Genomic DNA, 144,179 nt, shown 5'->3' with positions numbered 1-144,179 from the left:
GCGAAATAATGTTTAAATATTGCCAAAAAATTATTGAAAAGTCACTGAAGTGACTGAAGCACCATGAAATATCGGCGAAATAATGTTTAAATATTGCCAAAAAATTATTGAAAGGTCACTGAAGTGACCGAAGCACCATGAAATATCGGCGAAATAATGTTTAAATATTGCTTAAAAATTATTGAAAAGTCACTGAAGTGACTGAAGCACCATGAAATATCGGCGAAATAATGTTTAAATATTGCCAAAAATTATTGAAAAGTCACTGAAGTGACTGAAGCACCATGAAATATCGGCGAAATAATGTTTAAATATTGCCAAAAAATTATCGAAAAGTCATTGAAGTGACTGAAGCACCATGAAATATCGGCGAAATAATGTTTAAATATTGCCAAAAAATTATTGAAAAGTCACTGAAGTGACTGAAGCACCATGAAATATCGGCGAAATAATGTTTAAATATTGCCAAAAAATTATTGAAAAGTCACTGAAGTGACTGAAGCACCATGAAATATCGGCGAAATAATGTTTAAATATTGCTTAAAAATTATTGAAAAGTCATTGAAGTGACTGAAGCACCATGAAATATCGGCGGAATAATGTTTAAATATTGCCAAAAAATTACTGAAAAGTCACTGAAGTGACTGAAGCACCATGAAATATCGGCGAAATAATGTTTAAATATTGCTTAAAAATTATTGAAAAGTCACTGAAGTGACTGAAGCACCATGAAATATCGGCGAAATAATGTTTAAATATTGCCTAAAAATTATTGAAAAGTCACTGACGTGACTGAAGCACCATGAAATATCGGCGAAATAATGTTTAAATATTGCCAAAAATTATTGAAAAGTCACTGAAGTGACTGAAACACCATGAAATATCGGCGAAATAATGTTTAAATATTGCCAAAAAAAATAATCGAAAAGTCATTGAAGTGACTGAAGCACCATGAAATATCGGCGAAATAATGTTTAAATGGTTACCGTATTTTTGTGGTAGTTAGGCGTGAAAGAAGGTGCGGGTGTGAACGTGTCCCAAGCTACAAAAGGAAAATTAATTTAAAATTGAACAAGGTTATATTTTCTTTTCAAGATAAGTAATAACACATAGAACAGGTACTTGGTAGCCGAAACACAATTTGAAATGTACAATTACAGAGATTACAGGATTTGGGCTCCGAGAGCCAAACACACTATTCTCGAGCTAGAAGCCCAACCTTACGATATACAAAATTCAACAAAGGGGCAGAAGGCCCCAATCATGCCCTGGAGCACTAGCTCCTCTTTGCACAGAAAAGCCTCCTCGAGCATACAAAAGGCAAATTCCAAAAGAGCAATCGGCTCTCAAAGTTTAGGCCAATTACGGGCCACACCAAAACCACCTTCAAGTTGTCCTCACTGGACATAGACACAGGGGTAAAATACCCAACCTACAGAGGTCTATTAAATGAAAAGAAGGTTGATTACATGACCTCTAAAATAACAATTTGAGAGGAGGCGAACTTGCACTCCTGATGCACTTTGTTTAATACCTACTTGGCACTAGGCCGTTAATACAAGGGCTAATCCCATACTAAAGAGGTGACTTAACAAGAAACAATTTACATTACGTCAAGGAAGAACAGGTTGTGAAAACTAAGTTCACCTCAAAACAATATGAGTGGGAGCTCGAGAGGGTTAGCACTCTCTATTACAATATGCAGCTTTAAAAGAGAATAGATGAAAAGATTGGTTACATTTTAGGAAAAGGTTACTTAGTGGAAACGCTTCGAACCCGCCCCGAGAGTTAAACTGCCGACCTAGCAAGAAAAGAAGTTATTAAGAGGCCATTACCTGGTGTTGAACAGCTGGAGAAGAAAGAGGCGCTTCCCGCCCCCTGCTATGTACTTTACACACTGAAAGATGGAACAGAAGTGGCAAGGAGACCCAAAAATCAGCAGTTTATATCCTCTCGCGGAAGGTTCGAGGCGTTAGGGGAATGAAAACACCCTCCCACAAACTCTTTCTTGGGTAGGATACAGCAACATATTCAAGTTAGGGGAAAATACATCAGATTGGGCAGAAAATTAATTAAAGAAATTCGGGATTGGCTAAATACAAAACAAGGGGAAAGAGAGGGGTATACAGCCAACTTAAACGATAACCGAAAGAAATTTAACCAGAAACAAACTTTTGAAATAAAATTTTCTCCAAAAAAATAGTTCTTTCACTCCGCACTAGGGTGTACTATTGTTGATCTGCAGTAGTGTCCTCTAGAAGAGAAAGTTCACACTTCTTACTACAAGCAAAACAAAAATACGTCGAAAATGACAGTTCACAAACTCTAAAATTTCCAGGTAGTGACATCTTCTGAGAAACTTGAAAATTAATACCGCCAATAAAGTTCAGACTTCCTCCAGCAGAGGAGTTTCAACTGGCGCACATTTTAAATTAGCGGCGTGGAGGTGTACCGCCTGGTACAGAAATATTGCCAAAATATTATTGAAAAGTCACTGAAGTGACTGAAGCACCATGAAATATCGGCGAAATAATGTTTAAATATTGCCAAAAAATTATTGAAAAGTCACTGAAGTGACTGAAGCACCATGAAATATCGGCGAAATAATGTTTAAATATTGCCAAATAATTATTGAAAAGTCACTGAAGTGACTGAAGCACCATGAAATATCGGCGAAATAATGTTTAAATATTGCCAAAAAAATTATTGAAAAGTCACTGAAGTGACTGAAGCACCATGAAATATCGGCGAAATAATGTTTAAATATTGCCAAAAATTATTGAAAAGTCACTGAAGTGACTGAAGCACCATGAAATATCGGCGAAATAATGTGGAAATATCAAGAATATTAACTGAGTACCACTAAAATAACAACTAGACATCATTAAAATAACATTAGAGTTTCATTGTATATCCTAAAAAAAATTCATATATTTATGATCTTTGCTTTCTTTGTTTTCTCAAGTCTTCATTGTGTAATAACGAAAACAACATAAGTAAGTTCCATAAATATGGTTCAAGAATCACCATACAGCTATATATCGACTCAAAATAAAACCGAAAATAAAATATTCTTTATACTAGGTAAGCTAATTTGGTCATAAAACCATCTGAAAAATAAATAAATAGGAGTAGCCTATCATAACATACGTGTGCGAACAAGCTAATCAAACATCTAGGAATGCAATACTTCCATTCGTAAATAAACATCTTTCTGCGATATTAAAACAGAAAATGGTATCGGAAATTTACCTGTCCTCAAGCAGTAGTCATTTTAGTCATGAAGACGTTTCCTCCCTCCAAACCTGCGTTCGACAGAACTTCAACTTAGGCTTAGCTTATTATGTGAGATTCAACTGAAAAAATAAATATATGTTGACTTCCAATCGCGAATGCCTTGTTTTAGGATATATTTTTGATGACCGTATACCATAAGTAGCCTGAAAGTTCATTAACCTCTTACAATCGTATGCATGTGCCACATAACCCGACTTCGTATACTGCTACGTAATTCACACGACGAAAACATCAACTATAACGTAACATTAGCATTATGTCGCTTAAATATTACCAACTGCTCCAATCTATTCGTATTTCACAAAATACGCATTCTGCCAATAACAATTCCTCATTACTTATACACTTCCCTATCTCCATTCTTTTAGCTTATAATCTCTAAAGATTATCGATCATAACAACGATTCCACCTAACAAAATCATTCGTTGCTCTAACTGTAGTGCAGTATACGTATAATCCATTCACATATTCTCATCATCTATCATGGGTTTACGGCATTCCGTAACACAAGCAATCACATATTCTCAGCAAAACAATGCGAGTGTTAATATTTCAGGTTCTACTTACTTACTTTTGGTGTCAAGTTATCGTCAAGTGAAATTCTATTAATCTAGAAGACGGTCTAATACCATTCTCCATTGGACTGGAGTTGAATTACCCAGTGAAAGGCATAAGTCTTCAGAATTACATCGATAACGTCGGTTTTCAAAGCTTCACATAAAATAAACAAGCACTCCTACTCGTTGATTATAGATTTGAAACGTCAAAGGCTACCTAACTCCGTATCTTAAATAAGCTATAAGGGTTCCTTTTTAATGACCCTACTCATAGAATTTTATCTTGAAGAATTAAACATTAACCATATTGCAATCATATATTAAATTAAATATTTACTATCGTTCATTCAAATATACGTAATTTTAACTACGAAAAATTTAAATATAAGGAACTCGACTTATCTTGCTTTCGTTATTCGACTGGGATGGTCTTCATTCTGGATCTCCCTTGGCTCCCGACTCGACTTGCGGTTCACGTCATCGTTGGTTACTGGTGACTGGCCTCGGGTGTGGGTGATGACGGCTGGCAAGGGCTCCCACCGGATTGTGATCCCATTCTTCTGGTTTAGCTAGCCATCGTATCTCCGTCGATTACGTGCGGTAAAAACATAATGAAAGATAGCATTAGGGAATAAATAATTTTGAATATATATATTAGCTATCTAGTAAGTTATTCGTGAAGATGCAATATTTAGCCCAAATACTTTAGGTATTTCTTGTTTGTCGCTAGCTTAAAGAATAAGCTGCCGATCTCTAAATCTTCTTTAAAATTTCGGCTATGAGTTCGTGTTGGCAAATCTTATGGGCGATTCACGTCTTTCACGCCCGATGCTTTTACTTCGTACTTTATGGCTTATTTACCGCCGTAATTATACTATTAGCAGATTTCTTCTGTAAATTCAATCTCTTCTTTTCTTGAATATCAATTCTTGCTCACAATCTCGTTCCGATGATCAATACGATTTTTTTAAAGTGTGTCGTCTTTTTTTTTACTCGGGACAACAATCTGATTCTTTTATCACGGCCATTTGGATTGCTAAGGTCCGATCGTCGCAATATCAACTCACGGCCTACTTGATTAGTTATATCTGCATTTTCTCTTTCATTATGTAACCTCCGTCATTTTTATCGCGATGAATGGCAAGTATTAGGGATGCAACTCCCGATCATGACGCAAATCGGGGAATGAAATGGTACATTATTTTTCATAACCGCTTCTTCCTTAACGTAATGTAAATTGTTTCCTTCTAAAGTCACCTCTTTAGTATGGGATTAGCCCTTGCATTAGCGGCCTAGAGCCAGATTAGGTTTTAAACAAAAAGTATTAGGAGCGCAGATCGCCTCCTCTCAAATTGTTATTTTGGAGGTCATGTAATTAACCTTTTTCTCACTTAATAGACCTCAGTAGGTTGGGTATTTTACCCCCGTGTCTATGTCCTTAGACAACTTGAAGGTGGAGTTTGGTGTGGCCTTTGATAGGCTTAAAATTGAGAGCGAGTGGTTCTTTCTTGAAAATTGAGTAAGTATGCCTCGGGGAGGCTTTTCTGTGAAATTTAGAGCAAGTGCTCCTGGGCATGAATGGGGTTTTCTGCCCCTCTGTTAAATCTTGTTTTGGGGTAAAGTTGGGCTAGTTGCCCAAGAATTGTGAGTTCGGGGCTCGAAGCCCAAATCCTGTAAATACTGTAATTGTACTTTTGTTGCCTTGCTACTCTGTACCTGCCATTCTTGTTATTTCTGAATTTTGAAAAGGAAATATAACCATGTTAAATTTTAAATTAACTTTAATTTCGTAGCCTGAGACCTGTTCACCCCCGCACCTTCTTTCACCTCTGCTAATCCACCAAACTACGGTAACATCACTAATAATAAGTGACTAGCGGCTTCGGCTGAGTCGACTAATTCAGCTTCCCAAGGCTCAGCCCCCGGTAAACAGGTCGAAAATTCAGTCTTCAATTTCATCTTTTGAATGCCCCAAAGAATGTCTTAGGATTGCGGCGGACTCCCCCGCACCCGTACCTTTTCTCAATATTGAGTTAAATAATGAACCTGTAACAGCTCTTTTAGATTCAGGCAGTGTTTGTTCAATTATTTCGGCTCAATGGTATTCGAAATTGAAATCTATTTGTAAACTTCCTGACTATTGTTCATCGTCTGTTCAATATGTTTCGGCTAATTCTTCTCCACTAGAAATTTTAGGTTCCTTATATGCCAAAATTAGTATTTTTAAATTTACATGGAAAATTAAATTGTTTGTGGCCAAGCACTTCTCTTGCCCCATTATATTGGGAGCTGACTTCATTTCTCACTCCGGTCTAGTGCTCGAACTTCAGAGTAAGTCGTGCACATTCAAATTTGCTTCCAATTGTAAAATCCCCTTGTTAAAGTGTAATTCTGTATCATGTTCCTCTATTTCGCCTACCCAGGATGAGATGTTGTTAGACCTTAGACAACTACCTAAGGAGCAGGCTGATAGTATTCGTAAGTTGTGTCAGTCGTTTCCAGAGGTGTTCTCTGATACTCTTGGTGTTACTGACCTTATTGAATACAAAATTGAGGTCGCGGATTCGATTCCTGTCCGTTTTCCACCCTATAGGCTATCTCCACCTAAAATGAAGGCTCTGAAGAAAATCATTGATCAAATGTTGAAGGATGGTATTATTCGGCCCTCTAAGTCAGCGTATCCATCACCTATTTTTCTAGTCCCTGTCAATGATTATAGGGCTCTCAATCGGAAGTGGTGTTACAATCTGTGCGCCTTCCTGACCTTCATTCTTGTTTTTCATGGTTTCGTAAGGCCAAGTTTTTCACCATCTTGGATTTGAATCAGGCCTATAATCAAATTCCCCTAACGGAAGAGTCTAAACACCTTACAGCGTTTGCCACGGATTGGAATTTGTATGAATACAACCGCGTGTCTTTCGGGCTCCCCACGGGAGCAGCTGTATTCACTAGACTGCTGGATAGGGTCTTCTCCGACATCAAATTCGAGTACTTGTATCACTATCTTGATGATGTCGTATTTTCGGAGACTTTTGAAGAACATCTAGACGATCTGCGAGAAGTTCTCAATGATGGGTTGGCGGCAGATTTACCGCACCTCAGCCCTTGCTCGGGCGCGCCGTTTAGAAGGAGACAGAACTAGAGTGGAGTGGTCCCTTACCCCACGCAGGTATCGCCAGCCAGATGTTGAAACTCGGCCGCCGACGGCTGAGAGGACATTGAAACTGTACCGGGCGGTACACCTCCACGCCGCGAATTCAAATATTGCGGCAGTTGAAACCTCTCTACAGGAGAAAGCCTGAACTTAAAGAAACTGTATTAACACAACGGTTTCTCGGAAGATGTCACTACTGTAAATTTGGTAATCTTGAAGTGTTCTGAACTGTGTCTATTTGGATTTGTGTTTGTTTGCTCCGTATCAAGAAGTTTGAACATTCTCTAACAGATGTCGCTACCCAAAACTATGGTAACACACTCTGGTGCAATGGAATGAACTTTCTTGAAGAAATATTTTATTCCTAAGTTTTATTTTTACCAAATTTTGTCCTGTGGTTTGTGGGTTGGCAATGTAAATCCTTTCTTTCCGCCCGTTTTGAATGTAACTGTACCGGGCTGTACACCTCCACGCCGCTAATTTAAAAGGTGCGCCAGTTGAAACTCCTCTGCTGGAGGAAGTCTGAACTTTATTGACGGTATTAGTTTTCTACCTTCTCAGAAGATGTCACTACCTGTAAATTTTGGAGTTTTAGAACTGTGTCTTTTCTGATGTGTTTTTGTTTTGCTTGAAGTAAGAAGTGTGAACTTTCTCTTCTAGAGGACACTACTGAAGATCAACAATAGTGCACCCTAGTGCGGAGTGAAAGAACTATTTTTTGGAGAAAATTCTTATTTCAAAAGTTTGTTTCTTGTTAAATTTCTTTCTGTTATTGTTTAAGTTGGCTGTATACCCCTCTCTTTCCCCTTGTTTTGCATTTAACCAATTCCGACCTTCTGTTATTAATTTCTGACCAATCATAGGTATCTTCCCCCAACTTGAATATGTTGCTGTATCCTACCCAATAAAGTGATTGTGGGCGGGTGTTCTCATTCCCCTAACGCCTAGAACCTTCCGCGAGAGTATATAAACTGCTGATTTTAGGGTCTCTGCGCCACTTTTGTTCCATCTTTCGGTGTGTAAAGTACATAGCAGGGGGCGGGAAGCGCCTCTGTCTTCTCCTGCCGTTCAACAACCAGGTAATGGCCTTTTAATAACTTCTTTTCTTGCTAGGTCGGCAGTTTGACTCTCGGGGCGGGTTCGAAGCGTTTCCTCCATGTAACCTTTTCCTAAAATGTAACTACTCTTTTCATCTATTCTCTTTTAAAGCTACATATTGGGATAGAGAGTGCTAACCCTCTCGAGCTCCCGCTCATATTGTTGTGAGGTGAACTTAGTTTTCACAACCTATTCTTCCTTGACGTAATGTAAATTGTTTCTTTTGAGTCACCTCTTTAGTATGGGATTAGCCCTTGTATTAACGGCCTAGTGCCAAGTAGGTCTTAAACAAAGTGTATTAGGAGTGCAAGTTCGCCTCCTCTCAAATTGTTAGTTTAGAGGTCATGTAATCAACCTTTTTTCTTCTTTTTTTATTTAAAAGACCTCAGTAGGTTGGGTATTTTACCCCTGTGTATATGTCCTTAGAGGACAGCTTGAAGGTGGAGTTTGGTGTGGCCTGTGATTGGCTTAAACTTCGAGAGCAGATTGTTCTTTTGGAATTTGACTTTTGTATGCCTCGAGGAGGCTTTTCTGTGTAAAGAGGAGTTAGTGCTCCTGAACATGAATGGGGTTTTCTGCCCCTCTGGTAAAACTTATTTTGAAGTAAGGTTGGGCTGATTGCCCAAACATTGTAAAGTCAGGGCGCGGAGCCCAAATCCGGTAAATATTGTAACTACCCTTTGACTTGCTACTTTGTACCTGCCATGCTTGTTATTTCTTTATTTTTGAAAAGAAAATATAACCTTGTTAAATTTGAAATCAATTTTACTTTCGTAGTTTGAGACCCGTTCACGCCCGCACCTTCTTTCACCTCTACCTACCACTAAAATACGGTAACAGTAACCAATCATGAATTTACGTAATTAATTTTCCACCAATAAGTTGTTTCTTCCTCATCTTTTATATTAGTTTTTGCTGCTGGCCAATAAAAGTTTGTGGGCGGGTTGATATCATTCTTGAAAGGTCTCGAATGTTCCACGAGGGTATATAAACTGCTTATTTTCTTGTCTCGGTGCCACTTCAGTAACATCTTTCGCAGCGTGTGAATATGTAGCAGGGGGCGGGAAGCGCCTCTTTCTTCAAGCAGCAGTTCATCTACAAGGTAATGGCCTGTTAACATCTTCATTTCTTGCTAGCTAAGCAGTTTAACTCTCGGGGAGGATTCGAAACCTTTAGTGTGTAACCTACCTTTTTAAAATGTAAATTCGTTTCTGTCTATCTATAAATTACAAGTCTGTAAAGCGGGGATAGAGTGCTTCACCCTCTCGAACTCCCCTTCATTTCTGAAAAACGAGGTGACTACGTTTTCATAACCGTTCTTCTCTTCTTTAATATAGTATGTTTTCTCGGCCTGGCGCCACATAGGTTTTTTGACACAAACGTTGTGTTGGAGTGGAAGTTATCGCCTCCATTCTATTTTGCACTATGGGCCAGTAACTTAACTTGATGTTTGTTTTCCTCATGTAAAGGCTCTGTAGGTTGGGTAACTAATACCCCTGTTTCCTGGTGTGCCTTGAGGGCAGTTAGAAGTAAAGTTTGTTGTGGCCTTTGATAGGCTTGTAAAATCGAGAGCGGGTTTGCTCTTTTTCTTAACATTGTAATTAGGAGCTAGTGCTCCTCGTACTTAGGGGTTTTCTGCCCTTTAGCAATTTTCGGGGTGAGCTGAGAGCTCAGAATTAATCTTGGGGCTCGAAGCCCAAATCTCGTAAAAATTGATATTTCTTAACTTGTTTTCCTGCTACTTGGTTCCTGTTGCTCTGTTGTTATCTGTTGATTTTGAAAAGAAAATATAACCTTTGTTAAATATTCAAATTAATTTTGTAGTTGAGACCTATTCCAGCCCGCACCTTCTTTCACCTCTGTTGGTCCACGGGTAACCCCTTAACAGAAACAATAATCAACTCGGCGACAGGGATGGTTTGATGGAGATTGAGAGTACTATTTTTGCAGGTAGTGATTAGGCTAGCGGCATAGAGGAGGAGTGTGTGTTTGTAGGACGGGATTTGGAGACGGGGGCTAGGTAATGCCACCAGGCCATGGACAACAGGTAATTCATAATCAAGGGGAAGGTTGTACAAAATAATTTCCCTAATGGTCGGGGCAGAAGGTCTCCATATTACGATTACATTACATCCTAAATTTCAAGCTTTCATGCCGTTACACCCACCCCACCCTTCGCCATCATCGCAAAAAATATAACCTCCCTTTACTGCCAAGAATTAGTTGTCAATATACCAGCATGAACCATTTATACAGGTTTACCTGAGAAAGGTGAACACTAAATATCCTCTCGTGGCAGGCTTGCTGACCAATAGGCGAACTAAGACGAGTCATGTACGTACTGTATAAGCGGCGGCCCCGCCGATCGCCAACAGCGGGAGTGTCGCGGTCCGCGAGGCCCCGTCTTCTACGATGCAGACGTTCGGCAAGGGTATCTACCTCCCTCGCTCAGTGGAGCGAGTATAACACGAGGGGACCCGTCGCGGCTTCGGCCCGGCGGGCAGGTATTAAATGAACGCAACGCCCATGCTCGAAACACTTCTTAGCTCTGTGACGAGAAACCCAAGAAAATCATTGCTTCTCCTCCACTCGCCGTGGAGAGAACAATCGAAAAATGAAAAAGGCAACCCTGAACGGTGGTTCACTCGGATCGTGGGTCGATGAAGAACGCAGGAAATTGCGCGTCGTCATGTGAACTGCAGGATACATGAACATCGACATTTCGAACACACATTGCGATCCATGGATGCAAACCGATTCCTGAGCAGGTTATTAGCAAAACTAATTCTTCCCGCCTGCTTAAAATTTAAGCCAATCACGAAGTTCGGTATTTAATTTTGTAACCAATCAAAACTTTGTTGTGTCCAGGGCTTCGGCCAGAGAATTCTGTAACTACCTCTCCGCTATAAAAGCTGGGACCAATCGGGCCATGTGGTCTTTCGATCGCTCCCGTCAAAAGGTTTAGTATATGTTCGTAGAGGAGGCAGGGGGATTGCCTTCTCCATCTCCAGAAGGCCCAACTGTTCAAGGTAATGGCAGACATCTTTCAATCATACATTTATCTCGGTGAGCTAACCTGAGGGGAAGGTTCAAAATCCTTTCTTAAAGTACAATTCAATCATTCAATGTAAATTTTGAACCAAGTCTGAGTACTTTAATCTAACGCAGGGAATAAAGAGTGGGAACCCTATTATAATACCCTTCATTTTTGTACCGGTTGGTACACATATACGCCGCATATTTGAATTTTCCGCCTTAAATTACTTTGTACCGGAGAAACTCCGAACTTTAACAACTGAATTAATTCGACAGTTCCTCAGAAGATGCCACAGTGTGTATTTCAATTTTTTTTGTTTGTTTGACCAAGAAGTGTGGACCTTCTCTGACAGATGTCTCTACAAAGAAAAAAACTGTGATCATGCACCCTGGTGCGAAGGGAAGGTACTTGTTGAAGAAATTTTGTATTCGAAAGTTTGGCTTTACTAAATTTTGTTCTTTCATTTTTTGGGTTGGCAATATTAATCTTTCTTTCCGCCAGTTTTGAACTCAGCCAATCCCGAATTTCTTTAATTAATTTTGACCAATAGTGTCTTTCTTCTTCGATGTTGATGTATAACTTATAGCTACCCAATAAAGTTGAGTGGGTGTGTGTTAATTATACATGAAAAGTCTCGAAGCTTCCACGAGGGTTTGAAAACTGCTGATTTTCCCGGCTCTTCTCCACTTCAACAACATCTAGCTTAGTGTATAGAAGCATAGGAGGGGGCGGGTAGCTCCTCTTCCTTCGGGCAGCAGCTCTTCAACAAGGTAATGGCCGACTAATATCTTTCTCTCCTCTTTGCTAGCTCAGCAGTTTAACCGGCGGGGCAGGTCCGAATCCTTTAATATGTAACCTTTAAACATGTAAATATTTTTCCCAGTTTGTAAAACTTCATATATATTTAATTCGGGGATAGAGAGTGCTTTACCCTCTCGAGCTCCCCTTCATTTTGAATTTAAGGTGACTATGTTTTCGTAACCGTTTTTCTCTTTTTTATTTTGTATACGAGTCAACTCCATAGATTGAGGTTATCCCCTGTGCAGTAGGCCCGGTTCCTCTTAGGTTTTAAAAGGTGTATTTAGGAGTGCAAGTACTCGCCTCCATTCAATCTTGTATTTTGGGCCATTAATTTAACCCGTTTTGTTTTTCTTCCTGAGAAGGCCCAGTAGATTGGGTACGAGGTACCCCTGTGCCATTGTAAGTTGTGCCTTGATGGCAGTTAAGTGCGGTAAGCTGTTCTTGCCTTTAATAGTCTTGGACGATTGAGAGCGGGTCAGCTCTTTCGGTATTTTGAAACGTGCCTCTAGGAGACTTGACATTACGAGGTGGGAGCAAATGCTCCATGTGATTAGGGGTTTTCTGCCCTTTGGTAATTTGAGGTTGCGAGCTGAGGGCTCAGGAATTGTAACTTGCGGCACGAAGCCCAGAACTCTTTAATACCCGAAACTCTTGTTTTCGTTTGTAAAATCATGATTGTACCCGAATTTTCATTGTTATTTCCCCTAGTGAAAAGTTGCTGAATATTGTTGTCCGTTGTAAATATAACCTTTATTTAAATATTTAATTCATCTTTCGGACTTGTAGTTAGACCCATTCCAGCCAGCACCTTCTCTCACCTCTGCTGATCCACCAAAACACGGTAACAACTTTTGTATTGGGGTGACCATCATTTCGTAAACTTTAAAATATATCTCATCCTTTTGTAATTTACAATTTTCTCTTCATCTGGCTACCGCCGTAGTTTAGGCTTAGCCTTTGTAATATCGGGCCACAAACCCATATTTGTTTTTTAAAGATTTTCAAATGAATTTCAAAACGATTCGTGCAAAAAAATATGTACTTTAAAGTTTGTTTTCATCTCTATACAGCTGTAAAGGAGGATGAACAATTTATCTCGTTTGGAAAATTCGTGTACTATCTCGGAATAACTTTTTCATTTGAAGGTGTTAAATTTCTACCGGGATGGTCGCTTGTAGGCTGTAAACGGTTGGAAAGAAATATATGCCGTCGCTGAGATTTTTGTAGAGCTTTATATGCTCTACAATTCGTACGCTTACACCTTGGGTCTAACGCTGACGGGGTATCTGTGGAACAGCACAGGTGAAAGAAGGTGCTGGGGTGAATGGGTCTAGCTACAAATGCCGTGAAAAAATTAAAACTTAAACTCAAGGTTATATTTTTCTTTTTTAAAATTCAACTTTAGTAAATTGTATAGCAATGGAACGTTACGTACAATGGCAAGGTTTTAACCAAAACAAGAAAATAAAAAAATTAGAGACAATTTAACAATTTGGGCTTCAAGCCCCAAGTTTTTACAATCCTCAAGCTCCTAGCTGAACTTTACCAAGGCACAAATTTGTTCAGAGGGCAGAAATCTCCTAAATCCTGGAGTACTTGCTCCCAACTCACAATATCAAGCCTTCAAAAGGCACTCAGTAATCTTATTTTGAAAAGAGCCAACAGGCTCTCAGTTAATCAAGCCTATTCAAGGCCACATCAGATTTTACAATTACTTGCCATCAAGGAACAACTTACACAAATGAAACGGGGCTATCTCGTACCCAACCTACTGGGCCTTAGCAGAAAAAGAACAGGTAAAGTAAATGGCCCGCAAAACTAAGTTGAATGGAGGCGTGTACTTGCACTATTAAATACTCATTTAAAACCTCAAAGGCACTAGGCTGATGAAACAAGGGCTATTCCCACACTATGGAGGTGACCCGTATAAGAACAATTTTAAAACATTAAGGAAGAGAATCGGTTACCAAAACGTAGTCACCTCAAACCAAAATGAAGGGGAGCTTCAGAGGGAAAAACACTCTCTATCTGCGATTTACAGTTAAAGATATTTACATAACCCAGCAGAAACCTACAGTACAGAAAAATAGGTTACGCGGTAAAAAGTTTCGGACCTTTCCCGTCTGTTAAATTGCTGAGCTAGCAAGAAATAAAGATGTTAAATGGCCATTGCATTGCTGAAGCCCTGCTGCCTGATGAAAGAGGCGCTTCCCGCAACCTGCTACACGTCCATACACTAGGTTAGATGTGATCGAGTGGCCGAGAGACGAGAAAATCAGCAGTTTATAAACCCTCGGGGAACGTTCGAGACCTTTCATGAATAATCAAAACCCACCCGCGGTGTTTTATTGGTTAACATCAAAAGTTACACACAAAATCGAAGAACCACATGATTGGTTGGAAATTAATTACACAAATTAGGGATTGGCTAAATTCAAAACTGGCGGAAGGAAAACCTAAATATTGCCAACCCACAAAGGAAAGAACGAAATTTAGTAAAGAACAAACTTATGAAAACAAAATTTCTTCAAATAAAGTTCCAAATGTCCACACTTCTTGATCAATGAAAAACAAAAACAAGTCGAAATTCACAGAATGACATCTTCAGAGTAAAACTTTAGAGGAGTACTTCAAGGCGGAAGATTTAAATGTGCGTCGTAGAGGTGTACCACCCAGTACAATTATCAATACGCTTTTCTGTAGTTATATGCAAGGCAGTAGCAAAATGTACTATAGGGGCAGAATTATTGCGTGTTGGAAGTATTGTAGGAGTTTAATGCATTAGGTGGTAATTTGGAATTGTTAGTGATCCGCCCCGACTAAAAACGGTCATATTCTCTAAACGATTCGTGCAAAAATATGTACTTTACAGCTGTAAAGGAGATGAACAATTCATCTCGTTTGGAAAGTTCGTGAACTATCTCGGAATAACTTTTTCATTTGAAAGTGTTAAATTTTTACCGGGATGATCGCTTGTAGGGGGGTAAACGAATGGAAAAAAATATATGCCTTCGCGGAGATTTTTGTAGAGCTCTATATGCTCTACAATTCGTACGCTTACACCTTGGGCCTAACGCTGACGGTTCACGCAGCGTAAGCGAAGAGAGCTTTCGGTCGCGCCTTTCTCCCTAATCTCTTCTTAATTACTTTCTCTTTGGTCTTAAATCCATCATCACGTACTGCACCCGTGTTGGTTACATCACCCTGGAGTGGTAATCTTAATTTACGATACCACTTCACATCGTCATATAGGTCTCACCCGCACGCGGTCTGCCCAGTTTGGTCGAAGCGGCGGCCGGGCGCTGGCGCTGTGGAGGAAATTTTGCGAACTGTCGCACCCCCTTCGTACCCTGAGATACACGCCGCCCGGTACACTGAGAGCCAACGGAGATGTGATGATGGATGGTGAAGGGACCCGATCCCTAGGGAAGGCACGCCAGCCGGGTGAGGGCCCGTGCTCGGCGGCCTATATAACTTTAGTTGGCAGCCACCCGGCCGGCCAACGGAGGGAAGCAAGTCTGTGTCCCGCATACCGCACTCGTCGGCGGCGTGTTACGAAGTTCGGTTTCGGCTCTCGAGCCAGCCAGCTCCCTGGTTGATCCTGCCAGTAGGCATATGCTTTTCTCAAAGATTAAGCCACGCATGTTTCAGTGAAGCCAAATTAAAGTGAAACAGCGAATGGCTCATTAAATCAGTTATGGCTCCTTAGATCGTACCACTTTACTTGGATAACTGTGGTAATTCTAGAGCTAATACATGCAAACAGAGTCCCGACCAGAAGTGGAAGGGACGCTTATATTAGATCAAAATCAATCGGTCGGCTCGTCCGGTCCGTTTGCCTTGGTGACTCTGAATAACTTTGGGCTGATCGCACGGTCGTCCTACCGGCGAGGCATCTTTCAAGTGTCTGCCTCATCAACTGTCGATGGTCTACCATGGTTGTAACGGGGAACGCGGAATTAGTGTTCGATTCGGAGAGGTAGCCTGTGCTACGGCTACCACATACAAGGAAGGCAGCAGGCGCGCAAATTACCCACTCCCGGCACGGGGAGGTACTGACGAAACATAACCATACGGGACTCAACCGAGGCCCCGTAACCGGGAAGAGTACACTTTAAATCCTTTAACGAGCATCCATTGGAGGGCAAGTCTGGTGCCAGCAGCCGCGGTAATTCCAGCTCCAATAGCGTATATTCAAGTTGTTGCGGTTAAAAAGCCACATTAAGATAGGCAGGGCTACACATCTGCTGCGTACCTTAAGAGAGTCCCATCTACTCCCGCAGTTTACACGCCATCGGGTATACCCTATCACCAGCCACCCGCCGGTGAAACTTCCCTCATTTCCCACTCAGGAGGACGAGGTGCCCTGTCGTGAGTATAGATCAGACGTGAGGCTGACTCACATTTCGCCACACGTCTAGCAGAACTAACGAGTCCGCCTGTCCTAGCGGCCGGCCTCCCACAGCCAAGGCGGGAGTAGAGGATAGTCTTGGGAGAATTAGGCAAGCGGGTTCCTTACGGAAAATGGGGTTTGGCTATTCCACTCCGAGAGAGGTGTGGAGAGAAGAGTGGAACATTGCCCAGGGAAAACCTGCGCGAAGGTACCCATCTGACCGCTCCCACGGTCACCCGCCGCCCGTAAGGTGTAAAAGGCCTTACGGACTCGCACGCCATTCCTTAAAGCATCATTTATTTATCAGAAGTGGGAAATAGTGATCTCGTTGAAGAACATCAACATGTCGCTTGATTCGGTTTATAGACTAAACCATTGCCAAAGCAAAAGCTGAGACAATATCACGATCTTAAAGATCCCCTTCATCTTTTTAGATGCAAGAAATGACGGCTGGGCCGACTTGCAGGGAACGGGGCCCGGGTATCATGGGGGAGAATAAAACCGGTCATAATCCATGAACCCGTGATACATCTCTATGGAGGATCTTAAAGCCATTAGAGAGATGGTCCTCAGAGTGCCGATCTGGACAATCCCTAGGCGTTTCAGAGCCTTTAGGGTTGTCTTCGGCATGGCCCCTCGTGTGCCAACCACAATTGGCAGCACGTCCCCAGTAGCTACTCCGAACAATGTTCGGAGTTGAGGCAGTAGACCGCGATATTTGCGCACTTTCCCATCCCTAGCACGACGGAGGTAGTCTCCATCCTCGTGGCGGACTGTTACATCGACCACGAAGACCCCTTCCCGGTTCTTCACGACCAAGTCGGGTTGAAGACACACACCATTGTCTAGGTAGAGACGCGGTTCCTTTGATACTTCTACTGCCTCTTCCCTCACTACCTGGGTTTCGATGAGATCGAGTGGTGCTAGTGCACTCCCCGAGAATGTGGGCCAAGGTCTCCTTCTTGAGCCTACATTGGCGGCATCGCAGATCCTCCTGTGGACGAGCTCGGTTCAGGCTGGCTTTATCACCTGCGGTGTTCGTCCGTAGCTGCAGGGCAGTGATAAATCTAGTTGGCTTTAATAAGGTAGGATCCCTGAGGAAGGAATTGCCTATCTTATCGCCGGTGAGGGACGGCACAGCCCCACAGTCCAGGCTACTCCCGCCGTATACCCGCGCCTGGCCACATTAAGATAGGCAGGGCTACACATTGAGCGATTACAGCTTCCGCGTACCTTAAGAGAGTCCCATCTACTCCCGCCGTTTACACGCCATCGGGTACCTTAAGAGAGTCCAGGCTACTCCCGCCGTTTACCCGCGCCTGGCCACATTAAGATAGGGGGACCCTAATGAAATCCTACCGCGATGCTCGTCATCGAGTGTCGACGTAGGCCGGCACGTTTACAAAGAACAAATTAGAGTGCTTAAAGCAGCCCAGATGCGCCTGTGTACTGTGTGCATGGAATAATAGAATAGGAACCACGGTTCTATTTTGTTGGCCTTCGGACCCCGAGGTAATGATTAATAGGGACAGGCGCGGCATTCGTGTTGCGACGTTAGAGGTGAAATACTAGGATCGTCGCAAGACGGACCGAAGCGAAAGCATTTGCCAAGTATGTTTTCATTAATCAAGAACGAAAGTTTGAGGTTCAAAGGCGATCAGATACCGCCCTAGTTTAAACAATAAACAATAGCGGTCCGCCGAAGTTCATCCGATGACTCGGCGGACAGCTCCCGGGAATCCAAAGCTTTTGGGTTCCGTGGCAAGTACGGTTGCAAAGCTGAAACATAAAGGAATTAACGGAATGGCACCACCAGGAGTGGAGCCGGCGGCTTAATTTGACTCAACACGAGAAACCTCACCAGGCCCGGACACCGGGAGGATTGACAGATAGAGAGCTATTTCCTGATTCATTGGGTGGTGGTGCATGGCCGTTCGTAGCTGGTGGAGCGATTTGTCTGGTTTATTCCGATAACGAACAAGACTCTAGCCTGCTAAATAGTCGCATCCGGTATCTTCGTGCTACCGGCGACAACACATTTTCTTAGAGGGACAGGCAGCTTCTAGCCGCATGAGACGTAGCAATAACAACTCTGTGATGCCCTTAGATGTCCTGGGCCACACGCGCGCTACACTGAAGGAATCGGCGTGTCCTCCTAGTCCGAAAGGACCGGGCAACCCGTTGAACCTCCTTCGGGCTAGGGATTGGGGCTTGCAATTGTTCCCCATGAACGAGGAATTCACAGTAAGCGCGAGTCATAAGCTCGCGTTGATTACGTCCCTGCCTTTTGTACACACCGCCCGTCGCCACTGCCGATTGAACGATTTAGTTATGGCTTCGGACCGGTGCGCGGGATCTGCTTCGCGCAGTTTCCGATGTGTCTCGAAAGATGACTGAACTTGATTATTTAGAGGAAGTAAAAGGTCGTAACAAGGTGTCCGTAGGTGAACCTGCGGAAGGATCATTACCGAAATTATTTTATCAAAAACCATCGAGGAGGAGGAGTCGGACGACCCCGCGCGGTCTTCTCCTCCGGCGAGGCTCCCTGGTTGAGCGAGACCCCTGCCGAGCCCGCTGTTACGAGCTCAGGCAAGTTCTGCCGGTACTCTGCAAGCGGCGGCCCCTCCCGTCGCCGACAGTGGAAGTGTCGCTGTCCGAGAGGCCGCGTATTCTACGATGCAGACGTTCGGCATTGGGTAACATCCTCCCTCGCTCAGTGGAGCGGGGATAACACGAGGGGACCCGTCGCGGCTTCGGCCGCGCGGGCAGGTTTTAAATGAACGCAACGCCCATGCTCGAAACACTTCTTAGCTCTGTGACGAGAAACCCATGAAAATGGTTGCTTCTCCACTCACCGTGGAGAGAACAATCGAAAAATGAAAAAGACAACCTTGAACGGTGGATCACTCGGATCGTGGGTCGATGAAGAACGCAGCAAATTGCGCGTCGACATGTGAACTACAGGATACATGAACATCGACATTTCGAACGTACATTGCGGTCCATGGATGCAAACCGATTCCCGACCAGGTTATTAGCAAATCTTAATCTTCCCGCCTGCTTAGAATTTTAGCCAATCACAATGTTCGGTATTTAATTTTGTAACCAATCAAAGCTTTGTTGTGTGCAGGGCTTCGGCCCAGTGAATTTTGTAACCTTCCTTTCCGCTATAAAAGCTGGGTCCATTTGGGAAATGTTGTCTTTCGATCGCTCCCGTCAAAAGCTTTAGCATATGTTCGTAGAGGAGGCAGGGGAATTGCCTTGTCCATCTCCAGGAGGCCCAACAGTTGAAGGTAATGGCAGACATCTTTCAATCATACATTTATCTCGGTGAGCTAACCTGAGGGGAAGGTTCAAAATCCTTTCTTAAAGTACAATTCAATCATTCAATGTAAATTTTGAACCAAGTCTGAAGACCTTAATCTAACGCAGGGAATAAAGATTGGAAACCCTATTATAATCCCTTTCATTTTGGTATTGGGGTGACCATGATTTCGTAAACTTTAAAATATATCTCATCCTTTTGTAATGTAAATTTTCTCTCCATCTAGCCACCTCCGTAGTTTAGGCACAGCCTTTGTAATATCGGGCCACAAAACCACATTTGGTTTTTAAATATTTTCAAGTGATTTTAAAAGAGTGCAACTGTTCGCCTGAAATTTTGATTTATGGACAATAACTGTAACCTACTCTTTTTACGAAGGCCATGTAAAATAGGCACGTATTGCCTCCGTTAAAGTTAACTACGCTGTTGAATTCCTTACTTAAATGAAACTTAGACTGTTGTCGGATAAAACAATGTCTACTCTTTGTTTCTTGTAAAAGACCGGGCAAGTTGGCCGTGCGGTTAAGGGCGGGCAGCTGTGAGCAGCCCTGAAGTAGATTTTTCGTTGTTTCTCTATTTTCACACCAGGCAAATACTGCGACTGTACCTTAATTAAGGCCACGGCTGCTTCCTTCCCATTCCTAGGCCTTTCTTGTCCCTTCGTCGCCATAACACCTATCTGTGTCGGTGCGACGTATAGCAACTAGCAAAATAAAAGTCTCTTGTATACGATAGGTTGTGCATTGGAGAGGCTTAATTGTCGTGAATTTTGGAGAGTAGTCACCTTATTAGTTGTGACGAGCAATGACACTGTTTTGAAGCTTTGTAAATTTTGAAGCCAAGTCTCCTACCTTGTAACTGATTGGAGCAGTAATGTTGTTGATGATAGTGTAATGTTCTGCTACCTAACTCATCTCTTCGTTGTACCGGATTTCAAATAATTATTGATTCTATAGCTGTAGAAATCCCCTTTTGTCTTTCCAAATACTATGTGTGTTCCTGGGTTATCTGTGAAGCGCAGAGGTGAAAGAAGTTGCGGGCTGGAATGTGTCTATCCACGATAGTCAAGGATTAATCTAAAACTTGAAAATAAAGGTTATATTTCTTTTCAGATTTTAAATTTCAACAAATAACAAGCTTTCAGGTGCAGAGGTAGTTGGTACAAAATACAGATAAAACAAGAATTGGTAATTTACAATTTTGAGCTTCAAGTTCCTAATTTACAAGGTTCCGACAACGCTAATGTTGTGTTTTGTTTGATAGACAAGGAGAGAGATCCCTAAAAACACAATATTCAACAGCACTTTGCAGCCCAATGGTGCAGAGGCTTATCCTAAACTGCTGACGTGACTAGGACAAGTTAATTGACGATTTACAAGAATAAAAGCAGTTACAAAATCTTCGTCACCTCAGGATTAACTGAACGGGAATTCGAGAGGATAACGCACTCTCTATCCCCGGTTTACAGTGTAAGTCCTTAGGACTTGTATGAAATTTTACATGAGAATGAAAAAAGTTTAGAATCTAGGCAATTGACTGTTACATATTTAAAGATAGGAACTTTCCCCTCGAGTTCAGCTTGCAGAGATAACTCCAGAGATAGAAAACTGGTGGCCATTAACTGGGCCGCTGTTCTGCCTGCCGAAGAGTGAGGACCCTCGTCCCCTCTCTTAACACACACACACACACACTCGGTAATTCAGCGATGAATAAGACAAGTTAACACGAAAAAGCGACAGCTTTTATACCCGAGAGGAAGTTTCGAGAAGGCCCTGGACTAAATCCGGACACACCCTCTCATTTTTATTAGCGTATAAAATAGGTACAAGAAACGTATAATAGGCTGAAAAATATATACATGAAATATCTGATTGGTCAGTGTACCGGGCGGTACACCTCCACGTCGCTAATTCAAACTTTGCGCCAGTTGAAACTCTCCTACTGGAGGAAGTCTGAACTTTATCTAAGGTGTTTGTACCGGGCGGTACACCCCCACGCCGCTAATTCAAAAGGTGCGCCAGTTGAAACTCCTCTGCTGGAGGAAGTCTGAACTTTATTGACGGTATTAATTTTCAAGTTCCTCAGAAGATGTCACTACTTGGAAATTTTGGAATTTTTGAACTGTGTCATATTTGACGTGTTTTTGTTTCGCTTGAAGTAAGAAGTGTGAACTTTCTCTTCTAGAGGACACTACTGAAGATCAACAATAGTGCACCCTAGTGCGGAGTTAAAGAACTATTTTGTTGGAGAAATTTTTATTTCAAATGTTTGTTCTTTGCTAAATTTCTCTCAGTCATTGGTTAAGTTGGCTATATTAACCCCTTCTTTTCCCCTTGTTTTAAATCTAGCCAATCCCGAATTTCTTAAATTAATTTTCCACCAATTATGTGTTTCCTTTTAGTATTGTGTAGGGGGTTTATTGATGAACCAATAAAATCCTCGTGGGAGGGTGTTCTCATTCCCCTAACGCCTAGAACCTTCCGCGAGAGTATATAAACTGCTGATTTTAGGGTCTCCGAGCCACTTCTGTTCCATCTTTCTGTGTGCAAAGTACCTAGCAGGGAGCGGGAAGCGCCTCTTTCTTCACCAGCGGTTCGACACCAGGTAATGGCCTCTTAATAACTTCTTTTCTTGCTAGGTCGGCAGTTTAACTCTCGGGGCGGGTTCGAAGCTTTCCACCATGTAACCTTTTCCTAAAATGTAACCAATCTTTTCATCTATTCTCTTTTAAAGCTACATATTGGGATAGAGAGTGCTAACCCTCTCGAGCTCCCACTCATATTGTTTTGAGGTGAACTTATTTTTCCCAACCTATTTTTCGTTAACGTAAAACAAATTCTTCTCTTCTTAAGTCACCTCTTTAGTATGGGATTAGCCCTTGTATTAACGGCCTAGTGCCAAGTAGGTCTTAAACTAAGTATATTAGGAGTGCAAGTTCGCCTCCTCTCAAAATGTTAGAGGTCATGTAATCAACCTTTTTTCTTTTTTGTTTAATAGACCTCAGTAGGTTGGGTATTTTACCCCTGTGTCTATGTCCAGTGAGGACAACTTGAAGGTGGAGTTTGGTGTGGCCTTTTGAGAGGCTTAAAGTTGAGAGCGAGTGGCTCTTTTTGAAAATTGAGTGTTGTATGCCTCGTGGAGGCTTTTCAGTGTAATTTGGAGCAAGGGCTCCTAGGCATGAATGGGGTTTTCTGCCCCTCTGTTGAAACTTGTGTTCAGGGTAAAACTGAGCTGATTGCCCAAGCATTGTGAAGTCAGGGCGCGAAGCCCAAATCCTGTAAATATTGTAACTACCCTTTTGACTTGCTACTTTGTACCTGCCATGCTTGTTATTTCTTTGTTTTTGAAAAGAAAATATAACCTTGTTAAATTTTAAATTAATTTTACTTTAGTAGCTTGAGACCTGTTCACCACACCGCACCTTCTTTCACGCATAACTACCACTAAAACACGGTAACAAGTGGTAGCAGAGCGTGGTTGAATGGGTCTCAATTTAGCCCCTTTTGACGGCTAAACATTGTTTGTTCCGAACCCTAACCATTTTCTCAGTTGCTGGAATTTTTTTTTTGAGTTTTTCAAAATTGTTCTGTCATCATGCCCGGACCTCGCGATGTTCTCCATCTTAACTATTTGCGCAAAGAGGAGTTAATCTACGAATTAACTATTAGAAATGTGCAATCTGGAGGCACGGTTGCAGTAGACACAAATAAGCTTAGAGAGTCCCTTGATTTGCCCATTTCTATCCCCACCTTGGGAGAGAAAGAAATTGACGACTCTCTTTCCACGATCGTCGAGAATATTACTGGGCTAGCTTCTGTAGTTAGTTTTTTTGACGAAAATGATCCTTCTCCTAATCAAATTAAGCGTGTGCAAGCCAGGCTATATCACTTTTCAAATAGAGTTAACGATCTGTTGTCTCTAAAGCTGAATGACGTTCAGAAGAAGGAAGCTAGTACGCTGCTTGAAAATATTTCCGAATTGTCTAGTAAGGTCACTCAATTGTTAACTGGGGAAGTACCTCCCAAAACTGATCAACCCGCCACGGTGAATGCAGGTATCGAGGAAGAGCCTCCTAAGGGAGAAGTCAATAGGATAACCGTTGCTGCTCAAACTATCTCTGCCCCATTGGACAACGAATCTGAACGCCGTGCATCGTTGAGTAACATCCGTTCGGAATTAACTTCCTCGCCATTGAAACCTTTACCTACTATGTCACCCGGGTTCAGCAGCTTGCCTCATCCATTGGCAATGCTGCTCAGAGGTATATCGAAGTTTTCCGTTAATACCACCAGTGATGTAATTTCATTTTTAAGATTTCTAGTTGAATTTCAGGATCATGCCCTTGTGTTTTCTCTTTCTCCATGTCAAATTTTGCAAATTATCTATCCGTATGCTATTGGTATTCTCTCAGATAAAATCGTAAGAGCCATAGCCGAGCAATCATCTATTGAGGATTTCCATGCCCACTTGCTAGCTAACTTCATCTCGGCTAGGGCCAGGTCCTCCCTTATTCAGAAGTACTATTATCGGGTACAGCGCTTGGATGAAAACTTGGCAGACTTCATCCAAGATATTAAGTTTTATACTAGGGTGTTTGCTCTTCACTTCCCTGAGGATCAGATTGTACAAGCTATTGTGGAAGGGATCTCACCACCCTACAGGTCATATTTGTGTTTCGCGGCGTGCCCGCAAACTTTTTCGGAACTTGAAGCACTGGCTGTCTCAGCAGAAGGAGTTAGATACGCCGATTTTTTGCGTGTAGCGAAAGAGCCCCCGCCTTCCTTTAGTAATACTCGGCCTCCACCTCGCCGATCAGTCACCCCTCGTAAATGTTATGCTTGTGGGTCGCCTGACCACCTGCGCAATAACTGTCCACTGATCAAGTCTAGTAGGGCAAATAATGGAGCTGGTTCATCACAAGGCTGTTTTAAATGTGGGGCTTTCTCACATATCGCCAAGAATTGCCCAAATTCGAATAGCACCCGCTCCTGCTCAACTTCTGGTGCAAATTCCACCTATACCAATAATAAAAAGTGACTAGTGGCTTCGGCTGAGTCGACTAATCCATCTTCCCGAGACTCAGCCCCTGGTAAACAGGTTGTAAATTCAGGGAACGAGCACTTTTCAAATTCATCTTTTGAATGCCCTAAAGAGTGTCTTAGGATTGCGGCGGATTCCCCCGCACCTGTTCCTTTTCTTAAGATTGAGTTAAATAACGAGCCTATAACAGCTCTCTTAGATTCAGGCAGTGTTTGTTCGATTATTTCGGCTGAATGGTATTCTAAATTGAAATCTGTTTGTAAACTACCTGACTATGTCTCATCTCCGGTTCAATATGTTTCGGCTAATTCATCCCCATTAGAAATTCTAGCTTCCTTACTGGTCAAAATTCGTATTTTTTAATTTACATGGAAAATCAAACTGTTTGTGGCCAAGCACCTGTCTTGCCCCATTATATTGGGAGCTGACTTTATTTCTCACACTGGTCTTGTGCTCGATCTTCAGAGTAGGTCTTGCACTTTCAAATTTGCCTCTAATTGTAAAATCCCACTATTAAAGTGTAATTCTGCATCATGTTCTTCTATTTCGCCTACCCTGGATGAGATGTTGTTAGACCTTAGACATCTACCTGAGGAGCAGGCTGATTGTATTCGCAAATTGTGTCAGTCGTTTACAGAGGTGTTCTCTGATACTCTTGGTGTTACTGACCTTATTGAATACAAAATTGAGGTCACGGATTCGATTCCTGTCCGTTTTCCACCGTATAGGCTATCTCCACCTAAAATGAAGGCTCTAAAAGAAATCATCGATCAGATGTTGAAGGACGGTATTATTAGGCCCTCTAAGTCAGCGTATTCTTCGCCCATTTTTCTAGTCCCGAAACCCCAAGGAGGCTTCAGGCCTGTAATTGATTATATGGCTCTTAATCGGAAGGTGGTGTTGCAATCTGTGCCCCTTCCTGACCTTCATTCTTGTTTTTCATGGTTTCGTAAGGCCAAGTTCTTTACTATCTTGGACTTGAATCAGGCCTATAATCAAATTCCCCTTGCCGAAGAGTCTAAACATCTTACAGCGATTGCCACGGACTGGAACTTATACGAATACAACCGCGTGCCTTTCGGGCTCCCCACGGGAGCAGCTGTACTTACTAGGCTACTAGATAGGGTCTTCTCCGACATCAAATTTGAGTACTTATATCACTACTTGGATGATGTCGTATTTTCCGAGACTTTTGAAGAACATCTAGATCATCTGCGCGAAGTTCTCAATCGTCTTCGTAAGGCTGGGTTAACTGTCAAGTTGTCCAAGGTTGCCTTTGCTAAGCCCTCTATGTCATTCCTTGGGCATATTGTGTCACCTGATGGTGTTGCAGTCGATCATTCGAGAACACAGGCCATCCGTGATTTTAAACCTCCCAAGGACATTAAAGGTATCGCCAGGTTCATTGGTATGGTGAATTTCTTCAGGAAGTTTATTCCTAACTTCGCTAATAGAGCGGCGCCCTTAAACCTTCTTCGTAGGAAAGGCATCAAATTCGAGTGGGGACCTTCTCAACAAGCCGCTTTTGAAGATCTTAAACTAGCTCTCTGTAATGCCCCTGTACTTGCTATGCCTGATTTCTCGAAGAAATTCATCGTCCAAACTGACGCGTCGTCGTAGCAGTAGCTGCAGTCCTTCTTCAAGAGACTGAACTAGGGAGGCGACCCATCGCCTATGCATCTAGGACCTTGTCGGCTCAAGAAGCCAAGTATTCCATCTATGAGCTCGAAGGTTTGGCAGTTTTATTCGCCTTAGAAAAGTTCCGTCTCTATCTGGAACATGTCAAATTCGACCTGGAGACAGATAATCAAGCCTTAAGCTGGGTCTTAGGTAGGCCGCGTCGTACTGGTCGTATAGCCCGTTGGGCCATCCGTATTTCTGCCTTCCAATTTGATGTCAGGCATATCAGAGGTACCGAAAATGTTGTTGCTGATGGACTCAGTCGTATGTTTTCTAACGACGTTGAGACCCATGAACCGGTCGACAGTTCATCATCTCCCGAGTCCATACTATCTGGTGTTAATGCCATCTTAACAGATGCTCCCATGCTTTTTAAGGATATCGAGAAATACCAACGTGAAGATCCGACGCTGGCTCCGATAATGGAAACCCTTTCTTCTGGGGAACATGTCGTCCCTTATGTTTTGAGGAATGGTGTTTTATGTTGCCCTTCGAGGCATGACAAGATGATGAAGGTTGTCGTTCCAGCTGTTCTTGTGCCTATGATCTTCAAATACTATCATGAGACCCCATTAGGTGGGCATCTTGGAATCTTTAAAACCCGTGAAAAGATTCGTGAAATGTTCATCTGGAAAGGTATGGACGGTGAAATCCGTGAACTAGTAAAAGCTTGTAAATCTTGTTTGCTCAGTAAACCTACCATGTCCACAAAGGTGGGCCTTTTGTCTTCGCATCAAGCGTCGCGCCCCATGGAACGCCTGTACATTGATTATCTAGGACCCTTCCCCCAGTCAAAGGGTAATGCTAACAAATTCATCTTTGTATGCGTAGACGGTTTTACAAGATTTTCCTGGTTATTTCCGACTAAGCTGGCTACCGCTCAGTCTACCATTACTTGCTTAAATTCTATTTTTGCTTCTTTTGGTCCGTGCCAATATATTGTGTCTGATAATGCTAAGGCGTTTACATCAAATCTTTTTCGTAAATTCTGTTTTGACTTGTCCATCTCTCACGTAACTACTTCTGCTTATTACCCTCAACCATCTCTGGCTGAACGGGTTAATCGTAATCTCAGGTCCGCGCTTATTGCCTACCATCATGAAGATCATTCCAGGTGGGACACGTCCCTGCATTGGTTAGCTTTTGCTTTGAATTCGGCGGTTCATGAATCACATAAATTTACTCCAGCCTCGTTGATGTTCAAGTTTGTTCCCAACACGCCGCTCTCTAACCTCTGGTCTCTGAGTGACATTCTACCCGAGACAATAGATCCGGACAATATTAAAGATCTTTGGAAGAAGGCTAAAGCCAATCTTAAAGTGCCTCATGAAAAGGTTAGGGAAAGGTATGATCGTGGACGGAGACCCACCCCTTTGAAGGTAGGTGACCAAGTTATGGTCAAGAACTTTGTTCCCGCGGGCAAGCTTGCCCCCAGATTCCATGGGCCTTGTATCATTCTAGATTTTCTTACGTAGGTCACGTTGTTATTAAGCAATCCAGCCACCGAGAGGATATTTAGGTTTCACCTGTAATTTCTGTGTTAACTTGCTTCATATTATTATGAAAGGAATATGAAGGTTATATTTTTTTTTTGAGTTTCACTTTTAAGGCTCTCTGCCCCTTCTATAATATTTTGTTTTATATGTAAGCAATTGTGTAAAACCTTCCCCGATCCGTTAAACTGCCATTTTGTCCTTACCACGGCCCCATTACCACGCTCCCGTCTCCTGCTATACACACTGTGGCTTGATTATATTAAATGCCATGGATATCTACACGCCGCTGGCCCCTAAACCTCTCCACCAAGCCTGTGCCCTCAAAAAGATGATGGTCCAACACAATTCTGCCGCCTAGCTTTAATGTTTCAGTGCCCCCGCAGCCGCGCGACGCCGTGCAGCGACTGGGGCAGAGGACGGGCCCCCTCTTCTCCAGCGAGGACGTCATGTGCACGGCGAGCCGGAGCTCTCCTCCCGGCCAAGGCTGATACGCGGCGCACGACCTGCTACTTGCCCACAGCCTGTATACTGTATGTTCACCGCGGGCGCGGCGTGTTTCAACACCTCTGCTCCCCTCATAGTGCGGGCGAGCGGTATCTCAGGGTACTTGAGGGGTCCGAGCGGCCTCCTTTGGACGCAAGCAGTGGCGGCTGGTCTGGCCGTTAATATCATCAACGTGTGAAGTACATATCCAGCTATAAGGACATTTCAGTTCAACTTTAATACCCTTTCTTGGGAATTCAACAGCAATATTTGGTGGCAATTGCAAAATTTTCTTCACTTCTAAGTATTAAAAGTTTATCTTCAGAAATTCAACTTCTACAAACATAAAGACTTTACTTCACCTGCAACAACAAAATTTTGAAACTGAATCAAACCAAATTCAGAAAATCTTATAAATGCTTCTGCAATCAATCCTCATATTCACATCATAACTTGGACCTTATTTCAAACTGACTTCATGTGTCACCCCTGGAGGAACTTTTGGGGGGGGGGGAAGGTCTGTACCGGGCGGTACACCCCCACGCCGCTAATTCAAAAGGTGCGCCAGTTGAAACTCCTCTGCTAAAGGAAGTCTGAACTTTATTGACGGTATTAATTTTCAAGTTCCTCAGAAGATGTCACTACTTGGAAATTTTGGAATTTTTGAACTGTGTCATTTTTGATGTGTTTTTGTTTCGCTTGAAGTAAGAAGTGTGAACTTTCTCTTCTAGAGGACACTACTGAAGATCAACAATAGTGCACCCTAGTGCGGAGTTAAAGAACTATTTTGTTGGAGAAATTTTTATTTCAAATGTTTGTTCTTTGCTAAATTTCTCTCAGTCATTGGTTAAGTTGGCTATATTAACCCGTTTTTTAAATCTAGCCAATCCCGAATTTCTTAAAGTAATTTTCCACCAATTATGTGTTTCCTTTTAGTATTGTGTAGGGGGTTTATTGATGAACCAATAAAATCCTCGTGGGAGGGTGTTCTCATTCCCCTAACGCCTAGAACCTTCCGCGAGAGTATATAAACTGCTGATTTTAGGGTCTCCGAGCCACTTCTGTTCCATCTTTCTGTGTGCAAAGTACCTAGCAAGGAGCGGGAAGCGCCTCTTTCTTCACCAGCAGTTCGACACCAGGTAATGGCCTCTTAATAACTTCTTTTCTTGCTAGGTCGGCAGTTTAACTCTCGGGGCGGGTTCGAAGCTTTCCACCATGTAACCTTTTCCTAAAATGTAACCACTCTTTTCATCTATTCTCTTTTAAAGCTACATATTGGGATAGAGAGTGCTAACCCTCTCGAGCTCCCACACATATTGTTTTGAGGTGAACTTATTTTTCTCAACCTATTCTTCGTTAACGTAAAACAAATTGTTCTCTTCTTAAGTCACCTCTTTAGTATGGGATTAGCCCTTGTATTAACGGCCTAGTGCCAAGTAGGTCTTAAACTAAGTATATTAGGAGTGCAAGTTCGCCTCCTCTCAAAATGTTAGAGGTCATGTAATCAACCTTTTTTCTTTTTTGTTTAATAGACCTCAGTAGGTTGGGTATTTTACCCCTGTGTCTATGTCCAGTGAGGACAACTTGAAGGTGGAGTTTGGTGTGGCCTTTTGAGAGGCTTAAAGTTGAGAGCGAGTGGCTCTTTTTGAAAATTGAGTGTTGTATGCCTCGTGGAGGCTTTTCAGTGTAATTTGGAGCAAGGGCTCCTAGGCATGAATGGGGTTTTCTGCCCCTCTGTTGAAACTTGTGTTCAGGGTAAAACTGAGCTGATTGCCCAAGCATTGTGAAGTCAGGGCGCGAAGCCCAAATCCTGTAAATATTGTAACTACCCTTTTGACTAGCTACTTTGTACCTGCCATGCTTGTTATTTCTTTGTTTTTGAAAAGAAAATATAACCTTGTTAAATTTTAACTTAATTTTACTTTCGTAGCTTGAGACCCGTTCACACCCGCACCTTCTTTCACCTCTACCTACCACTAAAACACGGTAACAGTGTTAATTTTCAAGTTTCCCAGAAGATGTCACTACTTGAAAATTTTGAAGTTTCTGAACTGGGTCGTTTTCGATGTATTTTTGTTTTACCTGTAGTAAGAAGTGTGAACTTTCTCTTCTAGAGGACACTACTGAAGAACTACAATGGTGCACCCTGGTGCGAAGTGAAAGAACTGTTTTTTTGGAGAAAATTTTAATTCATAAGTTTGTTCTTTGTTAAATTTCTTGCAGTTATGGTTTAAGTTGGCAATATTAACTCTTTCTTTCCCCTTGTTTTGAACTTAGCCAATCCCGAATCTCTTTAGTTAATTTATGACCAATCAGGTGTATCTTCCCCAAAGGGGATATGTTGCTTAACCCTAGCCAATAAAATGATTGTGGGCGGGTGTTCTCATTCCTGAAACGCTTCGAACTTTCCGCGAGAGTATATAAACTGCTGATTTTCGGGTCTCCGCGCCACTCCAGTAACATCTTTTGGTGTGTAAAGTACACAGCAGGGGGCGGAAAGCGCCTCTTTCTTCGGGCAGCAGTTCAACAACAAGGTAATGGCCGTTTACTAACTTCTTTTCTTGCTAGCTCAGCAGTTTAACTCTCGGGGCAGGTCCGATGCTTTTCGACCATGTAACCTTTCCCTAAAATCTAAAGACTCTTAGTATCTACTCTCTCTTAAGCTGCATATTGGGATAGAGAGTGCTTAACCCTCTCGAGCTCCCACTCATATTGCATTGAGGTGAACTTATTTTTTTCTCAACCGTTTCTTCCTTAACGTAATGTAAATTGTTTCTGTTACCGTGTTTTTGTGGTAGTTAGAGGTGAAAGAAGGTGCGGGATGGTGAACAGGTCTCAAGCTACGAAAGTAAAATTAATTTAAAATTTAACAAGGTTATATTTTCTTTTCAAACTCAGAAATAACAAGAATGGTAGGTACAGAGTAGCAAGGCAACAAAGAGCAACAATAGGATTTACAGGTTTTGGGCTTCGGGCCCCGAACTTCCAATTCTCGAGCAGTTAGCCCGAATTTACATGTACATAAGGTTTAGCAAAGGGGCAGAAAACCCCAATCATGCCCAGGAGCACATGCTCTGAATTACACAGTAATGCCTCCTAGAGGCACGCAGAAACAAATTGCAAAAGAGCGATCCGCTCTCAAAGTTTTAAGAATATCACAAGGCCACACCTAACTCTACTTTCAAGCTGTCCTCTAAGGACGTAAGCACAGGGGTAAAATACCCAACCTACTGAGGTCTATTAAGCGATAAAAGGATAATTACATGACCTATAAATACCAAGTTGAGAGGAGGCGAACTGCACTCCTAATACATTTGCTTTTAAAAGCTAATCTGGCTCTAGGCCACAAATGCAAGGGCTAATCCCATACTAAAGAGGTGACTTTAGAAAGAAACAAATTTACATAATGTTAAGGAAGAATAGGTTGAGAAAATAAGTTCACCTCAAAACAATATGAGTGGGAGCTCGAGAGGGTTAAGCACTCTCTATCCCAATATGTAGTTTAAAAGATAGTATAGATACAAGTTTCTTTACATTTTAAGGAAGGTTACATAATGGAAAAACTTCGGACCCGCCCCGAGAGTTAAACTGCTGAGCAAGCAAGAAAAGAAGTAATTAATCGGCCATTACCTGGTTGTTGACTGCCGCCGAAGAAAGAGGCGCTTCCCGCCCCCTGCTATGTACTATACACACCAAAAGATGGAACAGAAGTGGCGCAGAGACCCTAAAATCAGCAGTTTATATACTCTCGCGTTAAGTTCGAGGCGTTTTAGGAAGGAAAACACCTGCCCACAATCTTTTATTGGTGGTTAAAGAAAACCCCTACACAAGATGAAGAAGAAACACATCATTGGTGGAAAATTAATTAAAGAAATTCGGTATTGGCTAAATTCAAAACAAGGGGAAAGAAAGGGTTAATATTGCCAACTTAAACAATGACTGAAAGAAATTTAGCAAAGAACAAACTTTTGAAATTAAATTTTCTCCAAAAAAAAAACAGTTCTTTCACTCCGCACTAGGGTGCACTATTGTTGATCTTCAGTAGTGTCCTCTAGAAGAGAAAGTTCACACTTCTTACTACAAGCAAAACAAAAATACGTCGAAAATGACACAGTTCAAAAACTCCAAAATTTCCAGGTAGTGACATCTTCTAGAAAGTAGAAAATTAATACCGTAGATAAAGTTCAGACTTCCTCCAGCAGAGGAGTTTCAACTGGCGCAAATTTTAAATAAGCGGCATGGAGGTGTACCGCCCGGTAAAGTTTCATTCTAAAGTCACTTCTTTAGTATGGGATTAGCCCTTGCATTAGCGGCCTAGAGCCAGATTAGGTTTTAAACAAAATGTATTAGGAGTGCAGATCACCTCCTCTCCAATTGGTATTTTAGAGGCCATGTAATTAACCTTTTCTCACTTAATAGGCCTCAGTAGGTTGGGTATTTTACCCCTGTGTTTATGTCCTTAGAGGACAACTTGAAGGTGGAGTTTGGTGTGGCCTTTTGTGGGCTTGAACGTTGAGAGCGGTTTGCTCTTTTTGAAAATTTGGTTCTGCGTGCCTCGAGGAGGCTTTACTGTGTAATTTGGAGCAAGTGCTCCTGGGCATGAATGGGGTTTCCTGCCCCTCTGTTGAAACTTGTTTTGGGGTAAAACTGGGCTAATTGCTAAAGAATTGTGAGTTCGGGGCTCGAAGCCCAAATCCTGTAAATACTGTAATTGTACTTTTGTTGCCTTGCTACTCTGTACCTGCCATGCTTGGTATTTCTTGATTTTGCAAAGAAAATATAACCTTGTTAATTTTTAAATTAACTTTAATTTCGTAGCCTGAGACCTGTTCACCCCCGCACCTTCTTTCACCTCTGCTGTTCCACAGATACCTCGGAACAGTCAGAAACCAACGCTGGCGGGATGTGTAACAAGTGTTACAAACCTTGAAGTATCAAGAAAAATGAAATTCAGTTCAGTTGAGAAAACCTAAAAACACAAATCTTCCTTAAATCTCTAGTTATTCCACTTGGCACCAGAGTGCATGACATATGTTCTTTAATAGAGGCATCATATCGGCAAAAAAGGCGAAATTCCTGTTATATACCAACACAAAAGAAAGAAATCCAGTGAATTTGAGAAACTTTAAAATAGCATATTACTCTATCATTTAGTAGTGACATCTTTCGATCAACATCCCAACCTCTTGTACTAGATGTTTCAATTTTTATATGATATATATCGTTCTTCAAGGCGCTTCATTTAAATGTCCGGGGTTGAGGTGCACCTTCCGGTACAGACCCCTCCGCCCCCCCCCCCCAATGGTCCTTCCCTGACGTCACACAGACAAAATTTTTTTTTAATGTCGGAATTTCACATATGGCAATAGTTTAGCTGTTGGTTCTGTTCCGAGGTATCTGTGGAACAGCAGAGGTGAAAGAAGGTGCGGGCTGGAATGGGTCTGACTAAGAGTCCGAAAGATGAATTAAAATTTCAATAAAGGTTATATTTTCAAAAATGCCAAAACTTAACAAGATTTAACAAAGATATTTAGTCTTCAAGAAATAACAGCAAGTCAACCAATAAGCAACAATCCGGTCCAAGACCAAAAAACAATTTTCCACTAGGTGGAATAATAATGAAAGGCAGGTACAAGAATAATTTTTACCAAATCAGGGATTTTTACAAGTTTTTGGGCTTTGAGCCCCACTTTCACAATCCTTGAGCAATTAGCCCAACTTTACCAAGGTGCAATTTTGAAGTAAGGAGCAGAAAATCCCATCATACCAAGGAGCACTTGCTCCTAATTACCATGCTAAGCCTCCTATAGGCCCCCATCAAAATACAAGAAAGAGCAGACCCGCTCTCGATTTTACAAGCCTATCAAAGGCCACAACAAACTTTACTTCTAACTGCCCTTAAGGCACACTTACAAGAAACAAGGGGTATTTGTACCCAACCTACAGGGCCTTCGCATGAAGAAAAAGAAAACATCAGGTTAAGTTACTGGCCCAAAATACAGAAAGGACTGGCGGCGTGAACTTGCACTCCTAAATACACATTTTAAAACCTAAGTGGCTCGAGAGGGTAAAGCACTCTCTATCCCCGAAATTGAAGTTCAAGAAATCAGAAGTTTATCAGGGAAAGGGTTTACATGTTTAATAGTTTACATATTAAAGGATTCGAACCCTCCCCGAGAGTTAAACTGCTGAGCTAGCAAGAAATAAAGATGTTAAAAGGCCATTACCTTGTTGGAGATCTGTTGCCCGAATAAAGAGGCGCTTCCCTCCCCCTGTTACATATCCACACACTAAGCTAGATGTTACTGAAGTGGCCCGGAGACAAGAATATCAGCAGTTTTTATACCCTCGTGGAAAATTTGACACCTTTCAGGAATGAGTACACACACCCACTCAATTTTTATTGGTTGACTAAGAATTACACATGGAAATTTGAAGAAGAAAGCAATGATTGGAGGAAAATTAATTACAGAAATTACTGATTGGCTAAATGCAAAACAGGCGGAAAGAAAGGATTAATGTTGCCAATCCACAAACCACAGAACAAAATTTAGTAAAGACAAAACTTATGAATACAACATTCCTCCAAGAAGGTTCATTCCCTTACACCAGAGTGCGTTATCATAGTTTTTGGTAGAGACATCTGTTAGAGAATGGCCACACTTCTTGATCAATGACAAACAAAAACACATCAAAATTTACACAGAGCCATCTTTGGAGAAACAGTCAGTAGATACAGTTTTTTAAAGTTCAGACTTTCTCCTGTAGAGGAGTTTCAATTGGTGCAATATTTGAACTAGCGCCGTGGAGGTGTACCGCCCGGTACATAGAGAATAGGTCCCTAGCCCTACTGTATAAATGAAACAATCTAGCCAGTAGTCTTTTAAGTTGGTTAGTTGATGGATCACTCACTTCAAAAAAGTAACTACAGACTCTAGCTCGGTGGTATTGTCCGTGATAGTGGATAGAGCCTCATCAGTTTCTTTTTCCCAAAAAACTGGGATGCAAATAGGAAGTTCAAATGACTCTGAGTTTGGCGATATCTGCCACAACCATGCCCCCAGATTGGACCTTTCTAACGAGGAGTTCATAAACCAAATCCTCCTTGCGCAATTACCCGGGAGCGAGGAGTTCCCGAGGACCATACAGTTTGAAGGAAAAATTTACTAATTTAAAAATTTCCAGCAACCGAGAAAATTATTTGGGTTCGGAGCGGATTCTACGTTTAGTCGTCAAAAGGGGTTTATCTAGACCCATTCAACCACGTTCTGCTACCACTTGTTACGGAGTGCCCGTGGAACAGAGAGAGGTGAAAGAAGGCGTGGGCTGGAATGGGTCTATATACGAGAGCCAAAGATTAATATTTAAAACTCTAAAATAAAGGTTATATTTCTTTTCAGATATCAAATTTTAACAAAACACTTCACTTGGTGATTGTACCGGGCGGTACACCTCCACGCCGCCAATTTAAAATTTGCGCCAGTTGAAACTCCTCTGTTGGAGGAAGTCTGAACTTTATCTACGCTATTAATTCTCTACTTTCTCTGAAGATGTCACCACGTGGAAAACTTTGAGTTTTTGAACTGTGTCATTTTTGATGTGTTTTTGTTTCGCTTGAAGTAAGAAGTGTGAACTTTCTCTTCTAGAGGACACTACTGAAGATCAACAATAGTGCAACCTAGTGCGGAGTCAAAGAACTATTTTGTTGGAGAAATTTTTATTTCAAATGTTTGTTCTTTGCTAAATTTCTTTCAGTCTTTGGTTAAGTTGGCAATATTTACCCCTTCTTTCCCCTTGTTTTAAATCTAGCCTATCCCGAATTTCTTGAATTAATTTTCCACCAATTATGTGTTTCTTCTTAGTATTGTGTAGGGGGTTTATTGATCTACCAATAAAATCCTCGTGGGAGGGTGTTTTCATTCCCCTAACGCATAGAACCTTCTGCGAGAGTATTTAAACTGCTGATTTTAGGGTTTCCGAGCCACTTCTGTTCCATCTTTCAGTGTATTAAGTACATAGCAGGAGGCGGGAAGCGCCTCTTTCTTCGGCAGCGGTCAACAACAAGGTAATGGCCAATTAATAACTTCTTTCTTTGCTTGCTCAGCAGTTTAACTCTCGGGGCGGGTGCGAAGCGTTCCACCATGTAACCTTTTCCTAAAATGTAACTACTCTTTTCATATATTCTTTTTTAAAGCTACATACTGGGATAGAGAGTGCTAACCCTCTCGAGCTCCCACTCATATTGTTTTGAGGTGACCTTATTTTTCTCAACCTATTCTTCGTTAACGTAAAACAAATTGTTCTCTTCTTAAGTCACCTCTTTGGTATGGGATTAGCCCTTGTATTAACGGCCTAGCGCAAAGTAGGTCTTAATCAAAGTGTATTAGGAGTGCAAGATCGCCTCCTCTCAAATTGTTATTTTAGAGGTCATGTAATCAACCTTCTTTTCATTTAATAGACCTCAGTAGGTTGGGTATTTTACCCCTGTGTATATATCCTTAGTGGACAGCTTGAAGGTAGAGTTTGGTGTGGCCTTTGAGAAGGCTTAAATTCTGAGAGCGAGTGGCTCTTTTGAAAATTGAGTGTTGTATGCCTCGTGGAGGCTTTTCTGTGTAATTTGGAGCAAGGGCTCCTAGGTATGAATGGGGTTTTCTGCCCCTCTGTTAAAACTCGTGTTTGGGGTAAAACTGAGCTGATTGCCCAAGCAGTGTAAAGTCAGGGCGCGAAGCCCAAATCCTGTAAATATTGTAACTACCCTTTTGATTTGCTACTTTGTACCTGCCATGCTTGTTATTTCTTTGTTTTTGAAAAGAAAATATAACCTTGTTAAATTTTAAATTAATTTTACTTTAGTAGCTTGAGACCTGTTCACCACACCGCACCTTCTTTCACGCATAACTACCACTAAAACACGGTAACAAGTGGTAGCAGAGCGTGGTTGAATGGGTCTCAATTTAGCCCCTTTTGACGGCTAAACATTGTTTGTTCCGAACCCTAACCATTTTCTCAGTTGCTGGAATTTTTTTGACCTTTTCAAAATTGTTCTGTCATCATGCCCGGCCCTCGCGATGTTCTCCATCTTAACTATTTGCGCAAGGAGGAGTTCATCTACGAATTGACTATTAGAAATGTGCAATCTGGAGGCACGGTTGCAGTAGACACAAATAAGCTTAGAGAGTCCCTTGATTCGCCCATTTCCATCCCCACTTTGGGAGAGAAAGAAGTTGACGACTCTCTTTCCACGATCGTCGAGAATATTACTGGGCTAGCTTCTGTAGTTAGTTTTTTTGATGAAAATGATCCTTCTCCTAATCAAATTAAGCGTGTGCAAGCTAGGCTATACCATTTTTCGAATAGGGTTAACGATCTGTTGTCTCTAAAATTGAATGACGTTCAGAGGAAGGAAGCTAGTACGCTCCTGGAAAATATTTCTGAATTATCTAACGAGGTCACTCAATTGTTAACTGGGGAAGTTCCTCCCAAATCTGATCAACCCACCATAGTGAATGTAGGTAGCGAGGAAGAACCGGCTAAGGGAGAAGTAAATAGGAAAACCATCGCTGCTCAAACTATCTCTGCCCCATTGGACAACGAGTCTGAACGCCGTGCATCGTTGAGTAACATCCGTTCTGAATTAACTTCCTTGCCATTGAAGCCTTTACCTACTATGTCACCCGGGTTTAGCAGCTTGCCTCATCCATTGGCAATGTTGCTCAGAGGTATCTCTAAGTTTACCGTTAATACCACCAGTGATGGAATTTCATTTTTAAGATTTCTAGTTGAATTTCAGGATCATGCCCTTGTGTTTTCTCTTTCTCCATGTCAAATTTTGCAAATTATCTATCCGTATGCTATTGGTATTCTCTCAGATAAAATCGTAAGAGCCATTGCCGAGCAATCATCTATTGAGGATTTCCATGCCCATTTGCTAGCTAACTTCATCCCGGCTAGGGCCAGGTCCTCCCTTATTCAGAAGTACTATTACCGTGTACAACGCTTGGATGAAAACTTGGCTGATTTCATACAGGACATTAAGTTTTATACTAGGGTGTTTGCTCTGCACTTCCCTGAGGACCAGATTGTACAAGCCATTGTGGAAGGCATTTCACCATCCTATAGGTCATATTTGTGTTTCGCGGCGTGCCCGCAAACTTTCTCTGAACTTGAAGCATTGGCCGTCTCAGCGGAAGGAGTTAGATACGCCGATTCTTTCGTGTCGCGAAAGAACCCCCGCCTTCCTTTAGTAATACTCGGCCTCCACCTCGCCGACCAGTCAATCCCCGTAAATGTTATGCTTGCGGGTCGCCTGACCATCTGCGCAACAAGTGTCCACTGATCAAATCAAGTGGGACAAGGAATGGAGCCGGGTCATCACAAGGCTGTTTTAAATGTGGGGCTTTCTCACATATCGACAAGAATCGCCCAAATTCAAATAGCACCCCCTGCTGCTCAACTTCTGGTGCAAATTCCACCTATGCCAATAATAAAAAGTGACTAGTGGCTTCGGCTGAGTCGACTAATCCATCTTCCCGAGACTCAGCCCCTAGTAAACAGGTTGTAAATTCAGGGAACGAGCAATTTTCAAATTCATCTTTTGAAGGTCCCAAAGAGTGTCTTAGGATTGCGGCGGATACCCCCGCACCGGTCCCCTTTCTCAAAATTGAGTTAAATAACGAGCCTATAACAGCTCTCTTAGATTCAGGTAGTGTTTGTTCTATTATTTCGGCTGATTGGTATTCAAAATTGAAATCTGTTTGTAAGCTTCCTAACTATTGTTTGTCGGCGATCCAATACGTTTCGGCTATTTCCTCTCCATTAGAAATTCTCGGTTCCTTATATGTCAAAATTCGTATTTTTAAATTCACATGGAAAGTTAAATTGTTTGTGGCCAAGCACTTGTCTTGCCCCATTATATTGGGAGCGGACTTTATTTCTCACACTGGTCTTGTACTCGATCTTCAGAGTAGGTCTTGCACTTTCAAATTTGCCTCTAATTGTAATATCCCTCTATTAAAGTGTGATTCTGCACCATGTTCTTCTATTTCGCCTACCCAGGATGAGATGTTGTTAGACCTTAGACATCTACCTGAGGAGCAGGCTGATAGTATTCGCAAATTGTGTCAGTCGTTTCCCGAGGTGTTCTCTGATAGTCTTGGTGTTACTGACCTTATTGAATACAAAATTGAGGTCACGGATTCGATTCCTGTCCGTTTTCCACCTTATAGGCTATCTCAACCTAAAATGAAGGCTCTAAAAGAAATCATCGATCAGATGTTGAAGGACGGTATTATTATGCCCTCTAAGTCAGCGTATTCTTCGCCTATTTTTTTAGTCCCGAAACCCCAAGGAGGCTTCAGGCCTGTAATTGATTATAGGGCTCTCAATCGGAAGGTGGTGTTGCAATCTGTGCCCCTTCCTGACCTTCATTCTTGTTTTTCATGGTTTCGTAAGGCCAAGTTCTTTACTATCTTGGACTTGAATCAGGCCTATAATCAAATTCCCCTTGCCGAAGAGTCTAAACACCTTACAGCGTTTGCCACGGACTGGAATTTATATGAATACAACCGCGTGCCTTTCGGGCTCCCCACGGGAGCAGCTGTACTCACTAGGCTGCTAGATAGGGTCTTCTCCGACATCAAATTTGAATACTTGTACCACTACTTGGATGATGTCGTATTTTCGGAAACCTTCGAAGAACATCTAGATCATCTGCGAGAAGTTCTCAATCGCCTTCGTAAGGCTGGGTTAACTGTCAAGTTGTCCAAGGTTGCCTTTGCTAAGCCCTCTATGTCATTCCTAGGGCATATGGTGTCACCTGATGGTGTTGCAGTCGATCATTCGAGAACACAGGCCATCCGTGATTTTAAACCTCCCAAGGACATTAAAGGTATCGCCAGGTTCATTGGTATGGTGAATTTCTTCAGGAAGTTTATTCCTAACTTCGCTAATAGAGCGGCGCCCTTAAACCTTCTTCGTAGGAAAGGCATCAAATTCGAGTGGGGACCTTCTCAACAAGCCGCTTTTGAAGATCTTAAATTGGCTCTCTGTAATGCCCCTGTACTTGCTATGCCTGATTTCTCGAAGAAATTCACCGTCCAAACCGACGCGTCGTCGTCAGCAGTAGCGGCAGTCCTTCTTCAAGAGACTGAACTAGGGAGGCGACCCATCGCCTATGCGTCTAGGACATTGTCGGCTCAAGAAGCCAAGTATTCCATCTATGAGCTCGAAGGTTTGGCAGTCTTATTCGCCTTAGAGAAGTTCCGTCTCTATCTGGAAAATGTCAAATTCGACCTAGAGACAGATAATCAAGCCTTAAGCTGGGTCTTAGGTAGGCCGCGTCGTACTGGTCGTATAGCCCGTTGGGCCATCCGTACTTCTGCCTTTCAATTCGATGTCCGACATATCAGAGGTACCGAAAATGTTGTTGCTGATGGATTCAGCCGTATGTTTTCTAACGACGTAGAGACCCACGAACCGGTCGACAGTTCATCACCTTCCGAGTCCATACTATCTGAGGTTAATGCCATCCTAACAGATGCTCCCATGCTCTTTAGGGATATCGAGAAATACCAACGTGAAGATCCGACGCTGGCTCCGATAATGGAAACCCTTTCTTCTGGGGAACATGTTGTCCCTTATGTTCTGAGGAATGGTGTTCTATGTTGCCCTTCGAGGCATGATAAGATGATGAAAGTTGTTGTTTCAGCGGTTCTTGTACCTATGATCTTCAAGTATTATCATGAGACCCCATTAGGAGGGCATCTTGGTATCTTTAAAACTCGTGAAAAGATTCGTGAAATGTTCATCTGGAAAGGTATGGACGGTGAAATCCGTGAACTAGTAAAGGCTTGTAAATCCTGTTTGCTTAGTAAACCGACCATGTCCACCAAGGTAGGCCTCTTGTCTTCTCAGCAAGCGTCGCGCCCCATGGAACGCCTGTATATTGATTATGTAGGACCCTTCCCCCAGTCAAAGGGTAATGCCAACAAGTTCATCCTTGTGTGTGTAGATGGTTTTACCAGATTTTCTTGGTTATTTCCGACTAAGCTAGCTACCGCTCAGTCTACCATTACTTGCTTAAATTCTATTTTTGCTTCTTTTGGTCCGTGCCAATATATAGTATCTGATAATGCTAAGGCTTTTACATCTAATTTATTTCGTAAATTCTGTTATGACTTATCCATCTCTCATGTAACTACTTCTGCTTATTACCCTCAACCATCCCTGGCTGAACGGGTTAACCGTAATCTCAGGTCCGCACTTATTGCCTATCATCATGAAGATCATTCCAGGTGGGACACGTCCCTGCATTGGTTAGCTTTTGCTTTGAATTCGGCGGTTCATGAATCACATAAATTTACTCCAGCTTCTTTGATGTTTAAGTTTGTTCCCAACACGCCGCTCTCTAACCTCTGGTCTCTGAGTGACATTCTACCCGAGACAATAGATCCGGATAATATTAAAGATCTTTGGAAGAAGGCTAAAGCCAATCTTAAGTTATCTCATGAAAAGGTTAGGGAAAGGTATGATCGTGGACGGAGACCCACCACTTTGAAGGTAGGTGACCAGGTGATGGTCAAGAACTTTGTTCCCGCGGGCAAGCTTGCCCCCAGATTTCATGGGCCATGCATTATTCTGGATTTCCTTACGCCGGTTACCTTATTGTTAAGTAATCCAGCCACCGAGAGGATATTTAGAGTTCACCTGTCCCAGGTGAAACCGGTGTAAATTTTGTGTCAACTTGCTTCATATAATTTGATCGGAATATGAAGGTTATATATTTTTTTTTTTGAGTTTCCACTCTTAAGGCATTCTGCTCCTTCTATTTTGTTTTATACGTAAGCATTTGTGTGAAACCTCCCCCGATTTGTTAAACTGCCATCCTGTCCTTGCCACGGCCATTACCACGCTCCCGTCTCCTGCTCCCCTACACACAGTGGCTGGCTTAAATGAAATGCCATGGATATCTGCACGCCGCTGGCCCCTCAATCTCTCTACAAGCCTGTGCCCTCAAAAAGAAACATGATGGTCCAACACAATTCTGCCGCCTAGCTTTAACGTTTCAGTGCCCCCGCAGCCGCGCGGCGCCGTGCAGCAACTGGGGCAGAGGACGGGCACCCTCTTCTCCAGCGAGGACGTCAGGTGCACGGCGAGCCGGAGCTCTCCTCCCGGCCAAGGCTGATGCGCGGCGCACGACCTGCTTCTGGCCCGCAGCCTGTATATGTTCACCGCGGGCGCGGCGTGTTTCAACACCTCTGCTCCCCTCATAGTGCGGGCGAGCGGTATCTCAGGGTACTTGAGGGGTCCGAGCGGCCTCCTTTTGGACGCAAGCTGCAACGGCCGGCCTGGCCATTCAACTTAATCAACATCAACTACATGGACAGTTACGATAAGCAATGACTACACTTGGGAATTCAACAGCAATATTTGGTGGCAATTGCAAAATTTTTCTTCTCCTCTAAGTATTAAAAGTTGATCTTCAGAAATTCAACTTCTACAAATATAAAGACTTTACTTCACCTGCAACAACAAATTTTGAAACTGTATCAAACCCAATTAAGAAAATCTTATAAATGCTTCTGCAATCAATCTTCATATCCACAGCATAACTTGGACCTTGTTTCAGACAGATTTCATGCGTCACCCCTGGAGGAACCTTTGGGGGGGGGGGGGGGAGGTCTGTACCGGGCGGTACACCTCCACGCCGCCAATTTAAAATTTGCGCCAGTTGAAACTCCTCTGTTGGAGGAAGTCTGAACTTTATCTACGCTATTAATTCTCTACTTTCTCTGAAGATGTCACCACGTGGAAAACTTTGAGTTTTTGAACTGTCATTTTTGATGTGTTTTTGTTTCGCTTGAAGTAAGAAGTGTGAACTTTCTCTTCTAGAGGACACTACTGAAGATCAACAATAGTGCAACCTAGTGCGGAGTCAAAGAACTATTTTGTTGGAGAAATTTTTATTTCAAATGTTTGTTCTTTGCTAAATTTCTTTCAGTCTTTGGTTAAGTTGGCAATATTTACCCCCTTCTTTCCCCTTGTTTTAAATCTAGCCTATCCCGAATTTCTTGAATTAATTTTCCACCAATTATGTGTTTCTTCTTAGTATTGTGTAGGGGGTTTATTGATCTACCAATAAAATCCTCGTGGGAGGGTGTTTTCATTCCCCTAACGCCTAGAACCTTCTGCGAGAGTATTTAAACTGCTGATTTTAGGGTCTCCGAGCCACTTCTGTTCCATCTTTCAGTGTATTAAGTACATAGCAGGAGGCGGGAAGCGCCTCTTTCTTCGGCAGCGGTCAACAACAAGGTAATGGCCAATTAATAACTTCTTTCTTTGCTTGCTCAGCAGTTTAACTCTCGGGGCGGGTGCGAAGCGTTCCACCATGTAACCTTTTCCTAAAATGTAACTACTCTTTTCATATATTCTTTTTTAAAGCTACATACTGGGATAGAGAGTGCTAACCCTCTCGAGCTCCCACTCGTATTGTTTTGAGGTGACCTTATTTTTCTCAACCTATTCTTCGTTAACGTAAAACAAATTGTTCTCTTCTTAAGTCACCTCTTTAGTATGGGATTAGCCCTTGTATTAACGGCCTAGCGCCAAGTAGGTCTTAATCAAAGTGTATTAGGAGTGCAAGATCGCCTCCTCTCAAATTGTTATTTTAGAGGTCATGTAATCAACCTTCTTTTCATTTAACAGACCTCAGTAGGTTGGGTATTTTACCCCTGTGTATATAACCTTAGTGGACAGCTTGAAGGTAGAGTTTGGTGTGGCCTTTGAGAAGGCTTAAATTCTGAGAGCGAGTGGCTCTTTTGAAAATTGAGTGTTGTATGCCTCGTGGAGGCTTTTCAGTGTAATTTGGAGCAAGGGCTCCTAGGTATGAATGGGGTTTTCTGCCCCTCTGTTAAAACTCGTGTTTGGGGTAAAACTGAGCTGATTGCCCAAGCAGTGTAAAGTCAGGGCGCGAAGCCCAAATCCTGTAAATATTGTAACTACCCTTTTGATTTGCTACTTTGTACCTGCCATGCTTGTTATTTCTTTGTTTTTGAAAAGAAAATATAACCTTGTTAAATTTTAAATTAATTTTACTTTAGTAGCTTGAGACCTGTTCACCACCCCGCACCTTCTTTCACGCATAACTACCACTAAAACACAGTAACAGTGATATAACAAGATTTCCGGGCACAATAGCAGCTTGATACAAGAATAGAAAACGCAAGGTTTGGTAATTTACAAATGATGAGCTTCGAGCTCCAAATTTACAAGTTTACACTTCGCTAATGTTGGTTTAGTTAGATAAGGAGAGAGATCTCCCAAGACACAATTTTCAAGAACACTTTGCTCCAACAGTTACAAATACGGCCTTACCAAAGACACCATCCATTCTTACACAAATATCAGAAAAGTGCTTACATGCTTTTCAACTTCTACCAAGGAGGCTGCACTCCCAATTTCTTACAACCTACTCAAGGCAACCTAACCAACACTTGCCCAGTGCTGATAGGTTAAATATCCATTCACTAACCTAAGTTCTGATTGGTTAGAAACCTTTATTACAGGCATGTGGTAGGCAGATTATATTAGAGGAAGAACCAGGTGAAGTGTTGACATCTTCAGCACATAAAGAAACAATCACAAGTAAAAATGTTCATCAACTATAACAAATTACATTTCTTAGTAAATTAACTAGGGCTTAACCCACCACAGATCACTAGAAAATAGATGCCAGAGCCATCTAATCTTCGGAGAAGAAAGTTTCACAAAGTCTAAAGAGTTCTTGATCACTGTCAGAGATGGCCATACTGGAGAAGGTGTACAGCTGAGGAATGCGTACCCGTAATACAGTAAATATTATTTGATTTATCTCAAAACATAGTTTCTAATTTTAAGGCTGATTTATACTCCGGAAAAAAGTCACAAGTGAACCTCGGTCTACCTCATTCACCGCTAACACAGCTGGTGCTGAATCTTCTACATGTTTTCATCTGCAATTTCAACCCTACTTAAGGAATAAGATTAAAAACTTTCCTATCACTTCCTGAATAAAATAGACCAGATAAAATAGTTGTGTGTAATCCTGAGCCTCTACCAGCTTATGAAAGAAATTCACTGTTTACACATGATACAGGCTTTTGGGCTTATGCAGTGTCAAGAAAATAAGGTGAAATTCTTTACGTTTCGCAAAGAACCTTCCTCTGCGTCATCAGAAGAAAATCTTGACCGTCCATGAGAAAGGCGTCTTAAAAAATGTTTTGTTAACAGAGGAATTTTGCTACAACCTACTGAAAGTGTGAATGTAGTGGTAAGGTAGTAAAACATGCAAATCCTGTAAATTACCACAAAAAGACTACAGTACTTCAATTTCTTCTGTGATGGACAACTTGCATAAGTATTTCAATTGTATCCTCTCAAGTCTGCTTACCTGGATGTCCACTGTGTAACAGTTGTGGTACATAAGTAGGTACCTCTCGCTTCCAGTCTACTTGCCAGGATGTTGTTCTACAAGTGCACTATCCAAGCTCTTGAATACATGCAAGAGTACAGAATCCTTTGATATTTCAGAGCTGCTTTAACCATATTACTTAAATGATTCTAAATTGCTTCAAAATCATTACTGACACCAGTTACTGCACTAGACTCCCAATATGTCAGTAAGCAATGTGCAGACCACACTCCTCGTGAACAAAGCTGGTACCAGTAGGTAGTGTCATTACAAGGAAGACGGGTGCTGGGGACAAAACAAACTCACATTTCAGGTTCATTACCTTCCTATATTTCATGTACATATGCACAAATGTTCACTTTCAGGTCACAACACAACTGAGTATTCTTGTTACCAGTGCCATCCCACTCAATGATCCCTCACCACTGTAGCACAAAATAATGGAAGAGAGAAGTGAGGGCCCACCAACCGTGGACAAGCAGGAAGTTGTTTTAATGCAGATAGAGGGAGCCACACTAGGTTACCGCTGTTGTTTGGACTTTTGTATGTCCCAAGTAACTTATGTGTTTCATGACAACTGCTCTATGAAGTGAACCACCTCAAGGTGACCCCAGCGTTTGGCTACGTCCAGTGGAGTGCGACCATCACTATCCTTAACATTGAGAACAGCGTGGTCCACGCTGGTGAGGTGCTTCACTATCTCAAGGTGACCCGCCCCTACAGCCAGGTGAAGAGGAGTGTTGCCACCACTAGCCTTAATATTCACACTAGCGTGGTCCAGACCGGTGAGATGCTTCACTACCTCAAGGTGACCGTTGTCTGATGCCAGGTGGAGTGGAGTCCAACCATCACTAGTCTGAACACTGAGACTAGCATGATCTAGAGTGGTGAGGCGCATCACAACCTCAAGGTGACCATATTCTGCAGCCAGGTGGAGAGGAGTCCAACCATCACAATCCTTAATACTGAGACTAATGTGGTCCAGAGTAGTGAGGTACTTCACTACCTCAAGGTGACCTGCTCTTATAGCCAGCTTGAGAGGAGTCCAACCATCGTTATCCTTAACGTTAATACTAACACTGTCTGGAGTGGCGAGGTGCATCACTATTTCTAGGTGACCACGCTGTGCTGCCAGGTGGAGTGGTGTGTAACAGCCACTAGCCTTAAAATTGAGACTAGTGTGGTCTAGAGTGGTGAGGTGCTTCACTACCTGGAGGTGACCTTCCCATACAGCCAGGTGGAGTGGTGTGTAACCGCCACTAGCCTGAATGTTGAGACTAGTGTGGTCTAGAGTGGTAAGGTACTTCACTACCTCAAGGTGACCTTCCCTTACAGCCAAGTGAAGTAGTGTGTAACCACCACTAGCCTTAATGTGGAGACTAGTGTGGTCTAGAGTGGTGAGGTGCTTTACTACCTCAAGATGACCTTTCCTTGTAGCCAGGTGGAGTGGTGTGTAACTGCCACGAGTTTTAACATTGAGACGAATGTGGCCTAGAGTGGTGAAGTGCTTCACCACCTGAAGGTGGCCTTCCCTTGCAGCCAGATGGAGTGGTGTATAACCATCATCAGCCTTAGCATTGAGACTAGCATGGTCTAGAGCAGCAAGGTGCTTCACTACCCAAAGGTGACCACACTGTGCAGCCAAGTGAAGTGGGGTGTAGCCGCCACCAGTCTTAACATTGGGAATAGCATGGTCTAGAGTGGTAAGGTGCTTCACTACCCCAAGGTGACCACACTGTGCAGCAAGGTGAAGTGGAGTGTAATCATCAGTAGCTTTTACATTGAGATTAGTACGGTCTAGAGAGGTGAGGTGCTCCACTATCTCGAGGTGACCATACTGTGCAGCGAGGTGGAGTGGAATGTAACCACCACTAGTCTTCGCATTGGGAGTAGCATGGTCTAGAGTGGTGAGGTGCTTCACTACACCAAGGTGACCACACTGTGCAGCCAGGTGAAGTGGGGTGTAACCACCATCAGACTTAACATTGAGACTATTGTGGTCTTGAGCGGTGAGGTACCTGACCATATGGAAGTGCCCCCACCGAGAGGCTTGAACAAGAGCACTACCCAACAACTCCCTACTCCAACCTCCCTCCTCCACCAGGTACCTCACCACCTCAAGGTGCCCCCACTGAGCACCTGCTACAAGAGCACCGCCTAGCAACTCCCCACTCCAACCTCCCTCCTCTAACAGGTAACTCACCAATTCCACGTGGCCCTCTTTTGCTGCCAAGAGCAATGCAGGCAGTCCTCGAGTGTGGATGCCGACGTTCACGTCGATTTCGCACCTTCCAAACGAAAGACAGTCCCCTTGGCCCAGATTTTTCTCCTCCTCTACCAGAGCCTTCACTACATCCAGCTGTCCCTTCTCTGCAGCATGGTTCAATGCAGTGCGCTTCCAATCGACACATGGATTTCTTGCAAGGAGGAAATTCACCACACTAATATATCCCTCTACAGCTGCCCAATTTAGTGTTTGCTGAAGGATCATGTGACCCGGATCATATTGGGAAAGCAGTTCCCACCACTGTGGTCCTTCCTCCTTATCCTGCCATTTCCTCTCTCTCTGGCAAGGAAGGTTCTCTCTCTTATCACACATCAGCTCTCGTTGCTGAGCAACCTTCTCTCCGAACTTACATGTTCTTTTCACCTCATTCTCTCTGCCCTTACATGATCTCTCCACCTCCTCCTCTCTGTGCTTACAGGCTCTTTCCACTTCCTCCACTCTGTCTTTACAAGTTCTCTCCACTTCGTTTTCTCTGTCTTTACATGCCCTCTCCACCTCCTCCAGTCTGTCCTTACATGCTCTCTCCACCTCCTTTTCTTTGTCCTTACATGCTCTCTCCACCTCCTCCACTCTGTCCTTACAAGTTCTTTCTACTTCCTTTTCTCTGTCTTTACATGCCCTCTCCCTGTCCTTACATGACCTTTCTACCTCCTCCACTCTATCCTCACATGCTCTCCCCACTTCTTTTTTTCTGTCCTTAGATGTTCTTTCCATCTCCTCTACTCTGTCCTCACATGCTCTCTCCACTTCCTTTACTCTGTCTGTACAGGCTCTCTCTCTGTCATGACATGCTTTCTCCACTTCCTTTACTTTCTTCTCAAGTGCCTTTTCCCGCTGCTCTATCACTGTCTCTCTCTCTTTCAGTACTTCTTCCCACATCCGGTAGTTCTCCCACTCCTTAAGACTTCTCTCCAATTCTTCTGCCATTCTCCTCTAATATCTCACCTGCAACAAACAAGAATACCACAAAATAAGAAATAGCTGTTCTGAGAGCTGGTTTACACAGGGCCACTTTAAAAGGTTAGTGCGCACCACAGACACTGGCCACTTTTATAATTACATCAAAGGAAATGGGTGCAGTTACATGGTGCCACATACACAGCAGCCATCTTATAATTGAATGGCTCACCCAAACAAAATTGTAACCAACAAATTTAGTGAATATGAGATAAATGGTGTAATTATTAGTGTAATATTAGGCTTCAAAATCATTAAATTGGAACTACTGTTTGAATTTGAAAGTGGCGCCAAGAAGAACAAGTAGTAAATGCATTAAAAATGCTGTGTCGGTTACATGTGTCTCTTACATTAGCTGATGAAAAACAGTTAAAAGGATAAGGTAGATATCACTGATCTGGTAAAGATATAAAATTCGTAAACATCTTTGGGACAGTGAATGTTCATGTACTCCAAAAGAAAGCAGTCTGTACCTGGAAGTTCTGCAATTCAGATGTAATAACAGTTTATTCTAACAATCTAACTATATTATATAAAATAGACGTGTCCAAATATTTCACCTTGCAGCCACAACTATCCACCACAGACCACTGGTGTTTATATGCGGTAGTAGCCTCGAATCTCCCATCGTGCACTATAGTTGTTGCGAGTCGGTAGCTGTAGTGGTGTGGTAGATGTGGTGGTTCAAAGAGGCTGACTATATATAAAAATAGATGCATGTCCGTATACTTCACCTTGGAGCCATAAATACCCACCGCAGACCAATGGTGTTTGTGTGTGGTTTCTTAATGCACTTCTGTATTTTATAGAGAAAACTGCATGGATGTATAAAAAATCAAGCAAAGCGGGTTGTCTTCAGCTAGTTATTTAAAAAAAGGATCTGCTAATGATATTAATTAATTAATAAACTGATCAATTGTATACTAAAGAATAAAATTCGAGTTGCAGATAGTAAACACTCTTGTAGGAAAGAATTTGTCATTGCTTTCTTCAAAGTGGGAAACTTATAAGAAGATAGCATTAGATAAATTCTACAAGTTAAACAACGACAATCAAACAAGAATTCTTGCACAGTAGTGTGCAGAGTTAGTCGACACTGAATGTCCGTGAACTCGTGCAGATATTTCACGACAGTGCAGCATGAGGTTTACATGCCTGCAGTAAAAGGTAAATGCGTGTTTGTCAAAAGAAACTCTGTGCAATACTGCCCAGTGATTACAAATTCTACTGGAGAATATTAAGTTCCAAAGCCTCAAAGAGATGAGCGTGGGAAACACTGTTATAGATCGAATAAGATATGTTACTAAATAGTTAATAGGAAACCAGATGCCTTTTTCGAAACAGGAGTCATTACTCAAGATGTGAAAGTAAAAAGTTTTCCATAAATTCTGATTTGGCACAGAAAAATGTACAAACTTTCCTGTGGACAGTACCCAGAAGTTGAGTGTAAAGAAAGTACCTATAAGGATATTTTAAACTCTGATTTTAAACTGCAATTTGGTCTTCCAAGATCTCATGCTTGTGCTTGGTGACTGTCTTTTTTAATACAATCTGCTTTACGTCGCACTGACACAGATAGGTCTTAATGGGATAGGAAAGCGCTAGGAGTAGGAAGGAAGTGACCGTGGCCTTAATTAAGGTATTTGCCTGGCAGGTTATTAGGAAACCACGGAAAACCATCTTCAGGGATACCAACAGTGGAGTTTGAAACCTACTCTCTGGAGAATGCAAGCTGTTAGCTATGTGACCCAAACAGCACAGCGACTTGCTTGGTGATCGTATTTTTATTTGGCTCATTTCGGTGGAATCAAATTATGAAATGCATGAAATAGATGAGCAAAGTCAACTTCACCATCACAGATCTGAGGCAGCAATAAAATCTTCAGCAGCTCATACTGCTATTAGTAAGGAAAATAAGGAGAGTATAGGAAACGTACAAGTGACTACTAGTGCTAAAGGCGGCAAAAGAGTAAGGTAGTGTGCAGCCCATGCTGGTTTAACTAACAACTGTGGTGTTGACTGATGGAAATATTTATTTATTTGTATAATAGTATATTGTAACACGTTATTTAAATAGAGGCAATATGAAACTGCCTCGTCATACTAAACGATACTGTTATGTCATGAACTTAGATAATTTAGGACATTATAGTGATACTAGTGTTAAGTTTTTGCATTCCAATGAAAGGAACACACAAAAGACAAAAATGGATACTGGCAGTGAACCAAATGAAATAATCATGAAATATTACCAGAAATATTTCATTCATACATAATTGACCCCTTCAGAATGGCAGTGGTGTTGGTCATTGTTAAAGCGGACACTAAGTTATCGAAACAGACTTTCAACGTATTAGGTCGTGTTACGTACATGTAATACGTGGTAAGAGATGTTAGGTACAGAACAAAAATGGCCAGCCGGACACCAGTGGGATCCGAACCCACAACCTCCCGATTTCGCGTCGGATCCCACTGGTGTCCGGCTGGCCATTTTTGTACAGTACTTAACATCTATTCAACACGTACTACATGTACGTAACACGACCTAATACGTTGAAAGTCTGTTTCGATTACAATGTGGTCTTGAAAATTCAATATTCACGGACACTAAGTTCCTTGTCACCATTTATTACAATGCTAAATTCATTAATTCAATCAATAATTGTGTACTGATTCCAGATTTCACCACTACTGCCGCTTTCCCACATTTCTGGGGTCGCAGGAGCAACTGCGATTCACACGCGGATTTGCCTGCTTTACGACGGGATGCCCTTCCTGACGCCAACCCAATGTGGAGGGATATAATCATTATTGCGTGTTTCCTTGGGGGTTGATTCCAGATTTCACTCCTTCTGTAAAATAAATACGAACTCATTCCTGCGAAAAGTATTAAGGGGAGTTATGGCTGAATTTAAAATCTTCTTCAGTTTTGATTCTATTTTTACCAAATTGGACACACATAAGTATATATTTTATCAAATTACAGATATGTAGGTGTATTGATTCAAACCATTTTTAAGTTTTCTCTTATACAGTACTAGCAATTGGCGTAGGGACGTGGCGACCCTATCGCCCAGTGGGAAACCACTGCAATCAGCCACCCGAATATTGGCGGGAAATCATACCTCATTGGGTTAGGAGAAAATGCCAACCCAGAACCCTGAACATCTGGGGTTGTCCCTCTGCGGTTAACAACCGTAGTTGTAAATCGGAGCTTGCTCCGCCCCAAGGTTAACTACCTTCGAAAGTCAACCATGGAAAGGTCTTTAAAGAAAAAAATTCCACCGTCCTGTCCAAGAAAGCAGGAGAAGGCTACATCGGATTCGGTGGGTAGCCACCTTGAAGGCATCAACGAGTCGGAGCGTTGGCAATCACCCGTTCCTATGCCAGCACATAAGAACAGGATCAAACAAGATCAGATCAACTACATTGCAACTTATAATATTAATTCTCTACTTAAAGCAGGAAAAGTAAAGAACTCGACGGACGAATTAGATAAACAGAAAATTTTAGTAGCAGGACTCCAGGAGATGAGAAGTACTACAGAAGAACCATTCGAATCTCAAGGCTACAGAATTTACAACAGGAAACCTGGACTAAGGGTTATGAAACAATGTCTCCAATTTGGAACTGGGTTTATAGTCAATGTGAAAATAACACATTCGTTAATCGATTTTCAAGCCATCTCACCTAGAATTGCGGCTTTGAGTTTAAAAGCATCCAACAAAATTTATACCATCATAAATGCCCATGCCCCTACTAATGAAAATAATTTTCTAACAAAGACTAGGAAAGAAGTGGAAAAGTTTTGGGATCTCCTTGACCAAACTGTAAACCAAATAAATATTAACGTTAAGATCCTATTAGGGGACTTAAATGCCCAACTCGGAAGAGAAAAGAAATACCGAGATATCATTGGGAAATGGGCTCCACATAAACATACAAATAAAAATGGTCAAAGACTTGAACTCTGCAGAGAACACAAACTAATCTCAAAGTCCAACTACTTCAAACAGAGGCACAACAAACTTAAAACTTGGAATCGTCCTGATTGGAGAAAAGGAGAATGGCAGCTGATCATGTATTTATGGACAAAACCTTCCACAGAGGAATCTACAATGTTAAAGTATTAAGAGGAGTAGATATAGGTTCAGATCATTACATAGTCAAAATCAAAATTAAATTCACACCACTAAAAAAGAAAAACCAAAACGCAATAAACGAAAGAGGAACTTTGATCCACACCAATTTGTTTTTTTTTTTTTTTGCTATGGGCTTTACGTCGCACCGACACAGATAGGTCTTATGGCGACGATGGATAGGAAAGGCCTAGGAATTGGAAGGAAGCGGCCGTGGCCTTAATTAAGGTACAGCCCCAGCATTTGCCTGGTGTGAAAATGGGAAACCACGGAAAACCATCTTCAGGGCTGCCGATAGTGGGATTCGAACCTACTATCTCCCGGATGCAAGCTTACAGCCACGCGCCTCTACGCGCACGGCCAACTCGCCCGGTCCACACCAATTAATTAGGAATGATAAATATAGAGAAGTCACACAAAACATAAAACTAGACAGATTCCATTTCTCAGGCAACAAGCTGAAAATTTAGCCCCATTGAACACACGTAAAAGACATGCCTGGTGGACCTCAGAATGTGACAAAATTCATGAAGAAAGACATCAGGCATGGTTAAAATTTCAAACACACTCAACAGAAGAAAGTGCAACCAACCTCAAAAATATCAGGCAAACCAAGAGACAATCACAGAAAGAACTAATCAACTCAATAGAAGAAAACTACCACAAAACCAATTCCAGAGACTTTTAAAAACTGTTTGGAAGACAACTACAAAAATTTGCCCCTCTCACATTAATGCTGAAAAGTGAGGATGGAAAAACGACACATAATGACAAGGAAAATGCCGAAATCATGGCAAAAGCATTCATTAAACTTCTGAATTGTGAAGAACCCCAGGAACTTGCAGCAATTAATACAGACACGCCCATCAAACCCCCAAAATCCAACAATCCAAGAGGTGCAAACAGCACTCAAAGAGTTGAAAAATTATAAGGCATGCGGAGAAGACCAAGTTTTCGCAGAAATGTGGAAATATGCCAGTGATACAGTTCGAACATCCTTACACATGGCCCTAACAAAAATCTGGATAACAGAAAAGGTCCCCGAACATTGGACCACAGCCATAATCCACCCACTCCATAAAAAAGGAGATAAAAGCAATCCAGATAATTACAGAGGTATCTCTCTCTTAGACAACACATACAAGATTTTTTCCAGAATCCTATACAGGAGGATCAGAGAGCAACTTAGAGGATGAATTAGGTGAATACCAAGGAGGCTTCAGACCTTGGAGAAGCTGTGCAGAACAAATTTTCACTTTAAAATTAGCCATAGCATATTACAAGAAGCAAAACAAACCTCTTGCAATAACCTTCCATCCAAAATTAATCAAATTGATTGAACTCACCTTAACCAACACTAAATCAAATGTCAAGTTTAGAGGGGAATTCTCTGAGCCATTCATTACAAAAAAAGGCTTACGACAAGGAGATTGCTTGTCACCACTGCTGTTCAACTGTGCCTTGGAATATATAATGAGGGAATGGTACAAGAGTAACCCAAAGAACATCCGAATTGGAAGACCCAAACACAACATAAGTTTAAATTGCCTAGGTTTTGCCGATGACCTTGCTCTCTTGTCCAACAATATTCAGGAAACCAGACAACAAGTTATATCACTACAGGAAATAGCACAGAAAATTGGAATATCTTTTGAAAAGACAGTAATCATGTTTACTGACCCACCACTCAAAAACAAAATTATCATTGGAAACCAAGAAATCAAAATTGTAGATAAATTTAAATATCTGGCAGAAATCATAACATAAAAAGGGCCTGCCAACAGCAACAAAATTAAAACATTACAAAACAGTCACTCAACCAGAAATAACATACACAAGCGAAACCATCTTCAAAACAACTAACACTGCACTAATAGACAAAATACTCAAGACAGAGAGAAGAATCATTAGAACGCGCATCAACAAATCATACCAAAAAGATGGACACTGGAGAGTAGCTTCTAATGAAACAGTCTACAAGGAAATAGAACCAGTAATGAGCACAATCAGGAAGAAATGCATTTCATTTTTGGGACATCTAATCAGGACACCAGAGAACAGGATCATCAGGGGAATATTAGGAAAATTATGGAATAGTAAGTGCAATATTAAGTGGATTACAGAAATAAATGAAGATATGGAACTACAAATTACAGCGGAAGATCTAAGAAACAAAACCGACAAAATCAAGAAACTCACAGACAAACAAACCAGACTGCAAATCAGAATCAACAAACAGACAATAAGGGTGATATCCGATTAAGAAAGAAGGATAAGATCGGAGAGAATGAATAAGTACTGTGCTAACAGGAAACTGAAAAATTCTTTGTATAAAGTTGGCTAGAGTGGTCCAATGAAGGCCATAAAATTTAAATAGTAACAGTACTAGCATGATACCTGTTACCGAGTTTCGGTGGTAGGTAGAGGTGAAAGAAGGTGCGGGCGTGAACGGGTCTCAAACTACGGAATCAAAGTTAATGTTAAATTTAACAAGGTTATATTTTCTTTTCAAAAATAAAGAAATAACAAGCATGGCAGGTACAAAGTAGCAAGTCAAAGGGTAGTTACAATATTTACAGGATTTGGGCTTCGAGCCCCGAAAACACAATGCTTGGGCAATCAGCCCAGTTTTACCTCCAAACACAAGTTTCAACAGAGGGGCAGAAAACCCCATTCATGCCTAGGAGCCCTAGCTCCAAATTACACTGAAAAGCCTCCACGAGGCGTACAACACTCGACTTTCAAAAGAGCCACTCGCTCTCAGATTTAAGCCTCTCCCAGGCCACACCAAACTCCACCTTCAAGCTGTCCTCAACGGACATAAACACAGGGGTAAAATACCCAATCTACTGAGGTCTAGTAAATGAAAAGAAGGTTAATTAAATGACCTCTAAGATAACAATTTGAGAGGAGGCGAACTTGCACTCCTAATACACTTTGTTTTAAAACCTACTTTGGCTCTTAGGCCGCTGATGCAAGGGCTAATCCCATACTACAGAGGTGACTTAAGAAAAGAACAATTTGTTTTACGTTAACGAAGAATAGGTTGAGAAAAATAAGTTCACCTCAAAACAATATGATTGGGAGCTCGAGAGGGTTAGCACTCTCTATCCCAATATGCAGCTTAAAAGAGAATAGAAGAAAAGATCGTTACATTTTAGGAAAAGGTTACATGGTGGAACGCTTCGCACCCGCCCCGAGAGTTAAACTGCTGAGCTAGCAAAGAAAGAATTTATTAATCGGCCATTACCTTATTGCTGACCGCTGCCGAGGAAAAAGGCGCTTCCCGCCTCCTGCTATGTACTTTATACACTGAAAGATGGAACAGAAGTGGCCCGGAGACCCAAAAATCAGCAGTTTATATCCTCTCGCGGAAGGTTCTAGGTGTTAGGGGGAAGAAAACACCCTCCCACAAACTTTTTATTGGCTAGGGTACAGAAACATATTCAAGTTGGGGGAAGATACCTATGATTGGTCAGAAATTAATAACAGAAATTCGGGATTGGTCAAATGCAAAACAAGGGGAAAGAGAGGGGTATACAGCCAACTTAAACAATAACAGAAAGAAATTTAACAAAGAACAAACTTTTGAAATAAAATTTTCTCCAAAGAACCGTTACTTTTCTTCCCACTAGGGTGCACTATTGTAGTTTTTTCAGTGGTGTCCTCTAGAAGAGAAAGTTCACACTTCTTACTTCAAGCAAAACAAAAACACATCAAAAAATGACATAGTTCTAAAACTCCGAAATTTACAGGTAGTGACATCATCTGTGAAAGTAGAAAATTAATCCCGTCAATAAAGTTCAGACTTCCTCCAGCAGAGGAGTTTTAACTGGCGCACATTTTAAATTAGCGGTGTGGAGGTGTACCGCCCGGTACAATACCTATGCTTTTCTACGGATTTAAACTGAAAGTTATCTTTCAAAGTTTCAAATTTTGGAGAAGTCTACTGCCGACTAGCCTTTTAAATACACCCTCAGTTCGTACATCAAATGGTTTGGAGGAATGAATAAGTATTTGCGGATCTCACACTCACTTGAACCCCATACAATGTGTATACCTTCGGTCTGTCATCAATGACATGGGAAGCTGTGAAAAAGACATCACAAGACGTATTGGTTTAGGTCGTGCTTCAATGGTTAAACTCGCTAAGATCTGGCAGAATCGGGCAATATTAAAAGCTACAAAGATGCGTTTGATGGAATCACTAGAGTTCTGTCTTATTGCTAGTGGCTTTATGTCACACTGACACAGAAAGGTCTTATGGCGACGATGGGATAGGGAAGGCCTAGGAGTTGGAAGGAAGAAGCCGTGGCTTTAATTAAGGCGTGACAATGGGAAAATACAGCAAACCATCTTCAGGGCTGCTGACAGTGCGATTCGAACCAACCATCTCCCGGATGCAAGCTCACAGCTAAGAGACTCTAACCGCACGGGCAACTCGCCCGGTACAGGAGGGATTGCAACAACTATTGAGGCATCTCATTGGTTAGTATACCAGGCAAAGTATTCACTGGCATCTTGGAAGAGAGGGTGCGATCACTGGTTGAGAGGAAGTTGGATGAAAACCAGTGTGGTTTCAGACCACAGAGGTGCTGTCAGGACCAGATTTTCAGTATGCGACAAGTAGTTGAAAAATGCTACGAGAGAAATAGACAGTTATGTAATTTATGTTTATGTTTCGTAGATCTAGAGCAGGGCCTGTCGGGGCGCATGTACCAGTGCACTGCACAGTGCAAAAGACGACTTCGCTTGGTTGACCAGAGTGCAGACCCCCACTCCTTGATTAGGAGCAATAGTGCTGTCTCTCTGTTTTCACACGCCTGTCTCCCTCTTCCTCACTTGCTCTGTAGCGCTCCAAATCTGAGCCGAGCAGCCCAGAGACGAAGCGTTGGTCTGAGCGCAGTGGGCCCGATGCACTGTGCACAGGAACTCTGCGCCTCAGTTTTCACGCGCAAGATTTTGGGCATTTGAGAGGCCTTGGTCTAGAGAAAGCACATGACCGGGTACTGAGGGAAAAGATGTTCGACAAACTAGAGACTATGGGATTAAAGGTAGATTATTAAAATCAACCAAATGGCATTTATGTTTACCACTTGTTGTCTGTAGTTTACAAGGATCATATGTTGAAAGTGTACCGGGTGGTACACATCCACGCCGCTAATTCAAACATTGCGCCAGTTGAAACTCCTCTACTGGAGGAAGCGTGAACTTTAACAACCATGTTAATTCTAAAGTTTCTCAGAAGATGTCGCTGTTGTAAATTTTGAAGAGTTCTGAACAGTGTCTTTTTCGATTTATATTTGTTTTCTCTGTAGTGAGAAGTGTGAACATTCTCTTCTAGATGGCACTGCTGAAGAACTACAATTGTGCACCCTGGTGCGAAGTGAAGGAACCTTTTTTGAAGAAATTTCGTAGTCTAAAGTTTGTTCTTTGTTAAATTTCTTTCAGACATTTTTTAGGGTTGGCAGTATAACCCTTCTCTTTCTGCTTGTTTTGAATTTAGCCAATCCCGAATTTCTCTAATGAAGTTTTGACCAATAACGTATGTCTTCTCCGATATGGATATGTTGCTTGATCCTAGCCAATAAAATTGAGGGGGTATGGGTAATCATTCTTGAAACGTCTCGAATTTTCCGCGAGAGTATATAAACTGCTGATTTTCTTGGCTCCTGGCCACTTCAGTAACATCTTTCCTAGTGTGATTATGTAGCAGGGGGCGGGAAGCGCCTCTTTCTTAGGTGGCAGTTCATCCATCAGGTAATGGCCTTTTAATAACTTCTTTGCTCGCTAGCTCAGCAGTTTAACCCTTGGGGCAGGTTCGAAACTTTCATCATGTAACTTTTCTTTAAAATGTAAAAGACACTTGGTATAAAATTCTATCTCTTTAACTACAAATCGGGATAGAAAGTGCCTAACCCTCTCGAGCTCCCCCTCATATTGTTTTTGAGGTGATTACGTTTTCATAACCGTTTTTCTTCGCTTCATAATGTAATAAATTTTCCTATCGTGTCACCTCCATAGTATGGGATTAGCCCTTGCATAAGCGGCCTAAGAGCCAAATAGGTTTTAAAAAGGTGTATTAGGAGTGCAAGTTACGCCTCCACTCATGTTGGTATTTTGGGGCCATGTAATTATCCTGTTTCTTTACTGAATAGGCCTCAGTAGGTTGGGTATTTTTACCCCTGTTCTTGTGTGCCTGGAGGGCAGCTTGAAGGTGGAGTTTGGTGTGGCCTTTGAATTGGCTTGAACTTTGAGAGCGGGTTCGCTCTTTCTAAAAATTGTATTTTCTGTGTGCCTCAAGCAGGCTTTACTGGGTAATTGGGAGCAAATGCTCCTTGGCATGATTGGGGTTTTCTGCCCCTTTGTTGAACCTTGTGTATAGGTAAAGTTGGGCTCATTGCTCAGGGAGTGTGAATCTGGGGCTCGAAGCCCAAAATCCATTAATAAACTGTAATTGTACCTTCTTAACTTGTTGATATACAACTGAGTTCCTGTTATACTTGTTAATTCTTGATCTCGAAAAGAGAATATAACCTTTGTTAAATTTTATATTAATTTTAATTTCGTTGTTGAGACCTATTCCATCCAGCACCTTCTTTCACCTCTAACTACCACAGATAACTCCGTAACAGAAGGGTAAAAAGTGGCAAAGAGGGATTCGGTTAGGTGGAAATGTAGTAAGCAGTCTGACCTATGCTGAAATGGCAGATTGTGCCAAAGCCTGCATTCTAATATCTTGTGTTACCGTGTTTTTTTTTTTTTTGCTAGGGGCTTTACGTCGCACCGACACAGATAGGTCTTATGGCGACGACTTACCGTGTTTTAGCGGTAGGTAAAGGTGAAAGAAGGTGCGGGCTTGAACGGGTCTCAAACTACGGAATCAAAGTTAATGTAAAATTTAACAAGGTTATATTCTCTTTTCAAAATTAAGAAATAAGACAAGTACGGCAGGTACAGAGTAGCAAGGCAACAAAAGGAGCAATTACAGTATTTACAGTATTTGGGCTTCGAGCCCTGAATTCACACTTCTACGGCAATTAGCCCAATTTAACTCCAAAAATAAGTTTTACCAGAGGGGCAGAAAACCCCATTCATGTTCAGGAGCACTTGCTCCAAATTACACAGAAAAGCCTCCTCGAGGCGTACAACACTCAATTTTCAAGAAAGAGCCACACGCTCTCAACCTTTAGGCCTCTCAAAGGCCACACCAAACTCCACCTTCAAGTTGTCCTCTCAGGACATAGACACAGGGGTAACCTACCCAACCTACTGAGGTCTATTAAATGAAAAAGGTTAATTACATGACCTCTAAAATAACAACTTGAGAGGAGGCGATCTGCGCTCCTAATGTATTTGTTTCAAAACCTAATTTGGCTCTAGGCCACTAATGCAAGGGCTAATCCCATACTACCGAGGTGACTTTAGAAAAGAACAATTTGCTTTACGTTAACGAAGAATAGGTTGAGAAAAATAAGTTCACCTCAAAACAATATGATTGGGAGCTCGAGAGGGTTAAGCACTCTCTATCCCGATATGCAGTTTAAAGATAGAATAGATACCTAGGGTCTTTACACTTTAAGGAAGGTTACATTATGGAAAAGCTTCGGACCCGCCCCGAGAGTTAAACTGCTGAGCTAGCAAAGAAAGAAGTTATTAATTGGCCATTACCTTGTTGTTGACCGCTGACGAAGAAAGAGGCGCTTCCCGCCCCCTGCTATGTACTTTACACACTGAAAGATGGTACAGAAGTGGCACCGAGACCCTAAAATCAGCAGTTTATATACTCTCGCAGAAAGTTCGAGGCGTTTCAGGGAAGAAAACACCCGCCGACAATCACTTTATTGGTTAGAGATAAGCAGCATATTCAAGTTGGGGGAAGATACATCAGATTGGTCAGAAATTAAAGAAATTCGGGATTGGCTAAATACAAAACAAGGGGAAAGAGAGGGGTATACAGCCAACTTAAACAATAACAGAAAGAAATTTAGCAAAGAACAAACTTTTGAAATTAAATTTTCTCCCAAAAAAAAAAAAAAAACCACAGTTCTTTCACTCCGCACTAGGGTGCACTATTGTTGATCTTCAGTAGTGTCCTCTAGAAGAGAAAGTTCACACTTCTTACTACAAGCAAAACAAAAATACGTCGAAAATGACACAGTTCAAAAACTCCAAAATTTCCAGGTAGTGACATCTTCTGAGAAAGTAGAAAATTAATTCCGTCGATAAAGTTCAGACTTCCTCCAGCAGAGGAGTTTCAACTGGCGCACATTTTAAATTAGCAGCGTGGAGGTGTACCGCCCGGTACATCTTGGAACTTGAAAATAGGTGCAATGGGTATGGTATGAATATTAACTTTCCGAAAACTAAATTGATAATACCAATATAGTTGGTCCGTTATTGGACATTATAAATTTTCCAGCTAACTAATTCCTGGTTGCCAGCGTTTCACCCCAATGTGCCAAGTTGGGCTCATTAGTTGGTAAATGGCACACCAACCAAGGCGCAAGGCTAGTGCATACCGTGGAGGCCACTGCGTAGGCTACTTGGAGCCATCAGCAGTGCCACTGCACTATGGCAGACTTTGTCTCATTTTCAAAAATTGATGCGTACCTGGCTATCAGAAGATAAAGATGTTGATTCCCATACAGAACCTGAAATATTTGTTAGTAGGTAAGAAATGCAAGAGAAATTGAATGTTAAATTGATGATACAAAACCGGAACAAGAAGATAGTTTCAAGTATATAGGATGTGTGTTTTCCCAGAATGGTAATATAGTGAGATTGAATCAAGGTGCAGTAAAGCTAATGCAGTGAGCTCGTAGTTTGATCAACAGTATTCTGTACGAAGGAAGTCAGCTCCCGGACGGAACTATCTTTAAATCGGTTTGTTTTCAGACCAACTTTGCTTTACGGGAGCGAAAGCCGGGTGGACTCAGGATATCTTATTCATAACTAAGAAGTATAACAGGCATGAAAGAAGCAAGAATTATTGCTGGTACAAACAGGTGGGAATAATGGCAGGAGGGTAGTCAGAATGAGGAGACACAGGCTGTTAGGAACGAACTCGATGGATGAAGCTGTACTCATAAATCGGCTTCGGTGATGGGGTCATGTGAGGCTAATGGAGGAGAAGTCCAGTTGGTGGTGTTCCGGAGTATCTGTGGAATGCAGAGGTGAAAGAAGGTGCCGGGATGAATGGATCTAACTACCAAATCGAAGTTAATTTAAAACTGTAACAAAGGTTATATTTTTTTTCTCTTAAAAAAAAAAAAAAAAAAAAAAAAAAAAAAAAAAAAAAAAAAAACAAGTAACAATGTGACAGGTACCAGTAGCAATAAACAAGACTAGGAAAGACAAGATTGGTGGTAAAAACAGATCTTGGGCTTCAAGCCCTCACTTTACACTTCCCGAGCTGCCCGCTCAAAATTACAGAGATCACAATTTTATGCAAGGCCAGAACACCCCTCAGTACATGGAGCACTTGCTCCCAATTTTTAACATCAAGCCTCCCAGAGGCACGTTTACAACACTTGAAAAGAGCTGACACGCTCACAGTTTTTCAAGTCTATTCAAGGCAATACCAGAAACTTACAATTACTTGCCCTCAAGGCACAACTTACGAAAATGAAACACGGGTATTCTGTACCCAACCTACTGGGCCTTTATGGAACACGAAGAATGGTTAAGTAAATGGGCCGAAACACCAAATAGAATGGAGGCGAGTACTTGCACTCCTAGAACTGAATTCTAAAAACCTAAGGGGCACTAGGCCGATGAAACAGGGATATTCCCAAACTATGGGGGTGACTCGTATAGGAATAATTTAAGACATCATGGAAAAGAAGAAAACCAGTTACAAAACGTAGTCACATCCAACCAAGATGAAGGGGAGCTCGAGAGGATTAATCACTCTCTATCACCGAAGTACAGTTACAGATTTTATGAAATTTTCACATTAGCCGGCAGAACCTACATTTTAGAGAAGTTGGTTACATATTAAGGTTTTGGACCTATCCCTCAGGTTAAACTGCAGGGCTAGCAAAAGTTGAAGATGTTAAGTGGCCATACCTTGTCGGAGTACTGCTGCCTGATGAAAGAGGCACCTCCCGCCTTCTGCTTCACACACACACTTAGTTAGATGTAGATCAAGTGACCAAGAGACGTGAAAATCCCCAGCTTATAAACCCTCAGGGAAGGTTCGAGACCTTTCATGAATAATCAAGCAACACCCTCTCAATTTTATTGGACCATACAAAATTTACACTCAAAGTCGAAGAAGAAATCCAGGATTGGTCGGAAATTAATTACAAAAACTAGCGATTGGCTGGATTCAAAACTGGCGGAAATAAAAGATAAATATTGCCAACCCAAAAATAAATGAACATCAATTAGCAAAAAAAACTTATGAATACAAAACTTCTCAAAAAAGTTATTTCACTTCGCACCAGGGTGCATGATCATAGTTTTTTGTAGTGACCTCTATGAAAGAATGTCCAAATTTCTTGATGAACAGAAAACAAAAGCAAGTTGAAATTCACACAGTACTGGCAACTTCATAATCACAAAATTACGGTAGTGACATCATCTGAGGAAACGTTTAAATAAGTCTAGTTCCAAGTTCAGTGTTTCTCCTGTAGAGGAGTTTTAATTGGCACAAGATTTAAATGTGCGGCGTAGAGGTGTACCTCCCGGTACAGGTGGAAAAATAACTTACGGTACCATTTCATTGCCTTCCCCACACACTCGATGGAAGTAATCATATCTGAGCAAGCTACGGGACCCATATACGTCTTATAGCCAATAATGCAAAGGAGTTTCACTACAGGCTGTCTTGTCTGTCTGTCCGTCTTGCCTGTGGGTCTCGTTGTCAGTACATTGTGTGTGTCAAAATACAAACTTCCCTATGATCGAACCACCAGATGGCAATCATGTTAGCTGTTGCTCTTGATTCAATTTGACCTTTCTCCAATTTTTTAGTAAAATTTCCACCCCAGTTGTCTAAATTCCTTATCTCGCAGAGACAATGCCTACACCTCAATATATCATATCCGTCCACTATGGTGCATTTTCGATTTCTACTGGTGAACTCGATACTTATTTCTTTCAATAGCCTAAGAAGGGAGAATATTTCAGGAGTTCAGGATCAGATTTTACAGCCGATAACACTTTATTATTCGTAGGGGAGAAACATTTTAAAGCCAAGCTGAGTGACTCAGATGGTAAAGGTGTTTGCTTTCTGAGCCCAAGTTGATAGGTTCGATCCTGGCTTGTCTGTCTGTTAGGTCATCAGGCCAGAGGCTGGTTGGATCCTCAAATAGCACCACCAAAGGCTATGCAGATATAGGGAAACTGCAAAATCCAACGGCAGAACCCAAATGAGGCGTACTAGGCAAGATGAAGAATGAGGTACTTTGCCAGTGTTTTCCTCACTGGACCAGAAAGTGCTACTGCAACACGACTGACCCTTTGAGCAACATCTTTCACAACAGACAGACACTAGTTGTGCTCCGAATGTCATTACTCAGCACAGCACCAACCATACCCGAGCAGCTTCCATATTGTCACAGCCATGGACGAGACTGGACTTTGGTGGAAGCTAGTTTGTTCTGGGCTGTGCCAAGAGGCAGATACAAAAATACTGCATCCATCAAGAAATGGCAACAGGCGGAATCCTGGCTTAGTCCGGTGGTATTTGAATGTGCTCAAATACATCAGCCTTGTGTCTGTAGATTTACAGGCACATAAAAGAACTCCCACGGGACAAAACTCCGGAACCTCGGCGACTCCAATAACCCTAAAAGTAGTTAGTGGGAAGTAAAATCAATAACATTATCATTAGTATTATTTGTGTACCGGGTGGTACACCTCCACGCCACTAGTTCAAATATTGCGCCAGTTGAAACTCCTCTACAGGAGAAAGCCTGAACTATAAAAAACTGTATTAACTCAACAGTTTCTCCGAAAATGGCTCTGTGTGAATTTTGATGTATTTTTGTTTGTCAGTGATCAAGAAGTGTGGACATTCTCTAACAGATGTCTCTACCAAAAACTATGATAACGCACTCTGGTGTAAAGGATTGAACCTTCTTGGAGAAATGTTGTATTCATAAGTTTTGTCTTTACTAAATTTTGTTCAGTGGTTTGTGGGTTGGCAACATTAATCCTTTCTTTCCGCCTGTTTTGAATTTAGCCAATCAGTAATTTCTGTAATTAATTTTCCTCCAATCATTGCTTTCTTCTTCGAATTTCCATGTGTAATTCTTAGTCAACCAATAAAAATTGAGGGAGTGTGGCTACTCATTCCTGAAAGGTCTCGAATTTTCCACGAGGGTATAAAAACTGTTGATTTTCTTGTCTCCGGGCCACTTGTATAACATCTAACTCAGTGTGTAAATATGTAGCAGGGGGCGGGAAGCGCCTCGTTCTTCAGACAGCAGTTCTTCAAGAAGGTAATGGCCTTTTTGACATCTTTATCTCTTGCTAGCTCAGCAGTCTAACTCTCGGAGAGGGTTCGAAACCTTTAATATGTAACCCATCTCTTTAAAATGTAAATTCCTTTTCAGTCTACGTAAAAACTAAAAATCTCTTTTACCGTAAAGCGGGGATAGAGAGTGCTTTACCCTCTCGAGCTCCCCTTCATTTTGAAATTGAGGTGACTACGTTTTCATAACCGTTTCTTCTCTTCCTTAATGTATTAAAGTTTTCTCATACGAGTCACCTCCCTAGCTTGGGATTAGCCCCTGTGTATCGGCCTAGAGCCACTTAGGTTCTAAAATGTGTATTTAGGAGTGCAAGTTCACGCCTCCAGTCCTTTCTGTACTTCGGGCCAGTAACTTAACCTGATGTTTTGTTTTCTTCCTGCGAAGGCCCTGTAGGTTGGGTATTAAATACCCGTTTCTTTGTGTGCCTTGAGGGCAGATAGGAATGAAGTTTGTTGTGGCCTTTAATAGGCTTGTAAAGTTGAGAGCAGGTCCGCTCTTTCTGGTATTATTAAGCGGGAGCAAGAGCTCCATGTAATTAAGGGTTTTCTGCCCTTTGGCATTTTTTGATTGTGAGCCGAGAGCTCAAGGATTGATGAATTTGGGCCCGTAGCCCAGAATTTGTGAAGACCACTTAACTGGTGCTTTTCTTGTAAAGCAGCATTGTACCTGATTTTCTTTGTTATTTCCCCTAGTGGAAACTGGTTAAATTTTTCTCTAATCTTGGACTTCTTGATTGTGTACCTGATTTAACTTCTTGTTATTTGTTGTACGCTCAAAATTCTATGTCACCATTGTTAAGGTTGGAAAATACCTTTATTGAAATTTTAAATCATCTTTCGGACTTGTAGTTAGACCCATTCCAGCCCGCACCTTCTTTCACCTCTGACTTCCACGGATAACTCCGTAACAGAAACTATTATTGTTATGGAGATATCGTGGTGGACAGCGGTACAAGAAGGTGCGGGCATGAATGGGTCGATAGAAGGTAAAAGAATAATTTAAAATTTTAAAATAGAAGTTATATTTCCTTCCCTTTTTTTTTTCTTTTCAAAGTTAGACTTTACAATATCAGGTACCAAAATTTTGCTTACAAATTAGGTGACAGCATTTAGAAAATCAGAACAATAAAATAATGAAAAATTAGCAAACGTGAGCTTGCAGCTCCCTAATTACCGCGTTTGATTCCCGACAATGTCGGGTATTTTAACCTTCATTGGTTAATTCCAATGGCTATGTGATTGTGCTCTCACCAATATCCCTGCAATTTCCAAACCACACATAACACTATCCTCCACCACAATAACACGCAGTTACCTACACATGGCAAATGCCCCCACATGTTACAAATGTTACATGAGCACAACTACTAACATTAACAAACAGTCAAGGAGACAGGTCTCCCAAGTTCTTTTACATCAAAATCAGAGCATCTTCGCTTTACAAGTTCATCTAGGAGACTGCTCCCCGAAACTTATGACATTACAGCCTTCAAAAGGCACCTTTATACAGTTACATTACAAGAAAGAACGTCTTTGCTCTATGCAACTGTTACGGAGATATCTGTGGAAAGCAGAGGTGAAAGAAGGTGCTGGGTAGAATGGGTCTAACTACAATATCAAAAATTAATTTAAAACTTTAACATAGGTTATATTTCTTTTCAAAAAACAAACTTAACAACTTACCACTTAGTGAAAGAATAAAGTGACAGGTACAAATAGCAATCCAGAAAACAAGAATTGGAAAACCCAAGATTAGGGAATTTTACAGATTTGGGACTTCAAGCCCTTAGTTTACAAATTCTGAGATACCAGATCCAGTTTACAAAATTTTGCAAAATCACAATGTTTAGACAAGAACTGGAATATTCCAATTTAAGAGCACTTTGCACGAACCACTTTACAGCCTTCCAGAGGCGCACCTCAATATTGCAGTTGAACACACAAAAAAGCTTACATGCTCTCCAACTTTAACTAATCTCTTACAGATCGCTTAGGGCAACCTAACACAAACCCTTACAATCTCTGGCCTCTCTAGGCACAATTTACAACTGAAATTACTTTTACACAGGGGTATCTATAACCCAACCTACTGGGCCTTCGTGGAAAGAACAGATTACATTACTGGCCGGGACAAAAAAACGGCAGGAGGCGTATACTTGCTCTCCTAGAAATACTAATATGAAACCCTAATTGGGCTCTCAGCGTGATACAGAGGCTAATCCCAAGCTACTGAGGTGACTAGAATGAAAGTTATTTTTAACACTTTACCAAAAGAGAAAAAGTTACCAAGATCACAGTTACCTCAAATTAAATCGAAGGGGAACTCAAGAGGGTAACGCACTCTCTATCCCCGATTTACAGTTTTAGGAATTAATGAAATTTTACATTAGCTGAAAGAAAGTTTACATTTTGGAAAACAGGAGGTTACATAATTAGAAATCTGAGCCTCCCCCTCGTGTATGTCTGCGGAGGTAGCTACAGAAAAATAAGCCTGGTGGACAGTACTCTGGCCGTTGGACTGCCTGGTGAAGTCCATTTTAGCGAATTAATTGGGAATTCCCGGTTTGAAGTCTTTTGGCCATCGTAGAAGTTAATTATATGCTGATTATGTTTGACGGCCAGACCTGCCGCCGTTGCTGATACCCAGGTGAGGTCCCCTGGACTCCTCGCCCCCCCCCCCCCCAAGTACCCTCAGATACACCTCTCCTGCTACTATGAGACGGTTAGTTGTGGTGATGGTCGCCGCAGATCAGAAATAGATGTGCAGTCCCCAGATGGAGAGGCAGTGGTGTCACTGCACTTCAGCCCTTGCCGGGAAGATGGACTCTGGCACGCCGTCCAGACGGAGTTTTGCCAAAGTTTAGTGGCGAATTAAAGACAACCCTGAATTTACACAGGTTTCACCTGAGATAGGTGAACTCTAAATATTCTTTCCGTGGCTGAGTTATTGACTAATAATGTAACCGGCATTAGGAAATCAAGAATGAAACATGGCCCATGGAATCTGGGGGCAAGCTTGCCCGCAGGAACAAAATTTTTAACCATTAATTGATCTCCGACTTTTAAATTGGTGTGCCTCTGTCCACGATCATATCTTTCTCTAACCTCTTCATGGGAAGCCTTTAATTTGTCTTTAGCCTTCTTCCATAGATCACTAAGATTATCAGGATCTATTGTCTCAGGTAATATGTCATCAAGTGACCATAGATTAGAGAGCGGCGTGTTAGGAACAAATTTAAACATGGGAGATGCTGCAGTGAACATATGGGACTCATGAACCGCCGAATTTAGAGCAAAGGCCAACCATGCAGGGAAGTATCCCACCTGGAATGATCTTCATGATAAAATGCAATTAAAGCAGATCGGAGATTACGATTGACCCGCCCAGCCAGAGACGCTTCAGGGTAATAAGCAGAAGTAGTTACGTGTGAGATAGTAAGGTCAAAACAAATTTTACGGAATAGGTTAGATGTGAATGCCTTAACATTAGCAGAAACTATATATTCACAGGGGCAAAAAGAAGCAAATATGGTGTTCAAACAAGAAATAGTAGACAGAGCAGTTGCCAGCTTAGTCGGAAATAACCAGGAAAATCTAGTGAAACCATCTACACAAACCAGAATGAATTTATTTACGTTCCCCTTATACGAGCCAGCACCGGATCTTCATGTTGATATATTTCAATATCTTGAAATAACATAGGTCTCAGAAAATACGACATCATCCAGGTAATGATACAAGTATTCAAATTTGATGTCCAAGAAGACCCTATCTAGCAGTATACTAAGTGTACCGGGCGGTACACATCCACTCCGCTAATTTAAAATGTGCGCCTGTTGAAACTCCTCTGCTGGAGGAAGTCTGAACTTTATTGACAGTATTAATTTTCTACCGTCTCAGAAGATGTCACCACGTGGAAAATTTTGAGTTTTTGAACTGTGTCATTTTTGATGTGTTTTTGTTTCGCTTGAAGTAAGAAGTGTGAACTTTCTCTTCTAGAGGACACTACTGAAGATCTACAATAGTGCAACCTAGTGCGGAGTCAAAGAACTATTTTTTTGGAGAAAATTTAATTTCAAGAGTTTGTTCTTTGTTAAATTTCTTTCTATCATTGTTTAAGTTGGCAATATTTACCCCTTTCTTCCCCTTGTGTTGAACCTAACCAATCCCGAATTTCTTAAATTAATTTCTATCCAATCAGATGTATCTTCCCCCAACTTTAATCTGTTGCGGGGTCCTATCCAATAAAGAGTTTGTGGGAGGGTGTTTTCTTTCCCCTAACGCCTAGAAACTTCCGCGAGAGTATTTAAACTGCTGATTTTTGGGTCTCTAGGCCACTTCTGTTCCATCTTTCAGTGTGTTAAGTACATAGCAGGGGGCGGGAAGCGCCTCTTTCTTCTCCAGCCGTTCAACACAAGGTAATGGCCGATTAATAACTTCTTTCTTTGCTAGCTCAGCAGTTTAACTTTCGGGACGGGTTCTAAGCGTTCAACCATGTAACCTTTTCCTAAAATGTAACGATCTTTTCTTCTATTCTCTTTTAAGCTGCATATTGGGATAGAGAGTGCTAACCCTCTCGAGCTCCCAATCATATTGTTTTGAGGTGAACTTATTTTTCTCAACCTATTCTTCGTTAACGTAAAACAAATTGTTCTTTTCTTAAGTCACCTCTGTAGTATGGGATTAGCCCTTGCATCAGCGGCCTAAGAGCCAAAGTAGGTTTTAAAACAAAGTGTATTAGGAGTGCAAGTTCGCCTCCTCTCAAATTGTTATCTTAGAGGTCATTTAATTAACCTTCTTTTCATTTACTAGACCTCAGTAGATTGGGTATTTTACCCCTGTGTTTATGTCCGTTGAGGACAGCTTGAAGGTGGAGTTTGGTGTGGCCTGGGAGAGGCTTAAATCTGAGAGCGAGTGGCTCTTTTGAAAGTCGAGTGTTGTACGCCTCGTGGAGGCTTTTCAGTGTAATTTGGAGCTAGGGCTCCTAGGCATGAATGGGGTTTTCTGCCCCTCTGTTGAAACTTGTGTTTGGAGGTAAAACTGGGCTGATTGCCCAAGCATTGTGTTTTCGGGGCTCGAAGCCCAAATCCTGTAAATATTGTAACTAACCCCTTTTGAATTGCTACTTGTTACCTGCCATGCTTGTTATTTCTTTGTTTTCGAAAAGAAAATATAACCTTGTTAAATTTTAAATTAATTTTACATTGCACTATAATTTCGTAGCTTGAAACCCATTCACACCCGCACCTTCTTTCACCTCTACCTACCACGGAAAAGTCCGTAACAGTAAGAACAGCCGCCCCCATGGGGAACACGAAAGACACGCGGTTGTACTCATACAAGTTCCAATCCGTGGCAAAAGCCGTCAGACGTTTTGATTCTTCAGCTAGAGGTGTCTGGATGTAAGCCTGATTAAGATCAAGGATGGTAAAGAACTTGGCTTTCCGAAACCAGGAAAAAATCGGGAAGGGGCACAGATTGTAAAACCACCTTACAGTATAAAGCCCTATAATCAATCACAGGCCTGAAGCCACCTTGGCGTTTCGCCACAAGAAAAATGGGCGATGAATACGCCGACTTAAAAGGTCGAATTATACCATCCTTCAACATCTGTTCGATGATTTCCTTAAGAGCCTTCATTTTAGGTGGAGGTAGCCTATAAGGCGGAAACCTAACTGGAATCGAATCCGTAACCTCAATCTTGTATTTGATAAGATCAGTAACACCAAGAGTATCCGAAAATACTCAGGAAAGGACTGACACAATTTACGAATACATCCAGCCTGCTCCTCAGGTAGATGTCTAATATCTAACAACATCTCATCCTGGGTAGGGAAATCAGATGAAGAAGACACAGAATTACACTTTAAAAGAGGAATCTTACAACTATTAGCAAATTTGAAGGTGCACGACTTGCTCTGAATGTCGAGCACCAGACCAGTATAAGACATGAAATCAGCCCCCAACATTACAGGGCAAGACAAGTGTTCAGCCACAAACAATTTTATTTTCCAGGTGAATTTAGAAATACGAATTTTAGCAAAGATGACACCTAAAATTTTCTATGGAGAAGAGTTAGCCGAAACACATTGGACAGAAGACGAACAATAGGCAGGAAACCTACAAACAGCTTTCAATTGAGAATACCATTCGGCTGAAATTATAGAACACATGCTCCCCGAGTCTAATAAAGCAGTGACAGGTTCACAGTTCACTTCGATTCTAAGGAATGGGACAAACGCGAGGGTCTCTGCCGCAATTCTGTGGCATTCTTTAGGGCCTTCAAACAATAAATTAGAAGAACCTTTACCCTTACCAGAGCTTTCACTGGGTTCAACAGGGGCTGAGCCTTGGGAAGATGGACATACCGACTCAGCCGATGACACTAATCACTTTCTGTTATTTGAGTTCACTGAGATTGCACTAGAAGTTGAAGCAGGAGGGGGTACTATTGCATTAGTGCAATTCTTGGCAAGATGAGTAAACGAGCCACATTTGGAACAACCTTGAGATGACCCTGCTCCATTCTTTGTCCTACTCGATTTTATCAATGGTCACTTATTGCGCAAATGTTCCGTCGATCCACAAGCATAGCATTTGCAGGTGGTTAAAGTTCGGCGATGTGGAGGCCAAAAACTTTTAGAGGACGTGGGGGGGCTCCTTCACAACTCGTAAGGTGTTGGCATACCTTACTCCTTCAGCTGATACAGCCATAGGGTCTAATTCTGCAAAAGTTTGGGGATGAGAAGCAAACATAAGTAACATCTATACTGTGTAGAGATGCCTTCGAGAATAATTTGCACTATTTGGTCTTCCGAAAAATGGAGTGTGAACACCCGTGTGTAGAAGTCAATGTCTAGGATGAAACCGGCAAGATTCTCATCCAGACGTTGTACCCTAAAATAGAACTTTTGAATCAATGATGACATTGCTCTAGCCGGAATGAAATTTGCCAAGAGGTGGGCATGGAAGTCTTCTATGGATGATTGATCAGCTATGACCTTAACTATTTTGTCTGAGAGGACGCCTACGGAATATGGGTACATGATTTGAAGAATTGCGTGATTTTGAAATTCAACTAAGAACCTGAGGAATGAAATGACTTTGTTAGTGGAGTTTACTGAAAATTTAGAAATTCCCCTAAGCAACATAGCCAATGGATGAGGCAGACTACTGAAACCAGGTGACATAATAAGTGATGGCATAGAGGGCTGAGAGGTCTCAAACACAGCATTGTTCAAAACGAAAGGTGGAATTTGTCTAGGATGACCAGCTTCCACTGGGGCAGAAGTTTGTTGAATTGCTACCAATTTCCTACTTTCTACAGCTTTAGAAGAATCCTCAGTAGGCAAAGTTATTACAGGGACTTGGTCCGTTTTTGGAGCAGCTGCCCCAGTCAATAATTGACTAACTCTATTTGACATTTCCGATAGATGTATCCCAAATTGCTAGCCTCCTTCGCAGGGTCCTCTTTCAACTTTTGACAGAATAGGTCCCCCTAACCCAGTTATCAAAATGAAACAGTCTAGCCTCTTCTCTCCTAAGTTGGTTAGCAGATGGATCGCTTACTTAAAAAAGCTCACTACAGACGCTAGCTCGGTGGTATTGTCAGTGATGGTGGATAGAGCCTCATCAATTTCTCTTTCCCCAAAAATTGGGATACAAATAGGCAATTCTAGGGATTCTTTAAGTTTGGCAACATCTGCCACAACCGTGCCTCCAGATCGGACCTTTCTAATGAGTAAGCCGTAAATCAATTCCTCCTTGCGCAAGTACCCAGGAGCGAGGACTTACCGAGGACCAGACATGTTGACAGAACAGTTACTAATTTGGAAAAATTCCCAGCGACTGAGAAAATTCTTAGAGTTTGAAACAGATCCTACTTTTAGCCGTCAAAAGGGTTTAATTTAGACCCATTCAATCACGCTCTGCTGCCACTTGTTACGGAGATATCTGTGGAACGCAGAGGTGAAAGAAGGTGCTGGGTAGAATGGGTCTAACTACAATATCAAAAATTAATTTAAAACTTTAACATAGGTTATATTTCTTTTCAAAAAACAAACTTAACAACTTACCACTTAGTGAAAGAATAAAGTGATAGGTACAAATAGCAACCCAGAAAACAAGAATTGGAAAACCCAAGACTAGGGAATTTTACATATAGGGGCTTCAAGCCTTTAGTTTACAAATTCTGAGATACCAGACCCAGTTTACAAAATTTTGCAAAATCACAATGTTTAGACAAGAACTGGAATATTCCAATTTAAGAGCACTTTGCTCTGACCACTTTACAGCCTTCCAGAGGTGCACCTCAATATTGCAGTTGAACACACAGAAGAGCTTACATGCTCTCCAACATTAACTAATCTTTTACAGATCGCTTGGGGGAACCTAACACAATCACTTTACAATCTCTGGCCTCTCTAGACACAATTTACAATTGAAATTACTTTTACACAGGGGTATCTATTACTCAACCTACTGGGACTTCGTAGAAAGAAGAACAGGTTACATTATTGGTCCGAACACAAAATCGCTCCCCTAGAAACTCTTTAAATTGAAAACCTAATTGGGTTCTCGGTCCGATGATACAGAGGCTAATCCCAAGCTACTGAGGCGACTAGAATGAAGGTTTAACACTTTACCTAAGGAGAAAAAGTTACAAGATCATAGTCACCTCAAATTAAATTGAAAGGGAACTCAAGAGGGTAACGCACTCTCTCCCCGATTTACAGTTTTAGGAATTAATTAAATTTTACATTAGCTGAAAGAAAGTTTACATTTTGGAAAACAGGAGGTTACATAATTAGAAATCTGAACCTCCCCCTCGTGTATGTCTGTGGAGGTAGCTACAGAAAAATAAGCCTGGTGGACATTACCTTGGCTGTTGAACTGCCTGGCAACACACACACTCAGAAATTCGGTGATCAAGAGACAAGGTAGCCAGAAAAGCTGCGTTTTATATACGCGAGGGGATGGTTCTAGAGGGTTCTGGACTAATCCGGACACACCCTCTCAATTTTATTGGCTTAATCAAAAGTTACACCCAAAGAACAAACAAGAAGCCTGTGATAGGCTGAAAACTAATTACAGAAAATTCCTATTGGCCACATTCAAAACTGGCGGAATGAGAAAGAAGTGTTGCAAACTTCGAAATATATATTTTTTTTTAAATGAAAGTTTATTTACTTGAGAAAACCCATAAACACAAACTTTCTTTCAATAACTAATTCTTTTACCTTGCACCAAAGTGCATGACCTCAGTTTTTGTAATGACATCTATGGATAAATGATCAAACTTCTTGAAGTAAACAAACCCGAAGCAAATAAATACAGTCAGTTTAGGCAACTTCACACTAACACAATTACTCCATACTTCAGTAGTGACATCTTATGATTAATGTCCCAACTTCATGTAGTAGCAATTTCACGTTTTGTTTGATAGAGAGAATTCTTTATTGGCGCTTCTTTCGAATGAGCGGAGTTGAGGTGTACCTCCCGGTACAGAAATTTAGGAGTCTATTTCCAGAAATTTCCAGGCCTATCAAAGGCACAACCTACATTTTACAATTCAAGCAGTATGCAATGTCTTATGTGCTCAACAGTCTACATCTTTACATAAAAGAAATGACACAGGGGTATCGAGTACCCATTCTACCAGGCGTCTGTGAAAAACAACAGGTTCAGTTACTGGCCTAAAAGTCAAAAGGGTGAGCAGGCAGACACTTGCACCCCTTGAAAATCGAAATGGAAGTTTAAAACCCTATTTGGGCTTATGGCCCGAAGTACAGGGGCTAAGCCTATACTACTGAGGTGCCTAGATGGAGAGAATATTTAAATTACAAGGATTACAAACTAAGAAAGGTTAAAAAGGTATCACACTCTCTATTCCCTAATTTCGGCCAAGTTGTTTTGACTTGTTTGAAATTTACATTTCAGAAAATTAAATTTACATAGTTAAAGATCAGAAACCTTCCCCTCGAGCTAGCTTTCAAAGACTATCACTTAGTAAAACCAGGACTGCCATTACCTTGAGCTGATGGACTACACGACGATGGGTGAGGCATTCCCCACCTCCTTTCTAAACACACCCTCTGTCGACTGGAACGATCGATAAGACGACCTGGTCGAAAATGTGCCAGCTTTTATACCCAAGAGGAAGGTTCTAGGGAGCTCTGGACTAAGGTCTGACACACCCCCAATTCTTATTGGGTAGTTAAATAAATAGTAGACATAGTCTGATCGGCTGAAAAATAAATATACAAAATTTTCTATTGGCCAACTTCTGAAGTTGGCGGGAAGAGATCGAAGTGTTGTCAACTTTAACATATCAAAAATAAAGAATAATCAACTCAGTGTAGTAAACCTTAAAATAAAAAAATTCTTAATTTTAATAATTCCTCTTCACAACAGAGGGCATAACATCAGGTTTTTTTAAAAGTAGAAACATATGTAGAGAAAAGTCCGAACTACTTGTGTTAGTTGTTGCAAACTTCATATATCAGTCTCTGAAGATTGTTCTGTTCTTGTGTCATCGTTGTCAACATTTCTGCCACCTCGAACTCCTGTATCTATCAACCTATCAGAAATTTTGTGAATATTTTCTCTAGCCAACTAAAATTGTGGGTGTGCAGAGGCATCCAGCCTATTTGTAAAGAGTTCTGGAAACTTGCCCTCAAAATACTATAAAAGCCGGGCACTTTACGGCTGCATCGTCTCTTCATTGCTCCAGTTTATTGTGTGCGATATGTATTAGCGGGGCAGGGGCTGCACTGCAGCGTTTGCAAGGCCCAGCAACTCAAGGTAATGGCAGAATTTTCTTAACATGCTTGAGAGATGGCTTGAGGGGAAGATTTCAAACGTCTTTTATTCATGTAAAGTTCTAATTTCATGGTTTAAATGTAGATTTTCAGCAAGCATGAGGACTCTGTTTTAATCCCTGCTGGGATACATGTATTGTAAAGGAACTAAGGGTGATTACCCTGTGTTGTTTCCCATTCAACTTGGTAGGGGGTGACTAAAGTTTCTGATCATCTAATACTCTTAACACTCTTTTGGAACTTAATGTTTTACATTTAGTCACCCCGGCGTAGAACGGGCTTAGCTTCTGTACCATTCGACCATAAGCCTACTTAGGGTTTTAAAAACTTCTAGGAGTGCAAGTGCCTCCTACCGTTCTGTTCATGGCCAATCATGTTCAACCTTTCTCTTTTTACATTAAGGCCATTTATATGATTTTTCACGAGAGTTTAATCCTGATGTAAACAAGGCATGTCCACACCTCAGCCAAAGAAAGAGTTGTGATTCGCTGAGCGTGTAGTATCGACCTCCGCCCCGTCAATGTCTCGTGTTCGGACATACAGCGCTGTGCATATGACCTAAAATAGACAAGGAACAGTTTTGGAGCTGTGTGAAACTAAACGGAGGGGTTTGAAGGGACATCTACTGTTGAAGATTAGGGCCTACGTTATTTATTTATTCATTTCTGAATATTAAAGAAAGCTATCGTAAGCTAGAACACAAAATTACACACGCGTAGGAAGGATTATCTTAGGACAGCTGTTTGAAATGTCCGCCCGGTAGACTGTAACCTAATAGAATACCAACTTTCGAATTGAAATGTATATCTCTTATCTTGTAGAGTTCCTATCATGATAGAGCATATAGCATGATTGGACATGTCAGACGGAACTGTTGATAATTCTGTAACAATATCTATTGAAAAGGAGCAACTCAAAAAGACAATACAATATCCTCCCTATCCATTAACACAGGTTTACGTTCTCTTTTAACAAACTGGAACCCTATGTCCTTCAAAAGTCTGTACAATGTAGTTAAACTGAAGGTGGGTAAAGTTTTATCTTTATTCACACTGTCTAATACTTTGCGTAAAGTAGGTGGTTCATTTCGGGGGAAAAAAAAAAAAAAAAATCATGAATTTTCCTTCTAATACCACTTTTGACGATATCGTCGTACTTCTCGATTCTTTGAGGTCGTTTACGTTCCTTTCCCGGCGTTGTTAATTTCCCTGTCTTCCTAAACTCTGTCCGCATGTTATGAACCGAACTAGCCAACACACCACACAACTCTGCACTTAGTTTCTCTACCTCTTTTACGGCTAAACCTGGATTCTGTTCACTTATTTTATTTTAAAAAAACCACAACGCACTGCCTATGGTCACTTCTGAGCGGTTTTCCTCTTTTGTGGTTCACTACACGGGATGGTCCTACCTCTTGCTCGATTTCTCTCACTATGAATACTGACACTGACAGCTGCTGCAAGATGCAACACCTTATCTCCACGCTGTACAGCTTGGGACTTTCTCTCACTATGAAAAGACTTCCTGCATTCCACCACACCTTCTGCCTTCATATCTCGTTATTTAATCACTGTTTTATTTAAAAAACATAGATATATACCGGTATATATGAGAACCATATTTTAATTTGATTACGTACTCTTTCAGACTATCTAAATGTAATAAACTAAGATAAAATTAAATTAATGCGACGTACTAATTTTCTTCGAGCTCGCATACAGTCGAGTTAGTGCGACAGTTGCTTCTCCAATCAACTACGTGTATGTCCACGTGCAAAGCCAAGGTGCTCCGCCTATTTGTTTACATCAGGATTAAACTCTCGTGAAAAATCATATAGTATGTTTATGTTTCTGGAAAGGGAAATGAAAAACTGTTGAGCAGAAGATAAGCCCAAAACACGGCTAAGTGACTGTAAATATCTTAACTGAAGATTGTCAGGTGCGCTATAAGAAATTTATGCCTCTGAGAGGCTGGATTGTTATTAATTTTGGAGCTCAGACTCTTAGGCTATGTAAGTCAATGGAGCAAAAATGGTCTTATAAAATAGTGTACCTGTTTCAGAGCTATAACGCTCATCCCTTTGTATATTATCATTTTGATCTCTACAGTTTTGTACCTGACTTCTGGACTTTAAGCCATTGTTGTTGGAGCTGACAAGCTCATTAATATACTGTTATTGTTTATTCAGATTTTCTATCTGTCAGATTTATTAAAAAAGGAAGAAAAGAAATAAAACTTGAAAATTTATTGCATTAACTTATGCTCTGGTCAATTCCCTGTCCGCCCATTCACCCCAGCACCTTCTTATACCTCTGTGATCCACGATGTTTCCATAACATAAATAAATAATTAACCACTACCATTCGAACTGTTTGTGTAATGCCATGCAAGATGGAGGTAATTATTAGGTTCCAGAGTGAGTGGATGCATGGTTTGGGTCACATAGCTGTCAACTTGCATTCGGAGAGATAGCGTGTTCGACCCAACCATCAGCAGCCCTGAAGATGGTTTTTCATGGTTTCCCATTTTCACACCAGGCAAATGCTGGGGCTGTACCTTAATGAACGCCATAGTCGCTTTGTTCCCACTCCTATCCCATTGTCGGCATAAAACCCATCTGTGTTGGTGCAACACAAAGCAAATTGTAAAAAGTATACCGTATATTACAGTACCTGTATATAGACGTTACTTTTTCCACAGATGGAGTTTATAGTGTAATCACCACGGAATTACAGTAAAATACCCGGTTGCAGGAAGGTCCATCAAATCAGTCCTTGATGGCAGGTCAGTTTGTACTGGGAGGTACACCTCAACTCCACTCGTTCAAAATAAGCGCCTTAATGAACTCCTCTATCGACCACAATGTGAAATTGCTACTACATGAAGTTGAAACTTTAATCAGAAGATGTCGCTACCGAAGAAGTATTAAGTAACTGTGTTATTGTGAAGTTGCCTAAACTGACTGGATTTATTTGCTTCGGGTTTGTTTACATCAAGAAGTTTGGACGTTTTTCCACAGATGTCAATACCAAAAAACTAGTCATGCAATCTGGTGCAAGGTAAAGGAAGTGTTATTGAACAAACTTTTGTGTTTATAGGTTTTCTCAACTTTCATTTGTTTTTTAATATAATTTAATGTAATGTAATTCTGTCTCATTCTGCCAGTTTTGAATCTAGCCAATAAAAATTTTCTGTAATTAATTTTCAGCCCATCACAGGCTTCTTGTTCGGTTTTGAGTGTAACTTTTGGGTTCAAGCAATAAAAATGAGAGGGTGTGTACGGATTAGCCCAGAATCCTCTTGAACCTTACCTGAGGGTATATAAGTTGCGGCTTTTCGAGTTTCCTTGTCTATTGATCGTTGTCTTTCTGAGTGTGTGTCTTAAGGCACATAAATTCAATCTTTCTTGCTGTTTCCGCATACTTAGCCGAAGGGAAGGTCCGAATTTTTAACTATTTAACCGTTTTAATGTAAATTTCTTCCTTTTCATGTAAAATTTCATAAAGACTTTAACTATAAATCGGGGATAGAGAGTGAGTTACCCTCTCGAGCTCCCCTTCATCTTGGTTTGAAGTGACTTCAATTTCGCAACTGTTTTCTTTTCTGTATTATATTAAAGTTATTCCTGTGCGAGCCACCTCAGTAGCTTGGGACTAGCCCCAGTTTCATCGGCCGAGAGCCCTGTAGGTTTTTAAATATTTTATTATATGGGAGCGCAGTGTATGCCTCCATTCAGGTTGTGTTCGGGCCATTTATTTAACCTGTTCTTTTTCCGCAAAGGCCCGGTAGGTTGGGTACTAGATACCCCTGTGTAAAACTATTTTAATTTGTAATTCGTGACTTATAAGGCCAGAGAGTGTAAGATGATGTAAGAAGCTTTATCTAGATGTCTGTGAAGAGACCTCAGACATAGTTTGAAGGAAACTCACGAGATGGAACGACAATGCAGACGCGGCGCATTGCGTGTCAGACACGTCACTCCACAGCAGCAGATGGCTACTGCATGACGTGTGCTACACGAGACTCCACGCTCACGGGTTAAAACAGGGCCTCTCAAACACCCAAAATCTGACACGTGCAAATCGAGGCGCAAGAGCTCCGTGCACTTTGCATCAGCCCCGCTCGGTTTGCCTCGGACCAACGCTTCGTCTCTGATTCTGCTAAGCTCGGCTCGGATGTGGAGCGCTACGGAGCAAGTGCGGAGGAGGGAGACAGGCGGAGTGAGCGAGACAGGCGTGGGGAAAGAGAGAGACAGCATCATTGCTCCAAATCGAGGAGTGGGGGGTCTGCACTCTGGTCAACCAAGCAAAGTCATCTTTTGCACCGTGCACAGTGCATGCACTCTGAGAGGCCCTGTGTTAAGAGAAGTAGAACATCGATGCGGAAAATATGGATGATTGCTTGCATCAGTAGATTGTAATGAGCTCCAGGAGTCAGTACACAGCAGAAAGTGCTGGCATTCATTGGACTGCGCATACCACAGAGCTTCAAGGATAACATATGGCATCTGCATGCTATGCAGTACAAGCAACGGGCGACATTGTTAAGGACTGTGTCCTAACAAAACCAGAAGCCTACCTGCTTACAGTGGAGAAGACTCCTAAAGAAACCACGTCAACATGTGTGTCCACTTCTCCTTTAATTAAAAATACTACACTTACCTAGTTCCTCCTCTCAAGATGACCAGAGCTGGAATGATGCCACTAGCAGCAGGAAGTGCTGGCTGTTAACACAGTGGTGGTTGAATTGCACTTGGCCACAATTTACAGCAAATCACTTATCTCGCACTACCTGTTGGATCGAAAAATACAGTATGTATGCACGAGTTACAGCCTCAATTGACGGGTGTGTAAAGTGAGTCATGTCGCAATTTACTACTTTTGAGAAAACCAATTTCGTATGTTCAATTCAAAACCCAAAATAGAGTTGTGGAATTTGAATTATATCTTCAGGAACCCAATACTGTTCACAACAATGGGGTAACTCATCATAATAAATTCCAAGCTAATTCGCGTAATTAGAGAGCCAAACAACACAAGTTGTCAAATAAATTATGACTTAACACACTTTGCACACCCACATCTAGTAATATACCGGTAATGCAATGCTGCGCATTAATATGGATAATATGGATACAAATTAGCTTTATTATTGTACCAGTTGGTACACCTATACGCTGCGCATTTGAATTTTCCGCCTTAAAGTACTCCTCTACAGCTCAAACTCTGAACTTTAAAACTGAATTAATTCAACCATTTATCAGAAGATGTCACTGTGTTAATTTTGAATTGTGTTTGTTTACTAATTATCAAGAAGTGTGGACATTCTCTCACAGATGTCTCTACCAAAAGACTATGATCATGCACCCTGGTGCGAAGTGATGGAACTTTTCTTGAAGATATTTCATACTCATAAGTTTTCCTATAACTAAATTTCGTACTTTCATTTGTAGGTTGGCAATATAAATCTTTCTTTCTGCCAGTTTTGAACTTAGCCAATCGCAAATTTCTTTAATTAATTTTGGACCAATCTGTCCTACTTCTTCAAATTTGATGTGTAAACTTTAGCCGACCAATAAACGCATGTGGGTGTGTCTGAATTATTCATGAAAGGTCTCAAATCTTCCCCGAGAGTATAAAAACTGCCAATTTTCCGGGCTCTCCGCCACTCGTACAACATCTAGCTTAGTGTATAGCAGGAGGCGGGAAGCGCCTCTTTCATCCGCCAGCAGCTCTTCAACATGATAATGACCGTTTAACATCGTTCTTTTTTCCTTGCTAGCTCAGCAGTTTAACCCGCGGGGCAGGTCCGAAACCTTGAATATGTAACCTATAACCTAAAACATGTAAATTTTTTCCATCTTTGTAAGACTTCATATATCTTTAAATGTAAATCGGGGATAGAGAGTGCTTTACCCTCTCGAGCTCCCCTTCAATTTGGATTTGAGGTGACTATGTTTTCATAACAGATTTTCTTTTCTTCATTAATGTGTTAAATTAATTTTCTTATACGAGTCACCTCCCTAGTGTGGGAATAGCTCCTGTGTAATCGGCCTAGTGCCCCTCAGGTTTTAACAAGTTGGATTAGGAAAAGCAACGCCTCCATTCATATTGGTATTTTGGGCCATTTCATTAACCTATTATTTTTCTTTTAAGGCCCGGTAGGCTGGGTACGAGATACCCCTGTTTAATTTGTGTAAGTTGCGCCTCGATGGCAAGGGATTGTAAAGCTTTGTATTGCCTTTAATAGGCTTGAAAGATTGAGAGCGGGTCAGCTCTTTATGGTGGTGTGGTAAAAGTGCCTCAGAGAGGCTTGAGATGTGAAGGTGGGAGCAAGTGCTCCATGTTATGAGGGGTTTTTCTGCTCTTCGGTAATTTGTGGTTGTGAGCTGAGAGCTCAGAAATTGTTAAACTTTGCGGCTCGTAGCCCAGAATTTGTAAAGACCCCTTAACTTGTGCTTTCGTTTGTAGAGTTTTTCTTGGTTATTTCACCTAGTGAAAATTGTTAAACCTTGTTGTCTATTGAAAATATAACATTTATTTAAATTTTAAATTCATCTTTCGGACTTGTAGTTAGACCCATTCCAGCCCGCACCTTCTTTCACCTCTGCTGATCCACCAAAACACGGTAACAATTAATGAACAATATCACGCCCAGTATTAACACCGATATTATTTATATAACCTACTCGTAATTTGTTCGTGAGTGACAGTTCTTCTCATAAAATGTCACATTTTGTTGACAGAACTATTATGTTCACACGACATTGTGTTGTTTATCATCGCCAACATTGAGGGTGTTGGGGAGCAACTCCTTTACTGTGCTTACAGAGGGAATCTCCTCGTAGAAGTTGTGGAAAACTGGCGAGATAAATTGGAGGAGATCCATTACATTTATGATTGATGGTCTGTAGAATTTCAGAATCTTGCAAAGCCATCATGCACATCACTGAGACATAAATGGTTTTGTTTTGCCCACTGACAGTTTTCCACTTGTGTTATGGACTGATCCAGTTTCTTCAAAATCATGAGAAGGTTCATGCACTGACATTTGAACTGTGTGGAATTTTTCAATTACTAGGTTCACTCTCTGAAGGATTTAAAAAAGAACTATTTGCACTTTCCTTGTATGACATCCTCTTCATTTTTTTCTGGGGTGTACCTTCAATAATATCAGAACAAATTGAATCAGACGAAAAGTCAATAATACTGAAGTCTGGGTCCTTCTGGTAATCGTCAAAGTTCTTCAGGAATAGAAGGTGTAGAACTTGAATCTATAAATTAGAGAGAACCACCAGTTTTACAGCATGTTGTAAGAATCACTACATCTACTGTCCAATCATAATTTTTGATAGTATTAAGGTTTAAAATAATGACGTTAGCAAATTCTAATTTTGTGCTTCTCGTCTTTAGTTCTGTACCGGGAGGTACACCTCAACTCCGCTCATTCAAAGTAAGTGCCTTAATAAACTCAACTATCGACCAAACGTTGAAACTGATACTACATGAACTTGGAACTTTAATCAGAAGATGCCACTACTGAAATATTAAGTAATTTTGTTATTGTGAAGTTTCCTAAACTAATTGAATTTCTCCCTGTTTTGTTTTGCTATACATCAAGAAGTTTGGACTTTCTTCCACAGATGACACTACCAAAAAAATATGATCATGCACTCTGGTGCAAAGTAGAGGAAGTTGTTATTGAAAAGAAATTTTGTGTTTATAGGTTTTTCTCAACTTTCATTTGTTTTTTTGTAACTTTAGGTTTGTAACACTTCTGTCACATTCCGCCAGTTTTGAATCTGGCCAATGAAAAATTTCTGTAATTTATTTTCAACCTATCACAGGCTTCTTGTTCAATTTTGAGTGTAACTTTTGAGTTTAACCATTAAAATTGAGAGGGTGTGTACGGATTAGCCCACAATCCCCTCAAACCTTCCCTGAGGGTATATAAACTGCAGCTTTTCATGTTTCCTTGGCAACTGACTGTCGTCTTTCTAAGTGTGTGTTAAGGCAGGAGGCACCTCTTTCTTCGACCAGCGGAACATCTACAAGGTAATGGCCACACAAGTTCTCTTTTCTGTAGCTTTATCTGAGGGGAAGGTCCGAATACTTAACTGTGTAACCATACCTTTCTAAACTGTAAATCTTCTGTCGGCTAATGTAAACTTTCATAAAGTTTCAACGGTAAATCGGCGATAGAGAGTGAGTTACCCTCTCGAGCTCCCTTTCATCTTGGTTTGAGGTGAGTGCGGTTTTGCAACCTTTCTTTCCTGTAATGTATTACAGTTATTTCCATGCGCACCACCTCAGTAGGTTGGGAATAGCATCTGTTTCATCGACCAAGAGCCCTGTAGGTTTTTAATTTTTCAATGTCTGGGAGTGCAGTGTAGCCCCCATATTCTTTTTCGCAAAAACCCTGTAGGTGGGGTACTAGATACCTCTGTGTAAAACTATTTCTATTTGTGCCTGTGAGGCCAGAGAGTGTAACACCTTCATGTAATTTTGTCTTGAGCAGGCTGTAAGAAACTAAGAGCCTGTTAGCTCTTTCCTAAGTTTTGTAACAGTAAAGTGTGCCTCTGGAAGGCTAGATAATGTATTTAGGGAGCAAGTGCTCTTGAATTAGGGGATTTCTGCCCTTATCTAAATGATTTCTTATTCTGAATTAAAGTTTTGTAAACTGGATCCGGTATCTCAGAAATTGTAATACTACGGCCTTGAAACCCAAAATTGTTACAGTTCTGAATCTTGGATTTTTCCAAATCTGATTTCAAGATTGGCATTGTACCTGACCAGTGGAAATTTGTTTGTTGTTTTTGATACAGAAAGAAATATAACCTTTGTTAAAATTTTAATTCAATTCTTGATATTGTAGTTAGACCCATTCAAGCCCGCACAACTATCCATCGCAGACCACTGATTTTTATGTGTAGTAGTAGCCTCAAGTCTCCCATCATGCACTATAGTGGTAGCGTGTCAGTAGCTGTGGTGGTGTGGGAGATATCGGAATTGAAAGTGACCCACTATACGTACAAATAGACGCATGTTGGTATATTTCACCTTGCAACCACAAATATCCACTGTAGACCACTGGTGATTGTGTACACTATTCGTACACTATAGTGGTTGTGTCTCGGTAGCTGTGGTGGTGTGGGAGATGTAGGGGTTGAAATTGGCCAAATATATATAAAAACAGATGTATGTCTTCATTCATTTCACCTAGCAGCCACAACTACTCATCGCAGACGACTGTGTGTGGCAGTAGCTTGGAGTCTCCCATCGTGCACTATGGGAGTTACATGTCTGTAGCTGCGGTGGTGTGGGAGATGTAGGGGTTGAAAGTAGCCGACATCATCACTAAACGTATTAAAATGAGTGAGAATGTACTGGAAGGATCGGAATGAGAATGTACTCTAGAAGGCTGTGATGTGTACTATTTGGTTTTATGTATCATCTTAGATTCATTTCGCAGGAGTATGGCAATCTCAGAACCATAACAGTATTCTACCACAGCACACCTGTGAGTATTTTCTGTAATTCTTGAATTTAAAGCAGATACTTACTGAAACAGTTCCTTAACAATATCATTGAGGCAGTAATCCTAACCGGCAGAGAAAGAGGAAAATCAGTTTTCATACCAAGAATTCCATTGATCTCAAAGATTTGCCATTCTGTTTCGAACGATTAAAATTTCCACTGAGATTAGTTTATGGTATGACTTATCAATATGTCTCAGTGTCAAATGTTCCACAATTCGAGTTTATTTGAAGGATTCCTGTTTTACATGGGGGCAACTCAACGTTGCTTTCTCTCGTGTTGGACAAGCAGAAAATCTGTTTGTGCATGCGCCAGGCAACAAGACATCAAATGCAGTATATAAGAATTTATATGACTTAGAATGGAAGGTATTTATGTACCCCAAAAAGAGAATAAAAACCAAAGAAGAAACAAAACGAGTGGTTTCTTAATGCACTTCTGTATTTTATCTTAATGCTCTTCTGTATTTTATAGAGAAAACTACATGGATGTATAAAATCAAGCAAAGTGGGTTGTCTTCAGCTAGTTATTTAAAAAAAAGGATCTGCTAATGATATTAATTAATTAATAAACTGATCAATTGTATACTAAAGAATAAAATTCGAGTTGCAGATAGTAAACACTCCTTTGAAGGAAAGAATTTGTCGTTGCTTTCTTCAAAGTGGGAAACTTATAAGAAGATAGCACTTGATCAATTCTACAAGTTAAACAACGACAATCGAACAAGAATTCTTGCACAGTAGTGTGCAGAGTTAGTCGACACTGAATGTCCGTGAACTCGTGCAGATATTTCACGACAGTACAGCAAGAGGTTTACATGCCTGCAGTAAAAGTAAATGCGTGTTTGTCAAAAGAAACTCTGTGCAACACTGCTCAGTGATTACAAATTCTACTGGAGAATATTAAGTTCCAAAGCCTCAAAGAGATGAGCGTGGGAAACACTGTTATAGATCGAATAAGATAGCATATGTTACTAAATCGTTAATAGGAAACCAGATGCCTTTTTCGAAACAAGAGTCTTTACTCAAGATGTGAGAGAAAAAAGTTTTCCATAAATTCTGATTTGACATAGAAAAATGTACAAACTTTCCTGAGGACAGTACCCAGGAGTTGAGTGTAAAGAAAGTATCTATAAGGATATTTTTAACTCTGATTTTAAACTGCAATTTGGCCTTCCAAGATCCCATGCTTGTGCTTGGTGACTGTCTTTTTTAACCCCTCAGCGTCGCAGCCGTTTAAAGAGCTTCCTATCCCTCGGCCGGATGAGATTTCAACTACACACGACTGAAATACATTGATTCATTTAAAGCGTTACTACTAGTATAAGAGTGGCCCGATATTCACGAAATTTGGAATTCCTTATGGTAGAACTATGTACATGAAGATAATTACATAATTGTTTCACATTTCCTTAGTAATTTAGTTCCGTGTGATAGAGTTCGAAGCACTCTTCGAGACAGAGACCCAAGGCACACTCCTGGCAGCAGTACACTGATGTCTTCTTTTCACCGTGTTTTAAACACGCGATACGTCTCTGAGGTTTGGATTTCTCACTCTTGGGTGCTAATTTCCTGATAAAACGTATTTCCTGCAACCTTGGAACTGTATTATCTGATGCGCGCCGGCCTTGAATATTTCGTTTTCCGCCCGAGAAGCGTATTTTGTACTACGTAAACAAACCTTCCATCAGCTGAAATTGATAAGATAACTGCTAAATGTTTGTCCCTGTGACTTGTCTAAATATTATTGGAAAATCTAGGAATCATAATTCACTGTTGAAAGCTTCCCTTTGACCTGTATGCATATCTATAGCCTCCTACACGAAATTTCCAAGTACTGATTCCTCCTCATCGTCACTCTCATCATTTACCACTGCTACATCATCTATTTCATTATCACTACTGCTAATACTGCCACTACTACTTCCGACTAAACTTTCATTTGAATTATACAATGTTTCAAGCACGCTACACTCAGCAGGAGCTAGCCATTGAGCGCGGTGCGTCACACAAGCTGATGAAGCTGCAGTGGGACCGAAAGCGGCAGGACGAAACTGAATGAGGGGAATAACATTTATGACGAATCAAAACAACTGGATACATATTTCAGATTAAAAGGTCGATACATCGTCTTTCAAACGAGATATATACCATGCACAACTGCTTCTCGTGTCGTATGACAGAAAGCAGCACTAACTGATGCCTATACAGAGTACTCGTAGAGAGTTACGAAAAGACTACAAGCTGAGAAATAAAGACAAATATAATAAATAAACCGCACTCTTGATACAAAATTAGAGCAAAGAACATCACACGAAAAGACAAACTTCTCAGATCATCATTTCTTTATTTTATTCTGTGGGAAAGAATGAAGCAAACGGACTATTAAAAAAGCAGGGATTGGTGCTCAGACATAATTGACATATACTTATCCTTGCAAAAGCAGCTACACTTTAACGATTTTCAATACTTATTTAGAACACTGATAAACCCGAAAATGTCTTCTTGGAAACAAAACAATTTGCATATCCATAACACCAAAACTCTTCGCGCTATAGCCGTAAATGCGAAACCATGTATGGGTCTATACCACATATAGAGGTCGGCGGCTACAGAAGAAAAAGGGGTCTATACCACGTATAGAGGTCGGCGCTGAGGGGTTAATACAATCTGCTTTACGTCGCACTGACACAGATAGGTCTTAATGGGATAGGAAAGCGCTAGGAGTAGGAAGGAAGTGACCGTGGCCTTAATTAAGGTATTTGCCTGGCAGGATATTAGGAAACCACGGAAAACCATCTTCAGGGATACCAACAGTGGAGTTTGAAACCTACTCTCTGGAGAATGCAAGCTGTTAGCTATGTGACCCTAACAGCACAGCGACTTGCTTGGTGATAGTATTTTTATTTGGCTCATTTCAGTGGAATCAAATTATGAAATGCATGAAATAGATGAGCAAAGTCAACTTCACCATCACAGATCTGAGGCAGCAATAAAATCTTCAGCAGCTCATACTGCTATTGGTGAAGAAAATAAGGAGAGTATAGGAAACGTACAAGTGACTACTAGCGCTAAAGGCGGCAAAAGAGAAAGGTAGTGTGCAGCCCATGCTGGTTTAACTAACAACTGTGGTGTTGACTGTTGGAAATATTTATTTATTTGTATAATAGAATATCATAACCCGTTATTTAAATAGAGGCAATATGAAATGGCCTCGTCATACTAAACGATACTGTTATGTCATGAACTTAGATAATTTAGGACATTATAGTGATCCTAGTGTTAAGGTTTTGCATTCCAATGAAATGAACACACAAAAGACAAAAATGGATACTGGCAATGAACCAAATGAAGTAATCATGAAATATTACCAGAAATATTTCATTCATACATAATTGACCCCTTCAGAATGACAGTGGTGTTGGTCACTGTTAAAGCGGACACTAAGTTATCGAAACAGACTTAGGTAGTACGTGTTGAAGAGATATTCGGATAAGGGGAGATAATGAGGAAGAGATAGGAGACTATAAAGTGTACTTGACGGGTGTTAGAAAGGGGAGGGCAGAGTCTGGGGTAGGGCTCTTTATCAGGAATACCATTGCACGCAGCATATTTTCTGTTAGGCATGTAAATGAGCGAATGATGTGGGTAGATTTGTCAGTGGGAGGAATTACGACAAGAATTGTATCCGTGTATTCACCATGTGAGGGTGCAGATGAGGATGAAATTGACAAGTTTTATGAACATCGAGGTCAGGGTCAACAGCAAGGATAGAATAGTGCTAATGGGCGATTTCAATGCGAGAGTTGGGAATAGAACTGAAGGATACGAAAGGGTGATTGGTAAATGTGGGGAAGATATGGAAGCTAATGGGAATGGGAAGCGTTTGCTGGACTTCTGTGCTAGCATGTGTTTAGCTGTTACGAATACATTCTTCAAGCATAAGGCTATTCACCGCTACACATGGGAGGCTAGGGATACCAGATCCATAATAGACTATATCTTAACAGACTTTGAATTCAGGAAATCTGTTAGGAATGTACGAGTTTTTCGCGGATTTTTCGATGATACAGACCACTATCTGATCTGTAGTGAACTAAGTATCTCTAGGCCTAGGGTAGAGGAAGTGAAATCTGTCTGCAAACAAATAAGGGTAGAAAATCTCCAGGATGAGGAAATTAGGCAGAAGTACATGGATATGATTAGTGAGAAGTTTCGAACAGTAGACAGTAAGCAGGTTCAGGATACAGACAGTGAATGGGTGGCATACAGGGATGCTGTAATAGAAACAGCAAGGGAATGCCTAGCAACAACTGTGTGTAAAGATGGGAAAAGGCGAACATCTTGGTGGAATGATGAAGTGAGAGCAGCCTGTAAACGTAAAAAGAAGGCTTATCAGAAATGGCTCCAAACAAGGGCCGAGGCAGACAGGGATTTGTACGTAGATGAAAGAAACAGAGCGAAACAAATAGTTGTTGAATCCAAAAAGAAGTCATGGGAAGAATTTGGTAATAACCTGGAAAGGCTAGGTCAAGCAGCAGGGAAACCTTTCTGGACAGTAATAAAGAATCTTAGGAAGGGAGGGAAAAAGGAAATGAACAGTGTTTTGAGTAATTCAGGTGAACTCATAATAGATCCCAGGGAATCACTGGAGAGGTGGAGGGAATATTTTGAACACCTTCTCAATGTAAAAGGAAATCATCATGATGGTGTTGCAGACAGCCAAGCTCATGGGGAGGAGGAAAATGATGTTTGCTTTGCTTTACGGGAGCGAAAGCTGGGTGGACTCAGGATATCTTATTCATAAGTTAGAAGTAACAGACATGAAAGTAGCAAGAATGATTGCTGGTACAAACAGGTGGGAACAATGGCAGGAGGGTACTCGGAATGAGGAGATAAAGGCTAATTTAGGATGGAACTCAATGGATGAAGCTGTACGCATAAACCGGCTTCGGTGGTGGGGTCATGTGAGGTGAATGGAGGAGGATAAGTTACCTAGGAGAATAATGGACTCTGTTATGGAGGGTAAGAGAAGTAGAGGGAGACTAAGACAACGATGGTTAGACTCGGTTTCTAACGATTTAAAGATAAGAGGTATAGAACTAAAAGAGGCCACAACACTAGTTGCAAATCGAGGATTGTGGCGACGTTTAGTAAATTCTCAGAGGCTTGCAAACTGAACGCTGAAAGGCATAACAGTCTATAATGATAATGTATGTATGTATGTATGTATGTATGTTTTGTAAACTGGATCCGGTATCTCTGAAATTGTAAAACTACGGGCTTGAAGCCCAAAACTGTTAAAGTTCTGAATCTTGGATTTTTCCAAATCTGATTTCAAGATTGGCATTGTACCAGACCAGTGGAAATTTGTTTGTTGTTTTTGATACTGAAGGAAATATAACCTTTGTTAAAATTTTAATTCAATTCTTGATATTGTAGTTAGGCCCATTCAAGCCTGCACCTTCTTTCACCATCTCTGCGTTCCACAAATACCTTGGAACAAGTTCCAAGAAAGAACTGATTCATCATAACTAGGGGCCTTATTTTTTTTTTAAATAAATCTGTTGATTTCGGTGTTAAAAATGACACTATTTCGGTAGGTATTTCGTGAAATAGATTGTTATACTGATCGATGTTTCCTGCGAAATCTTCCTTGTAGTAGCGTATGGGGTAAATGTAACCAACTTTGTGATAAGGGGTTTTAAAGTAAACTTTTGTAATGTATCATTGTTATTAAATCTTAGAAAAACCAAATATGCAAATTGTTATAGAAATAAATATATAAATCACTGATACTTCGAAATGAAGTTAGGTGATCTGCCCTGTGATATATATTTATACATAGCCTACATTTTTAGACATTGAATTACTTGTCTCCAAAGTACAAACTAAGTATGGTTTCAACATTGTCAGGATGCAGAGTTGTGCGACAGTCAGAAAGTGTCTTTGTGTAAGTAAACAAGATCCTCTTGCCGACCACATCAGACGTCGGAAACCATAATGCTTGCGAACACTTAGATGCAAATTCACTGTGGTCTTTTATAAAACCTTCTAAAACTTTGCTAACACTGTCTTCTTTCACTTCCTCAACCAGATGTGCTTTCATTGCATTTTGCAAAGTCATATAGCTCTGGAAGATGTTCATGGATATGCTCTTTTTTCCCAGTCGTGGATGAGTAGCTCAGATGGTTAAAGCGCTGGCTTATTGACCTCAATTTGGCAGGTTCGATCCTGGCTCAGTCCGGTGGTATTTGAAGGAGTTCAAGTATGCCAGCCTCGTGTCACTAGTTTACTGGCAAGTAAAAGAACTCCTGTGGCACAACATTCCGGTATCTCGACGTCTCCGGAAAATGTAAAAGTGGTTACTGGGATGAAAAACAATAACATTATTACTACTCAAACAGGCAATTTATTTACAATAGGCCTACCAATACCGTCATATTTTACAGTAAAGACAGTAGTATTTATCTTTCCTTTTATATTCATTCTCTTCCTCATTCCAGGATTATCCTATTTTTCTAAAGGGATGTTGGCTTGCATGAATGCTTTTTTTTTTTTGTGTCTATTACAAATTGCTCTCTATAATTTTTCAATACCTTTACTATCCCTAAAGTATTGCCGATTGTTATTTGCCGCTTAGAATTATATTCAATTGCTTCATTCTGATTCTCTGCAGTGTATATCACACTTTTCAACTTAAGGAATATTACTGGTACACTATTGATACATTAGAATCTTTACATAGAACCCCTCACTGTTGTATTCTTCAGCCCTCGAAAAACCTGTTGTGACTTCAGTTTTCAGCATTTTTATACTTAAATTTTGGACATTTGCCGATAAATTTTCGGAAGTAACGAACTCTCATTGCGCACCGCTGTATCTATGACCGGTCTTGTATCTTGTTACGACCACAACGCTATTTGCTGTAATCGATAACAGATATTGATTTTTATTGACTGCCTTAGAGATCGCGGAACTGAACACACATACTTTCGATACGCAGTGCATACCGCTTTGTGCGCATTTATGTGGAGAACATACAGCGCTATCAAGCAAATGAGAAGGAAACTACGATAGTCAAGTTCTCAGAAGCACTTAAACATTTATTGGACAGCTCTTCCGGTGCCATTTCGCATTTTTCGCACAAGTGGTGTATATTTTGTAATTATTTGCGCAATTCGCGCAATAAATCAAATTTTGCAATATTTTGAAAGTTCATTTTGCTAAAATACGGTATTTTTGGTACCTGGGAAGTCATATATAGACAAGAAAGAAGATATTAAGAAAACTTGTGCATATCGTTATTACCAAAAAATACGGCCCCTAATCATAACTAATCATGAATCTGTAACCTTATAATCATTCTGGCTTAAGTAATAAGAATGACAATTGAAGTAGTTTTACTTACTGGATTCTCCCCCCACTGCTTTCTGCAGATTGATCCTTGCCTTGCTTTGAAGCTCATAAAAAACCGGATACTCCTCCATTGCTTTCAGCAGATTGATCCTTGCCTTGCTTTAATGCTCATAAAAAACATTTTCCAGTGTGGAAGACATAATGCTCTTTAATTAAGCTCACATAACATAAGAGTACACTGTGCAAATTGAGTATTATCAATATAATTGGTCCGTATTGGACATAATTGCCAGCGTTTTGCCACAGTGTGCTAAGTTGGGGAGCTTCTGTGGGCAAAGCAATAGGCACCAGAACAAGGCCTGTGACTAGCCAACAAGCAGCACAGCTGGGAAATGGCTACTGACGATAGACCACGTGACCATCAAGTTGGTGGGAATTTAGTTCAGTATTCACTCAGTGATAATAATGAATGGTGCTTAATGTAAGAAGTCAGTCTATATTGTTGACTGGTACCAACCCCGCCTCACTGAGACTAGCCTACTTGTAGCAGCAGCAGCAGGCCTACTCATACCCATGGTAGGAGCAGTGAGGAACGTAGTACCATACTTGGGCTGTGTTACTGAACTTAACATATAAAGTTTTTGATCACCTTGATCACTTCATTTTCTAAAATATCCCAATGAAGTTCTAAAAGCTAAATATCAGACCAATATTACAATGAGAAAATACTAAAACTGTTCTGGTAAAAGGCAACATCTCCCTTTGCCTATGTAAGAAATGTATGAATCTTGTAAACTATGAAATACTGATACTCTCAGAAAAGAAAAAGGTTTATTAATAATGTACAGTCTTTTCCAATATTTTACAATCAGTATAAAATCCCCCTACTCAAATAAAGAATTATTATTGTTATTGCTGAAGAAGTGAACAGCTGGACTACTTAACCTAACTATAGCCTGGCATATCAGAATATAACATACACGGACACTATTCCATCCTCACTAGAACTACATGCCATTTTACAATGCCGGTAGGCCTAGTTGTAATACACATAAAACTAAAACGAACTTTATGAAATCTGGTATTAAAATGAATGCAATTACAGCAAGTTTGAGGTTCATTACATGTTATAAACCTCATCTTAGGTCCGTATTGAAAATTTTACAGTTCAAAAATAATAAAGTTGTTTTAATTTGTTCCACCTATTCAATACTTATATTTTCACTTATAGTGGTTACATAAATAGATTCTTAGTTACATGGGACATGTTTCGCCCTCAATTAAGGGCATCTTACAGCCTAAACACAATCATCAACAATACAACTAAATTAAAAGTGGAAGTTAAAAGTTTAGTCACTTATTAAAATTCGGAACATAAAAATGTGAAAAGTGATACAATATATAAAAAAGCTAATCGAAAACTGTCTTATGATTAAACCATAATCTTGTCGGAGACTAAAACTTCTTCTATTAAAATTCTAATTAAAAACAGTTCATATAAAATATTAGTGGAAAACCAAAGTGGTAATAATATAAAGCCAACGGCATAAGGGCGTGAACACAACCATAAACTTGATTGTCATGAATACAATCTTTCCAAGGCCGCTGATGAAATTCGTCAGCGAGACAGAAGCATCGATAACTCATTGAATTTTCTACACATAACAGTTACGCGTAAGGTTAACACTTTTGATTTCCAAATATTTAGAAAACCGATACAATCATCTACAACTATAAACGATGCTTCTTTACACCCGAGTTCACATAAACGAGCATCTTTTCACGGTCTGATTTATAGAGTACTTAGAATCCCTCTATCTCGCAAGAATTTGAAGAAAGAATTAAATTATATTAGATACCTCCCAATGATGCAGATAGCCGAGCCGCAGGTGCAACCATATCGGATGGGTATCTGTTGAGACCAGACTAATGAATGGTTCATCGAAAGGGGGGTAGCAGCCTTTCGGTAGTTGCAAGGGCGGCAGTCTAGATGATTGACTGATACGGCCTTGTAATAATACTCAACATAGCTTAGCTGTGTTGATACTGCTACACGGCTGAAAGCAACGGGAAACTACAGCCGTAACTACCTCCCGAGGACATGCAGCTCTCTCTGTATGAATAATGTACTGATGATGGCTTCCTCCCGGGTAAAATATTCCGGAGGTAAACTAGTCCCCCCCCCCTTCGGATCACCGGGTGGGGACTACACGAGAGGGGGCGATTATCAGGAAGATGGATACTGACATTCTGCGAGTCGGAGCGTGGAATGTTAGAAGTTTGAATCGTTGTGGTAGGTTAGAGAATCTGAAAAGGGAGATGGATAGGCTAAAGTTAGATGTAGTTGGTATAAGTGAAGTACGTTGGCAGAAAGAACAGGATTTTTGGTCAGGCGACTACCGAATTATCAACACGAAATCAAACAGGGGAAATGCAGGAGCTGGTTTAATAATGAATAAGAAAATATGGCAGCGGGTAAGCTACTACGACCAGCATAGTGAAAGAATTATTGTCGTCAAGATAGACACCAAACCAGTGCCCACCACAATAGTGCAGGTCTATATGCCTACTAGTTCAGCGGATGATGAAGAAATTGAAAGAATATATGAGGAGATAGAAGATTTAAGACAATATGTAAAAGGTGATGAGAATCTAATTGTGATGGGAGACTGGAATTCAGTGGTAGGCCAAGGAAGAGAAGGTAGTACAGTAGGAGAATTTGGAGTGGAACAAAGGAACGAAAGAGGAAGTCGGCTGGTTGAATTCTGCACTGATCATAATTTAGTCCTTGACAATACTTGGTTCAAACACCACAAACGACGGCTGCATACGTGGACGAGACCTGGAGGCACTGGAAGGTATCAAATAGACTTCATTATGATTAGGCAGAGATTCAGAAACCAGGTGTTGGATTGCAAAACTTTCCCAGAAGCAGACGTGGACACTGACCACAACTTGTTGGTCATGAAATGCCATCTGAAGTTGAAGAAATTGAAGAAAGGAAAGAATGCAAAAAGATGGGATCTAGACAAGTTGAGAGAAAAGAGTGTGAGGGATTGTTTCAAGGAACATGTTGCACAAGGACTAAATGAAAAGGCTGAAGGAAACACTATAGAGGAAGAGTGGAGAGTCATGAAAAATGAAGTCAGTAGGGCTGCTGAAGAAAAGTTAGGAAGGAAGAAAAGATCAACTAAGAATCAGTGGACGACTCAGGAGATACTAGACCTGATTGATGAACGACGAAAATACAAGAATGCTAGAAATGAAGAGGGCAGAAAAGAATACAGGCGATTAAAGAATCAAGTGGATAGAAAGTGCAAGGTAGCTAAGGAAGAATGGCTGAAGGAGAAGTGCAAGGATGTCGAAGGCTGTATGGTCCTGGGAAAGATAGATGCTGCATACAGGAAAATCAAGGAAACCTTTGGAGAAAGGAAATCTAGGTGCATGAATATTAAGAGCTCAGATGGAAAGCCACTTCTAAGGAAAGAAGGCAAAGCAGAAAGATGGAAGGAGCATATCCAACAGTTGTATCAAGGTAAAGATGTAGATAATTTCGTTCTGGAACATGAAGAGGCTGTTGATGCTGATGAAATGGGAGACCCAATTTTGAGGTCAGAGTTTGACAGAGCTGTGAGTGACCTAAATAGGAACAAGGCACCTGGAATTGATGATATTCCCTCTGAATTACTGACTGCCTTAGGAGAAACCAGCATGGCAAGGTTATTTCATTTAGTGTGCAAGATGTATGAGACAGGAGAAGTCCCATCCGATTTTCGGCAGAATGTTGTTATACCTATTCTCAAGAAAGCCGGTGCTGACAGGTGTGAAAACTACCGCACCATTAGTTTAGTATCTCATGCCTGCAAAATTTTAACACGTATTATTTACAGAAGAATGGAAAAACAAGTTGAAGCTGAGTTGGGAGAAGATCAATTTGGCTTCAGAAGAAATGTAGGAACACGTGAAGCAATCCTGACTTTACGTCTGATCTTAGAGGATCGAATCAAGAAGGACAAGCCCACGTACATCGCATTTGTAGATCTAGAAAAGGCATTCGATAATGTTGATTGGACCAAGCTATTTATGATTCTGAAGATGATAGGGATCAGATACCGAGAACGAAGAATGATCTACAATCTGTATAAAAATCAGTCTACAGTGATAAGAATCGAGGGCTTTGAAAAAGAAGCAGCAATCCAGAAAGGAGTGAGGTAAGGCTGCAGTTTGTCCCCTCTCCTTTTCAATGTTTACATAGAACAGGCAGTAAAGGAAATCAAAGAGAAATTTGGAAAGGGAATCACAGTCCAAGGAGAGGAAATCAAACCTTGAGATTTGCCGATGATATTGTTATTTTATCTGAGACTGCAGAAGATCTCGAGAAGTTGCTGAATGGTATGGATGAAGTCTTGGGTAAGGAGTACAAGATGAAAATAAATAAGTCCAAAACAAAAGTAATGAAGTGCAGTCGAACGAAGGCAGGTGATGTAGGAAATATTAGATTAGGAAACGAAGTCTTAAAGGAAGTAGATGAATATTGTTACTTGGGTAGTAAAATAACTAACGATGGCAGAAGTAAGGAGGACATAAAATGCAGACTAGCACAAGCAAGGAAGAGCTTTCTTAAGAAAAGAAATTTGCTCACTTCAGACATTGATATCGGAATTAGAAAGATGTTTTTGAAGACTTTCGTGTGGAGCGTGGCATTGTATGGAAGTGAAACATGGACGATAACTAGCTCAGAAAGAAAGAGAATAGAAGCTTTTGTAATGTGGTGTTACAGAAGAATGCTGAAGGTGAGATGGATAGATCGAATCACGAATGAAGAGATACTGAATCGAATTGGTGAGAGGAGATCGATTTGGCTAAATTTGACGAGAAGAAGAGATAGAATGATAGGACACATCTTAAGACACCCAGGACTTGTTCAGTTGGTTTTTGAAGGTAGTGCAGGTGGTAAGAACGGTAGGGGTAGACCAAGGTATGAATATGATAGGCAGATTAGAGCAGATGTAGGATGCAATGAAAAGGTTAGCAGAGGATAGAGTGGCTTGGAGAGCTGCATCAAACAAGTCTATGGACTGATGACTCAAACAACAACCTCGCTAAACAAAATGGTTCAAAACAGAAATGATTAACAAATTAATCAATAAAATTAGTTAATTAATTAATTTATTTATTTATTCAGGATCAGCAACAGCGTAACGCCGAATTACAACAATCTGAGCTATGTACAATACATATGAATCTAAAATGAAAGATATATAAATACTTACAAAGGACACGAATATACACAATAAAAACTGTACAATCATATATAATACATATTTACATAAACAACGTTATTAACAAAGAAAAACACATTTACAGTAAATACAGGAGCAGAACGGGAAAGAACAAGAAGGAAAATTAAGTTATATGATAAATATCATGACAGAAGGAAGGAAACGTTACGAAGAGATCTAGGTTGTTGTTGATAGATAATGTATTAAACAGTGCTGGAATACGTACCGAAAGGGACCTTTGGGTGAGAGTAAGGAGTATGGAATAGGGTCTTCATTCTGGTATTACGGGATGGGACATGGAGGGGAAATAAGGAAGCTAAATCTGGAGACCTAAACAGACCATTAACTGCTTTATATAGCAGCTTTAGGTCGGCTACTTTCCTCCGAGCAGAAAGAGTCTTGAGGTTCAGTTTCGCAAGCACTTGGATAGTGCTTAGATTGAGACATGCAGGGACCCTGGCTCTGACGATAGCACAGAAAAAAGATTGTACACGGTCAAGGTGCCTGAGGTTTGAAAAAGCAGAAATGGACCAGACTGGAGAGGCGTATTCAACAATAGGTAAGATACAGGAGACGTAGAATGCTCTGAGGGCATTTACATCTGTGATGTCAGCAAACCTGTACAGTAAACCAAGGAGTGACATAGCACGTGAGGTAACCCTGTTTATGTGCGAGACAAACAACAATTTACTGTCAAAATGCACTCCTAAGTCTTTTTGATTGTCAACAAGAGCAATCGGTTGGTTCAGTAGGTGATATTCTTGTAGAACGGGGGATTTACGAAGTGTGAACGAAATGGTGGAACACTTGGAGGGATGAGGTTTAAGGCGCCATGTAGTACACCAACCTGATAGTGAATCAAGTGCATTTTGCAATTGGATTGTATCTGTAGGAGAATCGATCTGCTTGAAGATTTTACAATCATCAGCAAAGAGCAGTATTTCACATGAATGATGGGAAACAGTATCGATAAGGTCATCAATAAACAGGGCAAAAAGAAGTGGACCAAGGACACTACCCTGCGGGACACCAGAGAGGGTGGTGGTGAGAGAAGAACTGCATCCATCAAGAACGCGCTGTAGTCTTTCGCTCAGAAAGCTACTAATTAGAGCTAGGAGTCTCCCATGCACGTTAAACTGTTCAGAAAGTTTGTGCACAAGAAGGGTGTGATCCACGGTATCAAAGGCCTTCGCGATGTCGATATAGCATACATCAAGTTGAGAGCCCGCGTGGATGGCAGACGTGGCATGATGGAGGATAGCCAAGTTAGTTACGCAGGAGCTTCCAGGAAGGAAACCATGCTGCTGAGAGGATATATAGGGATTTGTAAATGCAAGCAAATGCTGATGGATGATCCTTTCACAAATGATTGATAAAGCAGGTAATATAGAGACCGGGCGATAATTTGCAATATCCGACCTCTGTCCACCTTTAAGAACTGGTGTGATATACGCAAGTTTCCAGGAGCTCGGAAAGTAGCCGACTGAGAAGCACCGATTGAATATCACACTAATAGGGTATGAAAGACTTACTGCTGTATTCCTAAGGAAGATAGGACTGAGACCATCAGGACCAGTGGGTTTATTTTCTGACAAAGTCGAAAGTAGGGAGTACACTTCAGATTCAGTGGTAGAAATATTACTGAGGCTATGGGAAGTAACAGGTCTGATTTTTAGGAAACTCAGCATACTGCACAGGTTTAACAAAATTAGAGGTAAAATATTCATTAAATAATTCAGATCTATCTGCTCCACTGGTTACAGACTGGTCCGGTTACTACTTCCGGTATTCGTTTATTGTCTCTTCTGTTATTTATAAGTGACCAGAACCTTTTACTGTTGTGTTTTACTTCAATGCAGGCTCCGTTAATATAGTCGGAGTAATCCCGCCTTAAGTACTTGTGGTGTTTGGGAAGGTCCGAGAATATTTTATAATTACTCTCGGAAGGCGCATTCTTCCATTGTCTCCAGGCTACCGATTTTTGTAGTTCAGCACTTTTAGTATCACTCTTCTTCCATGGAGGGAATTTTCTGGACATCGAACGAGTAGGAATGAGGTCCCGAATCACAGCAAGCGTCCAATCATAAAATAAGTCCACCGCATCTTGAACTACACCCACATGCAACAAATGCCATGGTAACAGGGACAGGGTACGATTCACAGTCTGCCAGTCAACTTTACGCCACACAGGCACAGAGCTCCTAAGGACAGGTCGATGACATCTCGAAGCACGGGGAGGGGTGAGAGTGAAAGTTGCTTCAAATGACTTGTGGTTGGAGTTAAAAATATTTCGTCCCACAGAAACAGATGAGGGCTCGTTATAGGAAAGCAGGTAGTCAAGAAGACTATTTCCGCAGGTGTTTTCCAAGACATGCTGTTTGAAGTTCAGTCCAGTAATATAGTGGTCCATATACCATTTGTCAAGGCTATTAGAAGGCTGACCTAATGAAGGGGAAATCCAGGAGACAGACAGATTAAAGTCTCCTAGTATGACAATGTTATATTTGGAATGAACGGCTTTAAGCACAGAGGAAAGAAAAGCTTCAGAATAGCTGAGATAAGAACAAGGTGGTCTATAGAAACATGCAAAAAGATATTTTATGTTATGAAATGTAAGTTCAACCCAAACAGCTTCACAGTCATTCATCAGGTCTGAGCGTAGGGTCGCATGCCATTTAGATTTGACAGCGATTAAAACACCCCCTTCCCGGGATCCTGTTCTACGATCGGCCCTAAATAAGGAAAACTCTTTTGAGAGTGGGATTTCAGAGTCTAACACAAAATCCGTCAACCAAGTTTCACTTAAGGTGATAACGTCGAAAGCAGCTAATTCTTGAACATGAAGTTCACAGTCTGTAATCTTATTTTTTATGGACCTGATATTTTGACAGTACACGGAGAACTCATTATTCATTTAAAGTTAAAAACTTCATGATAGTTCCGTATTGAATAGAGAAAATAAGAAGATGTACAATATTATAGGGAAGGATCCACCTTTCAATACTCCGTAGTAAAAAGTAGTTACAACCTGTTTAATGGGACCGGTTTCAACACATTTAGAGTGTCATCATCAGCCAATTAGCGAAGATCTTAAAATAACTAACATATTGAACACAGGCAAAATATTAACATTGTATCACATCGTGGCAATTCAGTTAATGTTCAAAACACAATAATCACAGTCAAGAGAGTAAACAGAACATCACTATCTTGCGCCGAAAACAAATATATTTGAAGTTCATAAGCAGATCAAGTATGCACTTATGTAAAGTCGTTGCTAGGCAGGTCTTGTAGGCATTTGTTTCTCCGGCCGAAGAGTAAAAGGTGACGTGAATGAAGTCTTAGGGAAACAGTGTAGGATTTAATTTCGTCAAAATCAAAGTGGATATATAGGTTTTAAAATAATTTAAAACGTCAAAAAAGAATAAAGCCAAATAAAAATATATTAAAAATGGGAAGAAATAATGAAAGAAATACGAGGTTCAACTCTAAACAACTTGCCGTAGTAATTGATAAAGAAATGATAAATAGAGAAAGGGGGTGGGGGACGTTTATTAGAGGGTGGTGATGGTGGTTATTGTTATTAGAGGAAATACAATTGGGCAACAATCCTTTATATAACACTAATTCGAGGAAAAAAGAGGAAGAGAACCGACACTTCGAAAAATGAAGATATCGGTTAAAGGAAGACAAGGGCCACGAAGGGCGTGAAAATGAAAGACTCCCTAGCCCTCACAAACCTAATAGCATCGGGGTCGGAAAAGAACAAGAGTTGACCAAGGGAGGTCGGACAGGATAGATGAAAGTGAGGAGCCTGGCACAAGTAAGTGGAAGCAATGCCAGGACTCAGCTAAGGGCCCCGTGGTCGCCAACCCACGCTCCGAAGTTCAGAGCCCTTGGGGGATGGAGGGTGGGAAGGAAAGAAAAATGGAAGGGATCCGATACTTTGAAAAATGAAGATATCAGCCAAAGGAAGACAAGGGCCACGAAAGGCATGAAAATGAAAGACTCCCTAGCCCTCTGAAACCTAATAGCGTCGGGGTCGGAAAGGAACAAGAGTTGACCAAGGGAGGTCGGACAGGATAGATGAAAGTGAGGAGCCTGGCACAAGTAAGTGGAAGCAATGCCAGGACTCAGCTAAGGGTCCCGAGGTCGCCAACCCACGCTCCGAAGATCAGAGCCCCTGGGGGATGGAGGGTGGGAAGAAAAGAAAAATGGAAGGGATCCGATACTTCGAAAAATGAAGATATCAGCCAAAGGAAGACAAGGGCCACGAAGGGCGTGAAAATGAAAGACTCCCTAGCCCTCGGAAACCTAAAAGCGTCGGGGTTGGAAAGGAACAAGAGTTGACCAAGGGAGGTCGGACAGGATAGATGAAAGTGAGGCGCCTGGCACAAGTAAATGGAAGCAATGCCAGGACTCAGCTAAGGGCCCCGTGGTCGTCAACCCACGCTCCAAAGTTCAGAGCCCCTTGGGTGGGGAGGGGGGAACTAAGGAGGATCAAGGGGGGTGTTGCGGAAGGGGAAAGTGGCAAGAGAGGGTATTGTGTAAATTGTGAAAGATTGATTCCTTATTTGTTGACTTCAGGGTTAATTTGCACATCACCAGACAGGAGTAACAGTGTTAGTAAGAAACTTAACGGGGAACGGCGCGCATGACAGCGTAATTTCAACGAATTGTGGGTCGATGTTGGGACCTTAAGAAAACAAGACAGGTTAGCCGTCGGTAAGGAAGGAAAATAAAACTACGATCCGAAATTAACCAGACTCCTGCCTGTGAGAGGGCGAAGGAAGTTTCCACGTTCCATTGTGTACCTGCAGGCCCTGAAGGCGGATCACTCGCAGCAGTTGAGGACGCCGGCCCCGCAGTGTGCGTAAGCTTGTCACACCCCGACCACGTGGCGCACCAATACAATCTCATTGTTTTCACCATTATATCGTCACACATCGCACACTCACTATACTCCACATCACTAAATGCCTCGGAAGAAATTCCAACACAATTCGAGACAGCAAATCCTTGATTAACCACACATATTACTAAAGTAGCACAGAGGATACCCACACTGAGATATTCGCTCGCCGCCATCTTACTTTACAAGTTATCTACGAATCTGATACCAGAAAAGACCAAAAAAACTGAGTATGCTACATTCACTTTTAATAATCCATCTATACACCAGATCACTAACGTATTCAAGAAACATAATTTTAATATAGCTTTTAGAACTACTGATACTAACCAGTCTATATTCTTTAATCATAAAAAAGTTAATTATGATAAAAATCGTTATTTGGGATCGGGAGTATACAGACTCAAATGTACTCAGTGTAATTTTTCATATGTTGGACAGACTGAGAGAAGTTTTATGACAAGATACATGGAACATGTTAACGCGGAAAAACATAGGAAATACTGAGCGATGAGTTTGCATATGAGGGAGACTGGTCACAGATTTGAATCCATAGAGAAAGACTTAGCAATAATTAGAAACATACAAAAAGGGAGAATGCTGAACGAATTAGAAAGTTTATACATCTATTTAGATCAGACGTAGAATAAGCAACAGAATCATAATGAAACCACGGACAATAAAAGTATGTTACATGAATTAATGCCGAAATTATTAAAGTCAGTTAGTTTGAATAAATTTAGGATACCTAATATATTTAATTCACAAACTCTAATACTCCTCCCATACCCGCAGATATTAGGCCTACTTCCTGCAATACGGTTGACTCCACCCCTTTGTCAGCCTCGTCACAATTTACTCCACCCATCCTCTCCTCCCTTCCGCACTCCCCTATTCCTTCCCCTCCGAGTTCACTGCCGCCTCTGCAGCACAGTTACAACACCAGATTCAGAGCCAACAGACGGGCAGCAACCAACACAACAGTAGATAACAAATAACAACTTCCACTTACATGTAAGTCCTCATCTGTTTCAATTTTATGTAAACCGAATTCTCTCCTAAAGTTCAATTTCTTATTTCTTCTTTTCCTTCTCTTACAGAAAACATTATTTCTGCATCTACTGACACTTTCTGGCAAGGTTTCAGCCATTTTTATTACCTACCGGTGCTAAGGGCCACTTACAATTTTTCAACAGATGCTTCTGTCTCACTTGCTGACGAATTTCATCAGCGGCCTTGGAAAGATTGTATTCATGGCAATCAAGTTTATGGTTGTGTTCACGCCCTCATGTCGTTGGCTTTATATTATTACCACTTTGGTTTTCCACTAATATTTTATATGAACTGTTTTTAATTAGAATTTTAATAGAAGAAGTTTTAGTCTCCGACAAGATTATGGTTTAATCATAAGACAGTTTTCGATTAGCTTCTTTATATATTGTATCACTTTTCAAATTTTTATGTTCCGAATTTTAATAAGTGACTAAACTTTTAACTTCCACTTTTAATTTAGTTGCATTGTTGATTGTGTTTAGGCTGAAGATGCCCTTAATTGAGGGTGAAACATGTCCCTTGTAACTAAGAATCTATCTATGTAACCACTATAAGTGAAAATATAAGTAAGTTTGAGGTTCACCTGTTAGAAGAGGAATCAAGCTTCCAATTCACCTCCAATTAAAGGCAAAATACTACTACAATCAAAACGTTTCAGTGTGGCAACTGCATTCAGCGAGTTTCTTAACCAACAAGAACCATCATTATTCCAACTCTCTGAAGCGCAAAGCAAGCTAGTGTTATGCGACTGTTTATATAATGACCATAGCCACGTGACCACAGATTTTATGTGGAATCAGGACCACAGGGACGTGACTTTTCATTTAATGACTTTCTCACACATTGGCAGGATTTGAACTGCGGCCACTTAGGTGAGAAACTCTTCACTATAGGTTACCACAAGACTGGGCAAACTTAACACAAGTTTCATTCTACATAAGATGAATGACAGCTTTTAGATTATTGTGCAATTCAGACCCCTGTAAGCTCATAGAAGGCCATATGGCTGCTGAAACTCAGTAGACCTACAGGTAGTTGGGAAACATCTTGCCGGATTCAACTCTTACAAGATGGGTAGGTTAAGGGGTCGTTATATCGAGAGAAACCCTCACCCATATTCATGATGGTCGCACGACAAAAGATAAAGTGAAATTTGAAGATTTTTATGGGTCAGCCTCCACGTGGAGAAGGGCGATGAGATACGTACATGAGGACATGAACTTTCTACTGGAAATACCAAGGAGAATACGGCACTTCACATGAACATATGATTAAATTGTCAGCCAGCAACAACTGGGCCTACATAACACAGGGTTCTCATAGCTGCAATTATAAGTGTACTGGGATTAACACTTCAACTTCGCTTATTCAAAATAAGCACCTTAATGAACTCCTCTATTGACCAAAAGATGAAACTGATACTACATAAAAATTAGAACTTTAATCGGAAGATGTCACTACTGAAATATTGAGTAATTGTGTTATTGTGAAGTTTCCTAAACTGATTGAATTTCTCCTTGTTTTGTTTCACTATACATCAAGAAGTTTGGACATTTCTCCACAGATGACACTACCAAAAACTCTGATCATGCACTCTGGTGCAAGGTGGAAGAACTTATAACTTAAAGAAGTTTTGTATTTCTAGGTTTTCATAACTGAATCTATGTTCATTTATTTTTGGGGTGGCAACTCTTCTTTTTCTTTCTGCCTGTTTTGAATCTGGCCAATCATGAATTTTTGTAATTAAATTTCAACCAAATCCGCATTTCTTGTTCACTCTGAATTAGCCAATAAAATTTGAGAGGGTGTGTCCGGATTAGTCCTGAATTCTCTCGAACCTTCCCTGAGGGCATATAAGCTATGGCTTTTCTAGTTTCCTTGCCAATTGATCATCATCTTTCTGCATGTGTGTTTGTTAAGGCAGGAGGCGCTACCAGGTAATGGCCACATAAATTCAATCTTTCTTGCTGTTTCTGCATACTTATCCGAGGGGAAGGTCCGAATTTCTAGCTATGTAACCGTTTTAAATGTAAACTTCTTCCTTTTCATGTAAAATTTTGGGAGCAAGTGCTCTTGAATTACGGGATTTCTGCCCTTGACTACTAATTCCTCATTTTGTACATTTTGTAAACTTAAGCTTGTAACTCAGAAATTGTAAATTGAGGGCTTGAAGCCCAAAACTGTTATTGTTCTGAATCTTGGATTTTTCCAAGTCTCGTTTCAAGATTGGCATTGTACCTGATATTTCTTGTTACTTTACCAAGTGGAAATTTGTTAAGTTTTTTTTTTTTTTTATATTGAAGGAAATATAACCTTTGTTAAAGTTTTTAGTTCAATTCTTGATACTGTAGTTAAACCCATTCCAGCCTTCTTTCACCTCTGCGTTCCACAGATACCCCGGAACAATAAGTTGAAATCATCATCAATAATAATAATATGGCTCAGCTGAGCTGAACTTCTGAAATGATCACAACCAACAATCATTCAAGAGCTACAGTTAATCTTTGTAGATTTTGGAGAAGTGAGAAGATTCAGGACGAATGGAAAGTGGCCCCCCATATGCCCACTGGATAAAAAAAGTGACAAGCAAAATGTTTATAACTATAGGAGAGTATCCCTGCTGCAAATCGCTTACAACATATTCTAAAAAATCTTGTTGAACAGAACAGAAACAAGACTTGACAAGCAACTGGATGGATTTCGAAAAGGTAAGTCTTGCTCAGAACAAATAAGTAATTTAAAATCAATAATTCATGATACAATACTGAACTCCAAGGACATAGTAGAAACATTTGTGGATTTAAAAAAAGCCTTTTATACTGTTGATAGAAAAATCATAGATTAAATAATGAGGGAATTTGGAGTGAAATCCAGATTAGCAAATCTAATACGGGAAACACTTAGAGATCCAGTTTCAAACGTAAAACTTGAGGGCGAAACATCAAAACCTATCAAGATAAACACAGGTGTACGGCAAGGTAATGGCTTATTGCCAATTCTGTTCAACTATATCCTAAGGAAAATTGTAAGATTTTGGAATGAAAAATGAAAAGAACATGACATTTTGCCAATAACTTTGGGGAGGAAAAACAAAGGTGTTAACATTAATTGCCTGGCATTAGCAGATGATTTTGCTATATTTTCAGAGAGCCAGACATATGCAACAACTCAAACCGATCTCTTGGAAGAAATAGCCAACAAACCAGGTTTTAAAATCTCTGCGGAAAAAGAACAAAAACAATTTTATTACAAACGTAAAAATGGTACAAAAATATTGACAATACATATTGGTGGTCAAAGGAAGAAATTTAAAAAACTCAACGAAAAATTCAAAAAATGGTTTAGAAAAATCTACTGTAGAAGAAAGGAAAGAGCGTGGCATCACTATGAATGTTTACAACAAGAAATGCTTATGTAAAACCCTTAAAATAGGGCATTACAATACAGTGTTGAAACCAGAATGTCTTTATGCAAATGAATGCTTAATTTTGAATTATAGTTTAGATAAACTGCAAGTACTAGAAAGAGGAATCATGAGATAAACCTTAGGACCAACAAAATCTACAGAATAATAGAAAATGAGAGGTAATAAGGAAATATACAAGAACACAGAAAATATACAGAAACAATAAGAAAAAGGAGATTGCTGTGTTCTGGACATGTCTATAGAATGGGTGATAAAAAGATATTCAGGTACCTTTGGGAGAAAAGTCAACAAACTGGATACAAGAGGTCAAGAAATGTTTAGAAAGGGGAAAAGTTGACACCTCATGTCCACATGTTTCTGACATAATAAGGAAGTACAAATGAATGAAATCTTACTTGGAATGAGTGTCAGAGGAGAGACGTGTTCATTGAGATGTCCAGGAACCCACCATTCCACCCCTAAAAGTAGTGTTGGGTCGCTCAGGAGCGAGTCGTTACTGACAAATGACTCTTTTTGTGGAGCGACTCCCCGCTCACTCCTTTCAAGAGAGTGGACCGTTCAAACACAACACTTGCTCATACTGAGAGCATCAAGAGAGAGAGAAAGAGAGAGAGAGAGAGAGAGAGAGAGAGAGAGAGAGAGAGCACTTTCCTAGACTTTCAACTAGCTCTTCCCCCAATCTCGCTCTACTCCTTGCCATTCCGCTCTTCCTTCGCAAACTTCTACCCTTCGACACGTAGACGTAACCAGTCTGTGTTTATCGCCACTTTTGAATCTATGCCCTTACGCAACACACAGCGCCTGTCCAAATTCAGTATTCAACATTTGTTTCGTGCCAATAAATTATCATTTTAAACGGAATGAAGTAGTGTTTAATGTGGTAAACTCATACGGCTCCACTCCTATAATAATATTCTTAGGCATATAAAACTAGAAGCTAAAATTTATGTCCACACTATTTACACAAAGTACATCATCCGAAATGCATCATTCACTTACATTAGAATTTAAAAATAAAATCTGGGACACTCTCTTTCCTGAGAGTCAGCTCTTTCTCTCTGTTATAGCCCGCCGTGCTTTTGAAAAAATTCTCTCACAAGGAGTTGAAGTAGCGACTACACACGAACACTTCAATGCCAGTTTGTGGAGAGTAGGGTATACATGTTGTCTTTCTGACCACCAAAAAAGGAGATTTCCTTTCAGAGGCAACAATGGCCCTTGAAAGAATTTTCCACTTGAATTATCAAGCTGATTTTGGGTGTGGCTCTGGACAAAACTCAAAACGTTAGCTGCGAAGGCACCCCACACAATGGACTCATTTTTCAGAGAGGTAAATAGGAGAAACAACATATGAGCTATATAGAAATAATATGAATCACCACCTTATCAATACACTATTTTATTTACTACCAAACTGGTAAATAGGGTCAATACCGGTTTCGACCCCTAAGGGGTCATCCTCAGTTGACACATATAAATATCTATAAAAACATCACATATAATAGTTAAAGTTTAAAATTGATGGGTCATTAGTATACTGGTAAGTACATATGCATGTATTATGGAATTTATAAAATTGTTCTATTAGAGCTATTATGTAGATTTTCTGTTTCTTTGTAAACAGTATCAAAAGTATTGTATTGGATGTGGTTCATCCATTTGACAAAATGCTAGTGGATTGAATATGTACATTTGCTGAGAGGTACATGCTATTCTATTTTACAATTTTTGTTTTACATAATATGGGGTAAAATTATTACATTTGCACATATATGGTGATATTAGGTACAGTGTAGGGTGTTAAAGATGTACTATTTGAATTTTCAGTATCCTGATTTTGTTCTATTAGAGCTATTATGTAGATTTTCTGTTTCTTTGTAAACAGTATCAAAAGTATTGTATTGGATGTGGTTCATCCATTTGACAAAATGCTAATGGATTGAATATGTACATTTGCTGAGAGGTACATGCTATTCTATTTTACAATTTTTGTTTTACATAATATGGGGTAAAATTATTACATTTGCACATATATGGTGATGCTAGGTACAATGTAGGGTGTTAAATATGTACTATTGAATTTTCAGTATCCTGATTACATTTCATGTAGTGGTTGTAAAGTTTACTGATTCACTTGTTTAGTTCAGTTAAATGCATAATGACCTTGTTGGTTTGAATTCTTAAAATTAAAATATTGGTATGTAATACCTAGTTAACATGAATCCTTAATATTAATATATAAGTTTGTAGCACCTCTTATTCCCGTTTTCAGTCTTAAAATAGAATTGTGTCTTGACACTTTATTTTGTTAGACATATAAAAGTCTTGCTAAGATAAAACTTGGGGCTAAAACCGGTATGAAATACTTATTTAAAATACATTAGATAATGGTATTGATATGTGGTGCTATGTGCGTATTCAAAAAATCTAAATGAAATATAAATATAAATTGGTGACAGTACTGTAGGTTGTTGTATTGTAGGTCTATTAAAATGTATGTTTACTTGAATAGGATCGATCACATGCTGTACGCGTTACGAGTGAAATTGCATAATATATTATAGTAATAACTGGTAATTTTGTAGGATACTGCTATTGTAGTTGGAAATCTTGAATATCATTGAGAAAATGTTCTCATCTTGTCGCGTGTCGAATACAGGTTGAGTAGGTCACCATTAAGAGATGAAGTGCATATTGGATGTCGTATATCTAAATTAGGTTGTACGTTGGTTGTATCGTGGAGACGTGTTGTAAATTAATATATGTTGGCTGTTAGGACCGTGTGCTCTGTATGGCTGTCTGTTGAGATCTGTAGCTTTAACTATTATATTATATTATATTATATTATATTATATGTGATGTTTTTATAGATATTTATATGTGTCAACTGAGGATGACCCCTTAGGGGTCGAAACCGGTATTGACCCTATTTACCAGTTTGGTAGTAAATAAAATAGTGTATTGATAAGGTGGTGATTCATATTATTTCTATATAGTGATACCAATCAATACGGACATGAAGCTTATAAATAATAACATATGAGCTGACGGGAAGTCGGTGACTTTCACAGAAGTGGATAAGTCCTTGTTTGCAGGAGTAAGAACAACTCTTATATACGAAACCACGCAATTTAAAGAATGAGTCTATGGCTGTTGCCTCTGAAAATATGGCATTGTCCATGATGTTTTTAAATCTTACTGTGAGACTGCAGAATTATTTATGAACTGGGTACACTGTTGTTTAAGTGACTGGCTCAATAAAATCACTTTGCTATTTTGTTTTACGTTGCACTGACACAGATATGTCTTATGGCGACAAAGGGAGAGGAAAGGCCTAGGAAGTGGAAGGAAGCGGCCGTGGCTTTAATTAAGGTACAGCCCCGGCATTTGCCTGGTGTGAAAATGGGAAACCACGGAAAACTATCTTCAGGGCTGCCGACAGTGGGGTTCGAACCCACTATCTCCCGAACAAAATCACTTTAGAGGCTGTCACTTGTTTCTCATTCTCATCTCTTCAGTAACCCAGTTTAACCGTCTTACTAATAAAAAGTCCTTATACAGTTGTTTAACTTTTGTTTAGTTAAACAGTAAATAAACCCTGTATACGCGTTTTACATTGTTCTTACTAATAAACGAGGTATACGCATTGTATTACTATACAGCACGTATACACTCGTTCCAAGGCGTAGGAATCTCTTCCTGCAGTTCACTGACGTATTTCGAACGTTCACCGCCTTTATGATCGTTTCTGCTGGTTATCTACGAGCAAAACTTTTCGGAAAGTCGCACAGTAGCACGGCATATCGAAAAGGCAGTGGCAACACAAAGTGAGACAGCTGGAAATTGGCTTATACTGATATCAACATTTCTTCAGCTTGCTTGTGTAATGAACGCCATAAAAAGAAATGGAAAGGCTTAAGAAAAGATCAATAGCTCCTAACTGGGATAGTACGGAAAACGCAAGCAATTGCAATTGAATCGGCGACTTGAGAAGGGTACACATTCCAAAATCCTTATTCAGGAGAAAGGAAAACCTTTTTTGTAGCTAAACGAAAGGTTTGATCAAAAAAGTTTCTATTAGGCATTTATACATCATATTTCTGCGTTTTCAATTACAAAGTATGGCAATCATATTACGTATGGTTTTCAAGTTATGCCATTTTTTATCTGGAGGAATATGTCCCATTTTATAGGTACTCAAATTTCAGAAAGATCTTTGTAGGGGCAGACAATGTATAATAAACTCGCAATTTCAAAAGTCTATTAAGCAATAATACATTATTACACAAACATACGCCCAACCATCATTTCTTTTATAACTTAGTTATTCATTGTCATTCCATGAGACAGCTGGAAATTGACTTATATTGATATCAACATTTCTTCAGCTTGCTTGTGTAATGAACGCCAAAAAAGACATGGAAAATTTAAGATCAAAAGCTCCTAACTGGGGTAGTACGGAAAACGTAAGCAATTGTAATCGAATCGGCGAGTTGAAAATGGTACACATTCCAAAATCCTTATTTTTCAGGAGAAAGGAAAAAACTGTTTTGTAGCTTAAAAGAGAGGTTTGATCAAAAAAGTTTCTATTAGGCATTTATACATCATATTTCTGGGTATTCAACTACAAAGTATGGAAATCATATTACGTATGGTTTTCAAATGTCATTTTTTATCTCGAGAATTATGTCCCATTTTACAGGTACCCAAGTTTCAGAAAGATCTTTGTAGGGGCAGATAATATATAATAAACTCGCAATATCAAAAGTCTATTAAGCAGTAACACATTATTACGCAAAAATACGCCCAACCATAATTTATTTTATAGTTATTCATTGCCATTCCATCTCTTTAAAGTGTTTTACTTTACGAGATGTCTAGCGTCCATAACCTCTGAACGGTGTATGTCTTCTATGTTTAAAATATCGTGAAGATCATCAACGCTATCGTCCATTCCTTCAATGTTAAACGGAGAAGTCGAATATTTCACCACGATTATATTACTGTAGACAATAAATACCACGAAAATAAACTGCTCACTCGTTTCTTTTTCCGCTACTCGCTGCTATACAGCGCTTATACAAGGGTCCTGGTCTGTATAAGCAAATTAATGAATAACTATAACAGATGTATACACAGGAGGCTTATACACGGTTTATTGGTAGCGAACTTCACATAAACGGTGTATAAACCTTGTATAAAAGTTATGCACCGTTTATTAGTAAGACGGTAAAAGCTCTGAGCACTGCACAAATTTGCTTAATCTTTTGGATGCCATTGCTAGATAGTTGCAGCAGATCAGGGTAGTTTAAATCAATTGTTGAGATTAGAGCCCATTGGCCCTCAATAATCCTCTCGAGCATAGGGAAGATGGAAATCCAACTTGTTATCACATCTTGTTGAATACTGAAGACTGGTTCACCCATCTGTTCTTGCATTTTTTGCAGTTTGCCTTCAGCCTGTGAGCAGCATTTGAAAAAGTCTACAATATTTTACCACTCTTGCAGTGTTGTCTTTAACACAGTGGAGTGCGCACTTCACAACTAATTTTAAATTATGGGCAAAAATGGGATATGCCTCCAGGCTGTCTGATGTATTGAATCCACAGTATTTGCAGCATTATCGCTAACAAAGCACACGATTTTAGTCTCCACTTTCCACTCACGAGCAACTCTTATGATATTTGTGAATTGTATTGAACAGGTGGCTACAATAAATTTTATTCTAATAGAATCTTACCAACGCTTATGAGTTCCTCAGCTAAGTTTTGAGCCGTGTCCTTCTCGTCATACTAGAAACATTTCAGTAAAAGAGATATCAACTTGACTGCCTTGATGAAATGAGCTGTCACAAACAAGTAGGAATCATTGTTCACAGAAGTCCAACCATCAGTAGTTAATGTCCCATAGACTGTGGACTCGAACTGTTCTTTGACAAATTCTTTCGTCATGTTATACAATCGTGGAAGAATTACTTGCAATAGTTTTTCTGGTAGGCAAGTTATAAGCGTTATTGAGTTTATGAATCAGTGCTCTACATTTTTTACTTTCAACAATGCGTAATGGGAAGTTATTTTCCATAATTGTCTCCAAAACTAAAAAAAATTAATTTCTCTATTCCTCTTGTTGGAAATAGGTCGATGCAAGTAAGAACTAATGGAGGTCGACCCGAATTCCGGTGTGGCGTTCTGCTTTTGCAACAGTGTAACACAGGCTGATGCTGATGTGACTGCACAATCATCTTTATTAGAAGTTCCAATCGAAGCTTTTCCTGACCTACGATCATCCGGAATTTCTTCTGAAGAGACAAGAGCGAGCGTAAGCCGTTCTGCAGATAGCGACATAGTGGGATGTAAATTTTGAATGTGGCATGTGAGATTAAACGTATTACCACTTTTATACGAAATCTGTTTTGAGAAACAACTGCACATTGCCTTCCCATTGCCTAAATCTTTTAAAAAAAGTTCCAAATGTTAGTCTTTTTCCTTTTGCCTTAAAGCCATGATAAGATATTCTCACCGAGCACTGCAGACAAAACTGATCACACACACACACACACACACACACACACCGATATTCGACAAACTCCAATTCACTATGGATCATTGGTGCCAATGAAGAACAAAAGGATGTTGTCTAATAAAAATGTTGACGCATTCATCTCAGCGTACGATAATTAAAGAAAGACAAAGGATTTGGTGTGTTTGGATGCGATCACATTCTGCGTAAGAGAAAGGACGAATTTTATCAATGTACCCTGGAATTTATTTATTAATGAATGGTTTATGCGTAAAGTTATCATAATATCTTTATGGCAGGATTAGAGATGTTGATACCCTGTCTCTTCCTCTGTACATATTTCTCACAATTTGTTGGGTTTCTAAGAAAGATATTTTTCACGAAGAACCGTATTGCAATACTATCTATGGACTATTTGATAAACTACGTCCTAAACGAATTTTGTAGTAAGGGTGGGGGTTGGAAGTACAGTAATCTGTGACTTAGGGTGCGAGTTGGTGAACTAGGGTACAGCTTACCAGCACAGATTGTTTGTCGTTATTTACAAAATATTAAACAGGAAAAAATATCCTTATCAGAATTGTATCATTCTGATATTCCATTCAAGGACATACCTCGGAATTCATTCATTAATAATATAGATTTTCAACCATTTCCTTCACGGATGGATGTATATTCTCACAATACTACAAAATATAAATTTCATGTTTCCGTATTGACAGATTAACTAATATTCTTTAAATCACTATAACAATGATTTATTGTTGAACAATAACCTCCTTTCAAATATCTTACATTAATGCGAATTTCAAAAACTTAAATTTCACATTCGTGACAACTATACAGGTTTCGATCCTAATTCGATCATCTTCAATAGATTATTGTAATTAGCATTACATATTGTAGACGAATGTGAAATTTAAGTTTTTTAAATTCACGTTAAATCATAAGGTATTGCATAAGGAGGATACTGTTCAACAATAATCATTGTTATAGTGATTTAAAGAGTGTTAGTTCTTCTCACAATGTCGTTGGCAGCAATGGCACAGACGCACACATCAGTAAATGAGAGGTGGAAGAGCGATACAGTGCTTGGAGCAAACCGCTCCTTTGAACGACTCTCCGGAGCTGACTCCATCTGGAGAGCGGAGCAAAAGAGTGCGCACCTTTCTTTGAATGACCTGATCCAATTCTACCTACAAGTACATTTACTTTTATAACCTAATGAAGAGCATTTAATGCCATTTTTCCATTGCTGAAGTAGCTTCTTGTATTCCTATTCGCCAACGTAAAGTGGCATGTGATGTCCTTCCCTTTAATCATGATAATGAAATTCCGTTGCTAACCCTGGCAGAATAAAAGCACAAGTGAATGGAACATGTGAAGAACACAATGTAGAATACAGAACAGCAATAATATTACATGAAATTTACGTTAATGTAGTGATGGGCCTTAACCCATTTTGGCCAAGGTTAAAAATAATTACAAAATACATGTTCTTTTGTTACTAATCATTCATTTAAGGGTAGTTTATTGCAAATACAAAAGAGTTTTAAAATTAATTGAGAGAGTGCAGTATTTACAGAATGGGTCATATACGACCCAATGGCCTAATTCATGAACTACTCAGCGAGTGTGGCAGGCCTTGAAACATTCAGGATGTGAGCGAGTTTCACACTTCTCACGTAAGTACAGGGTTTTGTTTTGGCACAGTCTGCATCGATTTTGCTTGTCTGAAGCATGTCTCATTATCAAATATGCAATATCAACATATCTAAAGGTAGTAGAGATAGGAGCTGCAATTCACTCCCAATTGGCATTTGGTTCCATTAGTTCACTGTCTGTAGGTACTTCATAAGTTGCCTTACTAAGCCAGACAGAAATGCAATTTAATATATAGTGTCTGAGTGCAAACAGTTGTACAGTTTCCAAGCATTTACAACTGGATTTCTCAGACAATTGACAAACAATGGCCACAATCGATCACTACTGATCTGCATTTAGGGCAGTCGCCCGTAAATTTATCTGTTTTGTCAAGTGTATTATTGTAATTGAAATGCAGATACTTTTTCACAGCTCTGAATCGATTCCTGTTCATTGTTTTCCTAACTAACTCCACTCCCTTGTCCTTATCCTGAGACCAGTACATGTTGACCTGGAGAAGGGTATGGTAGCCTGTACGAAGGAGAATTCAAAAAAATTGTCGTAACTCAGAAACTGATGTTTTAAAACTAGTATCATTCTTCTGAGCAGCATATCTGTTGGATTCGTTAGCAATCATAATCATTAGTCCATAATCAAGAAACAGAGTATACAACTAGACAGGAGAAAGTCCTTCACAGTGTTGAAGCATTTCTTGAGATTCAATCTTTGTCAATCCTTGAAAATTGATTTCTCGATCGCGTTCACCCGTTTTCTTCCATTTTCGCGACTGTTTTCTTGGTTTGGTGGTCTGAAGTCTTGTTGCTTCTGCCTTTGTCAGCAACAGGTAGAACATCCGTATCAGTCTGCCTTATTTCTTGCGGTAGCTTTCTTCGTTTTGCACGCTTTTGTAGGCCTACTTCGTTCTTGATATGGGCATCCGAAATGCTTGCTGTACTAGCAGTGCAGGTTGACGTAGGAGGAAAAGCACCAGAGACAAAATGTGTACAGGACACTTCAGTGGCTCAGCTATTCCCTTCTGCAGCATTACCAGGGTATAAATCTTACGTACCAGTACCTGATCACAATATGAAGATAAAGCTGGAATTCAAGAGGACAAACTGGGGCAAATATTCGTTTATAGGAAGGGGAGTTAGAGATTCGAATAACTTACCAAGGAAGATGTTCAATAAATTTCCAATTACTTTGTAATCATTTAAGAAAAGCTTAGGAAAACAACAGGTATGGAATCTGCCACCTGGGAGACTGCCCTAAATGCAGATCCATAGTGGTTGGTTGATTGATTGACTGATCCCACCCCATCCCAGCTGTCAACCCACCTTTAAAGTTCTTGCCACTATACCTGTATCATCAGCATGAGTATGTGGGTAGTGTGAATTAAAATGAGTATGCACCCTTTACTTGCAAATTTAGAGCAGGCACTCGCAATGAGGTGAATAAAAACCGCCTGTCGGTAGCAGTCGCTCACAGCAGACCTGTGACCATGAGCACACACTCCAGTCGCTCGAGTAGCAGAGTGGGCGCTCCAGATTTCTGGTGAATAAAGATAAAACAGGCACCAATTCCAGAAATGTTTCCTTGAAGCAATTCAGTACGTGACTCCAAATGATAGTGTCTAGTTCAACAGCATGGCACAGTTTAATCGGAAAAGAAAATTATATAAACTTCGCAGAGAATCATCTCAACTTGATTACAGTGTTATATAGGTCCAGTAAGGAGCATGCTGAAGAGCCTCCGTGGCTAAGGCGGCAGCCTCTCGCCGCTGGGTTCCGTGGTTCAAATCCCGGTCACTCCATGTGAGATTTGTGCTGGACAAAGCGGAGTCGGGACAGGTTTTTCTCTGGGTACTCCGGTTTTCTCTGTCATCTTTCATTCCAGCAACACTCTCCAATATCATTTCATCTGTCAGTCATTAATCATTGCCCCAGAAGAGTGCGATAGGCTTTGGCAGCTGGCGCGATTCCTATCTTCGCCGCTAGATGGGAGCTTCATTCATTTCATTCCTGACCTGGTCAGATGACTGGAAACAGGCTGTGGATTTTCAAGTACCTGTATGGTGATGAATCTCAAATGTTCCTGCAATGTCCTTCCAAGTGCCAGCTCCCACTTCTCCCACAATATCATCATCAATGTTTTCCTCATCTGTTAGTTCATACAAACTGTACCGGGCGGTACACCTCTACTCTGTTTATTTAAAAGTTGCGCCAGCTGAAACTCCTCTTCTGGAGGAAGGTTGAACTTTATCTATTCTATTAATTCTCTACTTTCTCAGAAGATGTCACCACGTGGAAAATTTTGAGTTTGTGAACTGTGTCATTTTCGACGTACTTTTGTTTTGCTTGTATTAAGAAGTGTGAACTTTCTCTTCTAGAGGACACTACTGAAGAATTACAATAGTGCAACCTAGTGCGAAATCAAAGAACTATTTTGTTGGAGAAATTTTTATTTCAAGAGTTTGTTCTTTGTTAAATTTCTTTCTGTCATGGTTTAAGTTGGCTGTATACCCCTCTTTTTCCCCTTATTTTGGATCTAGCCAATCCCGAATTTCTTTAATTAATTTTCCACCAATAATGTGTTTCTTCTTCCTCTATGTAGGGGTTTCGTTTCCCTAGCCAATAAAAACTTTGAGGGAGGGTGTTTTATTTCCCCTAACGCCTAGAATCTTCCGCGAGAGGATATAAACTGCTGATTTTGGGGTCTCCGGGCCACTTCTGTTCCATCTGTCAGTGTATTAAGTACATAGCAGGAGGCGGGAAGCGCCTCTTTCTTCTTCAGCCGTTCAACACCAGGTAATGGCCTATTAATAACTTCTTTTCTTGCTAGGTCGGCAGTTTAACACTCGCGGCGGGTTCGAAGCATTTCCATCATGTAACCTTTTCCTAAAATGTAATTACTCTTTTCATCTTTTTCTTGTAAAGCTACATTATGGGATAGAGAGTGCTAACCCTCTCGAGTTCCCACTCACATCGTCTTGAGGTGAACTTATTTTTCTCAACCAATTCTCCCGTAATGTAATGTAAATTGCCTTTAAGTCACCTCTGTAGTATGGGATTAGCCCTTGTATTAACGGCCTAGTGCCAAGTAGGTCTTAAGCAAAGTGTATTAGGAGTGCAAGTTCGCCTCCTCTCAAGTTGTATTTTAGAGGTCATGTATTAATCTTTTCTCACCTAATAGACCTCAGTAGGTTGGGTATTTTACCCCTGTGTATATGTCCTTTGAGGACAACTTGAAAGTTGAGTTTGGTGTGGCCTGGGAGAGGCTTAACTTTAAGAGCGAGTGGCTCTTTTCTAAAATTGAGAGTTGTATGCCTCGAGGAGGCTTTGCTGTGTAATTTGGAGCAAGGGCTCCAGGGTTTGAGTGGGGTCTTCTGCCCCTTTTGTTGAAATTGGTATATCGTAAAGTTGAGCTAGCTGCTCAAGAATTGTGTTTTCAGGGCTCGAAGCCCAAATTCTTTAATCCCTGTAATTGTACATTTCAAGTTGTATTTCGGCTACTAAGTACCTGTTCTATTTGTTGTTACCTAATTTTGAAAAGGAAATATAACCTTGTTAAATTTTAAAATTTAATTTCTCTTTAGTAGCTTGAGACCTATTCACCACCCAGCACCTTCTTTCATGCTTAACTACCACAAAAACTCGGTAACACAAACAACATAATACGTCAGCAGTCCAGACTTTCTTCTTTTCTGGGTTGTAGAACTCCATCACACACTATCAGTACAATAGCATTCAACACAATGGACATACAGAACAAATCGAAAGATCAGCATCAACACTCAATAACCTGTGCGAAACAGCTGACAGAGAGCAAAGTCAAAGTTTTCATTACAATACACGTCACCATACTGGCAATGCAATTGTCAGTATTGGCGCCAACATCACACTAACTCTTCCCACGGAGCTCAGTAAAGTTGCATTATTGTTGCTGATATATAGCAAGCCTTTACCAACTACAGAGGTGGTCAACGGAGGCATGACAATATATTGGGCCATTTTGGTGTATACGGCCCCAGAATTCAGTATGACGTTTACTGACATAACTACGTTAAACATCACTACCAAAGCAGTGCGACATCCATTTTCGATAATTTGTTTCTACTCAAAAATAATAAAAGTGATTTCATCCTAACTGGAATTCATTTCAAAACTTGACCTATCAGTAACCCTAAAAAAGGTTGTATACATTACTTCCCTACGACTTCATGATTAAGATTTTAAAAATTAGGCCTATATCCATTCCGGTATGTCCCTTTTATATTAGTGAGTGATCATTAATATGGAAAAATGCCATTTTAAGAGAGAAATTAAATACAAGCACTATGGGTCATGTACAACCTATTGGCCTAAAATGGGTTAAGGAACTCGTTCACCCAGGCGGTTAAGGGGAAGGAACTCCTGAACAAGAATTCGACAAGACATCCAAGCAAAAGTTCTTTCCTCCTACCCTAACCCGTCAAGACCAATGGTCATATCAATGCCCTACCCTAACCACTGCAGACCAATGGTTGGTATTAGTTCAGCCCGTGAGCCACCGCATTTCTAATGTTACAAGTAGTGGAATTAGTGCAATCTTACTTGGAGAGCATCTCAGAGGAGATGTGTGTTCACTGCGATGTCCAGGAACCCACCACCCCGCACCAAGAAGCACTTTTACTTTTATAACCTAAATAAGATTATTACATGCCATTTTCATTTCTGAAGTAGCGACTTGTATTCCTATTGGCCAATGTAAAGTGGCACGTGATCTCCTTCCAGTGGAGAATGTTGACCATAATCCGTCACCAACCGCAGCACAATAAAAGCACCAGATCCTATCCTAACCGTCCAGACCAATCGTGTTTCTTCACGAAACTAGGGGCCTAGGGCCGCTTCGCGGCTTCTAACCGTCCAGACCAATGGTCTTGTCCACGGCAAGAATCCTAATCGTCCAGACCAATCGCCTTGTCCACAGCAAGAATCCTAACCGTCCAGACCAATCCTCGTGTCCACGGCAAAAATCCTAACCATCCAGACCAATCGTCTTACGTCCAGACCAATTGCGTTTCCTCATGAAACTAGGAGCCTAGGGCCGCAGCAGCTTCTAACCGTCCAGAACAATGGTCTTGTCCATGGCAAGAATCCTAACCGTCCAGACCAATAATGTTTCCTCACAAAACTAGGGGCCTAGGGCCGCTTTGCGGCTTCTAACTATCCAGACTAATCGTCTTGTCCACGGCAAGAATCCTAACCATGCAGACCAATCGTCTTGTCCAGCTGCTATCCTAACCGTCCACACAGCAAGAACGGGGAACAATCGAAGCATAGTTCCTAAGTACAGAAGTTGGCACCACTGAGCACTGCTGCAGAACATCCTTCCCGAGAAGACCGCGAGCAAGTAAACAAAAAACAGTCGTTACGCGTCTGTGTAAATGGTGGCCCACGGGCTGAACTAATGATCAATGGTCTTGTCGAAACACTACCCTAACCAGCCCAGACCAATGGTGTTTCCACAGGAAACTAAAGGCCTAAGGCCACTTTGTTTGTCCCCATATCACTGGTCTTGTCCAGGCACTATCCAGATCAATGGTTTTTTCCAGGCCCTATCTGGTAGGTTTGCAAATGGTCTGGTAAACAAAGACCAGTCGCTCCACATGCTGAAAGTTTGGTAGCCAGGAAGCAACTACTGAAGAGAGTTCTAAAAAGAAAGTTTTAAGAATGGAAAGATTCCCACGAAGAATGAAACGGAAACCCGGTCGAAAGTGGTCTGAGAGAAGTTGAATCCTAGTACAATGATGAAGGAATACTGGAAAGAACGGAAGGGGAAATAACAAGGCTACGAAAACCATCAAAGTAGTTACAGGGACGTAAAGCAAATAACATTACTATTATTATAAACAAGGAACGATGGCGTGGTCCCTAGAAGGCCTCAACGTAAAGAAGCAGAATACGGTAACCAATAATCACCTCTTCACGCAAAGAACTTGGCTCCGAATGAAATCCGTGCTTTTGAAAAGTAAAATGATCATGCATTGTCTTTCATTCTGACGTACTGCAAGCATACTTACCTTGCTTCTCTTCGTCAACAGGCCAAGAGCTTGAACCAAGGCTGAAACCAGGTTCGAACGACGCCACACCAATAACAGGAAGTAGAGGCGGGACACTATCGATAGCGATAGCACCTATCGATAGTAGTGATGGGCGATATTTCACGAACTGTGATTTTTTCACTGATATCAAGAAATCACGGGTAACGACTGTTACTTTCTACGCTATCACTGTGATCAGTCGTGATTTCACTTCAAGTGATCGTCGTGCGCCCTCTTAACTCCATATACAGAACTAGAATGTTGTCTTGTCTTGCGGATATTTATTTGGGATTGAAAAGACTATTTCCCAGTCACAAGATCATTAATATGTTACACTTATATCACAAAAACACACGTTTACAACACAAATGTCCGATTTTAGCGTGATCACACGAAGATAGATTCACTTAAGGAAGTAAGATTATATCGGGTATGAGGAAGGGTTATGGAGGTAGTACATTCGGGACTGAGCAAAGACACAAAGAACTTAGAAGTGACGCTGTACGAGATCAGAAAATAATAAGAACCTTGAAACAGTATCTACTCACCAGGGGCATTGAGAAGTGCCACCTCATAAACATGTCGGAACAAAACCAACTGCAAAACTAAATCGTGATTACAATTTTATACGAGTGTTATCAAGGTACTCATTTAAAATAGTAATGATCGTAGGCGAAGGTTGGTGCAACAAAACTGAAAGTCGTGTAGGGAAAGATATTGGAACTTTAAGTAATTTCTGCATCAAAATGGTCTGGTGATGTGCATATTGGGGGCAATGAAAGAACAGGTGGTCACTATCGCACTCAGATTCTCCACAGGAACAAGTTGGGTCGTTCGTAATGTGAAAGCGAGTTAAATATACTGGGGTTAAGGCATGATTAAATCGTAGTCGGATGATATTAGTAATGTGACGTCGTGTATACGTACCATTTGCAAACCACGGTAGTGTGGGAATACTCGGTTGAAGTTGGTAGTAATATTGTCCTTTTGTACGAGCAGATAATCGCCATTGTGTGCACCATGTGTGTTGAGCTGCAGCTTTGATATTTGGAAAGAAGTCGAGAATCGGAATTTTGATTTGTAATATATTCGCGGTATCTGCACTAGCATCTTTCGCTGCTATATCGGCCATGTCGTTGTCTACGTGTCGATTATGCCCTTTGATCCATATTAACGTTATAACAAAACCGGATGTTTCAAGTTGAAATAGAAGAGATTTGACTTCGTAGACATATGTATTTGTATGAGGGGCGAGTGAATGCAGAGCTTGTAAAACACTTTGGGAATCGCTGAATATATTTATTTTTTTGGATTGCAACCGTTGAGCATATACAAGGGCCTGATATATGGCATATAATTCTGCTGTAAAAATAGTTAAATTATTAGGTAACGGATATTTAAAGCTAATGAGTAGTTGAGGATCGTAAAATGCCGCTCCGACTCCAGTATTAGATTTTGACCCATCGGTAAATAGGTGGTAATCTGGTGTAGTTATGGAACTTTTAAATTTCTTATGAACATATAGTGTGGGATAAGGTGCAGCCATTGATTGGGTTGATGCATCAGAAGGGGCAATGATAACAGAAGGACGGAATGTTTGAATATCATAGTGGTATGAATACGTATTAATACGTGGTGTACGAAATATAGTTTCAGTAAGATGGTGGATTTCAGCATAAGCCATGTATATGGCGGGATACCGATGATTGGGAGGAGGACGCTGTTGATAATATTCATATAATAATTGTAATTTTGGGACAATAAGGGAGTTCGTTCTACTAATGTGTTTCAGTAGGAATTTTTTGGATAGTTTTATCCTGCGGATGTACAGTGGTTCTTCCGTCGTTTCTACTAATAAAGCGTTAGTAGGTGTTGTGCGGAGGGCACCCACGCTGATACGTAGTGCTGTAAATTGGAGACGATCCAACGCTAATAAACTATGTTTAGGGGTTAAGTCAATAATATGGGCGCTATAATCAAGTATGGACCGAATGGTTGCATGATATAGCTGCAGTGCTGACAAAGGGTCAGCACCCCATGCACGTTTCGTTACCGTTCGCAGAATGGTGATATAACGATCTGATTTCCTAATAAGGTGTCGTATATGAGCTTGCCATGTGAGTTTGTGATCGATATAAATTCCTAAATATAAGTGTTGTGAAACCAAGGGGATGCTATAGGTGTCAAAGTTAATAGGGCTTTTATCAAAGGTTCGTTTATGTGTAAAGATCATTGCTGCACATTTGGATATAGAAAGGGAAAGTCCATGAGCCGTTAGCCACTGAAAGACTAAACTTAGAACCTGAGATATTTTGTCTCTACAAAGGTCAATGTGGGAGTCAGCACAATAAATAACATAATCATCCGCGTAAGCTAGAATACGGGCGTGTGGTAGCACAAGAGATTCGAGCTCTTTCATGTAAAGGGCAAACAGAACTCCACTGAGGATCGATCCCTGTGGTAAACCTTGTGATGTGTAACGGCTATCAATTGTGTGTTGGGGAGATTTAATAGTTAACCGACGGTTAGTAAATAGTTGATTTAAAATAGAAATAAATTGAATGGGGAATCCAACACTAAATAATTTCTCCCAGAGGATATGCAATAATACAGCATCATAGGCACCTTTAATATCCAAAAAGACTGCTACTATAGATTGTTTCCGCCATTTTGCTAATAAGATGTCGAGTAAGAAAATTATGATAGGGTCTTGTGTACTGTTACCCCGTCGAAAGGCAAACTGATATTTGGGTAATAGCGAGTGATATTCCAATACCCACGCCATGCGTTTCATAAGTATTTTACAAAAAACTTTGCGTATACACGATCCCAGAACGATGCCTCGGAAATTGTCAGGTTCGGTAGGTCGTTTTGTTGGTTTCAGGATGGGTGTGATGAAAAACTCGTTCCATGATGCGGGTACATGTAATGTCTCGAAAATACTATTATAATATTTGAGTAGATAAATTTGGACATGGGGGGGGTAAGGCCTTGAGCATTTGATAAGTAATTGCGTCAGGTCCTGGTGATGAGCTATTGACGGTACATAATACAGAGTGTAATTCATTATAGGTAATTGGATTCAAAAGGGAAATAAAAGGACAAGAATTATGCTGTGAGGTGGGTAGAAAGAATGGATTGGCGGTAACAGGGGCAAGGGTGTATAAAAAATCTTCTAGAACTTGTCGCGGATAAGCAGAAGAAGTTTGATATTGGAAAGTTCTCGTGATCATGCGGATCGCGTTCCAAAATTTCGTTGCTGGAAGTTGTGGAGTTAATTGAGAAATAAAAGATTGCCAAGCTTTTCGCTTTTTGGCATTAAAGACGAGTTTAGTTTTCGCGATATGGTTGCGCAATTGAAAATAATGCTGCGACGTCATCGATTGTCGATATAGTTTGAATAATAGTTTGCGCTTATGAATAAGATCGTGACATTCTTTGTCCCACCATTTTAATTCGTATTGCTGTGGATGGGTCGTCACTTTTAATGGTCGGCACGGATGAAATATGTTTAAATATTGGGTTAAATAAGGGAGTAAAAGGGAAAAGGAAAGAGGTGACTTATGTTTCTGCTGCAAGATATAATTGAGGTATGATTGGTAATTAGAAACATTGAAGTTTTTATAAGATCGGACGTTACTTATACAGGAGGGTGCCTGAAACTGGGAATGTGGTGGGTGAATACCGTATGTGATGAGAATGGGGAAATGGTCACTAGTGTGCGTATCAGATAATGTATGCCAGGTGGTAACAGGGGCCATAGTGGTGCGGCAGAAAGTAAGGTCTACTGCGCTGGGTGGAGATCCAGGCGGAGTTAAACGGGTCGGGGAGCCGTCATTTAAAAGAAACAAATTCTGATGAGTTGAAATAGTAAGTAAGTTAGAACCTTTGATTGTATCGACCATGCATCCCCATTCAGTGTGGTGGCAATTAAAATCACCGAGAAGAAAAAGATGTGGAAATGTGTCAAATTGTTGGATAAAATGCATCCATTGGTTCTGAGTAATGTAAATGTGGGGAGGGCAATAAATGTTGATGAAACATGTGTTATGGTGTACTATTCCTACAGCGTAGGTGTGCGGGATGATATGTTGTAAAGGGAAATGTGTAACTGATAAGGAAGTATGTACACATGTGGCAACTCCATCAAAGCCGTTACCATCATGTCGGAAAACTTGATAATCTCGTAATCGAAAAATGATATGAGGTTGAAACCACGTTTCTTGTAAACAGATAAAATGTGCTCGTGTTTCATTCAGCAAAATTTGTAACTCATGTCTTTTAGAGGTGGCACTTCGACAATTCCATTGAAGTAGAGTAATCATGCTAGTATGGTCATGATGGAATCTCGTAGCTTATATAGGACATGGTGAAGTTGAGGCTCGTGACCCATGCTTTGAATTAACATTACCAGCAATTGCTGGATTTCTTGTTGTAGGCGTTCCTTGGAAGGAGGATAATGTATATCTTGAGGGGTTGCAGAGGGTTGCTGCCTAGCAGATGTGGGTGCACTTGAGGGATATGTTATTGACAGAGGTTGTTGTATGGCACTCGTTGATGGAATCGAATGTACTGGAACTGACGGTTCGTTTCGTAGAATGGCCATGTATCCTTGACGGTCGAAACCGGGTTCGGGTGTAGGAGGGGGAGATTGCATAATTACTTGGGTGAACTTGCGCTTACGCGGATTGGGAGTTGAAGGGGATGGGGGATTTGACGATAGAGGAGGGAACTGGAGGTCTTGTTGCTCTGAATGATAAACGGGAAGGGCGATTCGGGCTTTGGCTTCAGGAAAGGATATGTGTTCAGTACTCATTAATTTTTTAATGGTGACCTGATATTTATGTTCTGGACAAATTGATGAACCTGTGACGTGATTTTTTTTACAGTACGCGCATTGCGTAAATTGTTCCGTACATGCCTGGGTTTCATGTTGTTGAGCACATTTCCCACAACGAGCATATTTCGCTTGACATTGTCGAAGGGTGTGGCCATATCGCTGGCATTTGCGGCAGCGAATGGGTGAAAATATGTATGGTTCAACTTCCATGTACACCTTATATAAGGCGACATGGGAGGGTAATGTTTGGGATCTAAAAACAATTTTTACTGAACCCGTAGGCAGGTATTGGGTTTCCCCATCTTGGACGACACGGCGATTAAGTCGTTGCACACTTTTCACTGGTGCCTCGGATTCCAGGTACTGTAATATGTCATCATTCGATAAACCCTTTTCGACTCCGCGAATAATGCCGACTCTTAACACTTGTGAAGATGGGATGAACGCTTTAATTTTGAGGGTTTCAAGCATAGGATTACTTAGAAATGCGTTTGCTTGAGAAGCCGTATGAAAGGTAACTTGCAGGCGATTACGGCCTTTACGTTGAATCGATTTGACATTGAGTTTGGTTTCATAAAAACGGCGACCAAGTGCCATAGGATGTAAATTGGCGATGTTTTGCTCGTTAATGGATTCAACAAAGACAAAGAAAGGTCCATGATGAAATCGATTATAATATTCCGGTGTAGGAGCCACTTGGGGCGTCTCGGATTGATTATTAGATTGTTCAGAATTAGAACGGTCTACCACTTCGGTATTACTTCCCTGTACATCAGACTCAGTGGACTGAGAATCTTGCTGTCGTGTCGTATTACTGGATGAATTGGTGATGGGTTCTTCTTCCATAGGTACTACGATTTCACGCTCCACTCGTAAGGAATTCCCGGTTACCGCCGACGTCCCTCCACTGTCGGTCTCCATTGCTCGGCACTCCCGCACCACACGCGAACGAAAGCACAAGTGGTTACCACTACCGCGCACCTCTAACTCGCACAAGTAGAGTAGTGTACCGTATCACTGTCACTGCGTGACTGAACTAGAATGTTGCTACCTAAACTGTGACTGTGATCGATGTTGTGATCAGTCGTGATATCACGACATGTGCTGCCGCAACGGTATCCATGCGAAGCGATGCGTTCAAGGAAGCAGCATCGCCATGATTACCAACAGTATGGACATTTGTTGATTAAATTTTTTAAGGACGTCAACATATCGTTCAGTATATAATGTATTTGTAGGAATTGAGCACATTCCTCCCGAATATATTAACAACTGAAACACTTATAATCCTCGGCATCGCTTGCAATATCAGTTTCAGCAAATTGTCAGTTGACTCGCAGTGTGGTATTGTTTTTAAGCGCGCGTTCAAAAAAATCGTGGTACACGGGACTCTCCTAGAATAGTAACAAACATGTATTTCTCCTGTATTTTGGAATGTCCGGGGGCATATTGTCACTGAAGCTCAGTATTAGGAGCAAGTTGACTGAAATGGCGTTTTCTAGAAAAAGGAAGAAGCAGTCCTTTAAAGAAGTGGATGAAAATTTCACAATATGTAATATGAGCAAACAGAAATTATCTTAAAAAAGAAGTACTTCAAATCTGAATAAACATTTGGAATGCGAGCACCTCTCACTTGCTTTGCCAGAAAGCAGTAGTCAACAATCGGCATGTATCTGATGATACAGACCTGGGATTTTAGACTCTAAAAAAATGTTTTAGGCACCTAAAATGGCTTTTTAAACAAGTAAATAGGTTGTTAAACGAGAATATAGGCACTTCAAATATGCTTTAAAAATAGGCAGAAAATCGACTTTAAAATATGACAATATAGACCTACACTGTAATGTGATATTTTTTTTTACGTTAAGTACAGTAATGTGGTATGGGCTACCCTTTCTAAATAGGAATAGTTGCAAAATGAAGGCATAATTAAACAGGCGTTTATTACAAACAGCTATGGATTAGGAAACAAAAAATTTTCATCAGTACTGTACTAAAATTAAATTAAATGCGTAGTACTGGTATGCGTATTTATTTGTGAGGAACATTCCTACTGCACTTTTCAGTCGTAGTTTGCTTTACAGCACATAACAATAATCTTCTCCAAATTTTCCACAGTCAGGCTGCGTCTTTTGTCTGTTAAAACAATTTTTAAAGCAGAAAAAATGTGCTCTACACTCACAGATGTTGGAGGGGCATAGCAAAATTTACCTACATTTTTCAGTTTAATTTCACTAGGTAGGTCTACTTTTCCCCATCCATTACCAGATATATCCTTTCCTGCACTGAATTACCTAGATTCTTCTGCAATGCACTAGCCCACCTGTCTTTTATTTTATCCCTTACTTTACCCCTAGTACTTTGTATAATATTCTCAGCTTCCTCAATTACAAAATATATCTATTTGAGACTCTACTTTTTTTCCTATTTTTGTAATGATTGACTGGAAGAAATGAAAAATTTGCCTGAATATATGCAATGTCTCTCTGAACACTGGAATAATCCTTTAGCAGATCTTTGCCCATACGACACACATGCAGAGTTGTCTGTTAAAGGCATATTGTCTATCACAGATGTTCGATATAATACAGGGCAGCTTCCATTGAGGAACCCCAACGGCTGTGGTGGAACAGAATAGAGTGGAATTTCTCTCAGAAGATGGCTATTCTTGATGGAAGCTTACAGAACACTCTCTTCGTTGTTGAAATCAGATTATTTACTGCAGGCAACTTGGCCCTAACTATTTCTGTGAGTCTGTGCAAGGCATGGGCGATGCAAGTAACATGGACATTAAAGAAGGGTAGAAAGTTTTAACGAGAGGTAGAGTAGCAATCATGTAGGAAGCAGCATTGGAGACAAGGAGAAGGTCTTTATAATCATCAACACTCCCAGGATACAACAACTGGAACCCCTTGTTGATGATGTACACAATGCTTTGCTCTATTTTCTGAAGCTGCTTAGAACAAAGGAGAGCAGTAAATTCCAATTGGATTCCAGTTTTCCTACTATAAGATTAGCAATGTACCTGCCCACAGAGTTGCTGGTTTTGTCCACATACAACCCTATGTAAGGACTCCCAAATATCCTCTGTGACTGGCAAAATTACTTCCCATATCTAAGTAGTTTTTCTTTAATGTAGATGTTGAAAGTATGTGTTGTTGGTGTATTTCTGTAAACAAATCTCTGAAAACATGACTATGCACAGAATTCCAGGGGATATTTTCAGCAACTAGGGCTCTAAACATATGAGCATAGAAACTACTGTGGATTGTGGGAGGTATACTTTGTGTGAGCAGAGTCTGTCCAGTGTTACTTTTCATCTTTGATTTTGCTTTGTGACTAGCACTATGTGAAATCTAAAACACAATAATGTGATGAAAATTAGACTAAGATAAGGAATAGCTAATGAATAAAATTTGTAATTTTGAATTATTTCATTTAAACCACTACTACTCTAAAGTTAATTAAGAACAAGAACACTCCAGGCCTCGAAAGGTCTTGGCTTTCATTTACAGCTGCTGCGCAGCTCTAGGCTTGCAGATATTAGATAGCCGTGTGGTCAGCACGTCACATCCCTCAAGTGTATTGCCGTGCCTCTTAGACCGCTCCTCATTGTAGCTTCCCAATTACCCTCACGCAGCTGGGTCAACGCCTTTCCATACCATATATTTTTCTAATTTACTGCCGGTACTGGTATCTAGGGAAAGGTGCACTGGTATCGTTAACCTTACATTAGGTGGCTGGGAATAGTCATTCATCATTATATTTTTCACTTGTGCCAGATAAATGTGTAGAATTTCATTTCCTAGCACATACCAAATAATCGGTTACAGTATAAAACACGACTGTTACCAATGTTGATCCTATTTTTTCCTTGACATATTGGTTGAACTTCGGCATGTCTACAAAAAACGAATGTAAATAATAAAATGATTATGTTTGTATGCCTAGAAGTAAATTGGCAACGACCGTGTCTGTAATACAACCAAAATGTAGGCTGTTTATTAAATGCAAACCCTTAGGTGGCTGATTTTCTTACAAATGTTTACACAGAGATAGCCTAGTCACAATAACAAGGCATTCTCTTGATTACAAGCTACAAATAACAAGCACCAAGCAGCACGGACGATGCAGTGATTGTGATCACGTCACGACTAAAAATCACTGATATCAGAAAATCACGATATCAAATCACGCTGTGACTCACAAATCACGGTATCGCTCATCACTAATCGATAGTTATCGATAGCGACCACTATCGTCTGATCGTTGCCTACGCTATAATCATCGCCGTCTACTATGGCTGCGCTAATACGCCTTCCCAATACAGCGATATGAGCGATATCACGGCCCACTGGATCCCTCGCTGCGCTGGCGATATGGGCCTAGTTCCCATTTTTACCGCCGAGCGCTGCTTCGCTGGCATTAAAACACGATTGTTCATTACAGCACACGTTAAGTGTTTTGTAAATTTCTGTTTAAATATACAGCCAATCACTCGATCAATACATTTGAATCACACCTTACACCTTAATAAAGAAATTCAGTGAAGAACGTATCCCTCCGCAGCGGAAAAACCGTAAAAAATAATGTTAACCGTAGGTAGTAAATAGGGACTGCCTGGTCGATGTGGGTTCGAATCCCCGTCAGAAAGTCGTAAAAATTTAAGAAACGAGATTTCCACTTCCGGAGGTGCATATGGCCCTGAGGTTCACTCAGCCTACACCCCTACGCCAAAAATGAGTACCAGGTTAATTCCTGGGGGCAAAGGCGGCCGGGCGTAGAGCTAACCACTCTACCCCATCACGTGCCGAGGTTAACAATGGTGGAAGCCTTTACCTTCCACTCCCCCAAGGGCCTTCATGGCCTGTACGGAGGTGACTTTGTTTTGCTTGTAGGTAGTAAATATTGTATAAATAAATAATTTCACACACTTTTCTGTTTAAGTGTTTCGCGTTCTCTTTGTTATTTATGTGGTTATTTAAGAATAACTTCACTCAATAACTGTAAATGTCCGATTTTAGGACAACTGAAGTGAGGAAAATCACGCAACAAGGACATTAAATAGTCACCATAAACGCAACAGGATTTTTATGAACAAATGGTTGTGCTTTCAATACAAAATCATGAATAACTTTCAAAATCCACATTGGCAAATCAGATGGGTACTGCAGCCTGCTGTTTTAATCTCTTTTATAAATCAAGTCCATTAGCACTGTTGCACACCTTGGTCTTGTCAAAAGAAACCAGCATCTTGACCGGTTGCAATGTTGCTACATTTGTGCTACTGACATGTATGTCGAATCATTTTCTTATGATAACATGTATTTGACAGTGGTACCTCCATTAAAATGTCGTGTATATCTGTATACGAATGGTCTTTTAAATATTCTAGGCCTGTTATTACTTCAGTCGCGAAAATACATTTCGCGCACCGCAGTTCATTTTCTTAAACTTAGACGGCTCGATATTTTTGCGTGTAAGAAAAATGAACCGGTTTCACAGTTCCATTTCATTGCATCTGATACAGTTTCTTGATAAAATCACCATTTATATCCTGGAAACCATCAAACATATTTTTTTTTTAGTACCGGTAAATAATTTCTTACGTCTGCAGAATGTGCGATTGGTCGAAAGCAAGAAGAGGCATTTCACTATCAACAGGATGACAGATCTTCAGTTTAATGTGTTTTGAAGAAGACATTCTTCTTATCATGCTAACATTAGTCTTACGATTGTCACTCACAATGCGCAACACGAAAAAACCGCAAGCTTCGACTTCCTTTATTGTTGTGAGTTTTAAAGTATGTAGCTCTGTCCCTAAAAGCCTCTTAAAAATGCTGCTGGTAACCTTTATTTTGTAGTCACAGCGGAAATTATAGAACGGAGAAGGTTATTGACCAGGGTAATTCGATTTCTACTTTCGCTTGCATGACAGTCATCTTTGAGTAGTTTTTATTTGCTCAACATGGAACGAAGCGTCTTTCTATTCAAAGAAGGTGTCCAGTTTCTTGTCATATAACATCTGCTGTTCGATGGACTACCAACAAACACAATCTCTCTGCTTAAGTTAGGCGCTGACTTTCTGCTAAAAGGCGCTCCTTTACTAAGAGGGTTATTCCAGTCTCGCAGTTTATATCTCCTACGTAGCGTGAAAGTGTGGATTTATTCAGTGTGGCAAACATATGACCTCGAATTGAAATTAAGAGAGAAATTCTTCCTTGAGATGCCATTCAGCCATTTATGACGTTGTTACTCGTTGAAAGGAAATTCATGAAACGAATCCCACTTCCCGATCTGCTTTTCATCTTACATCTAGGCATACAGCAGTAAACAATATTATGCACATGAACATTAAAACGATTCACGACCAAAGAAAGAAGCTCAAATTACGGCAGCAGTCATAGCAATGATCACTGAGCGTATCTCTTCCAGTAGACTAATGCCAGCTTCCCAGCGCTCCAAGCGCCGGAACTGGTAACTACGACGTGTTCGCTCGTTTACACTTGTGGCCGGGCGAATGAGAAGGCGTATTAGCGCAGTCATAGTAGAGGGCGATGATATAATACAAGGCTTGGAAATAGAGCCCGTAAAACGCCATAGAAGTGGTCAAACTGCAGTTCATTGGCGGGCCGCTAGGATCGCTACCTTGCCCCCTGTGTACCAGGTTCGCGCCTTTAATCGTGTGTATTGAGTTGGTTATGAATGTGTGTATTCTTGTGATAATAAGCACTCGCAGGTTCAATCATGGTTTATTGCTGTGTTCCTTATTGTCATTCACGACAAATTAAAGGTAGTGGAATTTCATTTCACAAGTTTCCAGTGAATAGTGCTTTAAAAGAACGGTGGCTTGTTACTATATCTCGCAGATGAGACAAACCGGGATCTCTCTGGGTTCCTACAGAAAAATCGAGGGTGTGCAGTAAACACTTCAGAGAAGAAAACTTTAGTATAAGTACATCTAAAAAGACACTCCTGCCTAATAAAGTCCCTTCAGTTTTTACAGAGTTCCCCAAACACAAACAAGTCACTTTAAAATGTAGGAAAGCTCCTAAGAAAAGACAGCTTGAAAAAACGGACAGTGAAAATGAGTATGTTACCGTATTTTTGTGGTAGGTAGAGGTGAAAGAAGGTGCGGGGGTGAACGGGTCTCAACCTACGAAATTAAAGTTAATGTAAAATTTAACAAGGTTATATTCTCTTTTCAAAATCAAGAAGTAACAAGCATGGAAGGTACAGAGTAGCAAGGCAACAAAAGAGCAACAACAGTACTTACAGGCTTTGGGCTTCGAGCCCCGGACTCGCAATTCTTGAGCAGTTAGCCCAAGCTTACATGTACATAAGGTTTAACAAAGGGGCAGAAAACCCCAATCATGCCCAGGAGCACTTGCTCCAAATTACACAGTAAGACCTCCTAGAGGCACGCAGAAACAAATTCCAAAAGAGCGATCCGCTCTCAAAAATTTAAGCCTATCAAAAGGCCACACCTAACTCGACCTTCAAGCTGTCCTCTAAGGACGTAAACACAGGGGTAACATACCCAACCTACTGAGGCCTATTAAGCGAGAAAAGGATAATTACATGGCCTCTAAAATACCAAAGTGAGAGGAGGCGAACTGCACTCCTAATACATTTTGTTTTAAAACCTAATCTGGCTCTAGGCCACTAATGCAAGGGCTAATCCCATACTACAGAGGCAGTGGCGGCTCGTGGATATCAGCAGTGGGGGGCGCACCTTAGTTTCATAATTCCACAAATATCTCAAGTTCTTCAAAACATGTTATCAAGATACACAATTCGAACACTATACGGTGCAATGCATACGCAATTGTTTTGATTATTATTATTATTATTATTATTATTATTATTATTATTATTATTATTATTATTATTATATGCCTTTACTGGCAGGACCTAGTGTTTACAGTGCACTATGTCTTCTGGTATGGGCTAGAGCAATTTTGTTACTTTCATTGATCTGTCTCTGTCTTATCCTTGGCTTTGACAATATGAAAGTGACTGAGGTATGAGCGATGCTAGTAATTCCATTCCTTCTGCAGCCAGTCCCTGCTATGAATGGTGTGAAAATGTTGCTCATAGGGTCGGTTGATGCGTGCATTTCAGTGGGCTTCGCAGACTGATATGTAACAGCAACTTCTGGCTCAGTGAGGAAAGCAACGGGAAACTACCTCACTCCTCATTTCCCTAGTATGCCTCTTCAGTGATGCCTAGGCCATCTATGACAGCTGATGGCAGAGCTGTTGAGGATCCAACCAGCCTTAGGGCTGAAGACTGAACATACATAATAATAATAATAATAATAATAATAATAATAATAATAATAATAATAATAATAATAATAATAATAATAATAATAATAATAATATTTGCCTGTTCTTGTCCACCATCGAGTTATGTTTACGAATAGTTTCATTGTAGTGATCACTTACACAAGACACGACATTGACTTCACCAAGCATTTCAAAGTCCATGGTACTATTGATATCACCCCTGTGGTGATCCATTTATCTCCTTTCCTAGGACGGGAGAATAGCGGGCAAGGAAAGCAGTAAAAGGTTTCTGAGATATCACTTCCACATATCCGCGAGTTCTTGTTATATACGTCAGGAGAACTAATTTGTCTTTGGAAAGCCCTATTTTCATTTTTCTTTGTCTCCGGTTTTTTTTTCAACAAGAAGTCTGGTGTCGGCCTAAAACACTCCTTCGTGTCGGTGCGACGTAAAGCCCATAGCAAAAAAAAAAAAAAAAAAAAAAAACACTCCTTCAGTTCGACTTTCTTCTCGGTAGAAAGAGAAGAAAACGTTAGTTCTTTAATATGTTCGACGGTAATCATACTGTACGAAGTGCATACATAACACTACGCCTACATATAAATCACAACCTTTCTCCTAATTTCACCTTGTCACAGTCACATCACGGTCATTCACCAACACAAAGTTAAACATCGCGCTCTCCAGTGAGTATGGCCAACATGAATAAGTGCGAGGAGCCAGTAGTTACAGTCATTACTCGTTTCGTTATTTAATAATCCTAAAAATTACAAGACTATTTTAAATGTATACTGGCACATTTAACTCAGGTAAGTGCCTCAGTAAAATAGTTCCTAGTTTTAGGAGAGAAATGGCATAAACTGACCTCTGTTAAATAGAAATCAGATCACCAATGTTTCGGGTAGGTTGGCTGCAACGATGGGCCGCGGCAGAAACGCGCCGGAATCTCCGTAGAACAGCACATCTCTACTGCGCCTCTGATTGGCTCCCTCAAGGCCAGTCAAGCGAGACTCGGGAGTATTTGGTCCGCTGTGAGAGAGCGCCCTCCTGCGTAGGGCCAGCAGAGCATCGCGCCGCAGCACAGTACAACTCGCGCCCTTGATAATAATCTTATAGTAAAATATTTCCCTTGTTAACATTTAAGATTAAAACTCCCGAATTTAATGGAACCCCGTGGGGGGCGCGCGCCTTAGCTCCTCCCAAACGAGCCGCCACTGTACAGAGGTGACTTTAGAAAAGAACAATTTACATTACATTAAGGAAGAATCGGTTGTGAGAAATAAGTTCACCTCAAAACAATATGAGTGGGAGCTCGAGAGGGTTAAGCACTCTCTATCCCAATATGTAGCTTTAAAAGAGAATAGATGCTAAGAGTAGTTACATTTTAGGGAAAAGTTACATGGTGGAAACGCTTCGGACCCGCCCCGAGAGTTAAACTGCTGAGCTAGCAAGAAAATAAGTTATTAAATGGCCATTACCTGGTTGTTGAACTGCTGCCCGAAGAAAGAGGCGCTTCCCGCCCCCTGCTATGTACTTTACACACTGAAAGATGGTAGAGAAGTGGCACCGAGACCCAAAAATCAGCAGTTTATATACTCTCGCGGAAAGTTCGAGGCGTTTTTGGAATGAGAACACCCTCCCACAAGGATTTTATTGGTCCACCAAGAAAACCCCTACACAATACGAAGAAGAAACATATTATTGGTGGAAAATTAATTCGAGAAATTCAGGATTGGCTAAATTCAAAAACAAGGGGAAAGAAAGGGGAATACAGCCAACTTAAACAATACCAGAAAGAAATTTAACAAGAAACTAACTTTTGAAATAAAAATTTCTCCAAAAAACAGTTCTTTCACCTTGCACTAGGGTGCACTATTGTAGTTCTTCAGTAGTGTCCTCTAGAAGAGAAAGTTCACACTTCTTACTACAGGTAAAACAAAATACATCAAAAATGACCCAGTTCAAAAACTCCAAAATTTCCAAGTAGTGACATCTTCTGAGAAACTTGAAAATTAATACCGTAGATAAAATTCAGACTTCCTCCAGCAGAGGAATTTCAATTGGCGCAAATTTTAAATAAGCGGCGTGGAGGTGTACCACCCGGTACAGAGTATATAAGAAATAAGAGAAAATGTGTGGAACAATCGGATTCTCCTGTGCCTGATAATACTGGAGAATTTGACCTGATAAATGTAGGCGCCACAACAGTAGGTACGCAGTTTTCTCCCGTCCTAAAATCAACAGTACCAAAATATATTACCAGGAAATTAAGGAAGGAGATGAGAAGAAATAGAAAGCACGTGACAATTATTAAGATGTTGCGCGTAAAAATTCGTTACTTGGAAGCAGAACTTAGTAAGGTAAAGAAGGATCCCGGAAATCTTGCAAGTCGAGTTTCTAAAATTCAGAAGGAAGCTGAGGGAGGTAATATGAAAGCAAACTTTTTGTTAGAACAACTTCAGATCTTTGGAAAAAAGAAATGTAAATACCAGGAGACTACAGTTAAAATTTGTGTGCTATTATCTTCAAGGTCGTCAACTGGTTATCGGCTTCTCAGAACACTCGATATTTTGCATCTTCCTCATCCAAGAACGTTGAAATCGTATGTTGGATACTCAAAAGGGGAAACGGGCATAACTTCGCTAACTAAAGCCCGATTACTGGCAGAAAAACTGTCGTTAGTGAACGATAACGAAAAGGTTGGTTCCCTTATAATAGATGAATTGTCCATAAAACCGAAACTTATGTATGACAGGAAATTAGATATGTTTCTTGGACTGAATGACATTGACATTGACGCTCTTGGAATCGATAATAGGTTGGCCAATGAACTACTCTGCATTTTGTTCAAGGGACTCTCTACATATTACAGAATACCGGTTTCTTTCTATTTCACTTCATCCGTTACCGGCTCACAACTTGCAAAATTAACCTTGGATGCGTTACATGCTGTTGAAGAGTGTGGTTTCAGAGTGATCAGAATTGTGACCGACAATTTCGATGTTCGAAACATTATGGAGGAAGCATTACGCATGAGATACGACATCCAGCTGGTAAAACTAGGCCTCTGTTCCTAAGTTTCGATCCCAGTCACGTCATAAAAACGTGTGATCCCAACATTTGTCACGAGACTTTTTTGTAAACAATGCTATCGTGACCGGCGATCATTTGAGAGATCTTTTCAAACTCCAGAAATCTTCAATTATGAAGCCGGTGAGGAAACTAACCAGAAAAGTAGTTTACCCTACAAATTTGGAGAAAATGATTGTAGCAAGAGCCAACATTGTATTTTCCCCTGAAACAATCGCTGGTTTGAAGAGTATGGAGGTGGTTTTCCCCGAGAGCATTAAAGACAGGGACAGTTTAAAAGAAACAATTTCTTTCATGGAGCATTTTATGAAGTGGTTGGATGCCCATGATGTCTGCAACACCTCATATGGGACATATTCCAGGAATGTGAACAAACTGGCATTTTTCAGCATTGAAGATGAACGCCTCAGTTGGTTAATAAATGATTTCCTGTCATATATCAAGAACATTTAAATGCATCCAGAGAAAGAGAAAAGATTCACGAGGGAAACGTATCAGGCGTTGGTCTTGACTACCCAATCCACTGTGACCTGCGTAAAATACCTCATAAGTAGAAATTTTCATTATGTCTTGACGAGGAATCTAACAAGCGATGATATCGAGCTTTTCTTTAGCCACCTACGACGCAAACTCCATACAGGAATTATTGCGGCATCAAAACATGGCAATGTTGAGCTGAGGGATGAAAATAAGATCCGCAATGTACGAACCAGTTTACTACAACCAAGAATGTGCCAGATGGATGAAAGATATAGAAGGAATGAAAGTCGCGATGATGTGCAAATTCCGCAGCTTCCTGAACACGTAATGTCTATCATTACAAAACCCTTGCAAAGTAAATTACATTAGATCTGTATGAACAATACTTTTTTATTTAAGTGTTCGCTAGTACATAAATATGATTAATTTGTTTCAGATTCAACAGCTACAATACTTGGTATTTCTCTAGCTATGGTAGCAGGATACTTAGTGCGTGTGGCAGAAGAACAAACAGACTGTGAAGGCTGTTTAGAACATATCATTTCTCCAGCTAGTGAAAGTCCAACATTGTGTCTTATTCGCTTTCAAGATCGAGGAGCCCTCAGATACCCGAAATCATCGTTTGTGGCTCTTCTGCAGCGCATGACGGAATTGGTTACCTCTGCTGTGCAGTATTTACCCCGACGACAGTTACTAAAAATGTGTACGTTTTTTCTGAAAGCCAGGTTCATCAGTGAAATTAAGTGTAGAGAGTGTAAAGACGACAAACTACCTCTTTTTCTACTCCAAAAATGTCTGAGACCTCTATTAGACAACATTGCTTCGAGCCACTCAAGTAGAAGTGAGAAAGTTTTTAAACTCGATAAGAAGCCCTTGAGTAGGAAAGTTTTAAAACTGTAGACACCTACAACATTCACCTCTCTTTATTTAGGATATAATTTACGTATAGACATACACGGCCATGCGAACACAAGGGGGCAACAGCGCGATCCTAGTGGCTGAATGGTGAACTAAGATGGCACCCGTTTTCATTAGTGCATTTCAAGACCTTGTATTATAGCGTAGGCAACGCGTCTGATATTGATAGTCCGTTCAAGACCAACTACAATCGTTGCCTACGAGATATACAAGGCCGGGACAAGACCGACTCCAATCCTCAGACCGTAATATAAGAAAAACATGGCGGCCGAAGTAGCCGGATTGCTGGTATTGGCTAACACGAAAATATCACGTGCATTTTATATAAACGTAATTTAATATGATAAATGTAACATCGTAAGGAAAATCACTTTTACACGTATGAAAACGTTTCGCCAGCAAGTACGCACTACATATAATAAACTAGAATCACATATATTCTACTAGAAAAGAGACCAACAAGCTGATTATTTAGACATTTCAATTCGTCAAATAACGTTCCCTCTTAGATTTCACTTCGCTGGATAGATGAAAATACGTGATAAAACTGTTAAAATTATATTTCTAGCATCATTTTAGAATATTTCAAGACAAATTAAGGTGCAAAATTCCTCGATATTCGCTCTCATGAGAACTGTGAAACACAAACATAACTTGTTGCCTTAGTTTTAAAGTGGTAGATAATTTATTAAATTCACCACCCAATGAATGGGAAGTACACCCGAAATCATAATGTTATTCGCTTTACGTCCTACTAACTACATTTTTTTACGGGTTTCGGAAACGTCGAAATGCCGAAATTTAGTCCTGCAATAGTTCCTTTACGTGTCAGTAAATCTACCGACACGAGGCTGACGTATTTGAGCACCATCAAATACCACCGGACTGAGTCAGGATCGAATCAACAACTTGGGATCAGAAGGCCAGCGCCTTAACCGTCTGAGTCACTTAAATCATTGCTAGTTTTTTGCTAAATGCTTTACGTCGCACCGACACAGATAGGTCTTATGGCGACGATGGAACAGGAAAGGTCTAGGAGTGGGAAGAAAGCGGCCGTGGCCTTAATTAAGGTACAGCCCCAGCATTTGACTGGTGTGAAAATGGGAAACCACGGAAAGCCATCTTCAGGGCTGCCGACAGTGGGTTTCGAACCTATTATCTCCCGAATACTGGACACTGGCCGCACTTAAGCGACTGCAGCTTTCGAGCTCGGTGTCACTCAGATCAAGTACACCCGAAATGATTATGTTAACATGATGTTGACATATGGCATAACAGCACTTCACGCAATGATAGTAACCTTAGTAATGAAACGTCCAGACACTAAAGATATAGTCTAATAGGTTTTTACCCATTAAATAATATGGGTGGAAAAACTCTATTGACTAAACATTGATATTTAACCACATGCACGAGCTTCAGTTCGGCACAGTCTGCTTGATAACAGATAGCCACAGCATGAATCGGAAAAAACCCTACGTTACAAACCCAGCTAATCCCTCTAAATCACTATTTCTTTTGTGTAACAGTATACAGATAGCTCCATCTGTCACACTTACAAGTTTTGTTATACTCCAAGATCCAGCCAAACATTTCCGCAGGCAAAGCACAGATTATTGCAAAATACACTTGCATTTAAATCACTAGACACTTTGAAGCACATAGACACTGACGGAATAACACAATATCAATTATATTCTATCTAAGTTAATATTTTTCGAGGAACACGAATAGTTTGGAAGTAGAGAACTAGATTTCCTAACCTCAGACTTATTCTCAAAATGATGTATGCACGCTACGGTTTTGCCATGGACTTCAAAATAATCACGATGTATATTCCTAATCGATTTCTCTTCTAATCCTCTATTTCGTAGGAAACTTAAGAATAGTTGTATGAGAGGCATTGCCATAGTTAGACTAAAAACTGGTCCACCTAGTCCACTCATGTTTTTAATGAGTAAAAATACGATCAAAACAAGCACATTCTCACATTACTGCGTATAATTACAGATCCTATGAACCCACCGACTCATATAAATACACTCGCACACTTATATTCTACAAATAAACTAACATTTATCGTCAACTTTCATAAAATTACATAGACTACATACGATAACAACAAACCAAAACAAACCCACATTTCCAACAATTTCGGCTATTCGATTCGCCATCTTTGAACGATCGAGAGTAGCATTAAGATCTGAGGATTGGAGTCAGTCTTGGCCGGGACCAAGACCAACTACAATATATCAGACCTTAACCGACCTATCGAAACTGCCCATAATGGCAGCAGCTGGAGCGATAGCATGCATTGGTTTTGATTTGTGTAAGCCGTGTTGTTACTAACTATTTACGGGAATTTGAAAATATTTAATCGTACATTATATTTATTTATATTCTTGAGAAGGTTACAGATCACCTTTCAGTGCCGCAAGAAGCTATTTGTTCTCAAAGAGCTTATTTATTCCAACAATATCGGTGGTGATAAGGTTAATTTTGATTCTCGTGTTCTTCTCTGAAAGTTTTTTCTTCATTTTTAGTTACCTATGCAATATGTTTATAGTTTAATATGCTGTGTGCCTGGATGAGTAAGTGCTTCAGTGTTCCCATTTCCAAAAGACCTAGTATTAAGACAAAATTGGGTTAAGAGCATTCGTAAGGAAAACTTCGAACCGAATCATAAGACTAATAATGTTCTGTGGATTAATAATTTTTGAAATCAAATGTATTGTCAGGGAAGACTTTATATACCTATAGAAGGTGGTGATCTAATTCGAGTGCCGCGCAAACTTCCGAAGTTTAAACTAATGATGCCTATCCTAGCATTTGCCTTATCAGCCAACGCAACTTACTACAAAGAACATTAAATCAGTCCCAGAAATCATGACTAAAATTTATTATTTAGAGACTAAATTATTCTTAAACCGTGGTGTAAGAACGATGTAATTAATTTTCAACGTTTTACAATGAACATGCAAAAACTAAACCTAACCCCATTTCTCGTGAAGTGAACATGAGGATTATGTTTTTATGTATAAAATACAATTATACCATCAATTCTAGTGAGTTTTAAGCTGACGAGGGCTTTAGATAGTCATGTGTATCATACAAATATCGCTTGTACTTACTCACAATACAGGTGGATTTTGGAGGGTTGAAATTTTGTTGGAGAAAATTGTTTGCGTGTTTTACATAATGGGCTATGGTTAATGGTGGTGTTACATAGTATTTCATGTGAGGTTAATAATGTTCTTTGTTGATATCTATATATCGTATTTGCTGACCGGAGATTCATATGTGAAATTATTTTATACTCTGTGTCTGTTTCAACCTGACGTTGATACAATAATTCTCCCTTCGTTATTTTCCCCTCTGAAATTTCATTTAGACTTACAATACGCTATAACGCTACTTTTGGTCTTTAATTACTCATATTTTGAGATAGTGAGTTTCATTTCATGACGTTCGACTTGTGATATTTTCTTTAGGTGACTCGAAATAAACATGCACAACCTTTTCCTGAACCTCTCATATCGCACACCGATGTCCGCCATGTTTATTCCGGATTACGGTCTGATGTAAATGTAGTTGGTCTTGCCGGGACATAGCTACTAAAAAGACCGACTCCAATCCTCAGACCAAGACCAACTACAATACCTCAGACCTTAACCGACCTATCGAAACTGTCCATTATGGCGGCAGCTGGAGTGCTAGCATGCGTTTGTTTTGATTTGTGTAAGCCGTGTTGTTACCAAATATTTATGGAAATTTGAATATTATTATTCGTACATGATATTTATTTATGGTCTTAAGAAGATTATAGATCCTCTTTCAGTGCCGTAAGAAGCTGTTTGTTCTCAAAGAGCTTATTTATTCCAACAATGTCGGTGGTGATTAGGTTAATTTTGATTCTCGTGTTCTTCTCCGAAAGTACTTTCTTTATTTTTAGTTACCTATGCAATATGTTTATAGTTCAATGTGCTGCGTGCCTGGATGTAAGTAAGAGCTCAGTGTTCCCGTTTCCAATAGACCTAGTACTAAGGCAAAATTGGGTTAAGAGCATTCGTAAGGAAAACTTCGAAACGAATCATAGGACTAATAATGTTGTGTGCATTAATGGCTTTATCATTTTTGAAATCAAATGTATTCTGAGGGAAGACATATACCTATAGAAGGTGGTGATCTAATTCCAGTGCCGCGCAAATTTCCGAAGTTAAAACTAATGATGCCTATCCTAGCATTTAACCTAT

General features: G+C 40.5%; 1 protein-coding gene and 1 pseudogene across 1 annotated transcript; one reads left to right on the top strand and one right to left on the bottom strand.

Moving 5' to 3' along the window:
- The first annotated feature begins 19,225 nt into the window (after positions 1-19,225).
- Positions 19,226-19,384, top strand: LOC136875148 (5.8S ribosomal RNA; annotated as a pseudogene).
- Positions 19,385-45,933: 26,549 nt separating this feature from the next.
- LOC136874729 (ankyrin-1) lies at positions 45,934-122,368 on the bottom strand. The gene is made up of 3 exons (XM_067148392.2): positions 122,287-122,368; positions 81,157-81,286; positions 45,934-49,040 (listed from the first exon to the last, which is right to left on the bottom strand). Exon 3 carries the CDS (start codon positions 49,020-49,022, stop codon positions 46,377-46,379), a length of 2,646 nt encoding a protein of 881 aa, XP_067004493.2. The 5' UTR covers positions 49,023-49,040; positions 81,157-81,286; positions 122,287-122,368; the 3' UTR covers positions 45,934-46,376.
- Positions 122,369-144,179: the final 21,811 nt, after the last annotated feature.

The sequence above is a fragment of the Anabrus simplex genome, chromosome 5, assembly GCF_040414725.1.
Source record: "Anabrus simplex isolate iqAnaSimp1 chromosome 5, ASM4041472v1, whole genome shotgun sequence".
NCBI lineage: Eukaryota > Metazoa > Arthropoda > Insecta > Orthoptera > Tettigoniidae > Anabrus > Anabrus simplex.
Note: the sequence above shows the minus strand (reverse complement) of the source record. Positions and strands in the feature narration are given on the sequence as shown.

Excerpts from the sequence above, each read along its gene's own strand:
- LOC136874729 (XM_067148392.2), bottom strand. The coding sequence starts at position 49,022 with ATGGCAGAAGAATTGGAGAGAAGTCTTAAGGAGTGGGAGAACTACCGG.